Below are 144,179 nucleotides of genomic sequence, written 5' to 3'. Positions count from 1 at the left end.
TAATAATAATAAAAATAAATGACAGTAGGGTCAGTATAATAAGTTAAGGATTGTTGATGTCAGCCGCGTTCATCCTCTCAATGTGTGTCAAAAAAGGTTGCCAAATGGTGTAAAATTTTAAAGCACCGGCGTACCCTCTTGTGGAGTAGCGAATCTTCTCCAATGTCAGATGATGTAAAACATCATTAACCCAAGATTTAAAGGTTGGTGGTATTTTCTCCTTCCATTTAAATAGTATTTGCCGCCTAGCCAAAAGAGATGCAAAGGCTATCATATTCAGGGCTGCACACAACTTTTTTGGTCTAGTACTCAGAAGAGCACCTGGAGGAGTTGCTTGGTGCTCCTAAAATGCGGCGACCCGTCTCGCCAGATGGATAAAAGAGGGATGAATAACTTATAGCAAAACAATATTTATTGGATGAGTGGGGAGTCAATGGAGGGTATTGCAACTCTAGATTTAGCCCTAGAATGGCTCTTGTTGTAGATTCATCCCATTATTAAAAATATATAAATTTGCTAAAATCTAGGTCCATGTGTGGTCCAGCCCTATGGAATGCATATTATAATAAAAACAAGTTAACAACTTAATACTTCCTAAGGATAATATGATATGAGCATCAAAGCAATATTTAGATTTTTTATTATTTTGTATTTAAATAACCAATCTACTAGCTCACAACGTGTTGCGACACGTTGTGAGCTTGCAGATCAGCTATTTTTTTAACATGCGACACATCGTACGGCGAAGCATACATCAGGCTTCCCTAGTTCCCTTTTGTTTTTAGATGAGGCGACGTACGTAGTCAGACAGTCAGAAACACATGGCTCCTCGGTGCAAAAATAAACAGTGTACACTACCCGACTTTACGATAATAAGGCACAGTATGTCGAGACACGGTGTTCATGTTGGGCAGCAGCAGTGCCAGTCCGCAATGCTTTAAACTCTTCCCACTCCACTATGTCGGAACTAAAACCTTAGTACCCGTAAAAAGTCGGTGGCCGGTGCCTAGGCTGTGAGAGACGCTAATATGGTTTCTGCCTCGGATTCGGGTTTTGAGACGGCATCGCACACGAGCAACCATGCTGCTCCAACAGCCGGAAAACAAACACAAGCACAGCGGCAAATGGGAAGAGTGCAAAGCATCCAAAGCATGACCTTTTACACCGGGGACTACAGTAGTTTGCTATCTGAAACGGAGAAGAGAAGACGAAACTATTTGTGTAAGGTTTTCCTGTCAACCGCCCTCCGCCTCCTCCCAGGCTCCTAGCAGAAAGCAGCATGGATCCTCCCCCTTTTGAGTAAGGACGCGCTGTGATTGGGCCAGTAGCCACTTTGAGTGGCAGTCGGTGGGAAATGCTCTCGCCACAACATTTTCTAGTATTCTGGCCATAATAATCATTCTGGGCGGCCCCAGCTGTTGGTACGCAGAAGCGCTTCCCGGCGCTTGATTGACAGCGCATTTTTAATTTTTACCGCGCATGCGCACCTGCGCACCACTTATGTGCAGCCCTGATCATATTCTTGTTTTGCCGGCTAAGATGTAGATCTTGGGAAATAACTCCAAACACTGCAACAGTGGGTTCTATGGGCACTTCTAATACATCTGAAAATGTTTTAAATATTGATTCCCAAAATGTATATAGCTTTGGACAAAACCAAAAAGCATGCGCAAGGGTAGCCTGATCTTGATTGCAACGATCACATATAGGATCCATGGTAGGAACGAACTTAGATAGTTTTACTTTGGACCAGTGGAGGCGATGTGTAACCTTAAACTGAATAATAGTATGCCTTAGACAGATTGAAGAGGAGTGTATCCTATCCAGCACTTCCTTCCAAACATCATCAGAAATTTGTGTCCCCAAATCTCCCTCCCATTGATTCTTTAATGAGGTAAGTGGTTCCAGGTCAAATGAGTTTAATAAGGAGTAAACTAGCCCAATTACCCCTTTAGAGTGTGGATTGAGCTTTAGAATTGAGTCTAAAAGGGAGTCTGGTGGTTGAGATGGGAAATCCGTAATAGATGATGTTACAAAATTACGAAGCTGCAAAAATCGGAAAAGGTGAGAGCGGGGGATATCAAATTAATCTATATTTCTGACAGTATCTCATTTTTAACATTGTTCAATCTCACCGTATCACTTCCCCACCTCTCCTCTAACCCCCACACCCGTCAGTTTGACACCCGTTTCTGTTGCCTCTCTCTATGAGCCTTATTTTTAAGTGGCACTAGCCCCTTCTATAAACAGCTTTTGTCCCCACACGTCTCAAGATTTGCCATTGACCATGGTAAGAGAATTCCGGTCCGGAAATATCTGCTGAATTTTGTCCCGACCGCCTCAAGTTTTTCCATCGACGATGAACGGAGAAATGACGTCAGAACTCCGCTAAATATGACGTGAATTAAACATCAAAACATTAAACGCCATTGACATTGAATGGAAGACTTACGTCATATGTAAACGAGCAAATCGGCTAACCGCTTCGAGGGAGCGTTTGGCCAATAACCCATTCTGACCGGGCACCCATTTTGGTGTTGGCATCATGTTATGCTTTAGCTATTGGAAAATAGCAGATCTACAAGCTCATATCGCGCCACCGAGTGGCGCGATACGAGCTTGTAGGTCTGCTATTTTAGAAAAATTGAAGAACGACTGACATTTTTAGAATCTGATCTCAGGTCAGAATGGGTTAATCAGACCAGTGTGTGTCCAGTGGAAACCTCGTATGAATCTGATCTCAGGTCTGAATGGGATAAGGGATCACCTTACTGTATGTACCTTTATGTAGCAATGTCAAATGTCGGCTAAAACATAAATTGACGTACGACGATAAGAGCGCCACTCACTACTTCACACCGTGGTTGTTCTCGCTGACACCGTGCCGTTTTCCTACACCCAGGGGCCAACCGCATCGTGATCGAGGACTCCAACATCCTGCAGCCCGTGGGCCTCACCGTCTTCGGGAACCACCTCTACTGGATCGACCGGCAGCAGCAGATGATCGAGCGCATCGACAAGACCACGCGCGAGGGCCGCACCAAGATCCAGGCCCGCATCGCGTACCTGAGCGACATCCACGCTGTGCGCGAGCTGGACATGAGGGAATACAGTGAGTTTTTAATCGACGCCCCGAATACGTTGGGATAGCCCCCGCTATCTATGCGCTATGAGCTTGTAGATCTGCTATTTTTAAATAGCTAAAGCATAACCTAGTGCTAACACCAAAAGGGGTTCCCGCCCCAAAATGGGCTAGATTAGAATCTTTCTACGGTATCTAGAATGTCCCACCACTTGTGACTTCTTACACCCTATATATACTTTGCTGACTGGTCTACAGTGTACAGTGTCTACAGTGTAACGAGGCCCATAGATCAGGAGCCTATCTCCTGTTTCTGTAGCGTGAGGCAGCTTGATGTACAGTACACATACAGTATGCCCCCCCGCTGTGAACTTTGGGCTCTTATGACCCATCTATACTATTTTAAATCTGCGTGTCTGGCATATTTGGAGGTAATAATAACAATGGATCAACAGCTATAGGGGAGCTATATTATGCAGATGAGATTCAGGGTTTCTTTTGCTGACCCAAATGTCCTTGTCTCCAGGTAAACACCCATGCACCTGGGACAACGGAGGCTGCACCCACATCTGCATAGTGAAGGGCGACGGGACCACCCGCTGTTCCTGCCCCGTCCACCTGGTGCTGCTGCAGGACGAGCTCTCCTGTGGAGGTACGCGTGCGGCCCAGTTGGCCACCGACATGTCTTTTTTTCTTTTTTGCAGAGGGACTTGAATTGTTTTGATGACCATGTAGTAACACCCACTGCGTCGAATAAGAGAACATGCCTCACGGGCTGGGTAATATAATTAATATCTTGCCAAACAATTGAAAATATTGCTTATAGACATATCAGAAATATTTCTATTGCGTCTCCGAATGGTGTAAGAGAAAACGATTCGACAAAAACAGGATGAAGTCGCATCACCACTCAGATCTTTTTTTTATCCATTGCCAAAGCTGATCTTTGCCCGCACACCTTGCACGCCTGCCTGTCTTACAACAGTTACCCTCTAGCAAGCCTCGGCCCCAGTCTTACTAATCTGCGAAGAGAAAAGCCTGGTCACAACTTAAGGCAGAGACGCTATCGGTGGAAGTGTCGGTCCGGAACATCCATCAGATGTATTTCCCCCCCCGGATACTATATTTTCCCCACCAATCATTTCATTCACGGAGAATGTAAACTGATTTGTAAAACATCAACGTCATTTCCTAGAGCAGAGCTTCTGCCAAAATCCTGCAAAATCCCACCAAAAGACGATGGGGTCTTACAGCGTAGGTCTAGCTCGCGTTTCTTGAAGCTGTCCGAGTACGTTTGTCCTGCTAACTAATCTCTCCCTCTCTCTCTCTCCCTCTCTCTCAGAGCCCCCCACCTGCTCCCCAGAGCAGTTCTCGTGCACCAGCGGCGAGGTGGACTGCATCCCCCTGGCGTGGCGCTGCGACGGCTACCCCGAGTGCGACGACAGCAGCGACGAGGAGGACTGCCCCGTGTGCTCCGAGACGGAGTTCCAGTGTGACAGCAGGCAGTGTGTGGACCTGAGTCTGCGCTGCAACGGAGAGAACAACTGCCAGGACCGCTCCGACGAGAACAAATGTGAAGGTGAGAAAGGAACCCGAGTTATTGCTGTTTGGACACAGTGGGTTTTCAACCCTTTTCATATCAAGGTCCATTATTTATTCGGCATTTGAGCCACGGGCCACCGTTTGATGACATTTAGCCTCTCGGACACAAAGGTTTTTGTTGTAGTTTGATACGATTTTCTCCACAATTCCATGCTGTACTGAACTCGGTACCATAGGAGAGATAACAGGCAAACGTTGATTAAAATAAAATGTATTCTACATTCTCTCTAAAGTAGTAGAAATGTAGACTTTAATTAATTAAGGCAGATGTTTAGGAATAATTTCATTTCACGCGCTCAAGAGTTAATGATCTACAGTATAGGGGTCCATTTGTTTAATAATATGGAGATGTAGTTTTGTTTGATAAAATATTTTTTAGCGGGAGGCACAATGTCAAAGTAGCTTCCCACCACCACAGAGTCGAGCGTCTATATGAACACAATGAGCTCTATGCACTCTCTATAGAAAGCAGGCAGAGACGGCCACATTGTGGTCTTTCAAAAGAAAAAACCCTGATAGTTGCGTCAAGTGGTTCTGGTTCTTCTTCTTGTACGTAGGTGACTGGTCTATCTGGCAGCCTGTAACCGCCACCTAGTGACATTATCGCAACGGGACTTTAACGTTTTATCTGGAGACCGTCTGCCGTCTGAAAGAGGCCTGAGAGTGTACAATGGACCTATAAGGTTCCATTTGGGAGTGTTGGGTGGGAGGAGTAGGACGAGGGCTCTACACCGTCCCGGTGGGGGCTCCTCGCGGACGGGTGAGCCAGTAGGATACAACACAACAATGAAAATGCTTCAACCCTACCTTTAACTCTTTTCCTCCCCAGTGCGCTGCCCTCCTGACCAGTTCAGCTGCTCCAATGGCCAGTGCATCGGGAAGCACAAGAAGTGTGACCACAACATGGACTGTACCGACAACTCTGACGAGATTGGCTGCTGTAAGTGTCACAAAGGGAACAATATTTCAAAATAATATTAATTTTTAACTTGCAGCTCTTGGACTTTTGGAATTTTCCGAGTGGCCCCTGAGCCATCTTAATTCTTTCTGCAGCATCTACGAACATGTTCGGACCCCCCCCCACTAGGGTAAGGCAGGTGCCAACTACGTACATGTTCGTAACCCCCCCGTATACTCCATATTTGAAAGTGGCGACCGTCAATTTACCTTTTAGCGTTGCTCCGGTTGCTATGCAACGCCTCAGTCCCCACCAGCTATGGGATCTTTACATCCAGGGCGTGATTTCTCTCCACTGTCTTCTCCATGAAACCTTCTATACTTGACCCTCGTTTTCCTTCTACACCAAAGTATTTATTGGGATCTCTTTGCACCCCTCCTCCCAGATCCCACGGAGCCGCCTCCTCCGCCCTCCAACACCATCGGCTCCATCGTGGGCGTGGTGATGGCGCTGTTCGTGGTGGGCGCCGTCTACTTCGTGTGCCAGCGGGTGCTGTGTCCGCAGATGAAGGACGACGGCGACACGGTCACCAACGACTTCGTGGTCCACGGCCCGTCCTCCGTGCCCCTGGGCTACGTCCCTCACCCCAGCTCCCTGTCCGGGTCGCTGCCAGGTACCGTACAGTAGGATGGTATTGGTCTCATTAGGGCAGGGGTCTTTAATGTTTTTTAGGCCAACGACCCTAGCCGAGGTACAGATGAAGCGTATCTTGTATAAAATTGTGTTGCAGATTTTTTTTTTTTTCATAGTTTACATAGACTTGTTTGACATACAATACTTCTCGTCTAATAATATGTTGGATTCGTGCTAATTTATATTTTCAGATAGTTAACCTTTTAAACTCTCGATATAGTCTATATAGGCTCTATACTTGGTCTGCCCCTTTTCCCTCTACACCAACTCTCAGGGGATTCGTGAGCTTGTAGATCTGCTATTTTCGACTGATCTTCCCCATCACGCAAAGACTGGCGGGACCCCCTGTAGTTACTCTGAGGAGGGCCGCTCTGGGGCATGATTTTACGCTTGCTGAAAATATTTTTCAGCAAGCGTAAAATCATCCATTAACGACGGCATTTTGTCTGCAAAAAACTGTAGATTTTGTCGACTAAAATCCCATGACATTTGCTCGACTAAAACTAGACGTTTCAGATGACTACTATATGACTATGACTAAACAAAAAAAATCTAAATGTACTGCCAAAAATCGACATTGCAGGCATGTCCAGAGGGAAGTCTGTGATTGGCTCCCTCAGCATCATGGGCGGGAGCAGCGGCCCGCCGTACGACCGCGCCCACGTGACCGGGGCGTCGTCCAGCAGCTCGTCCAGCACCAAGGGCACCTACTTCCCCCCGGTGAGGAAAGCACTTCATCTATTGGTTATTATTGCCTTTGCTGCATGAGCACCTATCTGCCTATATTTGCGTTGTGGTATTAATTTCGGATATCTCTTTTACTTCTGCAAAGGCAATTGTTCCATAGAAAGGACTTTCATAATATAATTGCCAAATATAGCCTTGGTCCTGATCGAGCTTGAACTTAGGCCCACTTAAATCAATACATTAACTAGTTGCGTTATGAGGAGAGTAGCCTATACTTTTTGAGTGGTGCAACCACTCCTACAACCAGGAATGTCCGGGTGTGTGTATCATGTATCCGTCATGAGCACGAGTGGTGTGCGCATGCGTGAAACCAGCAATGGCCAGCAATGTCCGTGTGGGGTAATGCTGCGTGCGTGCATTTATTAATACCAGTAGGGGGTGCCAGAAACAGAGAGAGGGGTAGTGCTGAGAGAGAGAGAGAGAGAGAGAGAGAGCACCACTCAGGTTTTTAAACCTTCAGTCAGTTGACATTGCGAGAGACTCGCGGCACTCGTCAGTCAAAATAAGCTGATCTACCAGTTCATGCATGCAGTGCGGTGCATCGCGTTCACCGTTGTATGCTCGGCTGTGGTGACCTTTTTCACCCAAGGAAAGATATTTCCTGTTGCCTTATACGGCGTGGATGTTCAATTATACCAGGCGACACCAGGCGAAACGCTTGGGGAAAGAGGCGAAATGAGATACACGGGCGATCCGCACAAATTAAGTCATTACGCCACCTTTGGTAAATGACTCGTGAGATTTATCGGATGCATAAATACGATATCATTACGCATTTCATTTACACCTGGTCGTATATTTCCGTGGTGAATTTGTCCCTATGTGCGTATGTATGTCTGTCTGTTTGGCCAGCACACACATTCTCTGCACCGCTCGGTTCACATGTTTTATTTATTCACACAAAAGCATGAAGCTTGTAGATCTGCAACTTGTGATGCTTTTTCGTGTGTGTGTGTGTGTGTGTGTGTGTGCGCGTGCGTGCGTGGCCTAGTATTTGCTTTTTTGGGGCTTGTTTTCATAGACCTGGTTGCTTGTTTCTCTCGCAAATTCTGGGCAACACTGCCGGTGAGAAGCACATGTACAATGTGGGCGTTTTAGCACAGCTCTTAACCAGAGTCACTTACAATAAGCAAGGTAAACAATCATATTCATACAGTAGAATGCAGCGAGAGCACAGCGTGGTGCAGTCGTAGGCAATATGGGTTGCAGGGGCCCATGATGATATCGGGGCCTGAGGGGTGGCAGTGGCGCCAGGGGTAGAGCGGCCACAGTTTGAACCCGGGCCATTGAGCAAGACGGCGCACCCCTAACTGCTCCCGATGAGTAGGTTGGTGCCTTGCATGGTTTCCCCTGCAATCGGTGTATGAATGTGTGTGTGTGAATGTAATGCACAATCTGCGTAAAGCGCCTTGAATAAAGGCGCTATATAAATAATAATAAGTCACAAAGTGCTTAACAGAAATATATATATCAAAAAAGAAGAACCTCTGTATAGCACCTGACGAAGCTCACGGCGAAACGCGTCGTGCTAATAAATAAGTTTGATACAGTAAGAAGTTGTCCGTCTCTGTTCCCTGGAGTGTGCAGAGTCCCTTCCTTGGAATGTTTTTCTCTTTTTTGATGTCTATGCCTGCTAACTAGACTTGCACCTCCTACGGGTCTTTTTGGATGTGCAGGAGTCCCTTTTTGTCTCATATATATATATATATAGAGAAAAACATGGATCAAAAAGGCATAGAATACAATAGAAGAGAGTTGTCGATAGAACATAACAGAAGATAACAATATAAAAAAAAGTGAAAATCACATGGGTGGTGGACTAAATGCAGCCCTGTAAAAATGAGTCTTTAGGAGCGATTTAAAAGGTGACACAGACTCGGCAAGCCTGATCTCCAGGGGCAGTGGGGGGGAGTGACAGTGCCCGCATCGCCTACAGTTTTTTTGCAGCCTGATTTTATGGTCAGAAGGGCCGTTCCGGATGATCTTACATGAGTACACGAGCTTGCTCGTAAGGGTCGAGTAGGTCAGATAAGTATGATGGAGCAAGGCCGGACCTAGCTTTGAACGTGAATAAGAGTATTTTAAAATCAATTCTTTAAGAAACAGGCAGCCAATGTAGGGAGGCCAGAATAGGGGTAATGTGGTCGGATTTTCTGGAGTATGTTAGGAGGCGAGCTGCAGCATTCATTAAGTTGGAGAAAGTTGTTTGTCATCCAAGCCTTGATGTCAAAATACACTATTTACCATTTGCCCTGCATATTCCAGTGTGTTGTAAATAATATGTAGTATCTGACTGTCCCACATTCAGGCTATAATAGAGAAATCTACCCCCACCTGAAGAATGTTTTTTATCCATGTTGACTGACAGGCATGTGTTGTTTCACATTGTTTCTCTTCATATCCAAGTAAAGACCTTGAGCTCAGGTCATTCATTGAAAGAGCTTGTTTCTATCTCTGTTTGAAAGGGGAGTGTGACTGTCTGGCTCCAGATAAAATGTTCTCTTTTTAACTTTTTAATTAACTACGTCTTCATTCCTGCACAACACTCCCCACGCATTTCTATCTGCACCTGTTACATCTGATTACACACACCAGCTCAGTGGCCTTGCGGTTAGAGTGTCTGCCCTGAGACTGGGAGGTTGGGGTTCAATCCCCGGCCGGGTCATACCAAAGACTCTAACATATGGGACCCAATGCCTCCCTGCTTGACACTCAGCATCAAGGGTTGGATTGGGGGTAAGCGACATACTATCGTCATGTCCAGGGGGTGTACTTGTACATCAAGCTGCCTCACGCTACAGAAACAGGAGATAGGCTCCTATGGGCCTCATGGCTCGGCAAGGCTACTTACTTTTATATCAGGTTATTATATAGTTCATACAATATTTCGTATATACAATACGACCCGTGGTGTAGAACCTAGCACCAGTCTAAACAATATACTAGAGAGAAAGACAACATAAGAAGTGTTGTACCCTGCCCTCTTTTTCTTCAAAATTTTTGTTCGGCCCAATTGTTTTTGTTTATTGTCATAAGTTGTCACCATCCGAGTTGGCTTTGTCTGAGGCTTACAGGTCTTATACTTTCTGAAACAAATATGGGAAAAATGAATTGGAAAATCTCTTCCGGGCCGCTCGTCGGGGGCGGGACTGTAAGATACACCATGTACACCATGAACCTAGCACAACACACAGGGGTGGACAAAGTACTCAACCCTCAGTCAAATTTGCACTTGAGTTAAAGTTCTGGAGTACTTGGTTTAAAATAAGTATTCAGTCAGTAAGTACATGTCATGACACTATCTGCTCATGCTGATTCCTAGTTTGTGACAGTTTTCCCAGTGGAACGTGCACATTACTGCACGACGTCTATTTTGCGAGCAAGGACAAAGACCATTGATTGGTGTTCTAAACAGGAAGGGATAATTTGAGCACAACCCCAATATATATGTACCGGTAACTTGTGCCGTCTGACGTCCATATCGGGCATTTCCAACTTGCATCGTTCCAAGTAGGCCAGTGCCCAACAGGAACCGCGGTAGAGGCTCCAACGCATAATATCTGGGCGGGGCATGCATTTCCAACTTGCATCGTTTCAACGGGCACCACTGTAGAGGCCCCACGAGCACCTCTAGTTCTTTAAATTAAAACGTACAGCGGTTCCCAACCTTTTCTGGATCAGGTCACCCCCACACCCCCTCTCTCAAGGACCCCTTGGGGAGGGGAGGGGGGGGGGGGGTCCCACTTTGAGAACCTCTGCCTTAGCGTACACAAAGTACAGCATCCCAGCCCCGAGTCACGCCCTCCGCCATGTGGAAAATGTTACCTCTATTTGAGTCACTTCTTCCAAGCATCGTTTCAAAATGCAGCTTTTTTTTCTTTTTGGCCCAGTTTGGCCCCTTTTTTTCACGATGGTCTACCTCCGCTATTAATTGGCCCAGATTTGGGCCAATTAATAGGGGGGTGGGGGGGGGGGGGTGCCGTAACATGTAAAAACCACACACAGCCATATGTGTTTGTGTGAAATCCCAGGCCTTTCTTTCCCCAGTGAGGAAAGCAGAGGCTGTGAGAGCGTGTGAACTTGGTGGAAAGGGTCCCGTCTGTGCCAGCCTGTACTTTAACCAGTTAATTGCCTCTGTTTCAATTATGCCGTTTCAAGAAACCAGAGCTAGCACGGAATACAGTTGGTTGTACTGTCGCATGAAAGGAATAATAGATCTCACTTCTGCAGAGAGAGAAGAAAAAAAACTAATATAATATTTTATTTGACGGTCATGTTATGGTAATGGATATTTGGGCGTGATATTGAAAACATGTTTCTGTGATGATTTGACTGTACAGCTAAAGAGAAACTTGCAATAAAAATTAGAAAAAAAGATGAGAAAGTATTGATTTTTGCTTAGCTGTGGAAGATTCATGTCCTTTTTCTTTGTTTTGTTTGTGGACATCTAGAATCTAGAGAGTGACTGAAGAGAACAATTGGAGATGCATTGAGGATGTGTTGTTCCACATGAAAGCTAAAAGGTGTTTGTTCCGTTTTGGTTTCCCCTCCCAGATCCTGAACCCGCCGCCCTCACCGGCCACGGTGCGCTCCCAGTACACCATGGAGTTAGGCTACTCCTCCAACAGTCCCTCCACACACCACTCCTACAGGTATGTCCTGGTAGACACACACACACCTGCACACGCGCGCACACACAGAAGAGTGTCTGGCTCCAGATAAAATGTTCTCTTTTTAACTTTTTAATTAACTACATGTCTTCATTCCTGCACAACGCTCCCCACGCATTTCTATCTGCACCTGTTACATCTGCACCCCCCATACATTAGCTGAAAAGGATAATGTTGCTTTTATCCTGCTCATACTGTGGTGACGTGCGAGTCACCTCAATCCAAAGGACATTTAACAAAATTAGCTCTCTGTCCATTTATCAACACTAGAAAACATCTCACGCATTAAACAAAGCCACATTGAAATGTCATTATTATTATTATTATCGTGATCATTTATCCAAAGCTCAACCATGTTGATTACTTGGACCATCTCCACTTGAAAGTCTGAACTTGGCCAAGCTCTCTGACCGGTTGTCGCAGGCGTCAACCTGAAATCAATAAGGAAACCATTGAGTGTTACATACCAGTGAAATCTTTGACTTTCGTGGAAATGTAATGAAACCATGCGGGATTGCAGTGTGCTGCCCTGCTAGAGATGGCAGGAATTCCTCAGGCACATGCTAGCACTTATAACAACCCCCTTTTTTCTGCACTCAGGGGCCCGGCTTTCAAAGAGATTTCGCTTTCCTTTTGTTTACTCTTTTCCCCGTGCATTTTGAAACGGCACTGGCTTCAGTGACACACACACAGAATGTGGTGAGCATTTGTACCGCGTCGTGTCGCTTTTCATCTATGATCAAAATGTTTTATTTACATAAGAAGGACAAAAAACTTTTATTCATTATGTTCCGATGTTCGACGGCAAAAGCAAGTCACTGGTTAATCGGCAGTTATTTGTACAACAATCAAGCGCAGTGGTTTTAAACCAGACCACCAGTGGTCCTTGAGGGGGTTCCAGGTGGTCCCCAGCTAAATGACGGAGGGTTGGCAACCAAATTGACCCTTATAGGTCTTTAACTCTTGAGAGTGTAAAATTAAACCAAATGTTACATTATTGTTAAACATCTCCATTACTTAATTTACAAGACGTCTACACAATTAGAGAATGAGAAGAATTGTTATTTTTAATTTATGTTTTGGGTCCGAGAGGCTAAATCTCATCAAATGGTGGTCCGTGGCTCAAATGCCATATAAGATAGGTTGAAAACCACTGATCTAACGGACGTTGACTTCTTCCCTTCTTCTCTCTCCAACTCCCTACAGCTACACCATTGGTTCCCAAAGTGGCGTCTGGGGATCCAGGGGTCCTTGAGGAAGTCCAGGGCGTCAAATGAGTGTACAAATGGAACCAAATGGAACGGTTCCATTTGTACGCTCTCAGAGTTAAATTAACATTGATTTTACAATACAAATTAGGGTCTCGGAGATAGAAATGCAAATTACATGGGAAATGTAAATGGTTGAGAATCACTGCTAGAGCCGTAAAAATGTTCTTTTATGGAAGACCCTGGCATATCTTTTCAAATGGGGGTCCGCGGGCTAATGGTGTCAATTTGGGGGTTCTTGACGTGAAAAAGTTTGGAACCACTGCCCTATACGTAGAGACACTGACTTCTTCCCTTGTCTCTCTCTCCAACTCCTACAGCTACAGGCCCTACAGCCTACATGTAGAGACACTGACTTCTTCCCTTGTCTCTCTCTCCTACTCCTACAGCTACAGGCCCTACAGCCTACACGTAGAGACACTGACTTCTTCCCTTGTCTCTCTCTCTCCAACTCCTACAGCTACAGGCCCTACAGCCTACATGTAGAGACACTGACTTCTTCCCTTGTCTCTCTCTCTCCAACTCCTACAGCTACAGGTCCTACAGCCTACACATACAGTAGAGACACTGACTTCTTCCCTAAGTTCCCTTGTCTCTCTCTCTCCAACTCCTACAGCTACAGGCCCTACAGCCTACACGTAGAGACACTGACTTCTTCCCTTGTCTCTCTCTCCTACTCCTACAGCTACAGGCCCTACAGCCTACACGTAGAGACACTGACTTCTTCCCTTGTCTCTCTCTCTCTCCAACTCCTACAGCTACAGGCCCTACAACCTACACGTAGAGACACTGACTTCTTCCCTTGTCTCTCTCTCTCTCCAACTCCTACAGCTACAGGCCCTACAGCCTACACGTAGAGACACTGACTTCTTCCCTTGTCTCTCTCTCTCTCCAACTCCTACAGCTACAGGTCCTACAGCCTACACGTAGAGACACTGACTTCTTCCCTTGTCTCTCTCTCTCCTACTCCTACAGCTACAGGCCCTACAGCCTACACGTAGAGACACTGACTTCTTCCCTTGTCTCTCTCTCTCCTACTCCTACAGCTACAGGCCCTACACGTACCGACACTTCGCCCCGCCCACCACGCCATGCAGCACGGACGTGTGCGACAGCGACTACACGCCGGGGCGCCGCGCCGGGCCGCCCAAGTCCGGAGCCGCCGCTGCGGGAGCCGCCATGGCCGCCTCGGCCAACGGCGTGGCCAAGGCGGGCTACACCAGCGACCTTAACTACGACTCGGAGCCCTTCCCGCCGCCGCCCACGCCGCGGAGCCAGTACTTGTCGGCCGAGGAGAACTGCGAGAGCTGTCCCCCCTCGCCCTACACGGAGCGCAGCTACTCGCACCACCTCTACCCGCCACCCCCCTCGCCATGTACGGACTCCTCGTGAGCCTGGCTAAACCCCCCCCCCCAAACCCCCCTCCCCGGGATACCCCGGGAAGAGTGGGGTGTCTAAACATTGTGGGCACATCAAATTCGCTTTTCTTTCCAACAGGGGAGGAGAATAGTTGAAATATGGTCTGAAGTAATATCCATGATTTGAACATGCACGGTTTTTGCCCAAAATGATTGGATATACCCATACAGGTTTTGTAGCAATTTATAGCGACTATTATTGGGCCTTAAATGACAAGTAATATAAAGTACACGTACAATTGCTACAAAACCTGTTGCTAGCCAGTCACTATGGGCATAAGCAAGAACTTTTTAAGGGTACATTTTACTCTGATATTATTGTACCAAGCATGTTCAAATCATGTATAATTTATATAAATTCAGACCATTTTCCAAACCATACATTTATTATTTTTCTCTCTCCTACATTTTGGAAAAGAATAGCAAATGTAACTTTGAGGTGCCTACGATGTTTAGGTGCCCCCACCCGCAAAAGGCTCCGCTCCTCACCACCCTTCCCCTTCACTGTAAATACCAATTGTGCATAATGATTTTTTTTTGTAATGGGGAAAGAGAGACGTATATAAAATATGGAGGAGAGAGGTGGACATTTTGAAGCGGGTCCAGCATCCTGTACAGTTACAGAGAGAGAGAAAATAAAAACACAAATTTATGGAAAGAATAAAATGAAATCAGAGCTATCGACGTAGCTGCAGCAGAACACTTGTACATTGAAAAGAAGAGAAGAAAAAGCATATTTATATATTTTCTATACAGCGTTTACTGACGATAATGCCATAGAGGTTTGTATTATTGAAATTTGTACATTTTTCTTATCTTTCTTTTTTTTTTTAAGAAAAAGTTTTAATTAAAATCATCAAACGTGATAAGTTGCCTTAAAAAAAAGACAAAAAAAAAAGAAACTCCAGGAGATGAGAATATGACCTTCCCTCACCAGGCTGAAGGACACACTACAAGCACACGAACACAAGACATAATCTGATGCCAAATAATGAGATGTACTAGCATTAACTCAACACTACGAGAGTGCTTTTCAAAGTGGGGTCCGGGGACCCTCAGGGTTCCTTGAGGGGGTTTCCAAATGGACAGGTCTGTAACTCTGAGAGAGCCTACAAATGGAACCTTTTAATGGTTCCATTTGTACCCTCAAATTAAAAGGTTTGAAAACCACAGCACTAAGGGATTGGGATGGGAAGGAGAGGAGCTCCCCCTGGATGTCATTCAGAGGCACTGCGCCATTGAGCTCCTCCTCGGGCTTGGGGGCAGCCATTTTGTCAGCACTGGAGCACTCATCATTTCTATGGTCCCCCCCCCACCCATAAATTGGGTTAGGAGTGGCTGTTTTTAAGTGGCGAAGAATGTGGTACTGGCTCTTTTTTATCATGTTATACCTCCTTTTTCATTTACAAATGCGTTTGCTACTATCCTGTCTGTATCTTTTTTTTTGTTTTTTTACTCTTGAATTGTAGATGTGGGCCTCTTTCCGCTGGTGGTCACAGAACCAATATGGCAGTGTCTCTCAGCTGAAGCAATAACGCAACGGCACATATTTATGTGAGGCCATGTTGTCACTGCCCTTCACCTGTAGCGGTCCCCGTGGCTACGTAAAGTTAGCAGCCTGCAGTGCACATCATCAGCATCATTTGCTGTTTGGGTCACACTGAAAGACGGCAACGTGCCACTGGAGAACGCTTTTAGAGCTGAGGAGCGTGATCCAACCTATCAACCATTGAGGTGCGCATTGTTCAAACAAACATGGACTTCTCATGGTTGTAGTAACGCAACGTTGGGTTGTAAATTATCGGGTTGTCACATAAAATCAGGAGGATCAAATGGCTAGCGTGTTTCGAGCAAGTGTTGATTTTGTCTAAAACTATGATGAACTACTGTTTTTCATTGACCAAAGCTAAATTAAAAACTAAGCCATAGTGACTTAAACTATGACTAAACATACAGTAGGCCTACTGACAATTTCGTCAACAAATAAATGCTAGACTAAAATGTTTAGGGACGCGATGCGTTGTGAGCTTATAGATCGACCATTTTCAGCATGTATCAAAAATATGACTTAAATTTTATTCAAAAGACAAGACTAAAACTAAATCAAAATGTTGAGTCAAAATCAACACTAATGTAAACATGGACCTCTCATAATGGTAACGACTCGACGTTGGGTTGTCTCATACAATCAGGAGGATCAAATGACCGGCGGTGGCGCTCCTTTCCAAAAGTTCGTTTCCTGCTCAAAGTGCCCAGGGCGCCGCGCCAAAATTAACGGACGGCCGGCGATGAAGAGCGATCCTCGGATGCTGGGAAGAGGTGGTTTTTTACCATAGAAATACGTGGAAGACAACTCTAAATTCTGTATTGTGGACAGGCCGTGATGGGGATCAGTGCAATGCAATGGGGCTCACATCTTCAATTCACAATCCACATACACATTATAATCCTGAGTGGTAAACTCCAGAGAGTGCAGGTTTGGTTGTGCACATTATGTACACAGTCTGAGATACAAATGGATAAATGAACACTGGGGATTTTACTGTGTACAACAGTGGTTCTCAGATTGGGGTAATAGCATCACAATCTTTTTTTTTAATGACTATTCAAAAGCTTATACATTGCTATTTTTTATTTTTGAAAGAAATGAATTTAGTTTTTTCTTTTTAACTCTTCTGGGGCCCCTGGCTGGCACAAAATATTTCAGAAGGGGATCTGCGGCCAAATACATTTTATTTGGGGATCTTTAACATGAAAAAGGTAGACATGATGCTATCTTTTTTTCCTCTTTTTGTCATGATTTCAAGATTCATTTTTTTATTTTGTTTATGAATTAATGCCTGACTGCAACTGTTGACAACCCTGTATGGGTGAACCTCAACCCAAAGCACATGTGTTACAGAGGTCTGCTCATTGCTTTTAATCCTCACAACCATGTTTTTAGGCTTCTTTTAACTGCCCCCCCCCCCCCCCCCCCACACACACACACACACACTCTTAATCGGGGTAGTGACCCCCCCAACAAGGACAAGTTCTCGTGCCTGACCATTTATACAACTTCATATACTTTTTTTTCCCGTTGTCGTTTTTGAGAATACACAAAGGAAAATCCAGTGCCCACTACAAATGCTATAGTATTTTTATACCACATATTGTGTAGATAACATATTTATAAGCTATATAGAAGAAAGGAAAAAAAAATCATTGTAAATCTATCCATTGAATTCTTGCAGTACTTTTATTTCATTCCGTCTTTTTTTGTAATATGCCTCATATTTTTCTACAAAAAAGAAATATATCACTCCAAAACTTACACAGTGACAATCTTATCCGACAGATCAGTCAAAAACGCAGAGCATATCCAGCCAGGGTATTCCCTGTACTTTGTGTCAAGAATGATGATATGTATGCGTAACTGTTGCAACAGGTCAATCCGATCTTTTTTCGAAGGACTTTTGTGCCAAATCGCAGGTTTTTACAATCCAACGGCAAGTTGCCCTCCATGTCCTCCTGGTCAAGTCCGCATGTGAACTTTGAGGCCTTTGTTTCACGAATGGGAAGCAGGAAGAGACAGAAATGCTCAGCTACGACCATCGGTCTACATTGAGGTGGCACTCATTCTTATTGCCTTTATGCTTGTATCAACAATCTCTTTTGTAAAAAAAAAAAGAAAATCTGTTCTGTTTTTTGTGCCGTCTTGTGATGACCGGAAAAATATATTTTTCAAGGAAAACTTTGTTGCATTGTCGGAACACTTTTGTCCCGAGCAAGCCTTTGTTTTTGTTGTTGTTGGTTTGGATATCGTCAGGCAGAAACCTTGTATATCCAAATTTCATCTTAAAAAAAAATGTTTTCTTTGTTTTTGTTAATTCGCTACTTCATCATACAGGAGTGTGAAGCAAAAGTAGTGAAAACAGACCATCTACATCGCAAGGTGTTGGTTGGCTATTTTATATCGTTCTAAAATGATAATAAGAAAGAAACGGTTTTGGACATACAAGGTTTCCACTCGACAGCAATGAATTATCCTCAAATGTGTGGAGTCTGGCATGGGTTTATTATGGTCTGCTGAAGTGAATGTTTAGACAGAGGTAAAAAAAATCATACCTTTTGTGCTCCAGAAGATGACATTTCTTTATCGTTTTCTCTTCACGCTGCTCTTTCACTACATCTTAATGTCCGTGGAGTGAAGCGTTCACACACACCAGCATGGATTTGATGACAATCGTATAACAATGACTCTCGCAGACCTCCTTAACTCTTCATTAGATTCTTCAAAAGGTCCAACTGCATCTCCTGTTCAAAGTGCAACGTTCTCAATTTCAGCATTATTATAGGAGATTCTGTTGCTTGTTTTGGGCTGAAGTGTTTAAACATTCATTGATAGAAATGCCATTTAATCACAGATGTGGCACCTTTTTTTTAACGTTAGGTCACACATTGGGCCCATACAGCCTTGCTTTGAGAAACGGGTCTGTGGATCGGAATTGGAATCCAGTTCACCAAAACCCTTAATGTCTCCAGATGTAGGCCTATATTCCAGACCAGTATCTCAGCTCACCCGCTAACCTCTATCGTAGACGCTGTATGCGTCTTCTTTCATGTCGTGTAAATGAGCCAAGAAACTGCCTGTGGTACAATCATTGATCTGCATGATGTCTCGATGTGCGTGTTCTCAAGCCCTGTTTGAATGTTCCCGTCCTCTGCAACCCTTCTCCTCATTTCATACTTTGTCATACAGTACAACCGTGGTCGTATTGTGACGAATTACAAATGAGGCTTCCATCAAACATTGTTCGGAGAGGTTCTCGTTCTCTTAACTGCACTTTAACAGTACTGTTTTACTGATTTACCGGTACAAAAACTTAAACGCATCATCACCACATCGTCGACGTAGAAACTCATAAAAGTAGGATGTTTTTTTGTCTGTGCATGTTGTTCGTCTAAACCAGAATGACCCCGGTCGAGAGAGAAAGTGTCAAGAGTTGAGTCAAAGGCCCCATTTGCCGTTTTCAAGTGTCCAGATCTGATTTGCGTGTTCAGACTGGCAGCCAATCTAGCCTGTAAAATAAAAGACGTAATTATTATTTATTAATAAACATTTATTTGGCAATGCCTCATTTATACAGGTGTAAAAAAAACTTGGGGTGAAAAATTGACCTAATTTCAAAACAAACACGTCGCTTTATTATAGTTTAAATCTGTGCGAATTAATTTCACAGAACTAAATCGCACGCTTCTGGTGTGTACGCACATTTACACCACTGAAAAGTCACCACGTCAAGTTCTGTGATGTTCTCTGGAAAGTGATGTGCGTCAGTGCGTACCAGATTGTGCAGAAAGCATTGGGGGAGAAAAGAAAAGTTCCAAGAAAGTTGTTTAATTGTAAAATGATGGATCCAAGGTGGATCAGTGAGGGTAATATTTTTTATTATTTTATAATATGAAAGCACTTTGTCTCCATGCTACCGGAGGTCCGTGATTAAGATGGGGAATACAGGAGAGTTTGTTTTTGAATATTTTGTCATTCATCCGTTTTGATACCATGGTGCTTTTGCAAGGATATATTTCAAGGTGACCAACATTTGGTTAATCCTACTCATTTGATTTCCACTAACTCTACTTTCTTTTGTACATTGATTGCTTTACATGTAAAACAGTGTATACAATGGACCTGTACAGCCCATTCAGTTACTACTATAAGCTGTTGTAACAAATGAAAAGATTTTTTTTTAAATAAAAGTTGAGTGAGATTTGAACTTGACTGATTTAATTTAGTTTTTATCATGAAGTGGCACAATCGCTATCCTTTTATTTAAATGTTATTATGGTGTGGGTGATGCATGTGCCTGCATGTGATTACAGTGTACAGTTAAAATATTGCCAATGGGCCTTCCACAACACTTCCATACTCGGACAGAAATGTATTTTACATTTTTTTTTTGTATTTTTTTTTATTCGGATCCCATTTGCTTCCAGATATAATAATAGTGGTATAACTCGACTTTTGTTGCGTCATCAAGTCAAGTGATTGTCCCAAAATTGCTGTGAGGTGTTGTGAGCTTGTAGATCTGTTTTTTTAAGGGGCGCTGGCCCCTCCTATATGCTTTAATGTTTGTCTTTCAACGATGCTTGTTTGAGGACTAAAACAAACATTAGCACCCATTGCTTAAACAAACATTATGTTGTAATTGATGATAATAGCGCCCCTCACTTCACACAGGTGTGATTTTTGGCTAACGTTCTCCTCAGAATATGGTGCTACAAAAAAAAGATGTTACGAAAAATCACACTCGTGTGAAGGGAGGGGCTCATCATCATACAACATTCCGTGCTCAACCAATCAAATCATCACATTCCGTGCTACAAGCACAAACATGGCTCATACAGCTAGCTCATGCTCGTGGTGTATTGTCTACCTTTTTGTTTAATAAAAAATAATTACCAAATAAAGTCCCCATCACACAAAGATTTGGCCGTCCCCCCGTATATAGTTACTCTGAGTTTCCTGCCCCGGACCCCCTGTTGAATGGTGCATAGTGGATAGTGCAACCATGGTGTCTTTGGGACTTGGCGTTGAGGGTCTGTGCACTGTAGATTATCCTGCAGTGTTGACTAATACACTAAAGGGCCCTACTTTGCATGACTTATTACGACTTCACTTAAGACCCGGCACCCGGGAGCAGTATGGGTTGGCGCCCCAGACTGTGTCTTCCGTGAGGAGGAGGCCCTATACCTATACAGCCCATGGTAAGGCCTTTAGGAGGGCCATTCAAGCCGTAAGTGGAGCCTGTGGCACCACCGTTCCCCTGCTGGTGGAGCCTGCGGAACAGTTGCGGCTCAAGAATCCGCCGCTCCTGAATGAAGTGTCTGGTGCTGGGAGTCTGGTGCAACTCACAGGTCCTGGCTGCACTTGGTGAGAGCAGGAGTGGACCTGGTGAGATGTAGGAGGGGCCCGGACAGGAGTCAACCCACAGAGCCTAGTCCTTCCACGTGCCAGACCCAGTCCAGGCAGAGTAGTTCGGGAGCGGTGGACTGTGTGGCCCTGGTCTTTCCCTAATGGGACTGATCGTGGGTAGCTACTGTGACGTAAGTCGGGACTTGATCACCCCGGCTGGGTCACCTGAGTAAGGGATATGATGCGAGAAACCCTGATGTCCTTGGGATACATCACTGAGGATAAGTCCTAGGTGCATCCATGCAATGTTTTTTTGTTCTTAAGCATTGGCCACACCTCCATGTCTTAAGTTAAGTCATAAGACCTGGTAACTGTGTCTTCATGGACCATCCTGGGTCACATGTCTCTCTGGAGCCTGGGCAGCCTCCTCCTCCCAGTTATTGAGGCTGAATCGACACTTTCGCAGGTGGATTTTTATGTTGTTGCACCGCAAGAGATGAGACGTCATGGCCAACATAAATACATTCTATGCATTGCACGGCAATGTGTGTCGACCCCTGTCTGAGTAGGACCTATTAACCCTGGCTGCAGCTGCTTAAGTCAACAACTGTGCTTGGTTCCAAGTCACTACACACACTATAACACAGTATTATTTATAACACACAGTCACTATATAACTATGAGAGACAGTAACTATAACAATAAAAGTATATATTTCCACCGCTCAGTTCGCACAGGTGAGATTTTTATACAATAACACAGTGCATTCATGTCTCGTAAGGTATATATGGCAGTGAATCTTCAATGGATGAATGCCCCCCATGACATCATGTGGCTGCCACAGTTTACACGAGTGTGATTTCCCCCCTCATAATAATAACCCTATGATGACGGCACCGTCACAAAGTATCCGTGACGTCATACATGTGACAGAGATGCACATGAATCATTGTCCATTTATTTTGCCGACAATGTATATGCCTACTGTCTGACCTACTTAGTCAGGAGTCAAAGTCTACAGACAGACATGATAAGGCGATAGCAGAACATTCCGTGTGTAGTGAGTTGAGCTTTCCTAGACATGTGATGTGACTCCCCAATCACCCATATCCAGGACAGCTGTGACACCTGGCTGCTGACTGAATAAAGGGGAGCCACACCCGGCCATCAGAGTAGCTGGCTGGCTTGTTGTGGTTGCCTGGTGGTGTGTTGGGTCTAGGTGCAACAAGAGACTCTTTGGTGGTATGCAGTATGCACGGTTTCATGTGTTTTGATAAATGTATGTTTTGAGCAAAATATGAATGTTCCTTAACTCTTGCAGGGCAGGCACTGACAGTGGGAATCCCAGCTTCCCTGGGATAGGCTGCTTCTTCCCCCCACATGTCGTAGGCTTAAGGCCTTGTCTGCCCATCAACTGCTGATGGTTCAGTGGCATGGCGCCTCGAGTCATGGCCTCGTATGCCGACTACTACGCCAATTGTAACCTGGGCACTAAGGCCCGGAAACAGAGCCAGACTACGCCACTATGGGAATTTCACCCAGAGAATATAATGTACAATACAGGTTGCAAGCCCATGGGCAAAGATAAGGGGAGCAGAGACGTGTCATTTCAGTTGGTTTGCACTTTGTTTTGTTCTTTTGATTATGAGTTTATGTAAAAGTAACCATTGCTTGTGTTGAGGGACAAAAACAGCAGTTGGCCTTGGATCCCCCTCAAGGCACCAGTGGACATCTGCCCTGTCATGGAGTATGGGCAGGATCTGCATGACCTGGTTCTGCATCTCGAGCTGAAAAGGAAACCCTGGTGCACGATTGCTACTGTCCAAACTGAACTCTGACAGTGTTGCCTGACAGGGCTCTACTTGTCCTTCTGGTCGCTCCCTTGGAGTGTCCCCTGAATGAATGGACTTGGGTTTTGTTATCGTTGGGACATCGATAGAAAGTAGGGGGTAGATTGTAGTGAGTTGAGCTTTCCTAGACATGTGATGTGACTCCCCAATCACCCATATTCAGGACAGCTGTGACACCTGGCTGCTGACTGAATAAAGGGGAGCCACACCCGGCCATCAGAGTAGCTGGCTGGCTTGTTGTGGTTGCCTGGTGGTGTGTTGGGTCTAGGTGCAACAAGAGACTCATTGATGGTATGCAGTATGCATGTGTTTTGATAAATGTATGTTTTGAGCAAAATATGAATGTTCCTTGAAGTACCTTAAAGTCCTTAAATAACATGGATTTTAAAACTGCTTTTAATATTTAAGATCATATTGTCTATGTCCCTCAAAGTTATTTCTAATGTTTTGAGCCTCAATCACCACTCTGATATAACCAGTCCTTGTCATTTCTTTCTGGACTTTGAAAGCAGTTTTAGATGCAGTACCACAATGTCCTGAGGTGGTGGGGGTGCTGATATGCAGATTATTTAATATTTGAGTCATTATAATACTGATGCTAGATAAAACCAGGCTTGTTTCCATTACATGCCAACTTGGAAAATCAACAATGGTGGACATTGTAAACAAAGTGGAAATGCAAATTTGGAACTGAAGACTAAAGAAGAGGAGGAATTATACAAAGTAGGGTGACATTGATGACATCACGATGAGACCAAAATCAGTTGAGCTGTTCCTGAGCGCAATTTCCTGTATGATATGAAAGCCTGATTGTTCAAAATTGGTTATTTGTGGGGATAGAAAACGCATATGGGAGCCCCAAAAACACAAAATAAATGGAAAAAGTGGAATTTTATGTTATAGGTCCTTTAACTCTTGCAGGGCAGGCATTGACAGTGGGAATCCCAGCTTCCCTGGGATACGCTGCTTCTTCCCCCGCATGGCGCCTCGAGTCATGGCCTCGTATGCCGACTGCATGCGGCGCCCTTCGGCTCCGGTTCGGTGTCATGCAGCGTTTATGGACCAGAGCATGACGTCATGGCCTAGTGTGGCCCTCTTAATTTGAGGTAAAGGGCTGCCTATTGTATTTGTATGTTTTAAATTGTAATAAGTATTGGTTATTAATATTGTGCTTTTGTTTTATTAGGAGGAGCTCTTTACCTCTGCTGTTTTTGTCTCCACCAGGCCGAAGGCATGGGGGGAGGGAGAGTATGTTTTGCACTCCGTCCGTCCGTGTGTGTGTGTGTCCGTGAGCAGCTAATCTCAGCCACCGTTAACCCGGTCGATGCCAAATTTTGCACACACACTCCCTGGATGCCAACGATGAACCTCTGCCTCAAACTTTCCAGAACGGCCTGTTATAGCGCCACCAGGAGGCCGCTTTGTGCAAAACAAGTTGGTCGATGCCAAATTTTGCACACACACTCCCTGGATGCCAACGATGAACCTCTGCCCCAAAATTTCCAGAACGGCCTGTTATAGCGCCACCAGGAGGCCGCTTTGTGCAAAACAAGTTTTTGCACAGTACACCTACAGATTTTGTCCAAACATCGCGCAAATTGGTACAGTCTCTCTAGAGCCATTTAACGAAACAGGTCTTTCAGATTTCTCAGACTCCATCCTGATTGGTTAAGATTGGCTTCCAAAGTTCACAGGAGTGCTCAGTTTCAAACAAAATGCTGCAAATCATGAACACATTGCGTGATTTCCGTGAAATTGTGCACGCACATTCCCACTAGGCCGAGGAAGAAATGCCACATGAACAATTTCAACTCGGCCTCAAGGTGGCGCTATAACTGGCCGAAAAGTGTTTTTACCTCTAACTGCACGCATCTGTGGATAACTTTGTATGCCAACTCCCTAGAGGCCAAGGAAGAACCTTTGCCTGGATCTTTTGTTGCCCTTTTATCCAACCACCAGATGAAGGCAAGCTGCAATGTCCTACATTCCTATCCTGGTGGAGACCTGTGCCCAGAAGGGCACTTTTTCTAGTTTGTCCCTATTTTGGTTATTTCATTCGTTTTGTTTATTTTTTGTGCAAACCAGCTGTTTTAGTGATTTCCATTAGTAGTCCTCATAACGTGTACATTTGGCCCCAGCCGTGCCAGTATAGCAGGTGGTTCAGATAGTAGTCCGACAGGTGGGATGATCACGGGTGGTAGGCTGTGTTTGGGATTTAGTATAGTCTGCATGCTTATTCCCAGTTTTATTGTGAGTGTGTAATAGTATCTCTTGTTTTGCAGTGATTGAAGAGTGACGTGTCTTGCTGTGTGTGGGCTATTTGGTGGCGGTTAGACATTTCCCTTCTCTCCCCTCACTCCCTGCCTCTCTCCTGTGTCAGGACACCCTTTAAAACCCCTGCTACTGGTATAGTATAGCACATGGGCCCCTAACTGTCATTCATATCCCTTTTTGATATTTACCTTTTTGTAATGGTCATTTTAATTAGTATTTTGTAATTGATAACTAAATGCATTTCTAACCCATGATCTTTCAGTGAATTCAAGTCTTATGTATTTAATTCTGTTTTGAGTTATGAATAAAACAATATATTTCAACTGGAACTGCATGTCTCTGCTCCCCTTATCTTTGCCCATGGGCTTGCAACCTGTATTGTACATATATTTTCTGGGTGAAATTCCCATAGTGGCGTAGTCTGGCTCTGTTTCCAGGCCGTAGTGCCCAGGTTACACGTGCTACAAAACGGCAGCAGTAAAATGCGTCAGATACAAATTTAAGAAGCCGTGGTGGAAAGTAACTAAATACACTTCCTCATGTACTGTACTTTACACGGGAACATATTGTACATTTTACCACACGAAGAACCTTTACATTTATCCTGACCTCTCCCCAAAAAGTGCCAGGCTGCACCCTAGCATATCCATCATTTATAAATGAGGGATAAGTCGTCTCAACTCTTATTTGACAGATTTAGTTACTATAGTTATTTGTAAGATTATAATTACAAAACATAATAATTAAACGCTCTTTTACACTTTGCCTATTCAAAAATTGCCGGTCTACAAGCTCACGACACGTGGCATCATGGCCATTGTGAGCTTGTAGATCTGCGGCATCTGCCAATTCATTTTTGGAAAATATTTTGAAAGAAAATAAATACTTATTTAAGTACTTAATTACAAAAATGTACTTACTTAAGTAAGTACATTTTTGGTTGGTTCCACTTTAATAAAACCCAGATTAAAAAATATATATATATCTTGAAACGTTATTATGGGCCCACCGCCCAACACTGTTATATGGAAGTTTCTAGGCTTGCACAAAATATTCTCCAATGGGCTGGGGTCCATGGCCAAAATAAATGCATATACATTTTGGCCGGGGGTCCTTGGATTTTAATGTGGACCACTACTCTGAAGGTTACGGTACTAATAAAAGTTCTTCCATATTGTAGACATTACGGTAAGGCAGCAGCAGCTCGGCCTTCTCTGATTGAATCATTCCACACCACGTGACCTGAGACAGCCGGAAGAGAGGACTTGGTGAACGGGTGAGGAAATAATAACAAAATATCAACCTATTCTCAGATTAATTACTTTTACGTTTTAATTAATAAACGTTGTTTCGTTTAAATGATTGTTCCAGCATCTAGCTGCAGTGAAGGCTGATTGTATTCGATGTTTAGTGTGTGACAGTGTGTGTGTGTTTTTTAGTTCCGTTGTTGTCACAGTCAGTCAGTCCACCATGTCAGTGTGGAAAGGAAAGTGAAATTGTTTTGAAAATGGGGAAATTATTAGAAACTTAAAAAGCCAAATATTAACGGTTTTGTAGTCGAGTTTAACTTTACCCTTCTATTCTGAACTAGCATGTTTTCTGTATGTAAAAACAACATGAATATTTGTGTCTACGTTTAATAGAAAATATTCATTACCTTTCAAATATAATAAAACAGACATGGATAGGAAGAATGTGTTACATACATATAACTTATAACATCATATAGTAAGCAATGTGTTGATATCTGATGAAGTGTATTATAAACGCACTGCTTGAGGCCTAGGGGGAATTTCCCGTCTTATGCAATGACGTCAGTTTGTAACCTGACTAAAACAAATTCTAACCCTGTGCCAGGCATAGTGCATTGGTTCCCAAACGTTGTCATGCCCAGGACCCCCAAAATGATTCGTCCATTTGGTTACAAACTATCATTTCGCTGGGGACCCCCTGGAACTCCCTCAGGGACCCCTGGGGGTCCACGGACCACACGTTGGGAACCACTAACACAAGATTTGTGTTAATCTTTTAAAACAATTCCACATTTTCCACATTCCCAAGATATATATATATTTTTTTAGCCGATGTAGGATTAAAGATGGTTAAAGAGGTTAAACTGATTTAGCTGGGGAGTGGGGAGTCTGGACCCTCAGCAGAAACCTCAAGGACTCCCCTGGACTCATGGGGTCCTGGGGGGGACCCCCATTTTGAGAACCACTGTTGTTTGATATACTGTACATTTAAGACAAGAGACTAACCGGTCTATACTCTATACTCTATAGAATATGAAAACCACAGTCAATATTCACTGTTGAGTTGACTGGTGATACTGCCAGGAATGTGGTTGCTGGGTGGCTCCCACAATACAAAAGTAGTCCAGAGTCTATGTTCCAAGTCTCTGTAGACACACAGACAGACCTTTTGTGAGAAGCAGTTGGCCTCACACCTACAGTAATACATTAATGTAATAGTGTTGTTATTTGCTTTGAATGAGGAAGACTGCAAAGGTCCTGTTTTCTATTGTCGACTCACCACAACCAAAGTTCCTACAGGGAAATTCTGTTTTATGTTCTATTGTGTGTAAATAGATGGGTGGGTTGGGAGGGTTACAACTTACAATGTTTGGTTGCTAGCTTGGTTGTTTACTTTACAGCAGCTCAAATGCCGATAAATAATGGGGCTTGCCCTTGATATGAAAAGGGTTGAAAACCACTGGTTTATAGCAAGAAGTAGCCAAAGTCAAAGCATGTTGTCAAATTATTATTTTAGACTCTCTCTAGTGATGTAAATAGTTTTTCAATGTAATGTTCCCGGGACCCAGGGGTGGTCTTTTAGATTAGGACATTTTATGAGTCCTACTTCAACAACGTTGGAGTACAGTATTGCATCCCAGGAACCCTGGAGGGTGACTTGATTGCGTCCTTTCTCAGTTTAGTGAGTTTAAGGAATCTAAGGGATTGTACTATCTAGTCCTTTTTTTATTTTTATTTTTTAAATATAATATTTGTTTTATTTGGAAAAAGCATTAACAGTATAGACACTAGACAGCATTTCTATGTATACATAGGACACAAGTGCAATTCCCAGGATTATTATTTTTTCACCCCTCTTCCCTCCCTCCCCTCTCATCCCCCCTCCAAGTGGCTCCATCTCCAATGTCTCTGTATAATCCTCTCTTTCTTCAGATGGGCTACATATGACATCAAGTCCACACTTAACAGGGGCAACAGGGCAATATCGCATCAGATTGTACAATTCAGAAGGAGAAAAAGAGGAAAGAGTGGGCAGAAAAAGACAAAAAAACAACAACCAAATAAATGAAAGTATTTACATTATTGCTGAGGGGAACAAAAACAAAACAGCTTTGGACTTCAGTCTTCGACCATGAGAGGAGGAAGGGTGTCTTAATCATTTTCTACAAAGGTCATAAAGCAGGCAATTAGGACCAGTGAGATCACACAAAGTCTGCTCTCAGAGGGGCAATGTGCACGATCCAGTTGTTCCAAATTTGGAAGAAATGGTCTAGTCTAGTTCTAGATGTATGTTAATTTTTCCATTTTGAAAATATCCAGGACTATTCCATGCCAATCGTCCATTGTGGGTGTGATTGGGGTTAGCCATCTTCTTGTTATTTACTTTTTGCTGGCTGCCAAGAGCACCTGCAGTAGCACCTTTGTGTATCTCGACATTCAATGTGGCCCAGGTACAAGGTAGTGAAGTTAAAAGGTATTGGAGTATTAAATACTGAACACTGTTCCAAAACACCCTCAACTTGGGGCACCCCCAGATGTACTATCTAGTCCTATAAGCTCAACTGCATCACTGCTAATATAGGCTTTGTACTCCAAGGTTTAAGTGTTTCCTATTCATTTCCCCCATAGCTTGGTCTGCTTGGCTCAGCAGCATATTTGGAACTGGGGAAGCAGCACAAAACACCTTCAGCTGTGTTTCAAATCTGCTACTGGGTCAATCAAATGAAGCTACTGTGGGAAATGAACTGGAACAGGAGAGGAGATGGGATCCCCAGCTAAATTTGTTAATATAGCATCACATTACAAATGTATTATTATAACCATATTATTATTAACCATATTTTATAGTACTTTGGTAGGCTATTATATTTAAAAAATAACAGATATACAAGCTTGCAGCGTGACGCTTGTATATCTGCTATTTAGAAAATGTTTGTGCCAACGACCCCCATGCAGAAGAAAAGATTTATATAAAAATAAATTCAAATGTATTTCTGAGTTCTGACTAATAAGTATTCGATCAATAAAACACACACGAGCAAAGGGATTAAAGGGACACTTCACCCTTTTTGCAAAAGAATATATGTTAATGACGTTTAGAAGCTTTAGAACACTTTCCTGGGGTCTTTATTTATGTAATATGAGGTTTTAGATATTTTAGATTGTAGCAGTGAGCCCAGTGTCTCTGATGTCATGGACACTGGGCTCACTACCTTCCTGGACTACATGTTGTCTCAGTAACACAGCTCTCCCCCTATCCACAAGGAGGAGCAGTGCACCAAAGAATTATGGGAATTGTAGTCCAGGAAGGTAGTGAGACCAGTGTCTATGACATCAGAGACACTGTGCTCACTGCTACAATCTAAAATATCTAATACCACATATTACACACACAAAGACCCCCAGGAAAGTGTTCTAAAGCTTCTAAACGTCATTAACCGTCTTCCTGCCATTGCCGAAGCCCTTCGGCAATTGAAGCATTAATTTGATATTAACGCTTGCTGCCATTGCCGAAGCCCTTCGGCAATTGCCCTTTATTAGTGCATATGATTGATCAAGCCATAATGCTACTCACGTTAGCCGGTTAGCTAGCACTGTTGTTAGCACTGCACTGGATCGTTCATATTAATTCACCGTCGCCATAAGAATCCATTCTATCCGTTTCTTTCAATCGCCTGTATCTCCTATTCCTTGTCCCAGATGGCATTTTTGGTCAAAACAGCGTTTCTTTGACGGCACGAGCCGACGTTGTGGAGTGCAAAAATGTACCGGCATTTTTCGATCATGTAAACAAAGGTTGTCTTGGCAACGTAAAGCTGGCAGGGATAAGCTCACTTCCGGTTGAGGCAAAATGTGGCTTTTCAAAATAAGAGCTCAAATTAAAAAAATGCTGGCATGAATTAGGTCCTAATTTCTCAATAAATGGCAGCAGTAAAAGGGCATATATTTTTTGCAAAAAGGGTGAAGTGTCCCTTTAAGGCTGCACATATGCCACCTACTGAAGCCCGGGACTGCAGTTACACACACAGCCTGTGCCTTTACACAGGCGTCGTGGTTCCTGATCTCTGAATCTGTTATGACAATTTGGGCTCAACCTACTAGTTAGTAGTGACTAGTGACCTATTTGTCTCTCGGGGCGCTGTTTTATTTCTCCTGGGAATCCCAGGTCTGCCTCGCCTGGCGTTTCTTCTATTTTAAGGGGGAGTTTTTTTTCATTGCCACTTTCCACTGTCACACAAATTGCTTCCACAGGGTGGGACAATGTCGCTTCTCCAATCCCCACTATATATCTAATTATATTATCTCAGGTACTATGTGTAAATGTATTTGTGGAAAAGTACAGCCTGTAAATTAGACAAGAGAAACCCAACAGCTGTGAAACAAGATTCTACATGATCTGAAACCCTTTACTTGTACTTTCTGTGGTAAAAGTGCTCAAACTTTCGTCCTTCCTGCTTTGATCTCCTTACTCCCCCCCTTCTCTTTTTACCTTGTATTTCTTGGAAAAATGACATGATGGGAACTATGCACAGAAAATATGATGTGACTAAAGTTTATTCAGATTCTGTCTTGAGACAACGTTCACATTCAATTTCATTCACAATCACTTAATTGAATATTGAATTGTTAGATAGCTGTCTCTGTCTCTCAGGAACTAGTTGGTGATCTCCGTCTCTCTCAGGACCAACCCACCAGTTGGTGATATATTGACCAGCTGTTTCTGTCCCTGTCAGGAGGATCAACCTACTAGTAGTTGGTGATCTAGTGACCAAGCCGGTCAACCAAAGCCTCCACCATGCAGAGCACAACCAACTACCTGTGGCTCATATCAGACCTGCTGGGTCAGGGAGCCACGGCTAACGTTTACCGCGGGAGACACAAGGTAAGTGCTAAGTAGTAGTCAGTAGTTACCGGTATTTAGACAGATGCCAGACTAAAATATGACGAAAACTAACTATTCAAGAGACTATGACTAAAACTAAAATCTAAATGTGCTGTCAAAAAATCAACACTGTTTGCTGTTTGTTTGCCAGCCAGGGTCTTGGTTTTATACCTGGCATCCTATTAGTTTCTTGAGGCACTACACGGTTTCTCTCTCTTCATTCTACGTATGTGATTATTAACCTTGTAAGTTGTTCCGGGTAAGAGCGTCTGCTAAATGCCTACATTGTAAATCCTTCATGGTCAAAGTGTTGCACACAGTAGTGTCAGAGCAGTGTTCCCAGGCTCATAGGCTGACACCGCAGGCACTAGCAGACAGGAGAAAACCCCAACACTGTTTTTGCCGCTTTGTTTATTACCTTCTGCTGCGGCTTTGAGAAAACCGCTTTCTCAAATATCCCCTTCACTCACTCACTCACTCTCACCTCCAGCACTGATGCAGTTATTGCATTGATAGGTTTTTCCTCAGCACGCACCACAGACAGCCAATCGGAAGCCACAGTGTCATTTCAACCTTTCCTTTGTCCCGCCTACCTTGGCGAGTAGGAATGTCCAGACTGAGTAGCGCAGTAACATTTTCAGGCTGGAACCCAGGCTAACGGCATTCCTCAATAAGGCCAGGGGTCTTATCAATCAATTAAAGCGATTAGTTTGATAAATGATTACACCCAGTTTCAGGCTACATTAAGACATCCTGATAATATTTTAAATGAGGTCCTTGGCCTAGAATAGAATATATCCTAGGCATGCATAGAGTCTCTCTCACTCTCTCTCTCAAGGCGTCTGCACATGGATACACATATTACTTACACAGTGTGTTTTGCTGCCTTAAGTGCCTTTTCCCCCTCCCTCTTTAGCCTTTGAAAATGTGTGTGTGTGTGTGTGTGTGTGTGTGTTCATTGCACAAGTTTTAACCCACCCATAGATTAAACTATTAACCTCTATCTTTCATTTCTTGCTCTCCTTTGAAATCCATCATTTCTGCAGCATATCGCCGGCGCCGCCGGTGCCTGGCAAACCTTGTATCTCCATATTTCAACTTTTTGTGGTTTCCCTAAAATAACATCCTAAGTTTGTCATACTACACAAACGTAGAAAAAATAACAGCTACAAGCGTGTAGATCTGCCTATTGTTTGCCATTTTTCAATAATGTTTTGTGTGTGTCTATAAATATTGAACCAATAAGACGTATTAACAAGAGCTGGTGACTAAATAATAACTACATTGGATTTGGATCCATTAGAGCAGTGCTTCCCAAACATGTCAAGGACCCCCAAATTGACATTTATCAGCCTGCGGACCCCCATTTGTATACATCTCTGTAAGGCTGCACGATTATGAAATTATGACCCATCTCCCATTATTTGCAGGGTCATATCTGCAGATACGGATTACGCTGACTTAGTTCAAACATTAGAAATACACAAAACAAAGTGTCAGTCATTGACGGTGACATTATTTTTGCGCCATCAATGTTTTAGTAGTATTTTGAGACCGATCCTGCAACTGCAAGCACGGAGCAGCGCATGTTCGCCAACCTTAACGCGGGTTCGCCAACCGTAATCCGGTCGTTTTCCACATGTCGGACCAAAAGCATACGGACCCCACAGTTTTAACTTGGACGTACAAGGTTTCTACCTGACAGTGACGATATAACTCACCCCTAGCCCCTCTATGTTTTTTTTCGTGGGGAGTTTCCCAGCACCTCTCTGTAGTGTCTGTGCGTACGCCAGTATGCCGTAGCTACAGGTATGAGGATAGGCCTGGACCTGACGCCCTGTTTGTTTTGTCTGTATGGATTTTCATTAGCAGACAGATCATATGTCTCATGTTTTAAATGATTACCTGCTTAGATTTGTTTGGCCCGTTTGGCAGTCGACAGCACTGTCTGATCCAGCAGTGGAGACTAAAGACTATTGCTTGATTTAACAAAAATAATTATAATTGTCTCCACCAGGCCGAAGGCATGTGGGGAGAGTATGTTTTGCACTCCGTCCGTCCGTTTGTGTGTTTGTGTGTCCGTCCGTCCGTGTGTCCGTGACAGGCTAATCTCGGCCACCGTTAACCCGGTCGATGCCAAATTTTGCACACACACTCCCTGGATGCCAACGATGAACCTCTGCCCCAAACTTTCCAGAACGGCCTGTTATAGCGCCACCAAGAGGCCGCTTTGTGCAAAAACTTCACCGTTAACCCGGTCGATGCCAAATTTTGCACACACACTCCCTGGATGCCAACGATGAACCTCTGCCCCAAACTTTCCAGAACGGCCTGTTATAGCGCCACCAAGAGGCCGCTTTGTGCAAAACAAGTTTTTGCACAGTACACCTACAGATTTTGTCCAAACATCACGCAAATTGGTACACAGTCTCTCTAGAGCCATTCAACGAAACGGGTCTTTCAGATTTATCACACTCCATCCTGATTGGTTAAGATTGGCTTCCAAAGTTCACAGGAGTGCTCAGTTTCAAACAAAATGCTGCAAATCATGAACACATCGCGTGATTTCCGTGAAATTGTGCACCCACATTCCCACTAGGCCGAGGACGAAATGCCACATGAACAATTTCAACTCAGCCTCAAGGTGGCGCTATAACTGGCCGAAAAGTGTTTTTACCTCTAACTGCACGGATCTGTGGATAACCTGGTGGAGACCTGTGCCCGGAAGGGCACTTTTTCTAGTTATGCTTTGTTCTACCACAGTGTCTCTCTCACATTAGGAAAAGAACCAACCAATTAAACTTAGCGATTATTCTATCGATGACTTTTTCCATTAATCAAATAATCGATAATAATACAAAAAAATATATATACACACACAGTATACATAATAATCGTTGCTGTCCGGCAGAAACCACCTAACTCAATTTTTGAGGTTTTTGATTTTGTACATACATCAATGCTATAGAACACCCTTTACGTCTGCGTGTTGGTTAAAACAATATTGAACCAATGAAAAGTATTAAAAAGCGCTGTTGGCAAAACCTCTTAACTCCATTGGACTCTCAATCTGTCTGCTAAAGCAGCTAACACCACCTGTCCCCCTCTCATGCAAAAAATATAAAGTCACTATGAGAGAGATGCAGAAAGATCAGCCACCAGCGGGTTGGTACACATCATGTACAAGACAAGTTGAGTAATTGAGTGTTATTAATTAGAGCTCTTTGCCTTATCGTTGTAGAAAACGGGTGACCTGTATGCGGTGAAAGTGTTCAACAACCTGAGCTTCCTGCGGCCGCTGGACGTGCAGATGAGGGAGTTCGAGGTGCTGAAGAAACTCAACCACAAGAACATTGTCAAGCTCTTCGCTGTGGAGGAAGAGGTCAGTTGGAGCCCGGCAGCAGCAATGCACTCTTTAAAACAATACCGTTTTTTTTGCCTGGGCCATGGCTCAATGGTCCAGGCACCTTGGCTGGTAATCCAGTCTGGCAGTGTGCCGCGGGTTCGACTCCCGATCCCGACGGCCTTTACTGCATGTCACTCCCCCATCTCTCTCCCCATTTCCTGTCAGCCTACTGTCTGTCCCTCCATAAAATATATAAAATAAAGGCGAAAGCCACAAAAAAACATTAAAAAAACAAAACAATACCGTTTCCCAAACACTGGGTCGGGGACCATTTGTGGGTCGCGGACACATTTTTACGGGTCGCTTTTTTTCCCTCTCCTGCATATTGTTTTTGATTATTATCATTTCAAAACATTTTCAAAATACTCCAGATACTCTCCAGAGAGGGGAGGAATCTTCAGTGAATCCACGCTATGAGGCTGGTTCCCCAGAGTTCTGACATAAAGTGTAAACACATTTAGACCTGAGGATGCATCTGTGTCACCTTTATAGCTTTTAACCACTTTAACCATTGTTTTCGACTTTAATTGTTGGCAAATGGCAGATCTACAAGCTCAATAGTGCAGCACCGCACGAGCTTGTAGATCTGCTATTTTTGAAAAATATTCTTTCACAGTGAACGTTTTTAACTCAAATATTTGCTTCTGGGGGGGGGTCCTGGAACAACATATTTTCAGACGGGGGTCGGCGGCCAATTTCATATAATTTTGGTGGTCTTTGACATGAAATAGTTTGATTCAGAAGACATTTTCTAGAATCTGGTCTCTGGTCTTAACCCATTTTAGGCGGGAACCCCTTTTGGTGTTAGCATTACGTTATGCTTTAGCTATTTATAGCAGATCTACAAGCTCGTAGCGCGCCACCGAGTGGCACGCTACAAGCTTGTAGGTCTGCTATTTTTTTTAAATCGAAGGAACGACTGACATGGAAACATAGCCTTTTCAGAAAACTGTCGGGATGGAGAAGACATTTTTTAGAATCTGATCTCGGATCGGAATGAAAACTGTCAGGATGGAGAAGACATTTTTTAGAATCTGATCTCAGGTCAGAATGGGTTAACCCATTCTGAACGGGCACCCATTTTGGTGTTGGCATCATATTATGCTTTAGCTATTGAAAAATAGCAGATCTACAAGCTCATATCGCGCCACCGAGTGGCGCGATACGAGCTTGTAGGTCTGCTATTTTTGACAAATCGAAGAACGACTGACATTTTTTAGAATCTGATCTCAGGTCAGAATGGGTTAATCAGACACAGTGTGTGTCCAGTGGAAACCTCGTATGAATCTGATCTCAGGTCAGAATGTGTTAACAGATGGGTTTTTGTCCTCCCCCCACCAGTCCAACACGCGTCACAAGGTCCTGGTGATGGAGTACTGTCCGTGCGGGAGCCTCTACACCGTGCTGGAGGAGTCGTCCAACGCCTACGGTCTGCCCGAGGACGAGTTCCTCATCGTGCTGCAGGACGTGGGTGAGCAAGCAAAGCACGCCGCCGTGTTCATTTTGACAGCTAATTTAGCCCATTCTGACCTGAGATCAGATTCATACGAGGTTTCCGCCGGACACACACTGGTCCTGATGAACCCGTTCTGACCTGAGATCAGATTCTAAAAAATGTCAGTCGTTCTTCGATTTTTCCAAAAATAGCAGACCTACAAGCTCGTATCGCGCCACTCGGTGGCGCGATATGAGCTTGTAGATCTGCTATTTTTCAATAGCTAAAGCATAACATGATGCCGACACCAAAATGGGTGCCCGGTCAGAATGGGTTAGAAAATAGCCAATCTACATGCTTGCGACACGTCACGTTGTGACCTTGTAGATCGGCTGTTTTCATCATGCGACCGAGCATAAAATGACTTGTCTTTTAGTTCTGCTAGATCTCTTCTCCACTAGTCCCTCCGTGACATTATAGTATTGTAGTCTAGTTTTATTTGTTGACGAAATTGTCAATATTAGCCATAGTTTTAGGCATCATGGCTTAGTTTTTATTTAGTTTTTCTTCGCTTTTCCTCCGTGTAAAACGGTAGTCGACAAACATTTTTCGTCTTCGTTTAGGGCTACGAAATCAACACTAGCTCGCTGGCGGCTAAACATGTACTGATGCCATTCTTTTTCCTTTCCTTTCCGATACCGATTTCTATACCCATAATAATTTGATTAATGTAAATGACATATCTACTGCTGTAACCGTGAAGCTGTCTGAACCTTGCCTAAAACACCCTGGAAAACGCTCCATGCGTCTTGGACTCTTCTCCCTCCTGGCTCCCCCCAAAAAAATGTGGAACAAAACTCCCCATAGAAATCAGAACTCCAGACTCGCTCCCAATTTCCCACGGTAATCTGAAATCTCACCTCTTCAGACTCCACCTCTCACTGTTCCCCACCCTGCCACCTTCTGCCTTTATTGAGGCTTGAGACTGACCTAGATATGACTACCAATTAGACATACCTTGGTCATTCCTTTTCATGTTTTTTTTCTTGTAACTTAGGCTTGTTTTTCGTGACCACAATGTTAAGAATGTAATGTATATAAGCATGATATAAACAGATGCTAGGTCCATTGTTTACCTGACATCCTCTCTCTCTCTGTGTGTGAATCCAGTTGCGGGGATGAACCACCTGAGGGAGTACGGCATCGTTCACCGCGACATCAAACCCGGAAACATCATGCGCGTCATCGGCGAGGACGGACGCTCCGTTTATAAGCTGACAGACTTCGGTGCCGCCAGAGAGCTGGAGGACGACGAGCAGTTTGTCTCTCTCTACGGCACAGAGGAGTACCTGGTAAGACAGAGGAGTACCTGGTAAGACAGAGGAGTACCTGGTAAGACAGAGGAGTACCTGGTAAGACAGAGGAGTACCTGGTAAGACAGAGGAGTACCTGGTAAGACAGAGGAGTACCTGGTAAGACAGAGGAGTACCTGGTAAGACAGAGGAGTACTTGGTAAGACAGGGGTTCACAGAGGAGTACCTGGTAAGACAGGGGTTCCCAAACTGACTCATGTCAAGGACCCCCAAATTGACACTAATTAGCCCACGGACCCCCATTTGAAAAGATATGCCAGGGACCCCCCATAAGAGAAGATTTGTACGGTTCTAGCAGTGATTCTCAACCCGTTTTAATTTCAAGGACTCCCAGTTTGACATGCATTAGTCTACGGACCCTCTTTTAATGGCATTTCTATCTCTGGGACCCCCAATTTATATTATAAAATCAATGTTAATTTAACTCTGAGGGTGTACAATTGGACCCGTTAGGGTCCATTTGGTTCCATTTGTACTCTTGTGATAACATGATGTGTTTGAATCCTTGACATTTACTCACTTACCCGAATACCTGCATAACTGTAGTTCCCTTTAACAGAAGGTGGCATGAACATTTACTGTTCTCAGTCAGTTCATCATAGCTTCATTTGATTGGCTCAGCAGCTGATTTGAACTGGAAACACCTTGATGTTGGTTTCCGGTGCAAATCTGCTGATGAGAAACTGACCCAGAACAGGAAATGTTTATACCACCTTCTGGGAAAGGGAACTATGGTTATGCAATATGAAATGTCGTTTTTCATACCATGAGTGTGTTATTTTTCTGCAGAATTTCGTTAGTCCCTGACGAATTCTGCCTTTGTAATATGGTTGGCCATATTTAAGTTTAAGACAAGTGGATTTATAGAGTTAGGATTACAATTAGGAAAAGATTCAGGTCTTTAGAGATTAGGTTAGATTAGGTTGTCGGACGGACACTGTAACTAAACATTGTTCCGTGCGCGTGTTGTAGCATCCCGACATGTATGAGCGTGCAGTGCTGAGGAAGGACCACCAGAAGAAGTACGGGGCCACGGTGGACCTGTGGAGCATCGGTGTGACCTTCTTCCACGCTGCCACCGGCAGCCTCCCCTTCAGACCCTTCGAAGGGCCGCGCAGGAACAAGGAAGTCATGTGAGTAGCAGCCAGAGCACTCTGCATAACAAAACAAATGTCTTCCGTAATCCAGCTGAACTTTCGTCTCCAACTTCAGTGGAATTCTCTAGCGTTTTTCATGACGAACTGTAGTTTATTACTTGATTGGTTGAATAGTTTATTGTCAGTTTAAAGGTATAGACTGTACATAGAAAAGAAGCCAAAGGCTTATTTCTATTTTGTTCCACAAACAAGATATGATATGAACCGATTATGTAATAATTGTGACAGGCCTACTGATACTAGGCCATGGTTGTTAGTTTATGTATAATCACAGAGAAGCCAACTAATAACTACCATCTCTGGTAGTTATTAGTTAGGTAGAAGTTATTTCTTTATAAACTGAGTTGGTTTGTCATGTTGTTCAGGTATAAAATCATCACAGAGAAGCCGTCTGGGACCATCTCTGGTCAGCAGAAGTTTGAGAATGGAAAGATCGAGTGGAGCACCGAGATGCCGGTGTCCTGCAGCCTTTCCAAGTACGTTCCTCCTACATCCTAACCGTTTTCTGCTAAACCTATGTTTCTATGTCGGTGGCTCTCAAACCTTTTCACGTCAAGGACCCCAAAAATGATATGTATTTGGCCACTGGCCCCCATCTCAAAATAATTTCCAGGGACCCCCCAGAAGCAAAGATTTGAATAAAAAATGTTCGCTGTGAAAGAATATATATTCAAAGATTTGCGCCACATTTTCACGACTTTTCAAAAATGCCAGATTTACACACTCGACTACTCGAAACTACGAGCATCTGACTATTTTTCAACAGTTAAAGTTTAACCCATTCTGAACGGGCACCCATTTTGGTGTCAGCATCACGTTATGCTTTAGCTATTGAAAAATAGCAGATCTACAAGCTCATATCGCGCCACCGAGTGGCGCGATACGAGCTTGTAGGTCTGCTATTTTTGAATAATCAAAGAACGACTGACATTTATTTAGAATCTGATCTCAGGTCAGAATGGGTTCATCAGACCAGTGTGTGTCCGGCGGAAACCTCGTATGAATCTGATCTCAGGTCAGAATGGGTTAAAATAATGGTTAACGGTAAGGTGACAAAGATGAGTTCCAGGTCTCAATGGATTAAATCCGGGAAAGCATTTGTGGGAGAGGGAGAGCGAGGAGAAAAACACAATAAAGAAAACAAAAACCAATACACACGAAGGGACCAACATATGGAAAAGAGAAACAGGTGGTGTTCAGGCCTTGTTCAGCAGTCTGATGGTAGCCAGGTGAAATCTGGTGCTGGTCTATAAAGCTTGCTGAGCTTGCCAACATATATTGATCGTGTGTGAACTCAGGTCATCTGGGACAGGTCTGCTCTCTGTCCCTAGATTTAGAACTAAAACGTGGAGAAGCAGCATTTAGTTTTTATGCTCCATGTAACGGACAACTCCAGACTAAACTAGAAAAAGTGCCCTTCTGGGCACAGGTCTCCACCAGGATAGGAATGTAGGACATTGCAGCTTGCCTTCATCTGGTGGTTGGATACAAGGGCAACAAAAGTAAAAAATTCCAGGCAAAGGTTTTTCCTTGGCCTCTAGGGAGTTGGCATACAAAGTTATCCACAGATCCGTGCAGTTAGAGGTAAAAACACTTTTCGGCCAGTTATAGCGCCACCTTGAGGCTGAGTTGAAATTGTTCATGTGGCATTTCGTCCTCGGCCTAGTGGGAATGTGGGTGCACAATTTCACGGAAATCACGCGATGTGTTCATGATTTGCAGCATTTTGTTTGAAACTGAGCACACTTTGGAAGCCAATCTTAACCAATCAGGATGCTGTCTGAGAAATCTGAAAGACCCGTTTCGTTGAATGGCTCTAGAGAGACTGTGTACCAATTTGCGTGATGTTTGGACAAAATCTGTAGGTGTACTGTGCAAAAACTTGTTTTGCACAAAGTGGCCTCCTGGTGGCGCTATAACAGGCCGTTCTGGAAAGTTTGGGGCAGAGGTTCATCGTTGGCATCCAGGGAGTGTGTGTGCAAAATTTGGCATCGACCGGGTTAACGGTGGCCGAGATTAGCTTCTCACGGACACACACGGACGGACACACACACACACGGACGGACGGACGGACGGAGTGCAAAACATACTCTCCCCCCATGCCTTCGGCCTGGTGGAGACAATAACATATAGGGGTCGATTTAGGACTTCTATTTTACTTACTTCTATATTACTAATCTAATTACAGTATTATGATCTGGGGGCGTGTAGTATGTCATATTGCAATTTTGGGCATGTTAAGAAGCGCTTTTGACACCCCGCGGAGTGCGCAAAACGGCCTTGAATTAGTCATGGGTGTGTTTAAGGCGTGTTTGAGACGTACCCAATCAACATGTCCGTACTATTCTCTTTACCAGTCAGCTGATGTCACATACGGAATGCGCACTTTGGGGATCGTGGTATGACATTTCTTCAGGCTGGCACCATAGAAGACATGACATGCCTTTGTCACATTTGGGTTAATTATTCCTATTGCACTGCATGCTGTCACCTTTATGCCTCAAAAGAACAGACCCACCTTTCAGATCGGAATGGAATTGCGAGTAGATAGCAGCATATTGGCAAATTGGCAATCCATGCGTAATTAATTAATTCGATAACGATAGAACCATGTACCATACAGCGAATGAAAGCAAGATTCCTAAGGAATATGGAGATTTTTACATTTAATAAAACGGTTGAGAAATGAGAGAACCATGAGTGTTTATAGGCTAATATCAACGTTTTTTTATGAAAGACCAAACGGGCTGTGAACTTGAAGAGCTCAATCACCATCCCGACACGGAAGAAATATAGCCTAGTGCATGCATGTATATGCACTGTTGCACTTGCACACAGTAGCCTACACACGCTCTTTATTTGTTTCTATTGAAAAACACCAGTAAAATAACGTTTATTATATTTTATTTCATTCAAGTCACGACGAAGGAATGAGTTGAATGCGTGCTGCGTAATGCTGTGGCCCCGATGGTATGGTCTTCGCTGAGTTCGCTCGTAGCATTTTATTGAAGAAGACTTGAATCGGGTGTGATACAGCATATGAAAGCACATTTCCCACGGATTATGGAGATGTTTTTATTTATTTTTAAGGTTGAGAAATGAAAGAATTATGGCCGTTTCTAATCTCAACATTTTTTTTTAAAAGACGCAAAACTGCCATGTCTCATAGAAACAAGTAAATAGGTCTATAAAAATAAGCGCATATAACAGGGGTCTGTAACCTATTTTAAATGAAGTGCCATGTTTTTATTTTCTAAATAGTGAGTCTGCCATATCCAGATTAATTTGAATGACACCACATTAAAATAAAAAAACATATTTTGATTGTCCACAAATATAAAGTTCTTCCTTCTTTTTAAATATGTTCTTGCACATTGTTATAATGATCATTATATATCCCCCTGCAGTCAGAGTTCATAGTTTTAATGAATGAATGTGATGCATTGTGAGCTGGTATAGATCTGCTATTTTCTAAAGTAATCTTTTTATTTAATTTTTGGATTAGCTGTCCTTAGTTGGGCAAATGCATTCATCTGGGGATCCTTGACATGGGAATGTGCTGTGTGAGGATCACTGGTTTAAACAACATTAGGAGAAAAGCCCAAATAACCACTTTAGAAACAAGAAAAACAACCACACAGAAAGCAACTTTACAGAAAAATAAGCCGCTTATAATAAACAGACATGGCAACACTCTACCAGCCTCCCAGAGCCGTGTCAAATCAAACAGTGCTTTTTGCGTTTATGAGGTGGTCAGACCCACGTCTAATCGTTATGCGCTGAGTGTCTTTAGGTCAAGGGGCTTAATAGCAAATTGCGCAAAGCGAAAATAATTAACATATGGACACTCCCACAATGCTAAAATATTCAGGACCGCGGTAAGCCATAATGTGTGTGCGTTCAACACGGGTCAGTGCGTTCAACACGGGCCGATATGCCTTTCATAATACGAATGTGCGCAGAGCGAGGCCAATTTATGTATTTCCATTGGTAAAACGCACCTTCAAAATCTACCCAATAGGCTCATTTTCCTAGTTCTATTGGGTAACAGGATAGTTGGGCACTACGGCATGGATTAAAGTTCTCAGTCGCCACAACTGATTTCAGTCATTTGGATTCCATTGAGTTCCAGCATGTCTTCTGTGAAAGCATGCTGTGCGACGTGTTGTGAGCTTGTAGATAGGCTATTTTCGGTCATTAGTTATTATTAAGATGAAAGAGTTCTAGAAATAGAATACAAGTTTAGAAGCATCTTCCATGAACATGAATGGTCTCAGAAATGTCATAAAAGCCGTCATTGCCTCAAATCTGTGATTTCTTCAGCTGGTTGGCTGTTCTGTGGAAAAGCAGCAACAATAGGTATTTAGAATGATCATACCTAAACATCATCATTACATTTTCAGTCTTGAGATTTTATTTTGTTTTATTCCATGCACTAGGGACATCTGGGCACCTTGACGTAAAACGGACTTTTACAGAACATGTTAAAAAGAAATTGCAAAAATGGCCTTAAAGGAGAATTCCATACTAAAAGGCTTTCTTACCTTTCTTTGTAGTAGTTACGTCCCCACCAAAGAGGTCCAGGTGTTATTTTGTGCAAAAGCTCCTTATTGGCTGTTTCCCCTACCATAAGCCCTAAATGAATTGCATTGAATTGAATGGGAATTGAATGGGGCTATGGGGTGTTGTGCTAATTTGCTTATTTCCATCGCTCAAAATTATAATTTCTTTGTATATATCCTCTCTTCATAATGCAAATAATATCCCAAGCGGCACACTTTACTACTTCTTTGATGGAAATAAGCGAACTAGCATTACACCCCATAGCCCCTTTCAATTCCCATTCAATGCAATGCAATTCATTGAGGGCTTATGGTAGGGAAAATAGCCAATAAGGAGTTTTTGCACAAAAAAACACCTGGACCTCTTTGGTGGGGACGTAACAACTACAAAGAAAGGTAAGAAAGATAAGAGAGAATTCTAGCATGGAATTCTCCTTTAAAGGGATATTTCACTTTCAGGTCATTTTATCATCTACTCAGGCTTTTGTGAACACCCCAGAGTAGATGATAGTCTTTTTTTAAAGTGAAATGTCCAACTCTCTATGCTATTTTAGTCTGGAGTTGTCCTTGAATATTTCACGCAAAGCACATTGCCGTGTCGTGGGAGAAATGTGCTGGGAAATAATCTTGCCTTGACCTTGCCGTCCTTCCAGGGGTCTCCAGAGCCTGCTGACCCCCGTGCTGGCCAACATCCTGGAGGCGGACCAGGAGAAGTGCTGGGGCTTCGACCAGTTCTTCGCCGAGACCAGCGACATCCTCCACCGCACGGTGGTGTACGCCTTCAGCCTGCAGCAGGCCACGCTGCACCACGTGTACATCCACGAGTACAACACGTAAGATAATCCTACTGTACCGTGTGTACTAACCGGCTCAGTGGCCTTGTGGTTAGAGTGTCCGCCCTGAGACTGGGAGGTCGGGGTTCAATCCCCGGCCGGGTCATACCAAAGACTCTAAAAAATGGGACCCAGTGCCTCCCTGCTTGACACTCAGCATCAAGGGTTGGATTGGGGGGTAAGTCCCTGCGACATACTAGCGTCATGTCCAGGGGGTGTACTTGTACATCAAGCTGCCTCACGCTACAGAAACAGGAGATAGGCTCATAGCTGCCCTATGGGCCTCATGGCTCTGCAAGGCTACTACTACCATGTGTACTATTCACAAGTACAACACGTAAGATAATACTACTGTACCATGTGTACTCTGTACATTCACGATTACAACACGTAAGATCTACTTTACCGTGTGTCATCAAAATAAGAACATTATAACGGTGTTTAAAAACAAAATGTAGAATTTGCCACGGACACATTTAATAATAATAATTACAACCTACAAGCTCGTAGCGCGCCACCGAGTGGCGCGCTACGAGCTTGTAGGTCTGCTATTTTTGAAAAAATCAAAGAACGACTGACATTTTTAGAATCTGATCTCAGGTCAGAATGGGTTAATCAGACCAGTGTGTGTCCAGTGGAAACCTCGTATGAATCTTATCTCAGGTCAGAATGGGTTAAAGCTTGTAGTTATAATCCCAGGGTCTAGGGGACCCCGAGGAGTTCCAGGGGGTCCACTCTCCAGCTAAATGATAGTCTCCCAGAGATAGAAATGCCATTAAATGGGGGTACGTAGCCTGTTGCATATCAAACTGGGGCTCCTTGAAATGAAAATGGTTGAAATTCATTGCTAGAGCCGTAAAAATCTTCTCTTATGGTGGTACCTTGGCATATATTTTCAAATGGGGGGGGGGGGGGGTCCGTGGGGCTAATGAATGTCATTTTGGGGGTCCTTGACATAAAAACGTTTTTGGAACCTCTGCACTACAGGGCGACACTGTTCCAGGAGCTGATGTCTCGCCGGACTAGCATCGCCCCTCACAACCAGGAGCTGCTGTACGAGGGGCGCCGCCTGGTGCTGGACCCCAACCGGCAGGCCAAGAACTTCCCCAGGACCACCCGGGACAACCCCATCATGTTTGTGAGCCGAGAGTCCGTCGCCACCGTTGGACTGATCTTCGAGGACCGTGAGTAGTAGTAGTGGTGGTGGTAGTAGACCTAACCTGACTCCGCCACACGGTGGCAGCATTGAGTTTCACAACAGTGTTGCTTTTGACAGCAGATTTAGATTTTGGTTTTAGTCATGGTCTCTCGAATAGTTTTCAATTCCTCACATTTTAGTCACCTGGAATGTTTTAGTGTTAGTCTACCGGTAGTTTTAGTCAACTAAATTTCATAGGATTTTAGTCGACTAAATCTACAGTTGATTTGGTCGACTAAAATGTATTTTGGCGGGCCTTGATGCTGTCGTAATGGCTGATTTTACACTTGCTATTTCCAGAATGCAACCAAGTGTAAAATTACTTGTGTCCTTTACTTATACTGGATCTCTTGTCCGCTAGTCCCTTCCTAACATTTTAGTCTAGTTTTTATTTGTTGACGAAATTGTCAATTTATTTAGTCTTAGTTTTAGTCATCATAGCTTAGTTTTCATTTCGTTTTCGTCAGTGAAAAAAGGTATCATTGTCATTAGTCGACGAAATCAACACTGGTCCTCAAGTTCACTTTGTTCACATTGTGAACTTGTGGACTGCGTTGGATGGTGGCAGTGATATAGTGATGTCACTATATCACAGTTTTTTTCATTGGCACGTTTGACTGTCAAGGTTTCAGCTTCCAGGAAGAAACCCTAAATACAAATACAAATTGCACATATGAACCATTCCAAGGGGTACTGTCACCTCATAAACACATTGAAAAACTGGAAGAAAAAAATCATGGCACACCTTGGAGTACAGTACTTGAGTACTTAGTTAGACACTGATACCTGCTGCTGCTAGAAGAACTTCAAACAAAGCCACTGAACGCTGACCCCTGTCGTTACAGCCAGCCCACCTAAAGTCCAGCCTCGCTATGACTTAGACCTGGACGCCAGCTATGCAAAGGTACACACACACACACACACACACACACACACACACACACACACACACACACACACACACACACACACACACACACCTTAAATTATATTTATGCAACTTGCATACAGACTGAAAGGTGTATGAACTGTATATAAAATAAATTAAACAAATACTCAGATATAGTGCAACTTTCTGACTAAGGTCACATTCTCACCTAATACTTCGGTAGACTCAGATCCGTATGGGCGGGGAATTGGGATTATTGCATTTTTAATTGGCTGGGGTTTGCCTTCACACTGTCATTCGCAGCAATTGGAAACGCAGCAGAGGGGACCTTTATCAATGTGTTCCATTCATAAACTATAGCCTACACAGTGAAATCTATGGTGATAAAATTACACTCATAACGTGCATGTGTCGTGCCGTCTGGGACCCCCCCCCCCCCCTCTCTCTCTCTCTCTCTCTACGCACGCAGCCGCCACACACTGTTCTTTTGGGCATGGAGGCACAGCGCTGCATGAGCGCACTGATATAACTCCCCAGTCCCACACAGTGACAGCACTCCATGTTTACGGCACGCACAGACAGACAGACAGAATATTATGTAGGCTATAATACACTGCAGTGTTTTTATGTGTTTTTATGTGTTTTCTTAAGCAATTGATTAATGTACACGTCCTCATTTCGATCAGGGCTTCAGTCTCCTTATTCGACCACGTCTATCCACAGTAACGGGACATCTTTGCGCTGCGTAAAATATGCCTTCTCCGTCTCCAACTGTGTTCAGCTCCTCACCCGCCACATTATGTTTGCTTCATTTCCTTTATTTACTGCGGATTGCATTCACACCTGCACCGAATCGTAGTCAAGTGCGATTCGAAGCGAAGCGAAACCCACGTTTTTGGGCGGAGTAAAATGCGGTTATTTGCTGCGCATTAGGATTCGAATGAGCCTTCACACCTGCCAAACGAAGCGCACTTTCTGACAATGCGCAGCAGGATTCGTTTTAATCGCAGCAAAGCTCTCTGGTATGAATGCGACCTAAATGAAGAATTTGCATTTAGTTTCCACCATAGAGCTCTTCTCCACTTTCACATTTCCCATTGTTCCAGTGTGTAACACACACACACACACACACACACACACACACACACACACACACACACACACACACACACACACACACACACACACACACACAATCTAAAATAATTGTGATTATCTCAAGTAATTGCGATTGGGCCTATAGTAGCAGTAAGAGCCATTTGAGAGAGCTGATGAGCCAATGATGTCACTGCATGGCATTGTCAATTTGTCAATCAAGGCCTAGGTTGCCATGGTTACGGGGTATTTAACCATAGACTGTAAAAAATATGGACAAAGCGTTCGCCGGGTCTAACATGGACGTAAAATGAAGCCTGTTATTCCTGCACTGTAAATCGCCATCTTTCTAGATCCGTTTGGTACCAGCTGGCCATTGGCTGGCTCCGTTTTGGACCAGCTGGCCATTGGCTGCCCAGACAACGAGGCGGGACTTCCCCCCTTCTTCTCCGTTGGTTTTTATTTTGACTCGAGTGGGAGGGGAATCCCGATCATAGACTGTAACGGTAGCCACGCCCCTCAGAACATACGCGATGTTTTTTTTTCTTTATGGTAATTTTTTTAATTAATGGGACCATAATTTTCCAAAAAAAATATTATGACATTAGAAATGAGACTTTAAACTAGTGACTGGAAGAAGAAAGTATTCATGACCATGTTTATTAAGGTAATACAGTCTAGGTGAAGTTGGGCCAAAATACATGGGCCTCTATGGAGCTATGGGGCTTTTTGGGTCCGGTCCAGCGCCACAACAGGCCATTATATGAACTACCGATTTCAAATGAGGCTTCACGAAATATCTGGCTGACTGCCCCCCTGGCCCAGAAGGGCACTTTTTCTAGTTTAAAAATGTTCCAACTTTGTTGACTCTTTTGAAAGCTTCCCCAGAAAACGCTGATAGAATTTGCAGCCTGCATCATCACAAAAGGCTGTTTTCAGGATCTTTTATTTATTTAACATAATTATTATAAAATATCTGCTAAAACCGATATATTAATATTAGACATAGTGTTCACATTCACAGGTGCTTTTGTGGTGTTTTTCCCCCCCGTCCAGACCTTTGCAGGTGACATCGGGCACCTCTGGAAGACCTCTGAGTCACTGTTGGTGTATCAGGAGCTGGTGAGAAAAGGGGTGCGTGGATTGATGTGAGTACTGCCAAATGGTTATTTCATTTTACACTTAGTCCACGTGAGCCTGTAGGTATGCCGTTTTAACACATTCTGACCTGAGATCAGATTCACACGAGGTTTCCACTGGACACACACTGGTCTGATCAACCCATTCTGACCTGAGATCAGATTCTAAAAATGTCAGTCGCTCTTCGATTTTTCAAAAATAGCAGACCTACAAGCTCGTAGCGCGCCACTCGGTGGCGCGCTATGAGCTTGTAGATCTGCTATTTTTCAAAAGCTAAAGCATAGCATGATGCTAACACCAAAATGGGTTCCCGTTCAGAATGGGTTAAGAACTGTGTTCCAAAAATAAACAAATGCGCACGGCGGTTTGACTCGTATGGATATGAAGCATCAACCGACATCGAGAAAACGCTAATGTTGCCGCCGCCAAATTTGTTACATTTTCCCCAGAAACGGACTGCATCAAATATGAGGGTAACTTGACTGCCGTAAACGATATAGAGGCGGCTTGTTTATCTTTGGACCACAATGCTTATATGTGATTATTTTAAGATGGCCCGATGATATTCTCCAATTGAGAAATTACTTCCACCAAACCAAGCGATGAGCGAGTGACATCAGGACTTCTCTATTTAACAATTTGGCTTTGAACGTAAGCTCTAGATGAGTAGGATGTAACTAATGCATTCCTTCTGTCACTCTATACATTTAACCTCTTTGTCCATCGATCCGTCCGTCTGTCCGTCCGTCAGTGAGTTGATGAAGGAGGACTACACTGAGATTGTGCACAAGACAGCAGAGGTTATCCATCTATGTAACTATTGCACCCAGATCCTGGAGAGGACGGAACAGCTGTGAGTTGCACGCACATGCGCACACACACACACACACACAAACACAGTATTTTTGTGCACTACAGAGCAGTGTTCATCTTGACAGAAAATTCTGATTTAGTCTTATTTCATTAGCAGACCAGATAGTTTTTGTCCTAATTTTGTCATCTGAAATGGTTTAGTGGCTGAACTAATGATAATCTATCCAAGTCTTTAGTCAAATAAATGTTTGACTAAATGTTTGACAGCTGTAAAACAACATAAAACATGTCTTGTTGTTATTTTAGTATCGAATGACAAGAAATAAGTACATGCCCTTGATCCAGTGTTAATTTTGACAGCAAATTCTCATGTAGTCTTAGTCTTTTGAATAACACACCACACGCGGGTGCCGAGGGCCCTGAGCCATACCAAATCAAAAGGCCCCATGCATGTGCAATTCGCATGCGTGCATGTGATTCGCTGCATGCATGTAACACAATCAAGAACGACACTTTGTGTCCAGTGAATGAACGCACGTGCGTCCAGTGTCCAGTGAATGAACGCACATGCGTTCAGCGCACCGCCAGCACTATCACCGCTGCTCCCAGAGAGTTATAAGGCTTCTCCCTTACATTTTTCAATGGAAGCAACAGCTGTACCTATTTGAAATGGTCTTACACAGCAGGGCACTGCAAGCTGTGAGTTCCATTGATAATCCGGGCCTGACCACACGTCTTATTTTGATCATCTGAAATAGTTTAGTCTTAGTCGACCAAATGTCAAAATATGTAGTCTTTTAGTCTTAGTCAACCAAATGAACACTGCTTACACAGGGACTCCCACAGTGTCTTTGTATAGGTTTGTGTGACTCGTGGTGTCCGTGTGTCATCATTGTTTGTCTCATGGTGTCGTTCTCTAGGTTCGAGGTGCTGATGCAGGCCAACATGCTGTCGTCAGAATACGACCAGATCTCCGACATGCGCAAAAAGGTTTTGAGAGTGAGTTCACCGCCAACCCCCGGAGCCTCATTTATGCTCCGTCGTGCGACCGCGTCACTCGTCGATCATAGCATCTGCGGGTTGTTGTGACTATGTTTTAACTGACATTGACGTGTCTGTAATGCTATGCATCACTGTATGACAACAACGGTCTCACCTTTGTAACGTGTGTGTGTGTGTGTGTGTGCGCACTGCAGATCTCCAGCTCCCTGGAGCCCATGGAAAGGACAACACAGGACATCAAGAACAAGATCATGCCAGGGGGTCAGTTGTCAGAAACATGGATACAGCAAGTGGGGACACACCCAGAAGATCGCAAGTATGTATTCGCGTGTGTGCGTGTGTGTGTGTGTGTGTGTGTGTGTGTGTGTGTGTGTGTGTGTGTGTGTGTGTGCGTGCGTGCATGCATTGTGCACCCATGCGTCCAGTCCAGGGGGGCAGTCAGCCAGATATTTCGTGAAGCCTCATTTGAAATCGGTAGTTCATATAATGGCCTGTTGTGGCGCTGGGCTGGACCCAAAAAGCCCCATAGCTCCATAGAGGCCCATGTATTTTGGCCCAACTTCACCTAGACTGTATTACCTTAATAAACATGGTCATGAATACTTTCTTCTTCCAGTCACTAGTTTAAAGTCTCATTTCTAATGTCATAATATTCTTTTTGGAAAATTATGGTCCCATTAATTAAAAAAATGACCATAAAGTCGCGTATGTTCTGAGGGGCGTGGCTACCGTTACATTCTATGATCGGGATTCCCCTCCCACTCAAGAGTCTTCTCCTCCCACTCGAGTCAAAATAAAAACCAACGGAGAAGAAGGGGGGAAGTCCCGCCTCGTTGTCTGGGCAGCCAATGACCAGCTGGTACAAAACGGAGCCAGCCAATGGCCAGCTGGTACCAAAAGATGGCGACTTACATCAGGAATTAGCATATCATTACAGGCTTCATTTTACATTCATGTTAGACCCGGGGAACGCTTTGTCCATATTTTTTACAGTCTATGGTCCAGTCACATGCTGTGCAGCAGTGCGCACACATCAAAGCAGGGTCTCGGTGTGTGAGTGTTGTCATGTCTCTACAGTGTGGAGAAGATCAAAGTGCTGCTGGATGCCATCTCTTCCATCTACCAGCAGTTCAAGAAGGATAAGGCGGAGAGGCGTGAGTACATGAGCCGAGCGAACACAGGGAAATGCTTCTTAATTAACATTTTGACTGCCACCATTGAACTCCGGCGCTGTCCCTTTACCAGAGTTGGGGTCCGTTACTCATAAAAGTAAGGCACTACATATTACATATTACTTTTGAAAAAAGTTATGCCTTACATTACTTTATTACTCCCTGGAGAAAGTAACTAGTTACATTACTCGTTACATTACTTTTGCGTTACTCCATAAAATCGCATGTCGCATTGTCACATAATTTACCACTTAACAAATCTTTATAATCCTAATAAGGAGGACATACACAACATCTTTCTTTATGCTCTTTACCAGGTTGTGGAGGAATAAAACAAAATGGGCCTTTCCAAAACGGTCTAGTGCAGTGGTTCCCTTGACCTTGTAAAACTTTTTCTATGCAAACTTCTAATCAATTCTTCAATCAATCAAATCAAATATATTCAAATAAAAATAATGAGACTGAGAGAAATCAGTAGCCTATATGTTCACAGTGCTTTAGGATCCCTTTCTTTATGATGTGGAGTTCCCTGCTCCATGCTCATTAAATGTAGTTTTTCATGTCGGCATATTTGGTTTATTCATCTCTGCATTAACTAACTAGTGATTGTGACTCTGAGAGCACATACATTCTACAACAAACAAGACCCTCCCAGCTGGCAGTGTTGCCAGGTTTTGGAAGAGAAACAAGCAGCCATGTCTATGAAAACAAGCCCAAAAGAAGCCTGACTATGCTATTATAAAACAAGCCCAAAGTCGCTTATAATAAGCGGACATGGCAACACCCCAACTGCTCCGTGACAGTGGGAGACTGGCTCGCTGTGAGCAGTGCTTCTGCGGAGATTTTAATACCGAAACGACGTAAATTTGACATGTTCTAGTCCGCGACTCCAGCGCACCATTACTGTTAACTCATCTCCGTTGTGTGCATTAGTCCAAAGCAACACTGCTGAAAGCAGCCACATGACGCAATTAAGTAACGAGTAACTGCAGCACTAAAGCGACCAGTAACTGTAGTGTGATTATCAATTTTGGAGGAGTAGTGTCGTTATATTACTCGCTACCGACCAAAGTAGTGTCGTTACAGTAACGAGATTTTCCGTTACTCGTTACACCCAACTCTGCCCTTTACTGCCAACATGATGTACGGGGCCTTTTATTTTCAAAACCCCCAAATTCACCCCAATGAACCGTAAGTAAAGATGGCCGTCTATGACTGCTCAGAACTCATCCAAACTCGTCCCTAGGCAATGAGTTAATAGTCCGGCAGCTGACGGACTTCTTTTGTTTAAAGTGGGAAATTTGGTATATAGTCTTATTTTTTGGCCTAAAATATATACTACGGTATATACATACATTCATGACAACCCCCTAGTTTAACATGTCACATGCTACTTAAAGCAAAAGGAAAGTTTGCCATTTTTGCCAGCCATAGGATGTTAGTGGTAGGGTCACAAGAAACCCCTATAAAAAAGAATGCCCAATACTTTCAGCCGGTCAGCATGAATGTACCGGTATGTATACAGACAATATTTTAGGCCAATAAAAAAGACTATATACCAAATTTCCCACCCGTCCACCTCGGCTGCCGGACTATAAGACCTGAGGCCGATTCTTCCAATGCCTTCTAATGCCTTTCAAAAATGTTCAAAAATAGCAGATGTACAAGCTCGCTGACGTGACGTGTGAGCTTGAACATTTGGTATGTTTTATTTTATTTTTTAACCATTCTTTGTTCTTTTTGAGGCACCTTTAACCACTTAAACCCTAGCATCACAATATTGAGTGTAGAAATATTATTATTTATGGGTACATTTGCCTTACATACACAAAGTGTACACTCTCAGAGTTACAAATTGATAAATGAAGAATGATTTAGCTGTGTTCCTACTGTATGCAATACTACCGGTAGTATGCATAGAAGGCAATATGTGATTCCAGGTCTGCTCTTCCTGTCCTTTCCATTTAGGTCTACCCTACAATGAGGAACAGATCCATAAATTTGACAAGTAAGCTGTGTGTGTGCGTGCGTGCGTGCGCGCGTGTGTGCGTGTGAGCGTGCGCGCACTGTAGCATGTGTGGGCATGCTTTATTTGAGCTAGATATGAATATTATGTCTACAATACAATGAATACATGCAGAGGAGAACTTAATTTCCCCTACTGTGTCGTAGAGTGACTCCTCTGTTTGAGGTTAAATCAATCAAAACTTGCTAGTACAGGGTTCGATCCCCCTTTTTCCTTTTGAACTGCCTAACTATGGCATAGAGCAGGGGTCCTCAACTAGAAATACTGAAGGTCCACAAATATTCTTTGAATAAGACCATGGTCCAGTCTCATGCGCACGCAACTACAATTGCGGGTCGCGGGCCACGTGGGCCCCACGGCGTGGGGCTGCCCCCCTCGCCCCCCCACCCCTAGAAACAACTATGCCTGTTTAGTACAGTCAAACCAAGCTATACAAACCGGGTCCCATCCCAACCAACACTGGGGTGGCAGAGTATGAAAATATTTTTTTTTCACTTTGACAAATATTCATTATTCACACCTCCAAAAATCTAATTTTGCTCATTCAACTGAATGTGTCACTGCTAGTGAGCCAGGTTGCGGTTGACTTTTTTCCTTCTCTTTATTCTTTTTTTTTAAATGTTTTTCGCCTTTATTTTATATTTTTTATGGAGGGACAGACAGTAATAGCATACGTTATGAGATTGTAGATCTGCTATTTTCACTACTTAATAATGAGAGAGAGAGAGAGTTGAATGGAAGACAAAAAAGAGGATAATTTCTCGCGACCCATACAAAATTATCCGCGACCCAATCATGGGACCCAACCCACTGTTTGAGAAATGCTCTTCTGCATACCTCGGTGGTAACCAATGGTGTGTGTGTGTGTGTTTCTTTTTCTCCTCCGCAGGCAGAAGTTGGTCCTCCATGCTAGCAAGGCCAGGTCTCTGTTCACAGAGGAGTGTGCCATGAAATACCGCCTCTTCATCTCCAAGAGCGAGGAGTGGATGAGGTGAGTAGTTCCGCCAACTGGGCCTCAAACTACTGCTAAACATAGGCAAGCACATGAGATGATACTACACTGGGGCTGACGTTAATACAACCGCTGTCACTTCCAACACGGCAACGACCCACGTTGGGGACAGCCATCGATGCTATGTGGAAAGAAAGTTACCTTTTTGGGTGATTTGAACCCGACAATGCACTGACACCCTTTTGTCCTTAATGTCTAATATCATGTACTGTACAGTATATAGTATCGTTGCAGTCGGAATGAAACTACCTAACTCCATGTGTATTTATTTTTTCTTTCATGAATCAATTCTATTGAACACCCTTTACATCTGTGTCCAATGGAAAGTAGTAAAAAAGCGCTTCGGACAAAACCTCTTAACTACATTGGACAATCAAACTTGCTAAAGCAATTAACCCATTTTGGGCAGGAACCCATTTTGGTGTTGGCATCATGTCGTGCTTTAGCTATTGAAAAATCGAAGAGCGACTGACATAGAAGACATTTTTAGAATCTGATCTCAGGTCAGAATGGAAAACTGTCAGGATGGAGAAGACATTTTTAGAATCTGATCTCAGGTCAGAATGGGTTAACTCCTTACTCCACCACCTTTCTCTGTTCACAGGAAGGTGCAACATGTGAGGAAACAGCTGGTCAGTATGTCCAGTCAGCTGATCAGCATGGAGAAGGAGGTCTCCATGGTGATGGAGAGAGTCATCAAGGTGATGCACGTCACCTGGTCACCACACTAAACACCAGCCTTCATCATTATAAAAGGCTTTTTTCAGCTCCACATTCAAAGTTTCAAACATCAATATTGTGCGTGTGTGTGTATAGTAGAATAGGATCGAATAGACGTGAGGACCATTTTCCTGGTCCCCCCCCCCAAAAAAAGGGTTGTTTTATCGTTAAAACGTTTTTTAGTTTTTAGATTTAGGCTTACAATTAAATTGTAATCTGCTATTGTTCGGCTATATTCAATGCCTAAAATGTTTAGTAATGCAAACGTGTGTGTGTGTGTGTGTGTGTGTGTGTGTGTGTGTGTGTGTGTGTGTGTGTGTGTGTGCGCAGCTCCAGGAGCAGCTCCCTCAGAAGGTCATGCCGCTGGCTTCCAGCGGGATCAAACCACAGGCGTACCTGAGTCAGAACACACTGGTGGAGATGACCCTGGGGTGAGCACACCGCCTGAAGGCCAATGACATCCAGCTAGGCCACATGTTCTACTTAGTTTTCCTGTAAAGAAGATGTTGTGCCAGGGAGGGACCCTCACCCCTGTAAGAGAGGATTTATCAACATCAGTGTTTGAGTCCTCCCTATTTATCAGTACAGTCAGTGACGCATAGTGGTGAAAGAAGTACTCCGCTTTAACCCATTCTGACCTGAGATCAGATTAAAGAAATGTCTATTACATCCTGACAGTTTCATTATTAACCCATTCTGACCTGAGATCAGATTTAAAAAAATGTCAGTCGTTCTTCGATTTTTCAAAAATAGCAGACCTACAAGCTCGTAGCGCGCCACTCGGTGGCGCGCTATGAGCTTGTAGATCTGCTATTTTTCAATAGCTAAAGCATGACATGATGCTAACACCAAAATGGGTGCCCGGTCAGAATGGGTTAAGATGTAAAAGTAACAATTCCACAATGTAGCAATATTTTCCTGCATTAAAAAATGTACTTCAGTTAAAGTACAAAAAGTATTGGTATCAAAATACACTGCAATTAAAGTTCATGGTTTTTTTAAATCTTTAAGAGGAGCTGACATGTTTCGCTGTTTTAGGATGAAGAAACTGAAGGAGGAAATGGAGGGTGTGGTCAAAGAGCTGGCAGAGAACAACCACTTCTTAGAAAGGTGAGACACCAGAACACTTCAACCCTTATATACCAGTAAGACTGGTGCTTTTCCATGGGGGTCAGATCAACATATGGAATGAATTCTGTACTGGCTTGTCTTGAGTGTACAGGGTTTGATGAGGTCAGATCAACATATGGAATGCCAGAACAGGAAGGACAGTTGGGGAGGGATCAACATTTGGAATGTCAGTACAGGTCAGCTCCATATATGGAGAACTATGGGTTTGAAGTTTGAGGTCAGATGTAGAGTTGCTGGCCAGCTCCATATATGCAGATCTAGGTGATGATCCAGTCTTTTCCATGTATGGTTATCCAGGGTAAGATGAGGTCAGTGTCATGATCTTCATATATGGAGATGACCATATATGGTGGCGTGACGTGTCACGATATATATGGAGGCGAGATGTCACAAGGCATGACCATTTATGGAGGTGTGATGTCACGAGGCGTGACCATATATGGAGGTGTGATGTGACACACGGAAATTTAGGTTTTCATAGTAAATGTGACCAACCAGCCATTCGCAACCTGTGACACACCAGTACACCTCTGACTGGGTGCGCACGGCCACTCCACTCCTGTACGCATTTTATTTAGAAAATAACTCTCTCATTATCATTGAAATGTATTGACCAGACATCCTGCTGTGGTTCGCGCACACAGAACGCAAGAGACACTTTTTGGGTGGGTTGACATCGTTGGACCTAAAGCGTATATACCAGCAATCGACAATTCTCTAAAATGCATTGGTTAAAATACTATTGAACATTTTCACCAAGAATGCCATGCCCAAAGTATAGTGACAGTAGAAAGTAGTTCAAATCGGAAACACATCGGCCGATACCGATATCAGGGGGGGGGAGTCAAATAACCCATTCTGACCTGAGATCAGATTCATACGAGTTTTCCACTGGAAACACAAAGGTCTGATGAACCCATTCTGACCTGAGATCAGATTATAAAAATGTCAGTCGTTCTTCGATTTTTCAAAAATAGCAGACCTACAAGCTCGTATCGCGCCACTCGGTGGCACGATATGAGCTTGTAGATCTGCTATTTTTCAATAGCTAAAGCATAACGTGATGCTAATACCAAAATGGGTTCCCGTTCAGAATGGGATAATGGCAGATATATCGGTCAGGCTATAGACATAGTCGTAATTTTAACTGTTGCCTTTGGTTCATCTTCAGATTTGGCACACTGACGCTGGAAGGAGGGCTGAGAAACGTGGACAGAATCTGAGACAAAAGTGTCTCCGTCTGTCTCCTTTCTGCACTGCACAGAGACTGCCAGTGATGTGTAATGTACATAACTGTATGCTGTGTCTTCATCTTTGTAAATACTGTGTTCAAAATGTAAGATGTTTTTTCCTTTCTTTTTTTATCTGCTGGAATTTTCCTGATTATGTCATGTATAATTTGGTCAGTAATCAAAACACAAAAGATGAAGTTCATCATTTTCACCTAATTGTTGACGAAGGAATATTTTTCGCGCATAGATGCCGAGACTAAATCAAAAAACACATGCCAGAACCTGGGTGAACATTCCAATGAAAGCCCCATCCAGATGTTAAAAATGTATTTGATTCAAATGGAAACGAATGGATCTTGTACACTCTCAGAGATATGGGGGACCTTGAAATTAAAAGGTTTTGAGAACCACTGTTCTAACCCATCAGTGGTTGGACGTATAGTGGACGTCGGAAATCTGCTGGACCATCATTCACTATACAGCTAGCCTATAATGGAATGTGGGCTCCATGAGACCACGCACCTACCTTATTTATGAACGTCATGTCATGGTGGGCGCTGGCCTTCCCCTAAACTGGTGTTCTGGTGAGTTGCAATGACTAAATGCAATGACTGGGCTAACACTGGTCGTAAATAACTTCTGAATTTTAAAGAATAACTGCATCGCAGAGACCAAGGGGGGGGGGGGGGTTTATGCAAAGACTTCAGTAGGTCTGCCAATTATTTTTTTGGAGTAAATCTATCGATTATACTTTTAATTATTGAGAAGCGTGATTTATTTTAATATATATATATATATATATAGATATGTATATATGTATGTATATTTATATATATATACATATATTATATTGGCTGAAATTGGCAACCCACCTGAAAATGTATTTTATGTTTGTTATAGAGACAGTGAGACCTCTGTTACTGAACAAACACTATAGCAATTGTTTTAACTCATTCTTGGCGGGAACCCATTTTGGTGTTTTAACATTATGTTACACTTTAGCTATTGGAAAATAGCAGATCTACAAGCTCATAGCGCGACACAGAGTGCAGCGCTACGAGCTTGTGGGTCTGCTATTTAAGAGTTAAATAAGTTTTTAACTCAAATCTTTGCTTCTGGGGGTGTCCCTGGAACAACATATTTTCAAATGGGCCAATTACATATAATTGTTTGTATGGGTTTAGCATTGAATTGTCCTTTTTGAGCCAGAGCACCCCAGCTGCTCCTCTGGTGCTGTTCAGTAGTTGGCCACTGCTCCTAATCATTAGGATGAGTTCAATAATGCACAGTACTTGGCCAACACCCATAACAACAACTAAAGGAAACTGAAAAGATAAATGACATGTTGTTACCGATAGCAGTGGTTCTCAAATTAGTCTGCGGACCCCCAGTTGAAAAGAAAATGTCAGAGACCCCCATAAGAGAAGATATTACAGCTATAGCAGTGATTCTCAAACATTTTAACTTCAAGGACCCTCCAATTTGATATGCATTTGATCAGATCACTGAACCCCATTTGATGGCGGGGCCCCCAATCTGTAAAATCACCAGTGTTCATTTAACTCTGAGAGTGTAATTGGAAATCGGTCCATTTGGTTGCATTTGTACACTGAGTTACAGACCCATAAGGTCCCATTCGGTGCCTAACTATCAATCATTTGGCTGGGAAAAACATTCGCAGTTGACATTATTTGTAATTGAAATTCTGTCTACAGTCACTGTTAAAACTTTTTGCCTATTTTTTATTTCGAATAAGTGCTAAAGTGTCGTATGTCATTGTATATAGACAGTACACCAGGCCTTTGCTGTATTCATTAGTAGCACACATCTTCCAGGTGGATCTGCTCTGGTGCAACAGCTTACGTGTGAATTCTGAACAAGCTAGTTGAAATCTGCCGATTGCACAAGTCCATCATTGTGTTTCCTTCCTGTATAGACATTTCTCCGATTCTGTTTATAACGTGCGTTTCCATGACATGTAAATAAATATTAAATCTTATCCGAGGTCCGGGAGGACATGAGCGTTGGATGAGTGCAGTGCTTGCAAACGCGATCTCAACGCTGCAGTTCTCGTCAACGACCCAGCAGGTGGTGCCACTGCTAATTTGTCCATGACCTGTGGACCATCCCCTTCCTCTCACCCACTTTTATGTTCTGTCAGCGTATCTCTCTCTCTCTCCCTCCATTTGCCGCCTTCTCCCGGCCTGCAGTGATTTCAGGAGCGCTTAGCAACAGACCTGTTGGACAATCACGCCCTCTCCTCGCTGTGGTTGCCATGGAGATGTGCTGCGACAGCATCCCATCAGCATAGGAGCAGTAATTATAATATTATGATGCAACCTTGCGACCCCCTTTTATAGTGTATGACGTTGGCAATACAAAAGCAATTTGTATTGCCAACGCTAGCCCCTCCTATATACAGCTATTTTGTGTAGATTCTCGTTTTACACAAACATTAAATTCCCATTGACAATGACAAGCAAATCGACTATTCTTGTCCTATACAAAGATTATTGCCAAAATAAATTCCCATTGACGATGACAATTATTGTTCATAGGAAATCTTTCGAAGCTTGATTTATTTTAGGTCTAGACACACATACAACTTTTTGTTATGTATTGATTTATTTCACATTGCATTCATGTTTAATATGTCACATGAGTCATGACTCTCACGTCATTAAAATTATATGCGGACCCACTTGCAATATCCTCACGGTCCGCCAGTGGACCCCGACCCACAGGTTGAGAGAACTTTGAGAAATGCTGCTGTGCTGTAGCATTTCCTCTGGTCCAGCCGTGCCCGTGGTCCAGGCAGGGCTGAGCCAGCGGTAGTATTCCGAGTCTAAACTGCATGTGTAGTCATTTATTTATTTCGCTATCCAGTGAAACAAGTGCAGTTGAGTTGTATGATGTTGAAAGACTATTATCCGCGGTGGGAAACGTCTCAGACGTCAGAAAACCCACCTTTTGTATACAATACACTTTTTATCCAGAAGATAAAATAATGTCTGCCAGAAGGATACTATTTTATTTACTCAAGTGCGCCACCTACAGAGCTGATCAATGCTATTTTCAATAGACCAGGCGGTGCACTTATTTGGCGGACATATTTTTATAGTGGCCAAATAATGCATTTGACACCAAAGGTGGGGATCTGGGACGTTTCCCACAGCAGAGAATAGTTTTTCCACGTCATAAAACTGCCTTTGTTTCCGTGAATAACTAAATGATTTTTCATCGTTTTTACTAAAGTGGTTGGACAATGGCACGTTTAGACGTTTCTGTCGATGGGAACAAGAACAACACTGCTCCTGGCAGAGCGGTGACTCCAGTTTAAGGTGATAGCTTATCACCGCGGTCACCCGGTGTAGTTTTTAAGTGACTACAACATGACGTCATTCGCCGCGGTTAGACATTTTTTATGTTTTTCACTAAAAATGAAAGCCTGGTACCGAGGCTACTGTCAGACAGTCCTTTCACTCTGGAGCTATCACCCCGTTCACTGATTGGTCTAGATTTGCAGGCACGGGTTTTTTGCATCTGAACCGGCTGATGGCACCTTATGAAGGTGACGGTGATAGGTGAAGGAGGTGATAACTTATCACCTAAAACCGGTGTATGTATGAGCCTTTTTCCGGACCAGAGCCTGATGACCGTTAGGAGCACGGAGCAGTGTGACATCTTGTGTGCTGCAGCTGTGTAACATCATCTCGTGTAGAAGAAGCCTAGAAGGATGAGGAGGAGGAGGTTGTTGACTTGGCCGCTCATGTGAAGGAAAATCATCATGCCTAGAATGACGGACCTTCAGTGACTGAGGAGGAAAACGTCAATAACGCAGACAGAAGATAATGAACGAAATGCAATCTATATTTTGAGAACAGGTGCGTGAGTTTGTATTTGTCCCTCGTTAAAAAGCATCGCTTATAGTAGTGTGTGACTTATTAGGCCTGATTCAGTTATAGTAGCCTATATATATTTAATTATATTTTGTTATTGTAATTGAGCACATTAAACCAATGCTTTAGGATGTTTATTTCTCAAAACAAATTATGGAATAAATCCTAGAGCAAGCCTACATTTACGGCGTGAATTCCTAGTTGATATTTGAGCTACAAATTACAATAACTGATTAGTAGAAGTCACAGAGTAGGCCTTAACGCCAAAATAGAATGAAAGATGATTGATTGCCTAGCTATACTAGCCCTATCGTTAGCCTATCAGAATTCAGACCAATCCACAGTAGGCCACTAATTGGCATCTGACGATTACAAAACTACGAATTAATTTCGAGGAAAATGTGCCATCTTTTCAGTCTACTACAGGGCTAACTGGGAAGTCCGCAAAACGTATTCCCATTGCACGCTTTCTCATGAAAGTAGAAGATTGCATGCACAATCCTTATTTATTTATTGATTTATTTATTTTAGCCAGTAGCCTATTTGAAAAAATACAGTAACACTAACATGACAGCAAAGGTCAGGTTTAGCCCTGCACAGTGTTGCTCACAAGCAAACAGATTGTTGACATAAGGCTGTCACAGCTTTGTTGGGTTGCCATAGTGTTTACCACACCGAGACATTATAGGATAAACCACTGCTTCTCAAAGTGGGGTCCGGCCCGGGACCCCCCATGAGGTCCCCAGCAATATAGTTTAATAAAGCCCACAATCAGTTTAACCACTTAAAACCCTACTTTACACTTTGGCTATTAAAAAAAAAAAAAAAATCTACAAGGCCATGGGACATGTTGCATGCTTGTAGATCGGCTACTTTTTTTTAAAGATTTCCAAAAAATCTGTAATCTAGAAATGTTCTAACAAAACTCTTGGGGGTCTCTCTCGTATTCTCAGATGGGGGGTCCGTGGCATAAAAAGGTTTGAGAACCATTGATGTATAAACTAATATAAAGCATTGGTTGGTTTTTATTTGTTGTCATTGGTGACATAAAAAAAGAGCTCAGATCACTTTCCATTCCAACACAGTCAATCAATACAATGCATCAGAACCACTCTAAGCTACTGCACCCGGAAAGCATGGGAACGGACGAGGATTGCTGTGAAAAAGAGGCTTGACCCCATAGCCTGAAGGGACCTTCTTGCTCTAATTGGATAAGATGATTGTCATAGCAGCAGCAGGTGCTTGCTACGGGGGAATACAGAAGCACCACCAGTAGAGTAAACGTGACAACCTCCCATGTGAATGGCTCCACATCATTACTAGCCTCCTCAGAGAGAGAGAGAGAGAAGCAGCAACCAGGGTCTCTCATTCATTGCCTCTCTGTGGAGTCGGCGCTAATGAAATCATCTGTTGTCAGCATTCCTGCTGGGTTGGATGGACATGAGCGCGCGTGTGGACCAGTGGCTTGTCCATCACTACAGAGGCTGTGAGTTCGATTCCACCGCGGTGCATCCGGCTTTGTAGAGCATCACTACCCAAACACAATTGGCCCGTGTCCGGGGGGGTGGGAAGCCGTGCAGGGAGGGTGATATCGCTGCGTGTATTCCTAGTACTACGTGCTGGGGCGGCACCTGACACCGGGGAGTGTTGGGCGGGAGGAGTAGCACGGAGGCTCTATGTCCTCCCTGTCAGGGCAGTCAGTTGGATATAACAGCAGTGACAACACACAGGAATGTGTGTGGGGAGGAATTAATTGGCAAAAAAGGACTAAAATCGGAGAGAAAAGGGGGTAAAAAGCTTGCACAAAATTCAAGGGACATTTTTCATCTTGGACCACTTCATGAAAAGCTACAGCTCTCTATATATATAACCACAATTGGTATGAGTTAGGCCTATAACATTATGTACCATAGAGATTGGACAAAATAACATTATTAATTTACACTGCACATCTGCGTTCATTTGAAGGATCTCTGCTAGTATGGAATTCTGACTGTAAATCTGATATGCCCATGTAAAAAAGGACTTATGTAGCCGAGTGGTTCTCAAAAGCTTCCATGTCAAGTACCCCAGAAATTAGCATGAATTTGGCCGTTAGATCTTTTCAAGATTTGTTATAGCTGATGATGTAGCCTAGTCTATATAAGAGGCCTGTAGGAGTTAATCTCTCAAGACAGATCCTCCAATATACAAAACGATTTTTTTAAATTGCGACCTCAGGTCGCATTTACTAACAAACCCTTAGATCTCCATATATGGATATGGAATTATGGATATATGTCAGAACCTGTTCTGACATTCCATACGTTGATCCTTCCCCATCCATCCTTCCTCTTCGATGTCTCCCTTTTGACTGATACCTGTCCATTTAAACTCTAGACGGGCCTGCCCCAAAGTTATTAGTGCAGCCGCGCCCGGCAGCCGCCGGAGAACTAGAGTTCTCAACAGGCCCCGAAAATTAAGGCCACTTCACTGATGCTGAAAATGAAATAACAAACCTTTCACTTCATTGAGTTTCTAACCGGCATGATCCATGTGTTTGAACGTGTCTCCGCAGCCGGTTCCAGCCATGGTGTACGCACATTCAACGGATCCCCGCGGCGTCAATCCCTCCCTGCACTCCCTCCCGGCCTTCACATATCTGACGTCCTTTAACTTCTCCGAGAGGGACAACTCAACGGTCCAGGCCGGCTCACACTCGCCGACGCTTCTCTGCGACCACGATGCCGAGCCGTCCAGGAGCCAGCGGAACGGGACCCTGGCCTCTTTTGAGCTCACATCAGGCGAGTAGCGCTGTCACGATTCAATCACACAAATAGTTATGATTAATGATCTAACCCATTCTGACCTGAGATCAGATTCATACGAGGTTTTCCACTGGACACACACTGGTCTGATTAACCCATTCTGACCTGAGATCAGATTCTAAAAATGTCAGTCGTTCTTCGATTTTTCAAAAAATAGCAGACCTACAAGCTCGTATCGCGCCACTCGGTGGCGCGATATGAGCTTGTAGATCTGCTATTTTTCAATAGCTAAAGCACAACATGATGCCAACACCAAAATGGGTGTGTTTTTGACATTGGAAATTGGAACATTACGAATATGAATAGCAATTCTGTTTAGACTTTTAGGCCCTAGCCGCACCAATGATTCGACATGCAACTCCTTACACCAAACGGTTGCGTGAAACCATTATCCCCAATGGCAGTTGCAAGGTGTTACATTGGTGAGACATGTCCTTATAACTGTTTTGTCGCAAGGAGTTGCATTGGTGCGGTTAGGGCAGAGGCTTCATAATAAAAACAGCAAGAAGGTCCTGGTTTTCGATTCCCGCTGGGGACGCTGTGGGCGCTTTCTCTCCTCCGCGTCATCAGTGCCCATACTCGAGGCGGGGTTGGCGAAAGGGCCTTTCTGTGTGGAGTTCTCCCCGTGTCCCCTAGGTACTAGGTACCCTCACAAAAAACATGCAGTAATCCTGGTCTCTAAACTACCACCCCCTGGCCAGCCGGGGCGCCTGATGGAGGGGAATGGAACTGGTCGGAATAACGTGTTCCTTCCACGCGCTACGTCCGGCCGGGGAAACTCCCTCCTGTCAGATGAAAAGAAGCAGCTTGGACTCCTCATGCATAGAAGGAAGCATGAGGTCGGTCCGCTGCCCCCCCCCCCCCCCCCCCCAGGTTGGGGGGGGGGGGGGGGGGCAGCACCCAGGATTACATTAGATAATTGACACTGGGTGAAAAAATGGGTTGCAAAATCGTGGGATAAAAAATATAAAAAATAAATAAAAACGTGCACAGTACAGATACTGTATGACAAATGACAACTTAAATAATACCAAGAAATAATAAATAGCTGACCTACAAGCTTACATCGCGTCACTTCATGACGCGTTGTAAGCTTGTAGATCTGCTATTTGTGCATTTTCTTTTAGGCATGACCCTTTATTCAACATGGACGCGATTATGACGTTCATGACAAAATAATTGCGATTAGACGATTATGTAATTATAATAGGCCTGGGCCGTGGCTCAGTGGTCCAGGCACCGTGGCTGGTAAGCTAGCTTTACAGCGTGTCACGGGTTCGAATCCCGATCACGATGAACTTTGCGTCTCCCCCCCCACCCCCCCCCCCCCCCCATCTCTCTCTTTCCTGTCTTATCTACTGTAATCTGTCAAATATACTGTAATCTGTCAAATAACCCATTCTGACCGGGCACCCATTTTGGTGTTAGCATCATGTCATGCTTTAGCTATTGAAAAATAGCAGATCTACAAGCTCATATCGCGCCACCGAGTGGCGCGATACGAGCTTGTAGGTCTGCTATTTTTGAATAATCGAAGAACGACTGACATTTTTTAGAATCTGATCTCAGGTCAGAATGGGTTAATCAGACCCAGTGTGTGTCCGGCGGAAACCTCGTATGAATCTGATCTCAGGTCAGAATGGGATAAAGAAGATAAAAAAAGACTTGTGACAACAACCCCCCCACAGGCGAGGTGGCCGTCCTGGGCCTGGTGTTCGGGGTGCTGTGGCTGGTGTCCATCCTGGGGAACGCCCTGGTGTGCCTGGTGATCCACCGGAGCCGGAGGACCCAGTCCACCACCAACTACTTCGTGGTGTCCATGGCGTGCGCCGACCTGCTGCTGAGCCTGGGCTGCGCGCCCTTCGTGCTGCTGCAGGTCACGGCGGGCCGCTGGCCTCTGAGCACCGCCGCCTGCAAGGCCGTGCGCTACCTCCAGCACCTGTGTCCCGGCGTGCAGGTATGTACAGGGGGCTGTGGGCAGACTGCACGTTTTAGAGTTGACCGTCGACTCCCTTCAGGACGGGGAAAACCCCCTCTTTGGTGTTCTAAGCATTATGTTATACTTAAAGGTGTAGTGAAACGGAAATGGTGAACAACATGAAAATGGTGTTTCAACATGAAACACCGGTCTGAAGTTTCTGAACCATCAGGCGATGGGACGGTGGCTGATGCTATGTGCAACAGCGTGGTGTGTGTTTGTTTATAAATCATAATGGTCGGCCAGCTGTACCAGTTCACTGTTATGCGGCTTATTTCTACGCTATAATGTTTTCAGATACATATTTCAGCGTGATGATTAAGTTGAAAGCGAGTAATACACTGTCTGGATGTTATCTGGAATGGAAATAAAAACGGAGTATTCTGTAATCAATAGCAGCTGTGCTGGATGGATGCGCAAATATGGGGAATTAAACGGGTGAGCATCATTGTTATTGGCTTTTATCGATGTCTATCTCTACACGTCATCACGCAGCACGTTTTCGTTTTAATAAATAAATAATGCAATCGTTTTTATGGACCTTTGATATAAAAACACACAGAAATGAGAATTTAAAAAAAAAAATTGCATCCATTGTTAGGTATGGCCATAGGATGACCACGGATATGGTCTAAAAGTGTGAAAAACGTCTTTTTCATTTCACTACACCTTTAAGCTATTGGAAAAATAGCAGATCTACAAGCTTCTGTGGGGGGGTCCCTGGAACAACATATTTTGAGATTGGTCTGTGGTCAAATACATATCATTCTGGGGGTCCTTGACATGAAATAGTTTGAGAACCGCCGATATAGAAACATGAGGTTTTTCAAAAAACTGTCATGATTTAGAAGACATTTTGTAGAATCTGGTCTCAGTCCTAAATGGGTTAACTGTCGCACAAATGATTTGCGATTAGCAATTTAATTGTGTTTTTTTTGCTTTCTTTTTGCGTTGAACATTGGAACATTACAATTTGTATTTCTGTTTGCCTTACAGGCTTCGTAATCACAAATTGCACGGGGCAGATATGACAAATACCTTAAATATATAAAGAAATAACTGACACATTTAATACTGAATTTCAAAGTAATTTTCAACATGGAAACAATTGATGGTTATGCAAAACATAATTATCCCATTCTGACCGGGCACCCATTTTGGTGTCAGCATCATGTTATGCTTTATCTATTGAAAAATAGCAGATCTACAAGCTCATATCGCGCCACCGAGTGGCGCGATACGAGCTTGTAGGTCTGCTATTTTTGAAAAATCGAAGAACGACTGACATTTTTTAGAATCTGATCTCAGGTCAGAATGGGTTAATCAGACCAGTGTGTGTCCAGTAGAAAACCTCGTATGAATCTGATCTCAGGTCAGAATGGGTTATTCATGGCTTATCTCAAATAATTGCGATTGGGGCGATGATGTAATAACTGTGCCAGGCCTACTGTACGCGCAGGTGTACGTTCTGCTCTCCATCTGCGTGGACCGCTTCTACACCATCGTCTACCCGCTGAGCTTCAAGGTGTCCCGGGAGAAAGCCAAGAGGATGATCACGGCCTCCTGGCTGCTGGACGCGGCCTTCGTCTCCCCCTGCCTCTTCTTCTACGGCTCCTCGTCCATGGACGCCGCCGGCCACTGCCACTTCTTCCTCCCCAACAGCTGGGGCGGCATGTCGTACGCCGCCGCCCACTTCCTCCTGGGCTTCCTGGCGCCGGCGGTGCTGGTGGCGTCCTTCTACCAGCGCGTGGTCCGCTACATCTGGAGGATCAGCGGCGACGGCCGCACGGTGCGGCGCACCATGAACATCGTGCCCCGGACTAAGGTGAAGACCATCAAGATGTTCCTCATGCTCAACTCGGTGTTCCTGCTCACCTGGACGCCGTTCTACGTGGCCCAGCTGTGGCATCCCAGCGAGGCCGACGGCCCCAGCAGGCGGGTGGCGCTGTTCTTCACCGCCGTCTCGTGGATCTCCTTCAGCTCCACGGCGTCGAAGCCCACGCTGTACTCCGTGTACAACGCGAACTTCAGACGGGGCATGAGGGAGACGTTCTGCATGTCGTCCATGAAGTGCTACCGGAGCAACGCCTACACCATCACGGCCAGCTCGCGGATGGCCAAGAAGAACTACGTCGGGGTGGTCGATGTTCCCGTGTCGTCGGCAAAGACCGTGACAAAGGACTCGGTTTATGACACTTTCGACCGAGAAGCAAAGGAAAAGAAACTAGCCTGGCCAATCAACGCCAATCCTCCTAATACTTTTGTGTAGACCCGAGGGCGAGTTTGTGAAACTGTGAAAGGAAAAAAAGAGACATTCTGGTGACACTTTTTTAAACCTTGGGGTATTTGTGCCCTACATTCAGTCGCAACTTAGAGCAAAGAGCTAAAATAAGAAAAACTTAATTAAGGTCCCTGCACAGAGCGCGTTTTTTCGGTTTTCCGAAAAATGCGTCCAGTGTGCAACCAACTTTTTAGTGTCTTGTTTTGTCTAAACTCTTATGTTTGACCACCAGCCGAATCTTGAATGTGTGTGTGTTTAATGTGCGTCGCAGTTCAATGGATTTCTCAGGTAGTGCAGTATACCGTACCGTCTGTTGTTATTCCCGGACCGTCAAGATAAGGAGAGCATTCGAGGAAGATTGTAGAGGGAGTTCATTCTGTAATGTTTGTCACACTCGCTCGTGTAATTCCTGTGATTCCCATTTTTAAGCGAGGGCTAAACCCCATTCAGGTTAGAGAGCTGACACCTGCACATCGAGGTCAGCTCCCTGAAAAGGACTGTCTGGCAGCCATGGTCTCACCCTTTAGAAATGCTAACAGTACGTTGTGCAAAAAGGACATTGTTAATGTCATTGTGTGATGATACACTTGTGAGACGTCTTGTGTGTGTTCTGTCAACTGTGATTTCAAGACCCATGCTTTCTATAGAAGAAGCAACAATAAAATCTATTCAAATAGCTACAATTCCTAAGTATTACATTACAATAGATGTATTAATGTTGATTTAACCCATTTTGGGCGGGAACCCCTTTTGGTGTTAGCATTATGTTACGCTTTAGCTATTGAAAAATAGCAGATCTACAAGCTCATAGCGCGCCACCGAGTGGTGCGCTACGAGCTTGTAGGTCTGCTATTTAAAAAAAATCGAAGAACGACTGACATAGAAACATAGCTTTTTCAGAAAACTGTCAGGATGTAGAAGACATTTTCGGAATCTGATCTCAGGTCAGAATGGGTCCCAGAACCTGGTGGTCTGCTTAAAGGTTCATCTGTGAATATACTGTATCCAGGTGGGTGGTTAAGGGGGAATACCCCTCATTTTCAACATTGAACTAAGTCATATATATACCTTAGAATATACCTTAGGCCCCTTCTGTGATCACATGACCCCAAGTTCTCCAGTTTTAGGGTACACGGAAGGGGGGGGGGGGGGGGGGGGGGGTACTCATTTTTATTATTTCCACACAACTAAGGTATATTAATGACATAGTTCAATGTTGAAAATGAATGGAATTCTCCTTTAAAGCGCGTGTAGGGCTAATAATTGCAATTAACGATTCAATTGCGTTTTTGGCATTGAACATTGACATATTTAATTATTGTATTATTGTACATATTGAAAATATTCAAACTAAAAAGCGGAAATAGGCGATCTACAAGCTGGCTCGCAATGCATTGTAAATGGTGCATTTAAATATGGTGCATGGTGGCACGCTGGGAGTTTGTAGATCAGCTATTCTGCTCATTTTGGAAAATGTTCATTTCTCAATTATGCACAAATAGTTTCTCAATTATCTGAAATAATTGTGATTAGGTGTGGGAATGTCCACTTTATTTTTCATAGTGGTTTGTTTACAGGTGCAAATGTTATGTTGAAAATGGATGTACAATCTTACCAACTCCTCCCCTTAATATATTGCATGAAATACAGAGACTTACAACAGTAATATTGCAGAGATCAAATAACATCTACTTAACAACTTAATTTAAGTTCAGTTTCCCCATTTATTCTAATAAGGACAGGAGTCTAATTGCCATATTTCCATATCATCACTCTTCAGAAGGAATTACAGAAACCTAAATTATTATCCACAAAGAAAGCACGAGGGTATCCAACCCATTTTTAGGTACTTTTAGTATTCAATAACAATATCTGGAATTTATATAGTGCTTTTCTAAGTACTCAAAAGGTGCTTTACGGGGGGGCAAGACTTCACACTTCTCGCCACAATTATTTGAAAACTTTGTAGATGTAGATTGGTACAAAACATACATTAAAGCCCTATGCTTTTCGAAAATGGCAGATCTACATCAACAACACAAACAACTTTTACTATGGTACTTTCAAGTACATCTTCATGCCAATGCTTTTGTACTGTTACTCATGTCAAATTGTGAACACAGGAATTTAGTTCTTACAGAGTATTTATATATTGCAGTATTGCTACTTTAATTCAGTAGAAATCAGAGTACTTCTTTCACCTTCTGGCCAACACAGGACTGATATCTGGGTTTGACTGTCATTGTGGACAGACTGGTGCACGCACACACACGGTTTGTATTCGTATACTTGTGAGTACATCAACGTTTGAAGAAAGTGATTTTATGAAGGCCATTAAAAATAATAAATACAAAAAAATAAGCCTAAAGCAAAACAATTGCTGATCTACAAGCTCACAACGCATCGCACAAGTATAAGTGTAAATCAGGCACAACTCTACTAATCCCTAAACCTAAATGTCTAATCCTAACCCCAACCTGAATCGTGTCCTAGTTGTAAATGCAGCTCTAAAAATATTCTTTTCAACTTTTTTTTTTCTCCTTAGGACCAGAAAAACATTCAGATACTTGTGGGGACATTTGGTCCTCACAAGTATAGTAATACAAACACACACACACACACACACACTGCAGAAACACTGAGGAACTGACCCAATTTAGTTCTTCCCGATTTAACAAGGTGCAAAGTGCTTACCTGAGGCTAATTATGTTTAAATACAGTGGTTCTCCAACTTTTATCTCAACCCCCATCTTAAAATAATTGCAGTGGGGACCCCACTTTGAAAACCACTGGGTTAAGGGACATAAAAAAAAAAGCAGATTATCCTCTGTTCCATGGATTAAGGAATTTACATTTTAGAACTACTTGAACAGAGAAAAGAGCTCATTTGTAATCAAGCTGCAACTTCCACCGAACCACTTTAATTTGCAAAGAACAGATGAATTTAAGATTAAATAGTGTAGGGAAAGCTCGTAGGCTGCCAAGCCAGCCGTGGGTTCAACTCCCGAGCCCGACGGCCTTCGCCGCGTGTCACTCCTCACCTCTCTCCCCCTTTCCTGTCTAATTACTGTACCCTACCAATATAATAAAAGGCAAAAAACGGCAAAAGACAAATCTAAAACAAATAGTGCGGGGGGGAAAAGGAGTCACAGCGCTGTATATTAACTGTTCTACTTTTCCATAGAATTGGTTTCTTAACCCCATTGTTGTTAAGATACTTCATTTCCCAGCGTCAAAAGTTCAAACAGTAGCCATTTATAATTGTAATATTTTTTCCCCCCACATAAAATCAGAAGCTAGTGCTACATCTTTAAAAAGAAAAAAAAAGTGGAATTGCAACTTTCTCTGTTCGGTCAATCCAACAGACCCTGTCCAGACAACACGTGGGGCGGATTTGTGATGACAGACACTACAAAATATCCACAAAGTGCTTTCTTTTGATCCAATATATAAAATACAAATACAAAAATAGATCCACATACATACTGTACATCCAATCAACGCATCAGTACTAACATACATTTTGACTCCTGGCGTGTGTGCTAAATTTCTATCTATATATGCAGCATTGAAGCCGTCTTGGTTTTACATGCGCCGACCTGCCCCTGGGAATCATTTCAATGCCTATACCAGTGAGGCCGACATCTTTTGGCAAACATCCTTAACAAACACCATTAGCATAACAAGCCAGACCTTATTTCTAAGCCCAAGTATCCCTTTGGCCATTTCTAGATCCATAACATTCAAAACTATGACAGGTGGGAAACGGAACAAAAGGAATTAGCCTGTTGCTTATACCAGATGTACACAGCCATTTTACGTGCATTATACTATGTGTACGGAAAGAATACCAAGCGATATACTGGTTAATTAGGTGTTGTTTTGCTGACACAGATACAGCATCTATATTTGTAAATGTAACTTCTGACTTAAGGTTGTGTATGCATCTGAACACCTCTCCTAAACGTTAGTGAATTAGAAATGAGCAAAACTATGCTCACCTTTTGCACAAACATAAGGAGGTCTGGTGGTTTACTGCAAGCTACATGCCCCTTCCTGTGAGGCACGTACACAGGACTCAAAACTCACTTCTAAACCACACAACAGATTGTACAGAACGAAAGGGGACCAACAACACCCCTGACATCTTTTAGTTTTAGTTTTTTTTTTGCTCCAAGCCCTTCGTACTGACTCTCTGCGTAGGACGAGTTTCTCTTTCCAGGGGCTAGAGGGTTGAGTGGTCTTCCAGAGAAGGTTAGCCCTGGCCGTTGCTGGGCATGTTAGATTTGCTGTTCTTGGACGTCTTGGTGCTGCTGCCTTGAGGCATTTTCTGCTCGTCGCCTGTGAGGAGAGCCTTGATTTCCGCAGGGATCTTCCCTTGGTCCATGGCTGAGCACCACTGTTTGTACTTATAGGGACAAAGCAAAAACAAACATATGGTACATGTTGACAAAAGCTCTACTGATGTCAGATACCACTACACAACGAATTGCTGTTCGTTGAGCCACCCCATTGAAATGTGAAGTACATACATACTGTATGTGGGTAGGGCCCCATTTATTACTACATCATACGACAGTGTTGCGTGAAAATTACAGATCTACAAGCTCACAGGTCATCTCATTGCGACAGGTTGGGAGCTTGTAGATCTGGTATTGCCCAAAATAGAGATGCCATTTTCAAGTCAAACCATAATTGGCAAGTAAGCAAATTATCCCCTTTAGTCTGGCTCCAAACAAGTGGTTCTCAACCTCTTCTGGATCAAACCACACCAAAGGGTCAAGTCGGTTTTAGCATTGTCCTTGCGGTGTGATGTGTCTTCTTGCACGTTGACCCTAGCGATTCAACGCACGGAATTCAACGGCCCAAACCACACCAAAGGGTCGAGACGGCTTTAGCGTTAACTCCTTGCAACCGTTTGGACCCAAGGAGTTGCATGGTGACCCTTTGGTGTGGTTAGGGCTTGTGTTTTTACTTTTACATATTTTTTATTACCAATACAATCTTAGTGTTTTACCAATTTGGTGGCCCACCAGTAAGCCCCGGCCCACCACAGGTTGAGAATGGCTGCTCTAAGGACTTAAGACCTAAAAATAAATAAATAAATAATCAAAGAAAGAAATGAAATGCAGGCCCAGGCCGTAGCGTAACGGTCTGGGCACCGGACTGGTAATCCAGTCGCAGTGTGCCGCGGGTTCGACTCCCGGACCCGACACGGCCTTTACTGCATGTCATCCCCCCATCTCTCTCCCGTTTCCTGTCAGCCTACTGTCTGTCCCTTCAAAAATCAATAAAAGGCGTAAGCCGCAAAAAAATATCTTTAAAAAAAAAGAAAAAAAAAAAAAGAAATGAAATGCAATCATCAGACTATACCATTAAAAGCTTCTCAAATACTGGTCAAATTGTCATTATAAGAGGCAAGAATTGTGAACATTGCCAATCTACAGTTTTTCAATTTTTCACAATAATTATCTGTGGAACTGAGTCAAACTAAATGTACTGTTTTACAATTACAAGTGCTTGTCAGGCCAGGGTGGGGGGTCCCCAGTTCAAATAGGATTATTTGGGGGGGGGTCCCCACTCCCCAGCCAGTTCGAATATGATTATTGTGGGGGTCCCACTCCCCAGCCAATTCAAATGTGATTATTTGGGGGGGGATGTCCCCACTACCCATCCAGTTAAAATATGATTGGGGGGTCCCACTCCCCAGCCAGTTCAAATATGATTCTTTAGAGGTTCCACAGTTAACTTAAAATATGATTATTTTGGGGGGGTCACGGCCTGACAAGGATTAGCACTACTGCTCCTAGATAGACATTATACTGTCAAAGCTAGTAGGTTAGTACCATCTCGAGCTCCTCTCGCAGTGCACAGATGGCCCTCTCCTTGCTGGACACCAGCTCTTCCAGGTACTGGTAGCGCAGCTTCTTCCTGGCCCGACACTCCCGTGCACTCTGCCGGCTCCGCTCCAGCTTGGCCTTCAGGTCAATCTTTGCAGGCTTGCGTCCCCGCTTCCCAGGCTTCTTCACTTTTCCTCCCACGATCTACACACACACACACACACACACACACACACACACACACACACACACACACACACACACACTTTTGTTTTCCAAAATCCTACAATCACCAGTATATTATACAGCTGGATTGAGTGATGGATAGATGTTAATACTATAATATAATTAATGTGCAGTGGTTGGAGGTGGTCTCCCTACCCTTCCATTTACCCATTCTGGACGGGAACCCCTTTTGGTGTTTTTTAAGCATTATGTCATACTTTAACTATCGGAAAACCGCGCTATGAGCTTGTAGATCTGCTATTTTTTAACTCAACTCTTTGCTTCTGGGGGGCGGGCCTGGAACTACATATTTTCAGATGGGGGCACACAGCCCTACTGACAGAGGAAACTGTCAGGTTAAATCGGCCTCAGGTCTAAATGGGTTCAAGCCTGGTGTCTGGTACTGGTTGACAAGCAGCACTGCCTGCCTGGGGAAAGTACTCATTGTGAATTTGTGCAGAATGTCCCATTTCAAAAGTTTTGAAAATAGCAGATCTACAAGTTCACAATGGGTCACGAATCGGTCGCATCACGACGCATTGTGAGCTTGTAAATCAGCTATTTTCCAATGGCTGAAATGTATAATACTTAATACTAGGGTTGAAGACATATTGTAATAATCAAAATCTACAAAGTAACTAGTAAATAAAGTTTTCAAATGTTAAAATGTAGTGGTGTAAAAGCATAATATTTGGATCCGAGATGTAGTGGCGTAGAAGTAAAAGTGGAAATTAGGAAAGACTCAAGTAAAGTATACCTCGAAATTGTACTTAAGTAAATGTACTTAGTTACTTTCCACCACTGATTGACAGGTGCGTTGCGATTGGTAATGTAATTAATCACACCCGCGTGTGCCCCATACGCAATGCTCCCCAGTCAGAGGAGGTTTGCAATTTGTCCAGTTCCTACTATGGTTCTGACACCTGACTGTCCTGCAACCATGTTAGTAGTAGGAGTCTAGGAGAATGTTGTCCGTGTGGAAAAGTGGAGATCTTTTACTATTAAACTTCCAAATCATGGATGTGGAATTTAGAGGACAATATTTGACCCCAAATTGAAGCAATACATTTTTGGGTGAGTTTTTTTAGCCATAGATCACTCATATATGACCGATGGCTGTGTGCATAATGGAATACAGTACATACAATGTATGTAATATGATACCACAGACATTCTGTTGTGTATGGTGGGATACTAGCCCTCCAAGCAGAACCCAATGGTACATCAAAATTTCAGAAAAGCTTTATGGAGGGTTCCGAGAGGGGCTAGTGGGATACATGACAAGACATTAAATATCTTGGACTAGTTAGCTCTGGTCCATGGCTATAATGCCGGCATTAAAGCTATGGACTTAAACAGTGTTGTCAAAGTCAAACAGAACTGCATTTTGATCTTTCCCCTAGACAATAACCACACCAAATCGTCACTGATTTGATTTGGAAGTTGGTGATGTTTTTGTTATGGGCAGCTAGGCTAGCATGCCATCATCATGGCCAGAAGATTGTAAATCCTGAAAGGCTCCTTTAATCCCTGGTATCAATTAAACCCTTCAACCCGGGTTGGATTAGCAAACAAACTCAGAGGTTGGATTAACACGCAGTATATAGTCCCCAATCTGAGACCTTCTTGTAACACTGGGTTACGAAAATGTGGTTGTAGCATTACCTTGTTGTCGTCCATTTTGCTCGCCGTTGTAGTTAGCTAGATGACACTATAGCTAAACACGGCGTTTGTTGTATAAAGCCTTAGTGGTGAGTTAAAAACAACTACTAGTCAATCAGGATTTGTAACAGTCTTCACATGACGCCTGCTGCTAATGGCTACTTTCTGACTGTTTTGTTTTTATCCAATGTTTTTGTTTACATCACTCTTCCTGTTTTACACCACGCCCCTTCCGCACATAGACCACGCCCCCCCGGGGGGGGGGGGGGTGAACCGCAATTAATTTGAATTGTTGTTTTAGCGAAGTTTCATATATATGAATCCAAATGTAGGACACAATTCTAAGCCGCGATTTGTTGTATTTGAAAATGAAGCCAGGCAGTAGGCTACATCAAAGCGAATTACGCGATGTATACCTTAAAATAAGAACTGTCCAATTTGTGTTCACTTTTCAACAGACCTGTGTCACTGTGTATGGGGGGTCCATTTGAAACCCCCTCAAGAAACCCTGATGGTACCTGGACACCACTTGAGAACCGCTGCGTAGTGAGTAGTGACTGACTGTACTAATAATCTTTGATTTTTAAATGTTTTCTGGACCACAGGTGACCATAGTAGGTGAGGGTAGCGTCTGCAAGACACACACGTTGACCAACACCGCCACCCAGCGACCATGTGCGGCATCGACCAAATAGACATGGTAGGTCATTCTTGCCTTTCACTGTCTGCAACTTAATACCTAAAGGTAATTATAAGATGGCACTAATTTTACCGTAACTATATGGTCTGTGTCTCAGAGCAGAAAGAAATATGGAAACAGAAGACATTGCTCTTGCATTTATAGAAAAATAATAGGCTAATATGTTTGAAATCTTGTTGAAATTGTCAAACCTGCCTACCAGTGATGTCACTGTTATAGGCAAGTTTCTGAACTGTCTATATCCTACTATAGACAGTGGCTATGCGAGGCTATAGACTATAGCCTCGCATAGCCAACCTTCATAGTATCGCTACGTGATGCTAGAACTGTCCACAGTAGGTGACTAAAATGTCCACAGTAGACAGATATGGTAACATCTTATAATGAACATTAGTGAGGACTCACTGAGGAGTACCAGTTATATCAAGATGGGTCAAAATGTGGGAGGTTGTCCTAAACATTAGCACATTGCTGTGAAATTATTTGCCATAACTTATGAATGTTGTACTGTGAGCTTTGTGAGAAATGTGATTATTATGACCTCTGGTTCCGCTGCAGAAGAGGGTCTTATGTGGCAGACAAACAAAGTAAAGTTAAGTACAGTCAAGTAATGTACTTAAGTCAATCTTGAGGCATTTTCTTGAGTATTTCTAATTTCCACTAGATTTACTTTGACTACAGTACATCTCAGAGGCAAATATTGTACTTTTCACTCCACTACAATTATTTGACTGCTTTAGTTTACTAGTTGCTATAATGTACACTATATGTATTTTGGCCACTTGAAAATATCCGATCTACAAGCCTACAATTGCATTGTGAGCTTGTAGATCTGCAATTTTATTTTTCAAATGATTTCTATACATTTTATACAGTACATTTTGAACTTGGGACATTCTGCACAATGAGTACTTTTACTTTCGATACTTTAAATATATTTTGATGCCTTTGATACTTTAACTCAAGTACATTTTGAATACTGCAATTTTACTGGTAACGGGAGTGTTTCTACATTGCAGTATTGATACTTTTATTTATGGGAAATACTTCCTCTATCACTGCAGACAAAATGAGGCCAGTCAGTGTTGTTTTCCTATCAGGGGTCTCAGTCAGTGATGGTGGGCAGTGACATTCATGGAATACCTTCTAGCTCCCCCTGATGACAATACTGCAACACTGGCCTACCAAGGCCTAGCCTGGGTCCACACCATACACTGGCCTAGCCTGGGTCCACACCATGCACTGGCCTAGCCTGGGTCCACACCATACACTGGCCTAGCCTGGGTCCACACCATGCACTGGCCTAGCCTGGGTCCACACCATACACTGGCCTAGCCTGGGTCCACACCATGCACTGGCCTAGCCTGGGTCCACACCATACACTGGCCTAGCCTGGGTCCACACCATGCACTGGCCTAGCCTGGGTCCACACCATACACTGGCCTAGCCTGGGTCCACACCATGTACTGGCCTAGCCTGGGTCCACACCATGTACTGGCCTAGCCTGGGTCCACACCATGCACTGGCCTAGCCTGGGTCCACACCATGCACTGGCCTAGCCTGGGTCCACACCATGTACTGGCCTAGCCTGGGTCCACACCATGCACTGGCCTAGCCTGGGTCCACACCATGTACTGGCCTAGCCTGGGTCCACACCATGTACTGGCCTAGCCTGGGTCCACACCATGCACTGGCCTAGCCTGGGTCCACACCATACACTGGCCTAGCCTGGGTCCACACCATGTACTGGCCTAGCCTGGGTCCACACCATGTACTGGCCTAGCCTGGGTCCACACCATGCACTGGCCTAGCCTGGGTGACTGGGTCCACACCATAGATGCTGCACCAGGGTTGATTTTGACAGTAAATGTTGATTTGTCATAGTCTCTTGAATGGTTTTCATTTAGTTTTAAGACACATTTTAGTCACCTGGAATGTTTTAGTGTTAGTCTAGTTTTAGTCGACTAAATATCATAAGAATTTAGTCGACTAAATCTACAGTTAATTTAGTTCACTAAAATATATTGCCGGGCCTTGATGTCATCGTAATGGCTGATTTTACACTTGCTGAAAATAGCAAATTTGGTTCCATTTGTACACTCTCAGTCAGAGTTACAGGACTGTAAAAGCCGGGTCCATTTGATCCCTGACTATCAATACTTTATCCAGGCCGCACTTTGAGAAGCACCACGTCCCTCAGAGACCTTGCGTCCATCTATTCACCATCATTCACATTCAGCAGTCTGGCCTAACCATGCATGTTAATTGCTCCAGTATGAGAAACCTCTCTCTGGCTTTTCTTCTGTTCTCTCTTCACGTCCATTCATTGTTTGGTCAAACTGCTTACCCATGCATCGCATGTTCACTGCAGAGATTAAATGTTTTCACCGTCAGCAATGCAACCCAGAAAGCTGAATGAATGAAAGAGCTTCAGCTGATTAGAAAACTCATCAAGTGTGAACCTAATGAGAGATGCTTTTTAGACGAGCAAGGAAGGCAAATGCAGTCAAAGAGGTTCTCAAACGTTTTCATACCAAGGACCCTAATTTAATTGGATTTCTGGCTGCGGACCACCACCTGAAAAATATTTTGTGCCAGGGACCCCCCTACCTACAAGATTTATATTGTTCAAATATTTCAAAAATTCTAAATGTTTTTTGTTGTGAGCTATTTTCAAACATGGCTGATGTACAGTAGGGTTAAAAAACTAGACAGCCCGATTTTGATGGTATGTTAGCTAATTCTCTGAGGACCCTCGGATCCCACTTTTAGAACTACTGAATTACACAAAGTACAGTAATCATTGTCTCTTAGTGTATTCAGTGTGAGAATTGGGTTTAGGGTGAGAATATAGGGTGAATGTATGTAGGATATAATTACTGCATTTCACAAGAATTACATTTTGTAGGTCTACCACTTTGAAAAATAAGTAAACATTTGAATTACACACAATAAGAGTAAGGGGGTCTGATTTGAGTAGACACATTTTGTAGTTGTAGCTTTACTTTCCCCCTCAATGACCCCTGGGGGTCCCCACTCCCCAGAGTAGACCCCATGTTTGATATCCACTCAGGCTCAGCCTAGGCATAGGTCATGAGGTCAATGTGAGTTAGCAGGTCTATAAATAAATCGAGCTGACATAATGAGTAATAATGAATTGATTGGTTTATCATGTTTATATTTGCATAAGGGTTGTGTCAGACATGTTTGGTTGAGGAGAGTTTCGGGTGCACCGCGATTGGCCGGCTGGTTGTCAAGCAATATGCCAATTCTTGCCAATCTTAGTTAACTTAATTATAATCTTTACACTTTTCTATACTATGTCTTTTTAGTTTAGTTTTATTTATAGTTATAAACATTTCTACCAAATCTTTGAACTTAAAAAAAAAGAAAAAGATTATATGAAAAATGTCAAATTTGAATTAATACATCAATTACAGCAATGTAATTCGGTCAGCGTTGTCACCATTGACAACCAACCGACCAATCACAGCGCGATCCGTCCCTCCAAGCTATGGGACCTGTTACCTTATGTTTCTGAAAGAGAGCCGCGGGTTTCATACTTCGTCGCGCGGACGGTGCCGCGCAGCTGAAAACAGACTCGATCTGCAAGCTCACAGCGCGCGGCGTCGGCGACGCCCCGTGAGCTTGTAGATCTGGTCCATTTTCAGGCTGGCTCTGATGACGCCATCCTTTTATTTTTATCGCAATGACCTCACCTCTTATGGCAGAAGTTTACTAAAGCAGAGAGACTCTTTTCTCTCCTGGAACCTTTTTAATCTTTTGTCCCCCTTTTTTTTTTTTACCCCTTTTCTTTTCTGTTTTTTATTTCTGTGGAATCCAGACAGTTGTATCTTTCTCTAAAAAAATAACAAGAATACAGGCCTGACCGGGGTGATGAAGCTGTCCCCTTTTTAACGGCAAAAATCCCTCTGTAAACGGTGAGTTTCCGAAATGTCTTTAATGACCAACTCAGCATCTCGTAATGTAAAGTATTGGAGGCACGTCTGTCTAAAAGCTGTCGGAGTTTTACCCAGCCGTGCGATAAAAAAGTAACACAATGTACAAATCATTGTTTTACAAATTGCATTCAAAAAGTGAGATTGTTTGTTGTGACATAAATGTGATTTTGTTTTGTTTTTATGTTTTTTTTTTCCTTTCCCGCGATGTTTGTTAGGCAAACAACAAACATGTATGATGTCAGGGAATATTAGAGGAAACATTCAATCTGTCTACAACTCATAATTCACGTGTAATAAGTCAGTAATAAGTAAAAATATCGGTTTATTGACTTTTCTTAATCTATCCAAGTTGAACATTATACAGCCGCATCCCTGATGACATATTTGATCAGACTGCACTCCCAAAGCTTTTGCACTGACAGAATGTTTCTGTATTTAACTTTCTAAAATAGTAGATGGATATGAACAATTGAAAATCAAAATGTTGTGTATGGTTTTTACTTTTTAGTTCTGTAGTAGTATCCTTTATGGTCGATAACACAGTGACTCAACTGTCATGTTACTCTTATGTAACATTATATGAGTGATGGCAATTATTCAAGGCTTTATTAGCAGAATGACATTTCAATGCAAATGGAAGTCAGTAGTATGGAGACTGATTAGTTATGGCATAGTTTAGAAACAACCAACTGTTTATGAATAAGAGTTATGATAAAATAGATAGATAGATAGACACACACACACACACACACACACACACACACACACACACACACACACACACACACACACACACACACACACACACACACACACACACACACAAGTGATGTTTGTTAAACCAATGGGTGTCTATATATTCTGATTGTAATCATTGGCATTGCTGTAGAGTGTTTGCAGTAAGCAGCTCTTTTGTAAACAGAAAATAATTTTTCAGGTGGGAAAACTGATTTGAGCCAAACAGAACACTGAAACTCGAATACCATCAAATTGAAGATATTAAATGGGGTTCTCTTTCCTGTCACTGTCAACTCATCTGAAATGATAGTTTCTGATTAAAGATTAAAGATCTGTAGGAGAGACAGTGAGACCCCTGAACAAACACACTATGATAACATAATAGAGCTTTAACCTTTTATAACAAAAAGTACCCATACCTTTTAAGTGAGGAACCCTAAGGATGTCCATCACATTTATGAATAGTCCACCCAAAGTGGGGTCCAGGGACCCCCAGGGGTCCTTGAGGGAGTTCCATGGGGTCGCCAGCTAAATGATAGTTTCTAAATTAAATGAACCCTTATGGGTCTGTAACTGAGAGTGTACAAATATTACCAATATATTATATTGGAGTCCCAGAGATAGAAATGCCATTAAATGGGGCTCTGTAGATTAATATGCATGTCAAACTGGAGGTCCTTGAAATTAAACGGGTTGAGAATCACTGCAACATTAGTGACTTCCTCCTGGGGGATTCCGAGACGTTCCAAGGCCAGTGAGTCGATGTGTTTCTTCCAACTGCGCCTTGGTCTGCCCCGGGGTCTCCTCCCAGTGGGACGTGCGTCAAGGACCTCCCTAGGGAGACGCCCGAGAGGCATCCTAACCAGATGCCCGAACCACCTAAGCTGTCTCCTTTCCAGGCGAAGGAGCAGCGGTTCTACTCCGAGTCTCTCTCGTGTGACTGAACTTCTCCCCCGTATCTCTAAGGGAGATGCCAGCCACCCGTCGAAGAAGTCTCATTTCGGCCGCTTGTATTCGCGACCTTATTCTTTCGGTCCATGACCCACACTTCATGAACATAGGTGAGAGTAGGAACGAAGATTGCTCGGTAGCCTTCTGTCTTCTGGTCCCTGGCATATCTTTTGAAATAGGGGTCCGCGGGCTAGGGGAAAAACTAGGGCTGATTATAGAAGCATTTATATTATTGGTTCTATAAGAACCCTTAACCACTTAACCCTGTATACTTCATCTAAGGGGGTCTGCCGCTGTTTTCCCTCCATACACCAAAGCTCTTTGTCGAAAATAGCTGATCTTTCAAGCTCACAGCGCATCGCGACACGTTGTTGTGACCTTGTAGATCTGCTATTTTGTTCGCCGAATGTTCATGCCCACAATTGGGATTCTAGGGTTTAAGTTGTTGAACCTGCCTCTTATTTGCATACTGCACCTGGGGGTCTACTCAGTCATTGTTCCGGGTTTGATGATGATGTCATACGCATTAGAGGGTATGCGTGTGACATCATCATACCCGGAAATTATGCAGGAACGCCTACTGAGTGTCAAAAAACTACTTTCTGGCCTTGACAGCCCATACATCCAAACAGAACAGTCCTATTTGATTGCATTAAATGACTTTAGACGGCATTACATTCACTTTGTCACTCACTTTGCCACTCGATCTGCCATTCACTTTATGCATGCGCAATTGCGCACTATTAGAGTAATGTTAACCCTGCATATAGACACATCCAAAACAGAAAATATACAAAAATCACAGCACACTGCACACAGTACCACTGTATATGTATAAGGCATCTCGATAATATCGATTCTGGCATATTAATTTGTAAATGATAGATCTGCCGGACGGTCTCACATTTAGGCTGTCATGTCCAATTCGGTAGTCAATCTGTACCGGTAGAACGCTTATTATAACGCTTTCATCCATGTGAAAACTATATCTAAACAAAAATGTGTTTCGCATGCCTTTAACAATTACTGTTTCTCTCCGAAGAGACCTTGAACAATCTACTGTAAGAGCCACTGTTCTATGAAAGGGAACTCCTGTTTTATTATCTCTGTTCCAAAAGGAGTATGACTGACTCCAGATAAAACGTTATTTTCTTTTTTCTTCTTTTGAATGAACATGTGTGTCCTCCTCCTTACATTAAAGCAGTAGTTTTCAACATTATTTGTTTGGCATTTGAGCCATGGACCACCATGTGATGACATTTAGTCTCTCAGACCCAAAACGTACAATATTTAGTTGTCTTTTGATAAGATTCCATGCTGTATTGATGTTGGTACCATTAGGAGAGATAACAGGCAATATGTTGAACAATAATTCTTCTACATTCTCTAATTGTGTAGACTTATTGTGAATTAGTAGGCCTAATGCAGATATTTAACAAATATAACTTCAGAGCATAAAATGAAGCCCGTACAGGTCCATTTGGTTTCATTTTACATTTGTACTTTCTTTTGTTGTGTTTTGGGTCAATGTATTAATTTATGTTAGGTAGCCATGTAATAAGCAGGATAATATCTGGCTTGTCGGGAGATAATTCACAGACAGGGAGTTTAACCGCCGAGATGGTTAAACTCCCTGAAGGTAAATTATATACCGACAATGACCACCTAGCCAGATATTATCCCTTACACATATCTAAGAAATGTGCAAAGTGACGTGTTTGCTTGTAGATCTGCTATTTTCATTAAGTTTGGGAAACATTGCTCTAGCTAATGATAATGAAAAATATTAACAACTAAGAGCTTGTTGACTAAATTACTACACTGGATCCATTGGAACACAGCACAGACATGTGGACAGTTTTGGACATACAAGGTTTAAATTTTCAATTTAGGCATTTAGCAGAAACGAAACATTTCCACCTGACAGCGACGATATAGTACCAGGCTCATGTGTTTTTCGTATCGCTTATGTTAGAAATGGTTTAGAACAGTGGTTCCCAAAGTGGGGTCCTTGAGGCAGTTCCAGGGGGTCCCCAGCTAAATGATAATCAGGAACCAAATGGACCCTTATGGGTCTGGAACTGAGTTAAATTAACTTTGATTTTACAATATACATTGGGGTCCCAGAGATAGAAATGCCATTAAATAGGGGACCATAGCCTAATTCACGTCAAACTGGGGGCCCTTGAAATGAAAATGGTTGAGAATCACCACTAGAGCCATAAAAATCTTGTCTTAAGGGGCTCCTTATATATATTTTTTCAAATGGCGGATTTTAAGCAACGACGGCTACGGCTGTCCGCTCCGGCTACCGGAAATGGATCAGTGGTCTATGCATTAACCTGCTGGCCGTCGCAGCCCTTTCTACACTTGCACGTAGTGTCTACAACGCCATGTCCCAACCATGTTTATTGAAATTATAGCTGTCGAACATTTACACCGATTGCTCCATCACTCCAACACTTATGCTGTGTAATGTGTTGGCATGCTCTGAATTAAGAAATAACACTAATACCGGCATGTCAATACATATGTCATATTAACCATGTTTATTAAACGGTTTTAGAATAACGGATTGCTCCAGCACCTTCCTATTTTCACTGCTGATCATGTCCAGCACATGTATAAAGAATTAAGCAATATCAGCAAGTTAGCTGACGCGCGACGGGGTGTTTAAAAAAAATGTGTTTATGTTTGACACATGCTGCATAGATGCGTCACCATGGGAACCAATGTCGCCGTCGCTGTTGGCTGTTTGTTTAACGATTTTGACAGCTACAGCGATTGCGTCATGGCCACCGTACTTCCGCGTAGCGGAGCCGTCCTGAAAACAGTCGTTGCTTAAAGTCCCTATTTTGGGGGTTGTTGACATGAAAAAGTTTGGGAACCCCTGGTTTAGAAAACAGGGAGACGGTAGAGGGATAAACAAGAGAAGGATTTTAGAGGCATATTGCATAACTAAACATACACACGTGTCCATAGGTAGGTGGTCTTACAACCCCCCTTAACCACGCAAAGGCCTGTGTTTGTGTTTCTGGAGATGTAAGAGACCTTGTGGAGACCTTTTTTGGTCTGTGGCCGAATACATTACATACAATTTAGGGGGTTCTAGTTAGGGGGTTCTAGACTTGAAAAGGTTTCGAAAACAATTATTTTTCTAGGATATGTAGGGTTAGAATTTAGATGCCATTGACAAAATTGGTCACAAATGATACTGTATTTGTGTGTTCAATCACAAACTACACGCGATTTTGACCACAGCAGTGTTTTGAGATTCTCTGCAAAACGCATCCGCGAAACGCTGGACATTAATCAAATGAAACGGCGAAAAGCGAAGCAATCATAGGCCTAATGAAACATCTAATGAAACATCATTAGTAGACATTATGTAAACCCTTACCCAAAAGCTAATCTACAGTATCTCCCATTAACACATTGTTGTTGGCAGTGGCTTGAATCACATAGCACGACAACGGGGTGAGAGACAGAGAGAGAGATCCTACCGCACTGGATTTGTTATAAAGAATAAAACATGTATACATATGTATGTTAAATGTATATATCCGCCTTCTGTCATTTATCTTTCAGTTCCCTCAACAATATACAGAAAAATCACACCCGTGTGAACTGAGTGGTGCAACTCCCCTCTCCCCCCCCCCCCCTCCTCTCCTCTCTCTCTCATTAGCAGGCAACAGTGCAGCACTAATACTATATCTCTCTCTCTGTTTCTGGCACAACAGCTCCCCTACTGGTAGTCATAGTCATACTGGTGCTCATCAACCAACACATACATAGGCATACAGTACACGGACATTGCTGTTCCTTGGAGTAGTTGCACCACTCAAAAAAACATGGCATATTTTGGACATAGATTCATACATTTTTAAGCTGTGATTAATCAGATTTTGTTTTTTATCGTTTGACAGCCCTAGTTTATTTATCTTTGTAAATTAACGTCCTACTTAGACATACTACTACTAGTTTCACTTCAAGTAGTCAAGTAGCAAAAGAATAGCAGCTTGTCAGCTCGGCAATTCATTTGTGCTAATTGTTTTAAACATGTCAAAGTGAAAGTGGTTCAGTGTATCCAAGATCTAATAACTACATGGTTGGCATTGGCATTGCATATTGGCATATTTTTGCCATTTCCTGAAAAGTAACAGTTTGGGACGAGAGAGGTTTTCACCCGACAGCGTCGATATGCTAACATAGAGACACACTTATTGTGTGTGTGTGTGTGTGTGTGTGTGTGTGTGTGGGGGGGGGGGGTGTAACACTGTGGGACTTTTAATAGTGTCAGGCAGTGTGCCAGGAATAGGCTGTGTGACACATGGCATTGAAAGAGCGCTTCCTAATTTTATCCCCCCCCCCCCCACAAGTGCTATTCTTCATTCACAGATATGTGTAGCTTATATAAGGTCCTTGTCAGGGTCATTTCCCAAAGTAGCCCTAGATGAGTCCCTCCTCTGTCGTTGCGTTGACTTGAGAGATACTTAGCAGCAGTAAGTAAGCCTTTAGTTCACCAGGAGTGTCTGGGCTGGGGGGGGGGAGGCTGTACTAAAGGTAAGGACCCCTATTATTAACCAGCAGTCTGGCTTCAGGTTTGGTTATTGTAGATGGGTTTGCACTTGCAGATTTCAAGGTAGGCTCAGCTATATGTTTAGGTTAAAACAAATGAACATGGCACATGACAGACAGACGGATAGAAAAGGTTTGTTAATTATTTACTTCATTGAAAAGGACAGAGTTGCACATGACACATGCAGGCATTCAAACATGTCATATTGGGACTGGGAATTGAATCTTTAAACCTAAGCCTAGACCTTAGCCTTAAGTCGTGGTGGGTTGTGTTGTTGTCGGCTTGAAAAATCGGATATTTTGACGAGCAACACTTGTTCAACAAAGTCTAAATAAAAGTTTGTGCCCACATACAGAAGTTTGACTGTCTGAGAATGTTCACTTTTGTTGAGGCTAGTAAAACCAACAGACTGCAGGAGAGAGTCATTGGCGGAGTATTTCCTGCTGGGGACTTTAAATATATCGCTATCCAATAATCTTGGCAAAACTCATATTTTTTTAATGATGAAATTGTGACTGTACTACCGTAGCAGTCAGCAGTTAGCTGTTTCTGATTTGCTCCGTGCATAGATTTAATACAATCGGCATGCTACTTTTCTTAGCTAAAAGGGAAACTGGCCCAGAGAGATGACAAGTGTAACAAAATAAACAAACAAAAAAAGATTGTTTATTTTTGTCTATTGGATCACAGATAAGTTACAGTTATGTAATTGTCCATTGAAGCCGTTATGTTTTTTGGCAGTGGTCTGTATTTAGCCTGGTAAGTGTTGTTTATAGAAAGGTCATTTTGAGAGGGAAAACCAAACCGACCCAAGCATAGCATAGCATGCTGATAGGCCAGTGATTCTCAAAGTGGGGCCCTTGAGAGAGTTTCTGGGGGGTTCCCAGGAATGTATAAGTTAATATTGCATCAAAATAGCTGCTCTACAAGCTCACAACGGGACATGAGAAGCACTGGAATACAATACACATTCCAGTTAATAAATAAAAATCACACCCGTGTGAAGTGAGTGGCGCTCTTATCATCGTACATCATCATGATGCAAAAATAGACACACTGCCTATTTGCTCAGACACTATGACGTCAAATTCTCTCATTCATTGTCAATGGGAATTTAATGTTTGTGGCTGTGTATTGCAGTCGCTGTACAGCACTGTTGTGACGAAAAGAGAGTTGAGCCAGAAGGCAAAGCTCTCTGTCTACCGAGCAATCTTCGTTCCTACTCTCACCTATGGTCATGAAGTGTGGGTCCTGACCATAGACTGTAAAAAATATGGACAAAGCGTTCGCCGGGTCTAACATGGACGTAAAATGAAGCCTGTTATTCCTGCACTGTAAGTCGCCATCTTTCTAGATCCGTTTGGTACCAGCTGGCCATTGGCTGGCTCCGTTTTGGACCAGCTGGCCATTGGCTGCCCAGACAACGAGGCGGGACTTCCCCCATTCTTCTCTGTTGGTTTTTATTTTGACTCGAGTGGGAGGGGAATCCCGATCATAGACTGTAACGGTAGCCACGCCCCTCAGAACATACGCAATGTTTTTTTTTCTTTATGGTCATTTTTTTAATTAATGGGACCATAATCTTCCAAAAAGAATATTATTACATTAGAAATGAGACTTTAAACTAGTGACTGGAAGAAGAAAGTATTCATGACCATGTTTATTAAGGTAATACAGTCTAGGTGAAGTTGGGCCAAAATACATGGGCCTCTATGGAGCTATGGGGCTTTTTGGGTCCAGTCCAGCGCCACAACAGGCCATTATTATGAACTACCGATTTCAAATGAGGCTTCACGAAATATCTGGCTGACTGCCCCCCTGGTCCTGACCGAAAGAATAAGGTCGCGAATACAAGCCGCCAAAATGAGTTTTCTTCGACGGGTGGCTGGCTCTTTTAGAGATAGGGAGAGAAGTTCAGTCACACGAGAGAGACTCGAGGGAGTAGAGTCGCTGCTTCTTTGCCTGGAAAGGAGCCAGCTTAGGTGGTTCGGGCATCTGGTTAGGATGCCTCTCGGGCGTCTCCCTAGGGAGGTCCTTGAGGCGCGTTCCACCGGGAGGAGACCCCGGGGCAGACCAAGGCGCAGTTGGAGGCAACACATCGACTCACTGGCCTTGGAACGTCTTGGGATCCCCCAGGAGGAAGTCACTAATGTTGCTCTGGAGAGGGAAGTCTGGAACACTCTGGTGGAGCTGTTGCCCCTGCGACCCGACTATACGGATAAGCGGTTGAAGATGGATGGATGGATGGATGGATGGGGACAAAAGCTATAGGAGGGGCTGGCGCCCCTCAAAAATGGTGTGTTACTGGGAAGTGGTATGATTGAATGTCTGGGCTGATTCCATATGTACAGGTATGTGGTCCTGAAGAGCCATAGTACGATTTTATGGAAACAAACCGACTATAGGCCACGTGAGCACTGAGCACTTTAAACCTATATGCACTGGCTATTTGAAAATAGCAGATCTACAAGTTCACAACGTGTCGCGCTGACTGAGACTCGGTTCATTGACCTCCCATGTTTGTATATTGACAATCCAATGCAAACCCTGGTTTCTGTGTTTGGAAAGAAACGTTTTAATGTTCCCATATATCATAGTAGAGCAGTAGAAGTGGAAGTGCGTGTTGTTTTATGTAGGATGAGTTAGATTCTGGTTCTAATTGATTTGATTGACTGATTTAATACTTTATTAGCAGGTGTGTTCAGAGCACAGAGGGTGCAGTCGAAAGGTTATGCTAAAAAAGGATATTAAGAAGCCTGGGACAAGGCGAGCAGAGAGCATATCGAATCCTCATATCTCCAATTCTCCATATTTCAATTCAACCGTAAATGAATGGCCATCATGCAAGAGTGTCACACAAAAGTAGTGAGAATAGCCAAACTACAGTTTGTGTAGATCATCTGTTTTCACTATTTTAAACTATATTTAAAAGTAATAATTACAGAAATGGGTCAGTTTTGGACATGTAAGGTTTCCTCCCGACGGCGTCGAGCTTCTGTTCATTGTGGTCTCGTGGTGAAGTTAGATGGCAGGTCCACCTCGCAGCTAGGCCACTGCAAGGTGGTGAAGTTAGATGGCAGGTCCACCTCGCAGCTAGGCCACTGCAAGGTGGTGAAGTTAGATGGCAGGTCCACCTCGCAGCTAGGCCACTGCAAGGTGGTGAAGTTAGATGGCAGGTCCACCTCGCAGCTAGGCCACGGCAAGGTGGTGAAGTTAGATGGCAGGTCCACCTCGCAGCTAGGCCACTGCGAGGTGGTGAAGTTAGATGGCAGGTCCACCTCGCAGCTAGGCCACTGCAAGGTGGTGAAGTTAGATGGCAGGTCCACCTCGCAGCTAGGCCACTGCAAGGTGGTGAAGTTAGATGGCAGGTCCACCTCGCAGCTAGGCCACTGCAAGGTGGTGAAGTTAGATGGCAGGTCCACCTCGCAGCTAGGCCACTGCAAGGTGGTGAATTTAGATGGCAGGTCCACCTCGCAGCTAGGCCACTGAGAGGTGGTGAAGTTAGATGGCAGGTCCACCTCACAGCTAGGCCACTGCAAGGTTGGTGCGTTTTGCCAAGCAGACATATTGTTCCCATCTCGCCCCGGCTGAGTGTGATGTCATCATCACCCAGCCTGGAGGAGTCTGTCTCATGTGTGCAGCCACACCTACGCCTGGAGTCTCTGTCTCTCTGCGCTTTAAATCACTGCTCTCCGCTCGTCTTTGGACTGGGACGGGACCAGTTTTTGTTTTACCTTTTTCCATGATATATATATATATCTTTTTTTTTCTTTTTTAGGAAACCTTGATTTTTAGATCAGTGGTTTTCAAACTTTTGTCATGTCAAAGGACCCCCCCATCTGAAAATATTTTGTGCCAGGGAGAGGATTCAAATGTTTAAAAAAATATTCAAAATAAAAATAGCCGCTGTATCTAGGGTTAAAGTGGCTGAACTGATTTAGCTTGGGGGACCCCCTGGAACCCCCTTGAGGGCCCCTGAGAACCGCACACAGGTCTGAGGCAGGAACCCTGCTTTAGATGAGCTCTCACATAACGGCAGTTGGGATGATGTTAAGTCAGTGTAACCCGCCTCACAAGTTCACAACATTTGAAAAGCCAAGGCTGGAAGATTCTTGCTATATTTACAAAGCGAGGGGTATATCACCATGGGCGGATGGATAGTCTCGCGTAGCCAGACAACTATTCCACAGTCTCCGAATGCTATATAGAGTCTGGAACTACACCGAAATCTGAGTACGGAAGCTGCTATTTCCGTTTACGAAAATATATTTTGAAATATCTTTACATTATTATTATTTTTTTTCATTTTCTGCTAAGCAACAAGCTATATATGCTTAGATGATTTCTATTCATATTAGGATACATTTGCACGACTGTAAAGACGAAACGGAAGTGGGGAGGAGGCTCCACTTCCGCTTTATATTCTACTCATGATAGAGCTTCCGTCGCTCCAGACTGTATGACAGAAGCATTTTTAAATTGCGAGAGGCAACAGTCTGGCAACGCGAGAGACTAGCATGGATGGAAAGAGACAGACAGACAGACAGCAAGGGAGGGGGGAGGGGGATCTCCGTGATTCAACCCGGTCTGGTCTTTGGCTGAAGGACTCGGCTTTCAGCATCTCACCTTCGCGGTGGAGACCGTAAAGTCTAAGTTGGTCTCCGTGATGCGCGTATAGAGATCATGTGGCGCTGAGCTGGAGCATGCAGATTCTTTCTGTTTTAGTCACATGTTTTTTTCCCCGCCGTCGCTTCTTTTTTCGTGTTTGTCATCATCTCATCTGTGTGGACTGGAATCAGGTGGGGAAGGAGTTGATGTGCATTCACTGGCTAGTTGCCAGTGGTGGGGAAAAAAGTACTCAAAAGTAAAAGTATCAATGCTTCAACCTTCAACATAGAAATACCGGTACTCTGTTACAAGTAAAAAAAGTAAAAAAATGTTATTTTAAAATGTACCTGACTAAAAACGTATCAAAAAAATTAAAAGTGCAATGATGATGGCCCTGTTTGCATGCTGAAAATAGCAGATCTACAAGCTCACAATGCGTTGAGCTGCGAGTCTAGGGTTGATCCGATCCGGAAAGCGGGGCCGATCACGTTATTTTCACATGATCGGAATCGGATCGGGAGCAAATAAAACATGATCAGGACATCCCTAGTATCACTATTATATCCATATCATGATATTAGACTGGGTATTCTCTTGTGATTTTGGATATTGAACTATTGTGATATGGCATACTGGTATTTGTGTTTACGAGTTGTGAGCTTGTAGCTCTGCTATTTTCAAATTCAGAGTGCAACAGCAACACCCGAGCGCAAACAAACATAAAAAGATCTCATCTCGAGTTCTCCACTAGTCACTCCCTAACATTTTAGTCTAGTTCTTATTTGTTGGCGAAATTGGCAGTATATCATAGTTCTAGTCATCATGGCTTAGTTTTTATTTAGTTTTGGTCAGTGAAAGAATGTAGTCGACGAACATTTTTCGCCATCGTTTTAGTCGGCGAAATCAACACTGGGTGTCTGTCAGGTTGTTTTGCTTTAGCATACATGTTTATCTTCCGCGGAGACAGATTACATTCTGAATGAAACTGGTCTGAGTAGCATGCAACACAACAGTTCAGTCATAGGGCCAGATTCCAACCTGTGATGATGCCTGTTGAGTCACCAGAAGCAAATTGATTTAGCCAGCAATGAGTTCAGTCTGGTTATGAATGATGTCACTGAGAAGAAGCCTTCATATCATTTTATTCATCTCTCTTCTGACTCATAATGTTAAAAAGAAATGTTGCACAGGTGCTGGAATTTCCTTCTAACCCGTTTGAATTATAGTAAACATGGTGCTTAACATCAGGAATGTGTTGAATTATAGCATTTTATTTGGATTGACTGGTGTTGGTATGATAATTGTAACATTGCTCCCATAAAACAGAGCCTATTCTGCTATAGCACGATACTTGTTAAACAGATGGGTGTGGTTGTTTAACTAAATGGTTGGATGTTGAGTTATCGCAGGGGAAAGTGGCTGAATTCTTGATAAATATTAGACAGACGGAGAGGTCCAGAACTCCAGATATCCTCTTGAGACTATTGTGATGTGACCGAAAGTGACCTTCCTCAAGCCAGCCTCTGTCATTTTTAACCCATTTAGACCTGAGGCCGATTCAAAAGAAAAACAGGTTTCTAAATCCTAACAGTGTTATGAAAAACAATCGTTTTCACCCTTTTTGGTTTTTGTATTTAGCCGCGGCCGCCCATCTGGAAATGTTACGTGCCAGGGACACCCCAGATAAGAAGAGAAGATTTAGGTTAAAAAGTTCTATCTAAACCGTAAGAGTTATCTGAAAAACACATGTTGCCAAATACTGTCAGGTGGAAGGTAACTAACTAGGTAGATAGGTAGGTAGCTAACTTTGTACTTGATACTTCCAATACTTTTAATTCTACTCCACTACATCTTGGATCCAAATATTGTACTTTTATTCCACTACTATTTATTTGACAACATTAGTTACTAGTTACTTTGTAGATTTGATTATTATTTCAAAACGTACATTAACCACTTCAGCCCTGTCTACATTTCACATTTTGGCCATTTGAAAATTGCAGATCTACAAGCTCAGTAGATCTGCTATTTTCAAAAGGTTTTTAGACATTTGAAAACTTGAAACGGGACATCCTGCATAATGAGTACTTTTACTTGTGGTACTTTAAGTACAGTACATGTTGATGCCAATACTTTTGTACTGTATTAGTTAACAGTAACGGAAATGTCTCAGTATATTGATACTTTTTACACCTGCATTTTCTTTAGAGAACGGTATATGATCAATCAATCGATTGGGTTCAATGGAACCAACAGTTTACTACAGTTTATACTTTAAATAACCACTACCCATGTTCAACTTATCTTCATATAATTGGTGCTGACTTTGCTCATGATACAATGGGACAATTTGTTTTCTACTTCGTTTGAAACCCGCCTACCAGTGATGTCATTGTCAGGCCTGATTTGTCTTTTCAGACATGATTTCATTTTTTTAAAGTTCAATTATTTTTTTACTAGAGTGAAAACAACAATGGCTAAAGGTTTTGCCAGTTATTTGGGAGCCCACTTCCAATATCCTCACTCACGGCCTCCCCACCGGGTTGAGAATCACTGATTTAATTTGTAGTACTGGATACAGCTGTCCTGTCCTTTCCTGCAACAAGCCGGCTTTGAACCCATTCTGAACGGGCACCCATTTTGGTGTCAGCATCATGTTATGCTTTAGCTATTAAAAAATAGCAGATCTACAAGCTCATATCGCGCCACCGAGTGGCGCGATACGAGCTTGTAGGTCTGCTATTTTTGAAAAATCGAAGAACGACTGACATTTCTAGAATCTGATCTCGGGTCAGAATGGGTTCATCAGACCAGTGTGTGTCCGGCGGAAACCTCGTATGAATCTGATCTCAGGTCAGAATGGGTTAATGTTCACTTGCTTTTTTAATCTGGTTGATGTTTGATCGCGTGGGTCACAGAGCAAAGTCTGCCTGGTTGCTCTACAATCTCTATAGAACCAGCAGCAAGTCATTAACCTTTGCTCACACCCTGTTAGCTCACACACCTACTACAGATTAGCACAAACGTATCTACACATCTTTGTGTATATATTTAAATAATAATAATTATGTCATGCTACAATGTCAGAATAAGATAATATAACGCACATCCTCCTCCGGTCTTGGTGCTGAGCCAAACTGTTAATATTACTATGACCTATACTTGTCAAAACTTTGTAACGCCTGCTGTGTTTGTGAAATAAAAGTTATCCGTGGAGCATTACAAAGTGAGTTGTGAGCCCCTGCTTTTGTATATTCTACAAAAAAATGCTTGTAGATCTGCTATGTGTTGCACCTTTTGAATTTGAATCCTGGAAATCCTTTTGTTTTTTCCGGCGACGACATTTGAAAGGGGAACTAAGGCAAGGCTGTTATCCGACACCAGCGTTTCTTCGCTGTTCCGGTTCGAGCGTTGTGTGCGGAAAAAAATTCGCACACACATACGAGCTCCAACGCGCTTCACATTCTGAGCTTAGAAAGAAAGAAAACACTAAGGGCTGTATTTTTCGTGTCTTAAGTACCAGGTGTTATTACTTAACTTAAGACCTGGAGGCGTGATCAATGCCATTTGGCTATTCTGAGTGGCCAAAGAGCATTGACCACGCCTCCAGGGGGCAGCAACAGAAAAAAGCTCCCCCCCACCCCCTGTTCGGTGCTTGCGCTCCTGACTCCTGGGGATCGCTAGCAGTATTACTTGTCATTGAGATTTTGGGATGACAGTGCATTCCAGCCAGGATGCTGCTTGTCAGTCGCCCCCCCCCCCCCCCCCCCCCCGCCGAGGCCTTAAAAGCCATTATACGTTCAGGGTCAGGGACGCATGATGATGTTCCCCTGCAGAGGGTACTGACATGACCCTTTTTGGGGACTGCAGTAGGAGGCGCGCTGTGATCTTTCTCGAACAAAACGATGTAATGGGTCATGCCTACAATTAGATTACAACAAGTTAACAACGTCCCCCGTCCCGTCCCCCAACACACACACTGTCTGTTTCCAGAGAGCTCAGAACTGGACATTTGCACAGCTTAGTTTTTGCCGTAGATCTAGGCCAATTGAAGCCTATTATTTAATACTACGCTTACAATTGCGCTTTTATAGCGCTTTCGATCGATCAAGCCATAATGCTACTTGCGTTAGCATCGAGTGACCTGTTGTTGTCACGACAATGGATCGCCCATCTTAGATCGTCCTCGCAATAATAATCCTGTTTCTTTCAATCGCCTGTATCTCCTATTCCTTGTTCTACTGTATCTAGATGGCATTTTTGGTCAAAACAACGTTTCTTTGACGGCACAGAGCCGACGATGTGGACCTCTCCAGTGCCCCGGTATAGACCCATCTTGTAAACAAGGCCTGTCCAGGACCTGCTCCGCTTACTAGGATATATTCACTTCCGGTAGTCTGGAAATGTGGCTTTTCAAAATAAGAGCTCTACTGGGAAAAATGCTGGCGTGAATTAGATCCTAAATTTTTGGCCAGCTTTGACTGAGTGTTTGTGCAAAACACAAACATTGTGTAAACACAAACATTGAAGATAAAGGTTGAGGACGTTAATTGTGATTGGCCTGGAATGAGAGGATGTGTGATGTTGTATGATGATAAGGGCGCCCCTTTTACGGGTTTTACGGGTTTTATCTCCACGAAATCACTTTGCAAATGCCCCCCACCCACCACCCCCCCCCCCCCCTAGCTGCCCAGAATAGGGATACTATAGTGTTCAAAGCGCGTTTATAAAAAAAACCCCACCTTGCGTTCATTGGGAATGCCCCGGCTGTGCTAGACATAACAGCTCTGCCACTTATTCCACTTTTATGGTGTGAAGTGGAACATGATGAGCCGTTGGGACGCTGCCCGCCTGCCTCGGGGCGCTGCGCACACTCACACTCACACTCACACTCACGGCACTCCAGCTGCTGCTGTTGCTGGGCCTCCTGACGGTGCCTGGGTTTTAGATAGACCGCTCGGGCCTGACTTTGGCAACCTCCAAGGTCAAGGAGGGCTGGCTTGCCTTGGCTCCAGCACGCACGGGCGCTCGCGCAGTCACGCGCACACGCACGCACGCAGTCACACAGTCACGCACGCATGCATACAGATACACACACACACACCCGACAAACTCACACCTGTTTTCTGCGCCCCAGTCTACCCTTCCACTCATATGATAGTCACAATGGCAAGTTAAGTCATATACCGGTATGTCATGATGACTGTGTGCTGTTGTTACACACAGAGCTTTGTTAAATGGTGCATTATATATATATATATATATATATATATATTAGTTCACTGACATTGTTATAAGCGGAGGTTATGCACTCCCCATTCTTATACTTTCTAATGACATAATTCCCTGTACTGTATAATAATAATAATATGCATATGGTTTCTGGGGCAGATCGGCCCCATGGTGGTCTCAGATCACCCCCCCCCCCTTTCAGAGTTACATCGGAATTCGTAACATAATTGCATATTACCCCAGTGTATGTTACCCAAGACTAGCTGTCATGATTACTTTTAAAAGACGTTTGCAGTGTGAAACAAGAGTGTTCGGTGTTAAAAGATGTTTGCAGTGTGAAACAAGAGTGTTCCCCTGATTTGTTGAACTTGGAAAGGGGAGGTGAACCCCTTTAAACCCTTTAAACGTGTCAAGGTGGCACGACAGCAGTGGGTGTATTTTGGAATGCACTCTTCATGTTGAAAAAAAAACGATGACTCCGGTTCACTCTCTGGTGTCTTTTTGTGCGTTTTACCGCTTTCTTGTGCTCCCAATTTAGTCGTTGTTCCAATTGATACCTCCCCGCACACATCCCTGTGTGTTGTCACTGCTGTTGTATAATCCTACTGACTCAGGAGCCACCACCGGGAGGACGTAGAGGACCCCTGGGGGTCCCCGGACCCCACTTTAAGAACCACTGGTATAGAGTATATAGACGATTGACAAAGCCGGATGCACCGCGGTGGATTTGAAGTTTTGAACCCCCCAGACTCTGCCTTGGCGGTGGGCAGATACTTGCGCCACCCGAGCGCCCTCATTTTACTCATGTAGTGGTTGGTCCAAAAAGAGGCGTACAGCACCACGATAGGTCTGTAGGTCGCCCTTGATCACCGGATCTCAAAGTGGGGTCCGGGGGACTCTCGGGGGTCCAAATGGACCCTTACAGGTCTGTAACTCTGAGAGTGTGAAAATGGAACCTAGTCGACCTTTAGCCTTAATTAAGACATTTTGGAAAGCACACGTTTAGACGGAGCGTTCACTGAAGAAGCGAATGACCCTGGATGAGGGTATAGTTGTCAGTGAGAGTGTGGAAACGTGACATGCATCCGTTGATGAGACCAGGTCATGTCTGGCAGGGCTCCTGTATTTTAAACGGTGAGATCAGATCGGCAAGCCTCAGGTTGTGATGTACTGTAGCAGAAACATAACGTTTTTTATGTTTCTGGAACTCCAAGGTGATTTCTCTCGCCAGTGGATGCTTTTTTGGTGCTCTGTGGGTGGTCTTGTTTGAGTCGGGAATACGTCAAGTGGAAGAAGAAAGGGAAAAAAAATTGGTCCAGGACCATACTGCTGAGTTAAGTGTTGGGTTTTATGGCACAAGGGAATTTCCTGGGCTCACGGCTTTGACTCAGTCTGTTGCAGGATGACCAAAACTTTTAATGGGAAGCTGGCGACTCTCAGTCACTCGTCTCTGTCTCACACACACACACACACACGTCATGCTTGCCTTGCGGCCGAGGCACGCATGCACACAGAAATAAATATTTTACAAGGCCAGTCTGAGCGTCATAGATTGCACTTCATCGGGCGGAAACCTCATATGTCCAGGACCAAAAACCGTAAAACTTCAGGAAATGTAACAAAAACTTTTCCGAAATGGTGAGAAATATATATATTTATTACTTACTTTGTAGATTGGTTTATTAATTGGTTTATTATTACCCACTTCAGCCCTACTGTATATACATTTCGGCCATTTGAAAATAACCGATCTACAAGCTCACAATGCATTGTGAGCTTGTAGATCTGCTATTTTCAAAAGATTTCTATACATTTGAAAACCTGAAATGGTACGTTCTGTATAATGACTACTTTTACTTTTGGTACTTTAAGTGCATTTTGATGCCAATATACCTTTGTACTTTTAATCAAGTACATTTTGAATTCCGGACTTTGTCCACAAGTTTGCACTTGGGCAATTCTCAAACAGCCGACGTACACAGTAGTATATAAATACTAGGTTTAAAGGTGTGGTGTAATGAAAAATATACGGCATTTTATTTTGAAGTTTCACCCTTAAAAGGCAAGCTCACTGATTTTGAACCAATCATAATGTCGCATCCCTCCAGGCTATGGGACGGAGCTCTGCTACGTGTGTGACGCGTGTACTGTACACACATGCATACGTTTGTAAACAAAGTCACAGAACGACAGGCAGCAAAGCTCATGGATTATTCCACCCTATAATGTTTTCAGATACATATTTTAGCGTGCTGCTGAAGTTTAAACCGATTAAAAACAGGATTTCTGTAATCAGTAGCAGCTGTGTTTGGACGGACGTGCAGATATGGGAATCAAACAGGTGAATTTAATCAAGCTTCATGTGTGTCTCTACACGTCATCGTCACGTATCACGTTTTCCGTTCACAGGAAGTAATTTTGACATAAAAACACACCAAATTGAACATTTTCCCACTGTTTTGGAATATTTTGTATATGGATGCCAATGTATATAGTATGACCATATGATGACCACGGATATGGTCTAAAAGTGTGAAAAACGTCTTTAAAGTGGTCACGTCACGTGTCCTATAATAGTCGCTAATCTTGCGCTTGTTTTCCTAGACCCCACCGGTTGCTTATTTCTCTCATGAAATCTGGCAACCCCGGTCCAGGGCGCTCCCTTCCCGAGCCAAAACCTGGTGAACCTAACGCTCCTCCTAACGTGTCCTTTTTTCCCTTTTGTCTCCTCTCTCTCTCTCTCTCTCTCTCTCTCTCTCTCTCTCTCTCTCTCTCTCTCTCTCTCTCCCTCCTCCAGGCCGATAAGCACTTAAGCATGAAGGCGAGGAGCGAGGTGCAGCGCGGCCGGTGATGTCATCCTCGCACAGTCCTGGAGAAAAGACCTCTTTTGTCCCGCTCGTGCAATGGTGTGAATAAAAGCTCTACCCCTGCTCCTCCTCCTCCTCCTCCTCCCTCCCCCCTCTCCTCCTCCCTTATTCCTCCTGTTCCTTCTCCTCCCCCTCTCCTCCCTACATACCCTCCCACCCCCTCCTCCCAAAAGGACTCTTTTTTTTTTTTTTTTACTCACAGTATATTGGACCGGTTTGGACATACCGGTTGGCATACATAACCCCCCCCCCCCCACACACACACACACACACACACACGCCCACGGACACACACACACACACACGCACACACACACACACACACACACACACACACACACACACACACACACATGGACGCACAGAGTCTAACAAATACAAGAAAGATAGTGGTGGGGGTTTAGTTTTTTTGTTGTAGTCTTTCAGGGCCAGAGAGAGGCCTCCTTTTCTTTCTCTCTCCCCCCCTCCCCTCTTTCTCTCCCCCTCTCTCTCTCTCTCTTCCCCCCCCCCCCCTCTCTCGCTCTCTCTTTTGGCCTTGGGTTCCTCTGGCTGCCAAGCTGCCATCAGGGTGACATCATACCCCGGCCCGACACAATGGAGCTCTTCATCTCCTGAGGACCCTCGCCAGGGCTGCGTCACTCCTCCTCTCCTCGCTGGACTGCCGGGGCCGGTGGGGGGTGGTGGTGGTGGGGGGGTGGGGGGGGTGGGGGTGGGGGGTGCGCCGCCGCTGCTACAACAACGACAAGGAGGAAGAGGAGGAAGGGGAGGGAAGGAGGGAGGGAGGGTGTGTGTGTGTGTGTGTGTGTGTGTGTGTGTGTGAGGAAGACCAGAGAGAGAGGGAGAGAGAGAAGTTGGTCATAATGTCTGAGCGTCCCACGGGCCCAGGAGCGGTGGTGGTGGTCTCCGCGGGGACCACCGGGTCTGACTCTGCAGGACGTCGGGGACCTTCTGGTGGGTCTTCTTCACCTTCGGCGTCCGGGACGGGGACGTGCTGCGCCGCGTCCAGGTAAGGGGCCATTGTCACGGTCATTAATCGTCGCTCGGATGATTGCGATTAACGAGTTTTAATTGTGTTTTTTTTTGTCTCTTGAACACTGGAATGTATTTATGAACAAAAATGACAGTTCTGTTTGGCCTGTATAGGCTTTGAAGTTGCATAGGGCAGAAATGACAAATGGCCTAACGATACCGTCAACAACAAATAAAAACTAGACTAATCTGTTAGGACGGATTAGTGGAGAGGACTTCCAGTAGAACTAAAGAGACAAGTCATTTTATGTTTGGTTCCATGCTGAAAATAGAAGATCTACAAGCTCACACAACGCTTGTAGATAGGCTATTTTTTTCCTGGGTTCGATTCCCACTGGGGACGCTGTGGGTGCAGGGGGTGTGTGCTCTCCTCCAAGACCTTTCTATGTGGAGTTTGCATGTTCTCCCCGTGTCCCCTAGGGTAGGTATGTACAAAAAACATGCAGTAATGCTGGTCTGATGGAGTAGCATGTTCCTTCCACACGCTACGTTCAGCCGGGGAAACTCCCCCTGTCGGGTGACAGGACTCCTCATGCACTGAAAGAAGCATGAGGTCAGTCCGTTGCTCTCCCCAAGTTGGCAGAGGGAGTGTAGCGCCCAGGGTTACATTAGACAATTAACGGGTCATTTTGATATAAGTCAGCGTGTATTCTATTGAAGTGTGTCCTGCACCAAAATAGGACGTAAATCTACAAGCTTACAACACCTACGTTTGTAGATGGCATATTTTCGGTTATGCGTTATTTCAGTCTTCCAGAAAACCCCTAATGATCTCAGATATATATTTCATAACCGCAATAGTGAACGCCTCAATCTGCAATGTATTCAACTGGTTAGCTGTATGGCTACCAAAACATCATAACTTTTTCATATTGTGTTAAGTGTGTAGGGCAGTGTTTCCCAAAGTGGGGACCAGGGACCCCCAGGGGTCCTTGACCTTGAGGGGGTTCCAGGAGGTCCCCAGCTAAATGATAGTTAGGAGAACCAAATGGACCCTTATGTGTCTCAGAGATTGTACAAAATGGACCCTAACTTGAAGATCACTGCTAGAGCGGTACAAATCTTCTCTAACCCATTCTGACCGGGCACCCATTTTGGTGTTGGCGTCATGTTATGCTTTAGCTATTGAAAAATAGCAGATCTACAAGCTCATAGCGCGCCACCGAGTGGCGCGCTACGAGCTTGTAGGTCTGCTATTTTTGTGGTCTGGTATTTTTGTGGCTATTTAGTGGTGTATAGGACACACAGCGCTAGTGTGTGGTGACGTCTCTCACGCCGATTCACAAATGACATATTAGGACTCGGCCTAGCGACACTTTTCAGTGGTGAGATTTGACTTTGCTTTAATCCATGTGCATTGTGCGCACAGGCCCACCGGCAGCAGCAGCAGGGGTGCTGTGGGTGCTGCGGGTGGCGGCGGCGGCGCCGCCGGCGTGCTGCCCATCGGCTCGGAGGGCCTGGTGTCTCTGCTGGAGGGCGGCCTGGACGGCGTGCTGCTCATCGACAGCCGGCCCTTTGTGGAGTACAACGCGGCGCACGTCCTGGGGGCGCTCAACGTCAACTGCTCCAAGCTGATGAAGAGGAGGCTGCAGCAGGACAAGGTGCACATCGCCGAGCTCCTGCAGCACTCCGCCAAGAAGAAGGTGAGTGGGTGAGCAGCGGGGCGGCAGGTGGGTTCTTATGGCCTGTTCATATAGTCCCGTTTTCAGTGAAGAGGTCACCACCGAAAGCTACAAAATGACGTCCCGCCGCGGTGGTCACCTCTCGCACAACACATCTCTCTGTTTTGACTAACCAACGTTTCGGCGGTCACCTCTCGCACAACACATCTCTCTGTTTTGACGAAACGGCGGTCACCTCTCGCACAACACATCTCTCTGTTTTGACTATGGTGGTCACCTCTCGCACAACACATCTCTCTGTTTTGACTAACCAACGTTTCGGCGGTCACCTCTCGCACAACACATCTCTCTGTTTTGACGAAACGGTGGTCACCTCTCGCACAACACATCTCTCTGTTTTGACTATGGTGGTCACCTCTCGCACAACACATCTCTCTGTTTTGACGAAACGGTGGTCACCTCTCGCACAACACATCTCTCTGTTTTGACTATGGTGGTCACCTCTCGCACAACACATCTCTCTGTTTTGACTATGGTGGTCACCTCTCGCACAACACATCTCTCTGTTTTGACTATGGTGGTCACCTCTCGCACAACACATCTCTCTGTTTTGACTATGGTGGTCACCTCTCGCACAACACATCTCTCTGTTTTGACTATGGTGGTCACCTCTCGCACAACACATCTCTCTGTTTTGACTATGGTGGTCACCTCTCGCACAACACATCTCTCTGTTTTGACTACACCACCGTTTCGGTGGTCACCTCTCGCACAACACATCTCTCTGTTTTGACTATGGTGGTCACCTCTCGCACAACACATCTCTCTGTTTTGACTACGGTGGTCACCTCTCGCACAACACATCTCTCTGTTTTGACTATGGTGGTCACCTCTCGCACAACACATCTCTCTGTTTTGACTACGGTGGTCACCTCTCGCACAACACATCTCTCTGTTTTGACTATGGTGGTCACCTCTCGCACAACACATCTCTCTGTTTTGACTATGGTGGTCACCTCTCGCACAACACATCTCTCTGTTTTGACTACGGTGGTCACCTCTCGCACAACACATCTCTCTGTTTTGACTATGGTGGTCACCTCTCGCACAACACATCTCTCTGTTTTGACTATGGTGGTCACCTCTCGCACAACACATCTCTCTGTTTTGACTATGGTGGTCACCTCTCGCACAACACATCTCTCTGTTTTGACTATGGTGGTCACCTCTCGCACAACACATCTCTCTGTTTTGACTAACCACCGAAAACTGGACTATGAATGAATACGCCTTTATTATGGCCTATTCATACTCATTTTAGGTTTTCGTCTTGATCCTTGGATCAAGACTATCATAGATGTATTTTTATATAAGGTGCTTATCCGCTTATCAGAGTCTTTGTGCAATGTATTAGTCCATATTTTTTCAATGGATGTGTTTTAATCCCATCTGTGTCGGATTCTGTCTGAAATGTCCTATATTCCTTAATGGGCAGTAATGAGGTGGCGCCACAGAAGTACTACAAGCTCACAACGCGGCCCGAAGAGCTTGTAGATCGGCTATTTTCACTAGTTTGGGACCCGGGCATTAACCCATTTTGGTGTTTTAAACATTATGTTATAATTTAGCTATTGAAAAATAGCAGATCTACAAGCTCATAGCGCGTGGCGCACTATGAACTTGTAGGTTTGCTAAATTTTTAACGGTTTTTGAAAAATCGTTAAAATGTGCCTAAAATCTTTCAGAATTAATTTTTTTGCCGTCTACAGTACACCAAATCCCGTTGCCAAAAGTAGACGATCTACAAGCTCACACATGTGTTGTAAGCATGTACTGCAGATCTGCTTTTTTTGGTTAATATTCCCCCCCAGAAAATGGATTCTGGGGTTCAAGTGGTATTAGTATACTACTATGTTAGTATATGGTATTAATTCTTGCCACCAGAGAGTGTAGAAGTGGGTTTTCTTTCTTGTTGTACTATAGCGTGCTACAGTATATACTGGTCGAGAAACTCCACTGGGATGCTGTTGTTGTGTCTTAATGTAGGAACCAGATGTGAGGACGACAATAATACCACAGGATATTGGAAAGTCCCGTATTTGCCATGCACCAGGTGCTGTACACACAGGAGCTGGCACCGTGCCCGTTACAACTGAGGGGCGTATTCTGTAGAAGCGTAGATTATTCGACAACCGAGACATTCTATATTCCTCTGGACATTGTTTTTGGCTCCTTAGGCCCCAAATCTGCTCTCCCATTGTGTAAATAAATACCTCCTTTAACTCCGGCGTTGGGTCTGCCAGACTGATCGTTTTGGCTGACGTATATCGACCGTTATTTGCCTTTTTTTTGACTACGTCGATGTCGTCAGTTATACATGGCGTACGTGTTTCCGATTGTCTTCACCACTTTCAACCTAGCAACCTTATTTGGGGCACGCATTAATCGGAGAAAAGCCCTTTTCAGACATTTTCAAGCATTTAAAACATAATAGCCCATCTACAAGCAGGTTTGGTTGTATCATGGAGTCTAGCTGTGCAGGTTTGGTTGTATCATGGAGTCTAGCTGTGCAGGTTTGGTTGTATCATGGAGTCTAGCTGTAAGCAGGTTTGGTTGTATCATGGAGTCTAGCTGTAAGAAGGTTGTATCATGGAGTCTAGCTGTAAGAAGGTTGTATCATGGAGTCTAGCTGTGCAGGTTTGGTTGTATCATGGAGTCTAGCTGTAAGAAGGTTGTATCATGGAGTCTAGCTGTAAGAATGTTGTATCATGGAGTCTAGCTGTAAGAAGGTTGTATCATGGAGTCTAGCTGTAAGAAGGTTGTATCATGGAGTCTAGCTGTAAGAAGGTTGTATCATGGAGTCTAGCCGGAGGGGCAGTGAAGTGGTCTGTGTGAAAAGCCTCTGAAACCCAATCCCTCCTCCGTACACCATGAGGCAAGCTGCTGGCCACTGTGTTTGTCTGCCGCGGTGGTGCGTGCCCTGGGTGTGTGATGTCAGCACACACACACACACACACACACACACACACACACACACACACACACACACACACACACACACACACACACACAGCCAGCCAAGCTGCAGTTAGTCCAGACAAAGTGCTGATGGGGCTGTTCACTTATGTAGGTCTCTGGACTGGGATTGCTCTGACTGTCGCAATGGCAACAATCACACTTAGTAAGTAGGTCAGCTGAGACATTCAATCTATGAATTTAGATTTTTGCCTCAGTCCCAAGGTGTGTGTGTGTGTGTGTGTGTGTGTGTGTGTGTGTGTGTGGGGGGGGTAGTAGTCAAGCAACTTTGTTGGCGTTAGTTTGGTTCTACTCAGGGTCCTTGAGTCAAGGACCCCCGGGGGTCCTTGAGTCAGTTCCAGGGGGTCCCCAGCTAAATTATAGTTTGGAACCAAGTGGACCCTTATGGGTCTGTAACTCTGAGAGTGTACAAATGGAAACAAATGAACACTAACGGGACCCTAGGGTCCATTTGGTTCCATTTGTACACTCTGAGTTAAATTAACATTGATTTTACAATGTAAATTGGGGGGTCCTAGAGATAGAAATGCCATTAACTGAGGGTCTGTAGTACTAATATGCATGTCAAATTGAGGCTCCTTGAAATGTTGGGTTGAGAATCACTGCTAGAGCCGTAAAAATCTTCTTTTATGGGGGTCCCTGGCATATCTCTTCAAATGGGGGTCTGCGGGCTAATTGGTGTCAATTTGGGGGTCCTTGACATGAAAAAGTTTGGGGACCACTGTTGTAAACCTGTAGGGCTGGGGGCCCACCGGTAGGCTGTGGGGATATTAGATTTTTTTTTTTTTGCGGCTTACGCCTTTATTGATTTTTTAAGGGATAGAAAGTAGGCTGACAGGAAACGGGAGAGAGATGGGGGGATGACATGCGGTAAAGGCCGTGTCGGGTCCGGGAGTCGAACCCGCGGCACACCGCGACTGGATCACCAGTCCGGTGCCCAGACCGTTACGCTACGGCCTGGGCCCGGCTGTGGGGATATTAATTGGGCCACCAAGTCATTGATAAAACAATATGACTTTAATGATAATATAACATTAATATGTAAACACAATATATCATAAAAAGATACTACCCTTTTGATCGTTTGATATTCAGAAGAAAGTGTAGTTGAGAAATCATTGCGCACGCACGCACACAAAACGAGCAATTTAATGTAGCCAAGTAATCGAATTCTGCAAGATGCTGTTAGGCTATATTTAATTTTGATATTACTCCTTTGTGTGCAAATAGTTTTAACCCATTCTGGGCGGAACCCATTTTGGTGTTAGCATTACGTTGTGCTTTAGCTATTGAAAAATAGCAAATCTACAAGCTCATAGCGCGCCACCGAGTGGCGCGCTACGAGCTTGTAGGTCTGCTATTTTTGAAAGATCGAAGAACCACTGACATAGAAACATGGCTTTTTCAGAAAACTGTCATTTTCAAACAGACATTTTTAGAATCTGATCTCAGGTCAGAATGGGTTAAGTGTGCCTGTGTGCGTGTGCGTGTGTGTGCGTGCGCGCTTTGTTCTACCCCAGTGTGCTTGGAATGAAATGCAATCAAAGAGGTCTTAACAGGTATTGTGCGTGCGTGTGTTGTAGTTGGAGCTGCAGGCCGGCGGTCAGGAGGTGGTGGTGTATGACCAGAGCTCCACGGACCCTGCCGCCCTGTCGTCTGAGGCCTTCCTTGGTGTCCTGCTGGCCAAGCTGGAGGGCAGCTTCCCTTCCGTCCACCTGCTGTCTGGTAAACGACCCCCGACCCTGCGTTCCTCGCTCAAAAAAACATTCTTTGGTGCAGTGGTTCACAAACCTTTTCATGTCAAGGACCCCCGAATTGACACTAATCAGCCCGCCGACCCCCATTTGAAAACATATGGCAGGGACCCCCCTAAGAGAAGATGTTTACGGTTCTAGCAAGAGATTCTCAACCCGTTTAATTTCAAGGACCCCCCAGTTTGACATGCATTTGTCTACGGACCCCCATTTAACCCATTCTGACCTGAGATCAGATTCTAAAAATGTCTATTACATCCTGACAGTTTCATTATTAACCCATTCTGACCTGAGATCAGATTCTAAAAGTGTCTTCGATTTTTCAAAAATAGCAGACCTACAAGCTCGTATCGCGCCACTCGGTGGCGCGATATGAGCTTGTAGATCTGCTATTTTCCAATAGCTAAAGCATAACATGATGCCAACACCAAAATGGGTGCCCGGTCAGAATGGGTTAATGGCATTTTTATCTCTGGGAATCCCCAATTTATATTGTAAAATCAATGTTAATTTAACTGAGTGTACAAATGGAACAACATTTACCCGTTATTTCGTTCCATTTGTACACTCTCTCGAGTTACAGACACACAAGGGTCCATTTGGTTCCAAACTATCATTTAGCTGGGGACCCCCTGGAACTCCCTCAAGGATCCCTGGGGGTCCCCGGACCCCACTTTGGGAACCACTGCTTTAGTGTACCTGTTTGGCTGTAACTTGCGTGTTTGTTTACGTGGCTGCCTTTTTAAGCCATTCTGAACGGGCACCCATTTTGGTGTCAGCATCATGTTATGCTTTAGCTATTTAAAAATAGCAGATCTACAAGCTCATATCGCGCCACCGAGTGGCGCGATACGAGCTTGTAGGTCTGCTATTTTTGAAAAACTCGAAGAACGACTGACATTTGTCGTATGAATCTGATCTCAGGTCAGAATGGGTTAAATACGACAAAACCCAAGCACTGCACTATAGTCACCAAGTAATATGAGTACAGAAATGTGTACAATACATACTGGGTTGACCTTATCGTGTTATAAACCAAATCACATCAATCTTATATCTCTGAAGCCATGGTATGCCAAATGGCATTGCTTTTGTTTGGTTTTGTTTGTAATATTTTTGGTTCACACAGCCCTGTTTGCTTCTACCTGCCGGCCCCCTGACCTCTCTGTCTTATCGGCTGTCCTAAACTAGGCTGGTGACATACATTGCATTCAGCTGCCTAATCCAGTTCTCACAATGGCGCGCACATTGCCCCATTCATGGCTCGCCTACCAGAGCATTCTCCGCATACTGACATCTTCAGTCAGTCAGTATGTGGTGACGACAGAGCATTTTGAATGCCGGGGCCGTTGAGCTCTTAACGGTGTTTTACTTTCGTTTTTTTGTGTTTTTTGTTTTTTGTTTTTTTTTCTTCAGCTGGATTTCTGTCGAGCAAGAATGTATAAAATGACTAGTAGACACAACCTGTTTTTGACATTTTTCATCAGCGGGGGAGAGAGAGAGAGAAAGAAAAGAGAAGAAAACATCAAATTGATCTGATCCAGAGATCGATCGATCGATGACACACACACAGTGGTTTATCGATTTATATATAGTTTATATACTGTACGAAAACATACTTCAGTTATGTCCGATGAGTCACTCTTCCCTAACACACACAAACAGCACGATAACATCCTCGTCAAGGACAGTGTTCCTTTTTTTTCGTCAATGGTCAAGCCGCGCACAACTTCCCTCTGGCCTTTCCCCGGATAATAAATGGCATCTGTTTAATGGTTACGTATCTGGAGAGGGAAATAATGCCTTCCTCAATTTGTATGTGCGAGACAAAATGTCTATTGTGTAACTAGTTAAAACCGCCATGACACAGTGAGTGAGTGTAAAACAGCATGGTTTTTAGAAACCCCCAAAAGGCCTTGATTGTTTTTTTGCTGAGAGAGAGAGAGAGAGAAAAGAGAGAGATAGAGAAAAGAGAGAGAGAGAGAGAGAGAGAGAGAGATTACATCATTGGTTACATAAGTGAACCCTCAGTGGAAAGTAGGGAGGACTGGTGCACTCTGTCTGCAAGCTCTCTGCTTCATAAACAATACAGTGAAACGTCACTGTGCTGGGCCCCAAAACACTGTGTTCATCTATTGAAGCACTTTGATGATTGAAGCAGCTTTGACATGCATGGTACATGGTGCACAGTAAAATTCTTACCGTTTCATTTCACTAACCAAATGGACATTTGTAGACACACACACACACACACACACACACACACACACTCTACTACTAATAATTATTATAATTAATAATATTAGCTTTATTTATATAGTGCTTCTTGAGTTCAATGGTTCATGGATTGTCTTGCGAGATTTGGTAGCAAGTCTAGTTCTTCTGTCCTGTCATGTCTGCAAGGTTGTCACATAGCCTCTAGGCCTAGGGTGTGTGACACTCTTGTACGGTAGTGCATTCATTTACAGAAACATGGTACTCTAATCAAACATTAAACGTTTTGCCACTATATACATTACGAGACAGGAATGCAGTGTTAAAACAAAACCATTCACAGCCAAGTCCATAGACTTGGCTGCCACTCTGTTTGTTAACCCAATCTAAGCCACGGACGTGGGAATCCGTTTCTTTCTCCACAACCCGCCTGTGACAGAATCACCGGCGTAGGGTCCATTGGACCACCCGGGCCGTGGCCCAGTCAGTTTAGAGCTTGCCCAGTCTATAATAGCCTACAGCCTACATTACTCCTTTTTCTGCTCAAAATGAGACAAAATCCGATGTTTGGAAGGTTATTGTTCCCTCTTCTTACACGGTGAGCACGCTCAGCTGAAGGGCTTGTTGCCTGGCAACATGTGGAGAGTGTGTACAAGGCAGCAAGCAGCAGGTGGTTGGGAGGTATCTATTAACCCATTCTGACCTGAGATCAGATTCATACGAGGTTTCCGCCGAACACAAAATGTCAGTCGCTCTTCGATTTTTCAAAAATAGCAGACCTACAAGCTCGTATCGCGCCACTCGGTGGCGCGATATGAGCTTGTAGATCTGCTATTTTTAAATAGCTAAAGCATAACATGATGCTGACACCAAAATGGGTGCCCGGTCAGAATGAGTTAATAATCCCAATTTGGGCATGTAATTAATGGTGAAAAGTAAAAGAAATAAAGGAAATACTAAAGTAAAAGGACATTAAAATTGTCCTTAGGTGAATAAACAATAAATACAGTACTTCAGTAAATGTACTTAATTACTTTACACCACTGAATTAGTACTGCTTTTAATTGACATGACAACGATTGTACAAGTACATTTTGACAATTTTATATCCCTCCTACTTCTATTTCAGTGTTACTTTTTTTAAACTGCAAATGTTAGTCTCCATGAATAAGAGTTTCACCTCACTTTTAATAAAGTTATAATAATAACTTTATTTATACAGCACCTTTTCAAAAACAAGTTTACAAAGTGCTTCACAGTAACAGTAACAGTAAGTGTGTGTGTGTGTGTGTGTGTGTGCTCGCCATTGCAGGTGGCTTTGCGGAGTTCTCGCGGCTCTTCCCTGGCCTGTGTGAGGGCAAGTCTACGGCGGTGCCCTCTTGCGTCTCCCAGCCCTGTCTGCCCGTCGTCACCAACATAGGACCCACCCGCATCCTGCCCCACCTCTACCTGGGCTGCCAGAGAGACGTGCTCAACAAGGTCAGCCTCCCCCTACCAACAGGGTGGTCATCGCCATGCTGGCTTGTGGTGGACACTTGGAACATATTCCAATCGTTTATCCCATTCTGACCCGAGATCAGATTCTAAAAATGTCTGTTTGAAAATGACAGTTCTCTGAAAAAGCAATGTTTCTATGTCAGTCGTTCTTCGATTTTTCTAAAATAGCAGACCTACAAGCTCGTAGCTATGAGCTTGTAGATCTGCTATTTTTCAATAGTTAAAGCATAACACAATGCTAACACCAAAAGGGGTTCATGCCCAAAATGGGTTAAGGGTCATCGCCATGCTGGCTTGTGGTGGACACTTGGAATATATTCCAATCGTTTGTTAATAGTGTCCAAAAATATTCAACAGTCCCGACGACAAGAAGAACAGCGGGGAACACGGCCATTGTCTCTCATAGACTTTGCATTGCGCCTCAATTTCCCAGAAGCCCTGAGAACCCTGTGTGACTGATTTTTTTTCCCCCTCGGTCACGTAATCCAAACTCGTGACGTATCCTACTGCGTCCGCTAGAAACCATGCATCTTAACCCTTTTACTGCTGCCATTTATTGAGAAATTAGGACCTAATTCATGCCAGCATTTTTTTAATTTGAGCTCTTATTTTGAAAAGCCACATTTTGCCTCAACCGGAAGTGAGCTTATCCCTGCCAGCTTTACGTTGCCAAGACAACCTTTGTTTACATAATCGAATCAATGCCGGTACATATAGCACTGCACAACGTCGGCTCTGTGCCGTCAAAGAAACGCTGGTTTGACCAAAAATGCCATCTGGGACAAGGAATAGGAGATACAGGCGATTGAAAGAAACGGATAGAATGGATTCTTATGGCGACCGCGATCTAATCTGAACGATCCAGTGCAGTGCTAACAACATTGCTAGCTAACCGGCTAACGTGAGTAGCATTATGGCTCGATCGATCATATGCACTATAAAAGTATAATTGCCGAAGGGCTACGGCAATGGCAGCAAGGTGTATTATCAAATTGAGGCTTTGATTGCCGAAGGGCTTCGGCAATGGCAGGAAGACGGTTAAAAGTGATCAAATACAGCGAATTAAACAATAGTCGGGAATGTCGTGATCCGCAGTCAAGCTGTTTTTCAATTGGTTCGATATTTAAAAAAAAACCACAGACACGTAACAACTTTCGCTTAAACTTTATTTATAATTTTATTTTCTCCAAAAAAATTGCTAACATGCAGGTCTAGGTGTGAGCTTGTAGATCTCTTTTTTTTTTTGCTACTTTTGTGTGGCACCGTAGTGTGATGAAGTAGTAGGGCAATCGTTTACGGAAGAAAAATACGGAGATACAACTTACGGTTTCTGTTATATTGTAGTGTCTCTGTTAGTCTCGAGTAACCATCCCTCCTCTCCCCGTGCAGGAACTGATGCAGCAGAATGACATCGCCTATGTCCTGAACGCCAGTAACACCTGCCCCAAGCCGGACTTCATTCCCGACTCCCACTTCCTGCGCGTTCCCGTCAACGACAGCTTCTGCGAGAAGATCCTGCCGTGGTTGGACAAATCGGTGGAGTTCATAGGTCAGTAAAGCAAATCATTGCCATGAGTCCTTGACCGAGAGTCCCTGCGACATACCATTATCATGTCCAGGGGGTGTACTTGTACATAGAGCTGCCTCACGCTAAGGAAACAGGAGACGGGTTCCTGACCTATGGGCCTCAGGGCTCGGCAAGGCTTACTTGACTGAGAGAACAAAAGTAACTAAACAAAAAAACGTAAAGAAAGTGACCATAATGACGTTGAATGGTTAGTATAGAGCAGCACCGGAGGCTGGGCGGGTTCGAATGCATCGCCCTGCATTTTTTTTGTCGAGCGTCTATACCAGCGGTTCTTAAACTATGGGTCGTGGCCCAAAGTAGGGTCACAGGAAGGTGTCGCTCATTCATTTATTAACTAAATTGTTAATAATAATAAAGACGTCCACTTGACCGAGAATCAGCAGCAGTAACACAGGACTGCTGGAGCGGTCACTCAGAATAAGCCCCTGATCCTGAATCAGTATTTGAGTCAACAAACCGCTCAATTCACGGATCACGATGTAACATTACCGAGTGGGGATGGGTCATGGTCACAGACATGGAGAAAATCACACGGTCGGTGGCCTAAGATTACACTTGCGTACAACTGATTGTGTTAGATATGTTTCACACCTTTTATTTGTACCGTTTCTCACAGTTAACCACTTACGCCGATCGACAAAGATCACAATAGCTTGTTTAGAGCTGCTCTTTGATAATTTCTTCTTTGAAAGTTCATTTATTGTTTCATGTTCACCTATATAATGACATGCCCGGAAAACCAGGGACGCTGCCCGGTTTGAAAGTGGGTTTTGAAAGTGTTTTCTTGGTGTGTTTTGTCAGAGAAAGCCAAAGCGTGCAACGCTCGAGTCCTGGTCCACTGCCTGGCTGGCATCTCCCGGTCAGCCACCATCGCCATCGCCTACATCATGAAGAGAATGGACATGTCCTTGGACGAGGCGTACAGGTGAGACTCGATACTAGCCGAGACCTGCTACCGCGGTGCCCGCTGCTCAGCCAGATCCACCCATGGATTCAAGTTCTCAGTTGCCACGGCTGATTTCAGTCGTTTAGAAGCATGTCGCGCCCGCTATTTTTTATTTATTTTAACCCATTCTGACCTGAGATCAGATTCATACGAGGTTTCCACTGGACACACACTGGTCTGATCAACCCATTCTGACCTGAGATCAAATTCTAAAAATGGCTGTCGCTCGTCGATTTTTCAAAAATAGCAGACCTACAAGCTCGTAGCGCGCCACTCGGTGGCGCGCTATGAGCTTGTAGATTTGCTATTTTTCAAAAGCTAAAGCATAACATGATGCTGACACCAAAATGGGTTCCCGTTCAGAATGGGTTAAGATGAAAGAGTAAATTAAGTGGTCAAATAGAATAGAATTCTAATATATTTTAGAATTGCCTACATCAATGACTAACCACTTAATCGTTTATTATACTTTGCTCTACAATGGTGGTATAGTCTCGCATGGCCAGACTAATATCACTGCGTTGTCTGGAACTTCGGTGTGGAAGATTTATTTCCAAGGGGCTGTTACAAGCAGATTCCAACGTCGCAGCAAAAAAGTCTCACTTTCAATAGTGGGCTCTGATTGGTCACCCACAACTCTGGGGTGAGCAAAATGTAATTCAAACTGAGCGCCAGACATTTTTTCCCTGTGTCAGATTCGTCTGGTTTCCAAGCTACAATGGTGGTGTACAAAAATTGCTAAAGTAGCCGATTTTGTGTGAGCATGTAGATCTGCTATTTTGGCAGTTTTCCCCCCAATAATTTTTCATTCATTATCAAGGCAAAAGTTTGAAATATGGGTGATATTGATTTGAAGTCATAATGGCCCAGCCCTAATACAGGGCCAGTTGTACTGTATGTGCGTGGCATAGGTCACATTCCTGTGGGCGGACATCCCCTTTTATCAGGAACCATCTCTCTCTCTCTCTATAAGTCTAACAATGCAGACCGTCTCCCCTAATGAACCCGGATCCTTTGCACGACCTCTAATTAAACTTTCCAGAGTGTCATTCCTAATTACAGATGGCATTGTGAGGGCCACTAATGATGGCCATAGTAGAATGTGGACCGAATTTGGTTCATATTCTATAGCCGCTCTTCTCTCCCGTCTGACCTCCACTGTGTGTGTCCTCTCTCTGTAGGTTTGTGAAGGAGAAAAGGCCCACCATCTCCCCTAACTTCAACTTCCTGGGGCAGCTTCTGGACTTTGAGAAGAAGATCAAGAGTCCCCATCATGGTGCTGAGGCTAAACTCAAGTCCCTCCATATGGTAGGCCTGACTGTCACAATTATTTTGTAATTGTCTAATCGCAATTATTTGACATAATCCCAATTATTTAAACAATAAAAACACTTAACCCTCTAACACCCAGCGTTGCTTTTTAGCAACAATTTTATTTAATTTAATTACTACATTATTATTACTTTTTTCACCTAAACGTCATCAGTGATGTTCATTGCAATGCCATTTCAATGCCATTGGTCATGATATTTGCATATAAATACCCCCCACAGGCTGAAATTCACACAAATTAAAAATGTCTGAACATTTTTTTACCTAAGACTTTTGACCTTTACCCTAATAAAAGTAGGTAAAATAATTGTAATATGTTTTTTTTTGTGATCATTAGAATGTCTAGAACATGTTTTATTCATTATTGTGAAAGATATCCCCAAAATGTAAATTATTAATTTATTATATTATTATATAATTATTATACATTTTTCATCAAACTTTATTTTTTTATTTATTTTAACATATTTTTTTGTCTTAGTCCTAGTAGTACAAAGTAGTAGTAAGGTTGAAATCTATTTTTTGCAAGTAGAAATTAATGCGGGTGTTAGAGGGTTAAATCGCTAATCGCAATTAAAAGTGTAACAATTAATCGTCAACTTAAATTTGTAACCGTGACAGCCCTACCATACGGAACACGGCGGCGGCGAAGCGGCCTCCGCTCCTCCGCACTCCCCCGGGCTGGACGACGTGCCAGAAGCCCCGGCGAGTCAGAACTCGGTGGGAGCGCCCGACCCGGCCCTGCTGGAGCCCCTCACCCTGCCCTGTATGCTGGCCGACGTCCCCGAGGAGAGGCTCCTGGCCCAGGCTCTCAGCGGGCTGCAGCTGGCGGAGGGAGTGGAGGACAACGCCCGGCTCAAACGCTCCTTCTCCCTGGACATCAAGTCATACGGAGAGCCGGGCGTCAGCAGCGCCCCGTACAGAGCCTTCGTGCCTCATGGCGGCGCGGGAGACGCCTCCGAGTACTTCAAGCCGTCCACCTTCAAGGAGCCGGCCAGCAAGCCCTGCCAGTTCTCCCCGGTGGAGGAGGTCTCCGAGCAGTCGACCCCGGAGCAGAGTCCCGACAAGGAGCAGGCGGACCCGCCGGCGGCCCCCGGTGGTACCCTCTCCACACCAGGCGGCACCAAGCCTCAACCGCCGCCTCTGTCCAACTGCTCCCACCAGCTCCACCGGAGCGGCAGCGTGGAGGAGAACACCCACACCGCAAGCTTCCTCTTCGGCCTGTCGCGCAGTCAGCAGCAGCTCGCCGCCAAGTCGGGCGCCGGGTGCGGCGGCACACTGAAGGGCTGGCACTCGGACATCCTGCTGGGCCCCGTGACGGTGTCCGGCGCCTCGCTGGCCGGCGGCTGGTACCTCTCCTCCTCGGAGTCGGCGCGCTTCTACTCCACCTCGGCCATCCTGAGCGGCGGCGGCGGCTTCGCGGCATACAGCTGCAGCCAGGGCGTCGAGGCGGTGCGCAGGCGCGGTCGCCAGCGGAGCGGCGACCACGGCGACTCGCGCCGCAGCTGGCACGAGGAGAGCACCTTCGAGAAGCAGCTGAAGCGTCGCAGTTGCCAGATGGAGTTCGGCGACGGCATGTCGGAGAGCCGCTCCCGTGAGGAGATGGGGAAGGTGGGGAGCCAGTCGAGCTTCTCCGGCAGCATGGAGATCATCGAGGTGGCCTGAGGGAGCGCGGTATTGGATGGACCGTCCGCTGGATTTAGCTCATTTTTGTTGTCCGAGATTCTCTCCCACGTTGGCTCTCAGGATGGTACTGTAAAACTTTGCTCTGGGTTCAGCAGGAATGCTGGCCCGGACCAGAACACAATGTTTGAGACACTCGTTTAAAGTGCTTTTATTGGAACTGTTGGCATTTAAATGCAGTGAAGCGGAAAACTCGCACCTTGCAGCTGTATTCCTGAATGTGACGATGGAGGAGGCGACACCCGAAAACTTGTGTTTCATTGAAGACTGAGCCTGTCGACGCCTCATCTCATTTATGGTCTTGTCATTTTCCCCCGACTTGATTCCCGTCGGCTCCGCATGTCGGACATCGCTTCTTCTTACCAATATGACATGCCTAAAAATGGGGGGAGGGGGTTGCCCGATGTTGTGAACTGGAATGAGAAAGTCCAAAACGAAGGTTTGTTTTTCTTTTGTTTTTGTTTTTCCTGTTATTCTTTCTCTCTAACGAGTAGCTCACCGACAGATAAAATCTCAGGTCTCATCTGAGCATCGGTAAAGAACAATTGAACGATTTCCCCCTGTTTGAAGATTGCTTAGTAAAGGATTGAGAGGAGAGGACTCGAGATTGTCCGCTTTGTCAGGATTGGAGTCGAAACATTGAATAACATGAACCACTTAGACTGTCCTAGGATCAGTGCTTCCACATTGTGGGCGCAGTAGGGCTGCTGATGGGGGGGGGGGGGGATCTGTTGATGGCATTAGGTAAGCGGTAGTCTCGTGCAGCCAGACAACTATTCCACAATCTCCGAATGCTACATAGCGTCTAGAATTACACATCCCGAAAGCCGAGAACGGAAGCTGTTCGTCATTTCATTTCACAAAAAATATATTTTAAGTTACATTTTATTTTTGAATTCCCCTTTCTGACAAGCATCAACTTATATAGGATCTGATTATTTAGATCGATTTTCTTTTGAACAAATCTGCGCGACTTGTAAAGACGAGACGGAAGCGTCACATCCACTTCATCCCGTGATACTTTTCAGAGCCTCCGTGCTACTGTATGACGAAAGCATTCGAAGGTTGTAGGAGGCATTTTGTCTGGCTTGTGAGACTATAGGTAAGAGGTGACCGGAGGAGGACAGGGTTTTCATGGATTGTGTTTTTTATTTGTTTTTTGTAGCCATGGCTGATTTCACTCATTTGGATTCCACACAGTAAACATGCTTTCAACAGGCTTTCTTTAAAGCAGTGGTTCCCCAAACCTTTTAGCTCAAAAGAGAAATTAGACGTTTAACCCAAACGAGTGAAAATAGCAGATCTACAAGTTCACAACGCGTCGCTTCACGTCATGTGAGCTTGTAGATCGGCTATTTTCCCTACTTCTTAAACATTTGTCTTCTAATTCATGGAATTTCTTAAGATTTTTCGTTGATTTCTTCATGAAATTCCTGAATTGTTTCTAATTATTTTCTTCTAAAAACAAAATGAACCATAAAAATGTGTCCGTGACCCACAAATGGTTCCCGACCCAGTGTTTGGGAACCAGTGCAATAAAGGATGATCAATATACTTGGTGGTGTGTCATGGTGTCACACACTGAGAGCTTGTAGATCAGCTATTTCCAGTGCAATACAATTGGGCACACAAACGTGTATAAATCAGGCATAGATCCTGAGCCATGTGGCTGGAAAGTTATGTTAAGATTAAAGAGTACCCCATTTGAATTGGGTCAAACTAGCAATAGAAGCATCGTCCCCTTAATGCCTAATGGTCTCATATATTTCATAAAAGCACAAGGCTAAAAGCCTTGATCATCATTTTTTTTTACATAATTGTGGTAATTGTTTAGGAAATGGAGCACTTGGTGTGGGGCGTGTCCAGATCATACATTGGGACTTTACAAAATGTTTCAGTGGTGATAATACTTTTTTTTTTTTTTTTTGCTTGAATCCATGGTGTCCTAAAAGGGGGAAAGGTTTGATGTAGCAAGTGCATTTGATAAGAAAGAGGCTGGGACTCTTGCTCAAAGACTACAGAGCTGCAACGGGGGAGGGGTAAAAGGTTCCATTACAAACACAGAAGATGGGCTCTAGAAAGTCAGTGCCTCCGATGGATCACTCACAAAGGATTGTTTGTAAATCGCAAAAAAACACACATTTTAATATTGCACTATTGTGGTTCTGAGAATGGTTTTTATTTACAAACGTGCAAAATGGTATTAGGAGATAATGTGTATGAGCTGTGTGTCTGTGTGTGTGCACGCGTGCGTGTGTGTGTGTGTGTGTGTGTGTGCGCGTGCGTGCGTGTGCGCGTGCATGTTTATATTTGGTGCTCTCACAGGCTGGCAGGGAACTCGGAAAGCTCTGATGGTTGGTGTACAACAGGGACATGGCCCTTCATCACTGCCTGCCTTAAGATGACAACATTAGCACGCTTCAAAAGCCCCCATATCAAAGTTTGTTAATATTTCTCTTCGAAGTCAAGGACAGAAATTAGTTCACTAATAGATGCTTATATGGGAGGAACGTTGAGAGGAATTCACCAGTTGCATTACAAAGGAAGTTGAAATACAGTTGGTTTTTATCTGGTCTATGGACATTTACAAACTCTTGTCTGTTCGTTTTTAAAGCAGATGTCGAATATGATAAACATGAATCAGGGCTGTATAGTCGCTGTGTGCAGTGCTCAACGGTGTATCTGGAACTGATTCTCATGGCTCTTCATAAAATATCCAACCTGTCTTGGAAGCTGTCAGCCAAGGCCTCGGTCATGGAGACGGGCAGGCTTGTCTTGTAAAAGTGGGAGAGGCCGACTGCTCTGTCTGCTCTGTTTTGTCTCCTCGTCTGTCCACAGCCCAGCGTCTATCTGACCACAGCCATCCGGCTGCCGTGTTCGATTGCCGTTAAGTGGTCCGATGGGTGAGCCGAGAATGCTTTCCAGCTTCTTTTCAAGCGGGCCCCGGTCCAGAAAAAGGTTGAGAACGGCTGCATTAGAGGAACAGGGCCTCCCTAAAGTGGGCAGACAGGCTTTAGCAGCACTTTACATCCACATGCTCACCTCATTCACAGAGGATAGATGTGGGACATTGCAAAACATTGTCCGGCGGAATAGCTTAACTTCACTGTGTATTCCTGATCGAAGGTCAACACGCACTGCTCTCCCTGAAAGCGAATAAAGATCCAATCCAAGCACGGAGAACCCTCCACAGGTGGCCTTGACTAACTGCCCTTACAGACTGACTAACTTCCCTTAGCTTACAGACTGACTAACTTCCCTTTGCCTACAGACTGACTAACTGCCGTTACAGACTGCCTTTACAGACCTTGTAAAGGCTTCGCCAAAGCTACTCCTGCAAGACTGCACAGCTTTATCGTTTTTCTTTTTTCCCCCCGTTTTGTTTCTGGGGGTTATATTTTCATCCATTTTCTGTTTTTATGCAGAAAGCGTAGAGAGAACAAACGTAAAGGTAGGAACAGGGTGATTAATGCAACATAGATTATGGGCCCTATTTGAACTAAGGATGGTGTAGGTAGGTCTGTTTAGTGTACAGTAGTGTACACATTACGCCACACAAGGACATCCCATACTGCCCACTTCTGCTTCTCCATGTAGCATGCAGGTGGAACTGTGATGATGGCATCGGATCAAGTTTGAGAAGATTGTTCCACGTGGTTGACCGATGTAAGAATCAGACAGTATAGGGTTTGATATGCGGCTCACGTATGCAGGACAAGAGTGAAAAAGTGAAATCACACGGATCTAACTGATGCTTTTATTTGCCTTCCACACAGCCAGCCACTGTTACTGCACTCCTGTTTGTCCCCAGTTCATAATGTGTACAGTATGAAGCACTTGACTCTGGCCTGTGTGGTGCAGGGCAGTATTATGTCCAGCTCTCCTCTAATAGCTGATGCTGATCGATCCGATTGGACATGTGGTTGACTCCCTCGCCATACTCTCAGAAAACATTTTTTATTGACCTTTCATTCAAATCAGTGATTGATCCACACATTGGACAGAATGCCAGAGGCAGTCAGTTATATAGGGTAGGGTGAGCTCAAATCTGTGCCCCCAAACAGCAAATCAATGTTGTGCCTTTAAAAATCAAATGTGTGACAATAATATGTCTCAGACCTTGTTTTGATGGTGATTTATTTTATTTTCTCCTACAGAAGAATGGTGTGAGTTGATAAGTAGCGTGGCTGTATGTTTGAAGGTTTCTCCAAAGCTGTGAAATTGTGCCTGCATATGGGATATCAGATATAAAACAAATACATGTATTTGGGATATATCGGATATATACATTTACATGTACATGTATATGGGATATCGGAGGTAATCACACAACTGTATAGGGATCTACCGTGAGTGTGCTACGAATGACGGTCACATCAAATAATGCAAAAAAGATGAATGATTTGATGCGCTCTGTGGAGTCAATTCTGCGCATTGGTCAATTTATGATTTTAATGCCTTGATTCCAAACTTCAGAATATTCTATCCAATAGACATAAACAAAGCCATTGATTAGCTAGCTGATCACGTTACTGGATTTTGTAGATGAATGATTTGTAAAAGGATTTACAGTAGATAAAAGACGGTACCGGTGTGAATCTGTGTGAGAGTTTTAGGCCTGTGGCATTGTGTGAGAACATAGCTAGCTTTACTTTGGACAATGTGCACAGTTATGAAGTTAAAAGCAGTAGACGTATGATGACTGTTGAAATAAAATCTTAAATGGTATGGTACACGTGATTCTTCATTTTCTATAACCTGCATTGCACACGGCTGAAGATAATTATGATTGCCATTTAACCCATTCTGACCGGGCACCCATTTTGGTATTGGCATCATGTTATGCTTTAGCTATTGAAAAATAGCAGATCTACAAGCTCATATCGCGCCACCGAGTGGCGCGATACGAGCTTGTAGGTCTGCTATTTTTGAAAAATCGAAGACACTTTTAGAATCTGATCTCAGGTCAGAATGGGTTAAAGTACCACATGGGGAAAGTACACTCTGCTGTTCAACTTGGGGGAGAATATTATGGTACTTTATAGACTTCCTGATCTCATGGTCATGTCTAGTAGTAACGTGACGTGCATCACTCAGTTCTTTAATGTCTGTATTATAGTTCATCTTATTTTGAACCAAGACAGTTTTACACTTTAGCCCTTTGCTTGGAGTATGTGTGATCTGATCCTAGGTCTGTGGCCATGGGGAGTTTAATTAACCTTGAGCACCTTATTCTCTGGCAACAAGACATTCTGGCAAGACTGTCCCCAGTTTATATCTTGCTGGATATTTTAGTCTCAAATATATTGCAGATGACAGGGTGCCAAACACTGAGTGTCTTGACAGGGGAATTCTGGGTCCTCATGACAGCATATCGAATGCCCAGAATTGATAAGCAATGGGATCTGTTAGCTAGTCTAGGGCTGACATCTTAGTTCTTTACCATAATTAGTGCCAGTGGGGTGAAGTATGCTGACAAATTATTTCCAGACAATCGTAATAAATCAGAAACGGGGTTGGCCATAGACCAATAATTCGCTCTCCGGTATAAATGCAGGCACTATTCCATAGTCAAGTGCTGGCCGACAAATTCAATTCACTTCTGTTCAATACAAACAGTGCCACAATTGGCAGGTGACCAAGTAATCAGGATTGGAATAATGGAATCTATACATTGCACAATATATCTGTGTTCCATTGTCAGCACAGGGTCTAAAAGTACAAAAAATACAATTGATTTGTTGTGAATTCAATGAAATAGTCAATACAAGTAGTAGGATTAGAAATGTTGGTAGGCAAGTAGTAGTAGCCAGAAGGCACCACACGGTATCCACTAGTGAATTAATAAGAGAGAAGACAAGGGAATAGTTCATAATGCATGAAGATGATGATGGCTTGCCTTGTGACCTTCAGGACTTTCAGAGGCCTGACAATAACTTTCTTGTTGGAGTATGGATGCCCCCTAGTGGACTAAGGAAGCTGGGAAAACATTAATTTGAACCTGTTCCATTTGTAAACTAATGTACGGCATCTAGTTTGGGAGTATGTGATCCTCATAAGCAAAATTAGCAAATATACTCTACAACGGGGCCTGGAGAAAACATTCAGTTTTTACTGTTTTTACTAAATATTACTTCAATCATGGCATGTCCATGTTTTCATAATAGCCTACTCTATACTGACTAAAATCACCAGACAGGTGACCGTGCAACTTTATCAAAACCACTAGGGGGCAGAATAGTCAAGCAGGTCTCGTGATCTCGCAATGTCCACACGTGTTATAATTGTGTGGAGACTGAAGGAGCAGAGACTGGTGGTGAAGCGAGGTAGATTGATTATTGGTAAATGCATTCTTTCTGTCGAGAGGAAACAGGTAAATAATGATTGTACAACTGTTAGTTGAAAGAAAGGGGGATATCCACACGATAAACTAACTGCTCTACCGTGTGACCGTGCTTCTTAACAACAACAACAACAACAACAAATAAACGAACGTTCTTTCTTGAAGCCGCCGACGAATGAATGAATAAATGAATGGGCAAAAAACATTGTTCATGAAATAAAACATGGCGCATATAGTTTGTCGTGTATGGAAATTCCCCATGTTGTTTTTATACTTGAAAATCTTTGGTCGAGCATACGCTTTCCAAGAACTATGTGGGGGTAGCCCAACATTAAGAGACTTTTTCGATTCTGACGATCGAAAAAAAAGTCTAAATGTCTAAATGAGTCTAAATGTTGGGCTAGTGGGGATGTATGACGACTGTCCTATCCCCTTCTATGTATAAGTTTACACAAATTGTGTGTTTGGGGGGGGGGGGACCCCCAAATTGACACTTATTAGCTCGCGGACCCCCATGTGAAAAGGGTAGCCTATGCCAGGGACCCCCATAACTCTAGCAGAGATTCAAACGACAAGTAAACAAGTGTAGCCGGGCCTAATGCTTAAATGGTGTCGTCCACTCACAGTTTTTGTATTGAGTTGTGCTTGAAATGTACTGTAATTCTGCGAACTGTTAATAAATACACCAATCATCAATTCTAAACCCGTTTAATTTCAAGTACCCCCAGCTTGACATGCACATGCAGACCCCCCATGGCCTACTTTATAAGCTACACGTCCCCTCCTCTGTGTGTGATGTTTCCAAGTCAAACACAAAATGATGAGAGCCAGCAGGAGAGCACAATATTGGACAATTTGGAAATACCTGCCTATCACTTAACCACCCTCCATACTTGGTGAAACGGACCTGAGTTGCTATACTGTACTGTACTGCTGCTCTACCTACCTACTGCACTGCAGTCTTCATAAAATAATAACAGAAATACCGGTACTCAGTTTGGGAAAATAAAGAACCGCCTTCTCACTCCCTGCATTTGCTGATGTGGTCAATGCCTGTGGGGCCGTGTGCCATTTGAGATCTATTGGGTCATGTCAAGTTGTAAATCCACCCAGGTGAAAAATGAACGAGGACATTTCCACCCACAGCAGTCTTGATTAAAGGCTACTGCCACCAGCTGAATTCTCTGACTGATGAAGGAACATGGTACAGATTAATGTTGGGTATACTATACATTGACCCCCAAATCAGAGCTCACATGTGAAGTGTTATGTTTTACAATTTAATTACATGATTTTATCATAATTAAATGTAAATGATGATTCTTAATAGACCCTGGCTGGGACTGACTGGTTGGTTTTTAGGCAGGGTGTATGTAAGCTCATCTAGTTCCAAATTCAGCTCCCCAGTGTCCCCACTGAGCAGGCCCTGTACTGTGGTCTACACCAGTGGTTTTCAACCAGTGGTCCGGGCAGGGACCTTGAGTGGTCCTAAATGATGTTTGCTTTAGTAACCAAATGGACCCTTATAGATGTTTAACTCTTGAGAGTGTAACATGAATGTAGAATATATATTTATTTTGATCAACGTTCGCCTGTTATCTCTCATATGGTACCACATCAATACAGCATGGAATTTTGGACAACAAAATATTCTACGTTTTGTCTGAGAGGCTAAATCTCATCAAATGGTGGTCCGTGGTTCAAATGCTGAATAAATAATTGGACTTGATATGAAAAGGGTCGAAAAAAACCACTGGTCTGCAGTACGCCATTCTATTCTTAGCAACATGGAGGTTTTTTAAGCTCCCACTTTGTAATGATGGATGTCTGTGTCTGTGAGTTTACTCTATTGGTTCAAGATTGGGATGCTCAGCACATTCCTTAAGTATGTTGTACTGCAATGCAGAATCCTTGCAAACAAATACATAAAATAAGCTCAACCAGAGCCCTTTACTCTCTGTTCCTGTGAAGTCTCCAGAAGAGCAGTTTAGTGCGTGATGGATTGGAGAGAAACATTACCCATTTGGGAAAAGATGCTAAACTTGAATCAAAGCAGAATACAATATATTTAATGCTCTAAACCTTTTAATTGTATCTTACTACATACAAAAATTATAATGATAAATTAAAAGTACACTTTAATTCTGGCTAAATGTAAATGAGCATTTGAGCAGTCGTCTGATGCCAACCAGAGATCAGGAAGAACTTATTTTACTGTAACTACAGAGCTACAGTGCAGTGAGTGGTAGTGGTGTCTGTTAAATTGTGATATGACAATATATATATAATAAAACGGATTCTTGACGATAGTGTAATGCTGTGGTTCCCAAACTTTTCCATGTCAAGGACCCCCAAATTGACACTTATTAGCCTGCGGACCCCCATTTGAAATGATACGCCAGGGACCCCTATTATTACGGCTCTAGCAGTGATTTTCAACCCGTTTAATGTCAAGGACCCCCAGTTTGATATCTATTAGTCTACAGACCTCCATTTAATGGTATTTCTATTTCTATCTCTTGGACCCCCAATTTATATTGTAAAATCAACGTAACAGGTCCATTTGGTTCCATTTGTACACTCAGAGTTCATTTGGCTCCAAACTATCATTTAGTTGGGGACCCCCTGGAACTCCCTCAAGGACCCGTGGGGGTCCCTGGACCCCACTTTGGGAACCACTGTACAGTCACAATGTACAGTCCATAACATGTTGGTTGTACGTACATTTTACACCTGTAAACTGTGAAAAACAAAGTAGTTGAATGAATATAAAGTGTTCTTCACCAGATGATTGTAACGTATTATTCACCAAATGAATGCAACACGTTCTCTCAGATCATAAACGAGATGTATTTCTCTATTCTGTCTTTCAGAGTGAAAGGACATGGAGGACCGAATCCTGGTCACACTTCGAAGAGTAGGTGTCTCTCTTCCAACACGTTTTAATGTCTGATATTTCTCTGTTCTTGTCGTTACTACGACAGTAGTTCAGTCGGATAACTCATGAGTAGATTGAACAAATATATATTATAGAATGAGAATACGTGTGCATATACAATTTTTTCTTGGTGTTCGGCTCTGCCACATTTTCTCCCTGCTCGGCACATCATTAAACATTAAGAGCAGGGATATAGATATACAATAACAACCCCCTCATGGGGAACAGAATTAGCAGAGCCCACCGGTGGTGCTGGGTTGGGAACAAACATCGCATAACAACAACCAGGAACCATATGCAGAAGGAAGGCAGGAAGAATGCAGTCTTAGGTGAGCTTAAATATATTGGTCCAATTGGTCAGCTGATTGCCACATCAGCGTGTGACATGTGGGCCTTGCAAACACTGTATACACCCACATAGTAAAGAGCGTATTAACCCCTCGACTCCTCGAGTATATCTGACTGAACTAACTACGTATCATTAATGCGTTGCATTGTGACTCATTGTGATTTTTTATTTTTGTCTCGAGGTGCATTTGTTTAATTTAATCTGTTTTCCTAATGTTTCACACATAATGCTGAATTGTGTGTGTGTGTGTGTGTGTGTGTGTGTGTGTGCGTGTGCGTGTGTGTGTGTGTTTGTATTACTGTACTGCGCAGGCACCGGGCTTCGGCTTCGGCATTGCCATAAAAGAAATAAAAGCTGATGACAACACGTCCATTTTCATCTCAGATGTGGTAGAAGGAGGCCCAGCAGAAGGCCTGGTGGAGTAAGAGATGATTTGTATATTTTCAAACCACAGAATGAATGCATTTGAAAGCAAGATGAGTACTTTTAGTTTTCTCATTAGATTCTTCAAAAACTGAGAATCGTAAACTGAAAATGGAATGAGCTGCACGAGGTAAAGATGATTTTCAATCAATTAAATAATGGTTGTATACTGTATGTGCTCTTGTTTGTCTCCAGACTAAATGACATAGTTGTCACCATTAATGGCATCGCTATAGACAATGTCGGCGTTCCGTTTACAATCCAGCTGCTGAGAAGATGTATCAGCAAAGCTGACATCGTAAGTATCAGCAGTCATGACAAGATGTAACCCTATTTATTACATGGAAATGTAATAATGTTGAATGCTTGATTCTGATTGGTCAATCACTGAATTTAGCTGTGAGTTATGTCTTGATAATGACCGCTCCGCTCTATAACAGACCTCTGCCTAATCAAACCCTCTGAGCACCAGCTGTGCGGCTGCGCCCCGCTTGATTTACTGCCGTTTCCAAAATGACAGTCATGTAAACACACACACACACACTAGTGACACAGTGTCATTTACAGCTAAACATTGCTCTCAAAAATGTTTTTGAAAACATTTGAGCGAGAAAACAAATAAATTTTTTGTTGTGTTTTGGGTCAATGTATTAATTGTTAGGTAGCCATGTAATAAGCGGTATAATATCTGGCTAGGTGGTCATTGTTGGGATATAATTCACCGACTGCGAGTTTAACCACCGAGGCCACCTAGCCAGATATTATCCCTTACATATATATCTAGAAACCTCCTATTTGTGCCTGCCTAAAGTGTTGATGTACAGCTGAAGTTTCTTTGCGCTCACTCAGATCTTCAGGCGGAAGAGAAGGGTTCCTCCCCGCCCCTTGGAACATCCGGGGGAGAGGGAGCTTGATGAATCTGTCTATGTGGAGATGAGACCCACCAGGACCCACGGTGGTGCGGAGGAGGCCGTGAGGCCCCAACCCACCAGGGCCCACGATGGTGCAGAGGAGGCCATGAGGCCCCAACCCACCAGGGCCCACGATGGTGCAGAGGAGGCCATGAGGCCCCAACCCACCAGGGCCCACGATGGTGCAGAGGAGGCCATGAGGCCCCAACCCACCAGGGCCCACGATGGTGCAGAGGAGGCCATGAGGCCCCAACCCACCAGGGCCCACGATGGTGCAGAGGAGGCCATGAGGCCCCAACCCACCAGGGCCCACGATGGTGCAGAGGAGGCCATGAGGCCCCAACCCACCAGGGCCCACGATGGTGCAGAGGAGGCCATGAGGCCCCAACCCACCAGGGCCCACGGTGGTGCAGAGGAGGCCATGAGGCCCCAACCCACCAGGGCCCACGGTGGTGCAGAGGAGGCCATGAGGCCCCAACCCACCAGGGCCCACGATGGTGCAGAGGAGGCCATGAGGCCCCAACCCAGCAGGGCCCACGGTGGCGAGGAGGAGGCCATGAGGCCCCAACCCAGCAGGGCCCACGGTGGCGAGGAGGAGGCCATGGGTAGTGATTGTGTGTGTGTGTGTGTGTGTGTGTGTGTGTGTGTGTGTGTGTGTGTGTGTGTGTGTGTGTGTGTGTGTGTGTGTGTGTGTGTGTGTGTGTGTGTGTGTGTGTGTGTGTGTGTGTGTGTGGCCTCAGCTTACCAATGTGTCTGAGAACACTGCACATTTGCTTGTACAGTAAGCCTATAGTGTAGTAGTTGTGAAGAATTACAGTCATTTGACCTGTAGATGATGAGTGCTAAGGATCTTTATTGTATGTGTTGTTTCAGAGCCCGTGTGCGACTATCCCAGAAAGCATGCTGTAGATCTGCTGGTCAGTCCATCTGATGCCTCCATGCCCAGTGCTGCCCATGACGGCTGTGTCTATCGGTTAGTCCCTCTCTTTAATTCTTGTTTTCTCAAATCATCGGTGACACCATGACACCAGAAAACCACATCCTCAGCCCTGGTTGACAGTTTTGACATGCTTCGTTGCACAACCAACCATCAGTCCTGAAGCAGGATGTGAATCTTTAGGGGGGAAAAAACCCACAATGAACCTTTTAATTTGGTATTTTCCAAATAAAAGAACATTGGTAAAGGTTGATGAATTAGGTAAAGATATATTCGTGACCTTGTTTTCTGTTCTCAGGTCAAATATGAAGGTGGTGAAGTTTAAGAAAACAGACACCCTGGGTCTGACGCTGGCCGGAGGGAACGACGTTGGCCTCTTCATACCTCGAGTGGTGACGGACAGCCCGGCCGCTAAAGGAGGCCTAGAGGAAGGGGACCATATTCTCAGGGTCAGTTATGTCTCCAAATGTCAGCTTACTGAGTGCATCCTCTGACGGCAGTTTTCAAAAATCCCACGTCGGCTTCTAATTGAAATGAGATCCCAGTGGGGGAAAATCGCTAGGTACCATGGCGATTCGATTCCGATTCAGAGGGCTACGGTTTGATTAATTTCCGATTAATTGGGCTACAATTCGATTACGATTCAATTTGCCGATGCAAATGCAAGAGATGATGGAAGAGATGATGTGTCACTGTCAATTGGAAGGTTATATTTGACATCAACAGTTGCAGAAAACTCTTTTAAATAATCAAATTATAATATTTATGTTTTAAATAAAATAATATTTTTTTGACATTAAGTGAATGAATTAATAATCGCTCATGTCAGCATCGCGATTAATCTAAGAATCGATTTTATTTGCCACCCCTAATGTTTTACCACAGGACCATCGATTTGGCTTTTTGTTTTCATAAACGCAGTGTGGTTGTTGATCTATGGTCTCCAACTCATACTAGCACTGTGAAACCAGAACACACTCTGGCTTCCTCTCCTTGGAGCAGAGTGAAAGAAACTCTTAATTAAGCATGGGCAGCTATAGAAATGTTTAACGCTGAGAGCATACATTCAGACCTACTGTATATACTGCTGCAAATTGGACACACACGTTGGACACCACCACAGGGAGTGCAGTTCCTGGTGTCGGAATTATTATAAACCAAACGACTGATACAACAGCAGCAATGACATCTGTGTTTTTTTCATTGCAGGTGAATGAGTTTAATTTTGAGAACCTCATCAGAGAAGAGGCTGTGCTGTTCCTCATGGCTCTCCCTGTGGGGGAAGAGGTGACGGTTATCACCCAGAAAACGGACGATGGTAAATAAAGGTGGATTAGATTAAGTTAGATTACAACCAGTGAGTTGAGGAACATTTGTCTTATTAAATATTGGTGGTTGACTTGGTGGTTGATCTGTAGTAGTTTCCAGTGGTGGAAAGTCATTTAGGACATTTACATAAATACTGTACTTAAGCACAATTTCTAGGTACCAGTATGTTGTACATTTATTCCACTACAAATATTTGACAACTTTAGATTTTCATTATTATTACAAAACATGCCTTAACCACTTCAGCCCTATACACATTTTGGCCATTTGGAAATAGCTGATCTACAAGCTCACAATCGCATCGCATCACGGCTACTTTCAAAAGAATTTGTATACAATTGAAAACTTGAAATGAGTCATTCTGCATAAATAGTACTTTCTACTTTTACTCAAGTACATTTTTAATTCCGGACTTTTACTTGTAACAAAGTAGTTCTATATCGCAGTCTTGATACTTTTGAGTACGGTACTTTTTTTCCACCACTTGAGTGTTTCTGGCCCGCTTCCTGTCTAAACCTCTCCAGTCTACCGGGAAATCTTGAGGACCAATGCAGCGGACCGTTTCCACATCCGGACACACTTCCAGTACCAGAAGGAGTCCAAATGCTGCCTGGACTTCGACAAGGGCGAGGTGCTCCGTGTTGTGGACTCCCTCTTCGGTGGAACACTGGGGTCCTGGCTGGCCGTGCGCCTCGACAGGAACAACAACGAAGTAGAGAGAGGCGTTATCCCCAACCAGAACAGGTGCTGCCAACACGCTATTGGTCCTCATGGTGAGCGGCTGTGGCTCAGGAGGTAGAGCAGGTCGTCCAATGATCTGTGTGTTGGCGGTTTGAATCCCGTTGTGGCTCCTCCTGTCCACATGTCAAAGTGTCCTTGGGCAAGACACTGAACCCTACATTGCCTCCAATGTGTCGGTCAGTCGGTGAGCTCGCCACCATTGGTGTTTGAATGTGTCAATTAAGATCGCTGGCGTCGACTGTTCACCTCCCAATGAATGAATTAACCGTTGTAAAGTGCATTGAGCACTGAAAAAAAGCACTATGAAAATGCCATTCATTATTATTTTTATGGTGCTCTCTGTGTTGGCCTAAATGCCTTAAATTGCCCCACACTAGACCTGTCACAATCATTACATGATTGTCTAATCGCAATTATAACGAAAGACTACCGTATATAATCGATATAATCGTTTCCAAACATTTGACAATTTCTTATACTTTTAACAAAAGCGGAAATAGCTCATTTACAAGCTTGTAGTATTTATCAATTTTTTTTGTATACGAATAATGAATATGTCAGTAATGTCTTTGTATTTTCAGTTATTGGTCAGTTATTGGTCATATCTGCTCAGTGCTTTTTTGATTATGAGGCAAACTTTTATTTCCAATTTTCAGTGCCAAAAACACAATTAATTCATTAATCACCACCGTTTCGGTTTTCACCTTATGCGAAAACGAGTATGAATAATAGGCCTTGGCCCAGGCCGTAGCGTAACGGTCTGGGCACCGGACTGGTGATCCAGTCGCGGTGTGCCGCGGGTTCGACTCCCGGACCCGACACGGCCTTTACCGCATGTCATCCCCCCATCTCTCTCCCGTTTCCTGTCAGCCTACTTTCTATCCCTTAAAAAAATCAATAAAGGCGTAAGCCGCAAAAAAAAATATCTTAAAAAAAAAAAAAAATAATAGGCCTTAATGTGACAATTGATAGTCAACTTAAATGTGTAATAGTACACTTATTAATGTGTTGTGGGACTGCCCTAGGCCTAGGGTACAGACTATGGTGTGCTATTCATGAGAATATAATGCAAATCACAAACCAGGATATTCCTTGTTTATTCTGGGTGATCCATCCCCATTAAAACATCACCTCTAGCTGACTGGATTCATACAGCATTAATGGTGGGCAGAAAGATCATTGTTAAAGAATGGAAGTCTGAGGATTTGCCTCAAGCACATTCACTCAGCTTGGTATTGTGGCTGCTTTGGAGAAGTTATCGTTTAAGATGAATAATCAGTTAGATAAATATGATTTGAAGTGGAACGTGTTTCTCAGTCATGTTGCGGGTTGTTCGTTGTCTTAGTATACATACGATACAGTTGATGATGCTGCGTGTTTGGTTGTGTAATTGTTTTTCTATCCTTGTTTTATATTCTTGTTTGTTTGTGCTCATACATAATGCCCATACATATTTGTATTCTGTTGGTGGTGGTGTTGTTGCTTGTGTTTATTCTTTTCGTTTATTTGTAATTTTAAGCTTTGTTGTGCTCTGGTATCTGGTTAACTGCATGTGCTTACATATCTCTTCTTCCCCTCTCTCTCTCTCTCTCTCTCTCCGCCTCATTCTCATTGTCACTCTCTCACTCTCAGAGCTGAGCAGCTGTGCCTTGTGGCGCAGCAGCAGTCCCCAGCAGTCCCCAGGCCAGCAGGGGGCAGCAGGTTTCCACCGTCCTGGAAGTTACCCAGCCTGAAGGGCAACTCCAGCAGGAACCTGGAGAAGATTCAGCCCTTTAAGGCAAAGTTTCCTCCTTATGAGAGGGTGGTGTTCCAGGAAGGTGAGACATGGTTTAATGCTTTTGAGAGGGTGGTGTTCCAGGAAGGTGAGACAAGGTTTCCTGCTTTTGAGAGGGTGGTGTTCCAGGAAGGTGAGACAAGGTTTCCTGCTTTTGAGAGGGTGGTGTTCCAGGAAGGTGAGACATGGTTCCCCTGGCTGGGTGGCTGGGTCTGTCCGAGCACGAAAATAGCGTAATAGCGTTTGTTCACCACCAAGTGTCACTGTTGCCTAGCCTAACACACACACACACACACACACACACAGGCCGGGATGAGGGCTTGTACAGTACGTACAGCACAAGTACAGTACAGCACCACTCACTTCAGACGGGTCAGATTTGTTTTTATCAATACTGCAACGTAGAAGAGATCGTGTCGAAGTGTCCTTGAGTAAGACTGAACCCCTTCTGATGTGCAAGTTGGTTTCCTGGTGTATGAATGGGTGTGTAAATGGGTAAATGCAATGCACAATCTATGTAAAAGTGCTATATAAATGCTCCATTTACCATTTAGAAGTACTCGGTTACAAGTAAAAGTCCGGAACTATGCAGAAGCTCACAATGCTTCGCATCACGCATGTGAGCTTGTACTGTACTGTAGATCAGCTATTTTCAAATGGCCGAAATCTGTAGGCCTATAGGGTTGAAGTGGTTAATGCATGTTTTGTAACAATCAATCTACAAAGTAACTAGTAACTAAGGTTTTCAAATCAATGTAGTGGAGTAAAAGTACAACATTTGGATCTGAGTAGAAGTAAAAGTATTGGAAATTGGAATTACTCACGTAAAGTGAAAATATCTCCTTAAGTACAGTGCTTAATAAGTAAATGTACTCCACTGCTGTAAACCCAGACAAAGCTGAGGCTGTTCACTTTCCAGTGCAATGATGATAATGGAACAACAACACAAACCGCTGACAAGCCCATTCAATTGCCTTGATGAAAGAAAATACTGCCTTGCCTCGCTAGAGGGCTCCAGTTCCAGTAGTGAGATGAGATGAGAGATGAATCAATAGTGATGCCGTTTGTCTGATAGGAATGTGGTTGTGTCTTTGTCATGTTTTTGGCAGCCGGGTTCCTGAGGCCTGTGGTCATCTTTGGGCCAATTGCTGATGTGGCTCGGGAAAAACTCACCAGAGAAGATCCCGACCACTTTCAACGGGCCAGTACGTCACGGAAATTCCAACTCAGATTTCATCACAGATTACTCTGTCAGCATACAATATATTATTAAGCATCTTTCTCTCCCCATTATTTTCCAGAAACGGAACCAAGAGATGCGGGAACCGACCATCGCAATTCAGGCATTATCAGTCTTCACACCGTCAAGCAGATCATTGAGAGAGTATGGCTTTCATCTCTCTTTATTTGTATCTAATGCTGGGCTCTACACTCCCTCTGCCAAACCAGGGAGAGCAACAGACTGACCTCATGTTTCCTTCAATGCATGAGGAGTCCAAGCCGCTTCTTTTCACCTAACGGGAGAGTTTCCCGGGTTGGTCGTAGCACATGGAAGGAACACGTTATTCCAACCAGTTCCTTTCCCCTCCATCAGGCTGGCCAGGGGGAGGCTTTCCTCTATTTATAACCCTATTTCCTTGAGGGGGTTCCAGGCTGTCCCCAACTAAATGATGGAGAATTGGTAACCAAATAGACCCTATTAGATCTTTAACTCTTGAGAGCGCAAAATTAAACCAATAGTTAAATTCAGTCAGACAACTCTTAGAATGTATATATACTGTATATATTTATTGCGCATAATTGAGCATAGCATCAGGGCTCTGTCCCTATTCATTCCCTGTAACATTAACATTTTAGTTAAGTTATAAGCCAAATAGAATTACAGGGAATGAATAAGACCCCCATGCAGGGGGATCTGGAAACAGAGCCTACAGGTGGATGCTGGGGAGGCGGTGGGATTTGCAAAAACCTCATGAGCAGCAGGTTAGCAGCAAGCGAGGCAGGGAGACAGCAGTAGCGCTCGTCTGCACAGCAGGAGAGAAGCGAGGAATGAGCAGGTAGGCAGAGCAGTTTAAATAGCTCTGATCAGGTAAAGAGTGCATGAGACTAATCACCTGATCAGGTAGGCATGCTCACGAGTTGTCTGCCTGAACTAGCTATGCAGGGTTCACATCATTTATGGTTTAACATCTGCATTACTTAATTTACAAGAAGTCTACACAATTAGAGAATGTAAAATAATTGTCCTCCTATGGTACCATATCAATACAGCATGGAATTGTGCACTTGTTTTGGGTCTGTGAGGCCAAATCTCATCAAAATGGTGGTCCGTGGTCGAACAAATAATGGACCTTGATATGAAAAGGGTTGAAATCCACTGATTTAGATCATTTTCTCAAATTAAATCAATAGTTCTAGTTGGCTAGTCAACAGACTGGTCATGGCTAACAGAAATGTTTTAACCTCCATCTTCAGGGCAAACATGCCGTGCTGGACGACGTCAGCCTCAGCGCTGTGGAGAGGCTCAACTACGCCCAGTGGCATCCCACCGTGGTGTTCCTCAGCCCCGACAGCAAGAAGGGTGTGGAGAGGATGAGGAGCCGGCTCTGTCCCGAGTCCAGGAAGAGTTCCACCAAGCTGTACAAGAGAGCCCTGGAGCTGAGGAAGAACCAGCACCACCCGTTCACCAGTGAGTGGTGTTACTTGTCTCAGGCAGAGCTGTAGAGACTACTATGACCAGACGTGTTATGTTGTCAATAGAGGCTATGCGCGTGATGCCTACTGAGTGGCAAAATAAATACTTTCTGGCCTTGACAGCCCATACATCCAAACAGAAAAGCCCTATCTGACGTTAAAGTCACTTTGCCACTCGATTTATGCATGCGCATACCCTCTATAATCTCTCAAGAACAAATTCTGAGCTGTGCTACTGAATCTGTCTGCAGCGGTATTCAGAACGTGTGTAACGTTGTTGTTAATGGGAATGAAAATGTAGGCGCTCCACAGGAAGAGGAAGGCGTCGGGCGGACCAAACGGGCCAACATCCTGTTATCCACATTCTATTGAGGCCCACCCCAATAATAACACACAGAGAGTGGTAACTGTTCCACTGTCATCATTCTCACATGGTGTGGCATATACGTGTTCATTCATTTAATAAACGCCACTGGTGTAGCTCTGTGAATGTGGTGGGTATCATGAGAGGCCTTCCTGTGCACATCACAACAATGCATACATGCATGTATTGCCACAGTGATATACTGTATAGACAAATGACGTTTCCTCCAGTAAAGTACGCTGAAAACTGTGTTCTACTGTATTTGGAAAAAATTGGTGATTCAGAGATTAAAGTGATGTAATCCTCCTTCGTAGAAACCATCCAGTTGAACAGCTTGCATGATGGCTGGCATGGCGCGTTGAAGGATGCCATTCAGCAGCATCAAAAACGGCAGGTCTGGGTGTCGGAAGGAAAGGTGAGACACTACTTGGCTAGTATCTGTACAGTGACACCACAGATCTCCATCTAGCTACAATCATCCCCTTGCCTTGCTAGTTGATGGTTCAACCTGAACTTAATAAACCTACCTTTTGTTTTATTATGTACTTATGATGATCATATTGTATGTAAAGCACTTTGTGAGTCCTCTCTGTGAAAGGTGCTATATAAATAATATTTACTTACTTACTAGTTATCTGTAACACCCATGGATTACATTTCCCAGTCACCTGACCACAACTGATTTCACTCATTTGGATTGGATTGGATTTGGATAATGGAAGCATGTCTGTCACACACAGAAACGCATCGCAGTGCGGGTGGCTCCACCGCCAGGCACCCTGGCAATCCATCAGTAGTTGTCAACCAGTGGTCCTTGAAGGGGTTCCAGGTGGTCCCCAGCTAAATGTAGAGTTGTTAACTAGGTGGACCCTTATAGACTGTTGAGAGCGTAAAATGAAATCAAATGGACCCTTACGGGTCCAATGACACGAATATTCAAAGTCTTGGGTCTGAGAGGCTAAATCCCAACAAATGGTGGTCCGTGGCTCAAATGCCGAATAGATACTGGACCTTGATGTGAAAAGGGTTGAAAGCCACTGCAATAGACGATGAGTGGCTAAATGTGTGTTTCCTCCTCAGGCTGACGGCGGTCCACAGGACGTACGTGACGACAGCCTGTCCCACCTGTCTGCTCCGTTCAGCGAGTACTCCATGTACAGCACCTTCTCCTCCCGGGACACAGAGCGCTCCTCCAGATACAGCACCTCCTCCTCCAGATACAGCGCCTCCTCCTACCGGGACACAGACTGCTCCTCCAGATACAGCGCCTCCTCCTACCGGGACACAGACTGCTCCTCCAGATACAGCGCCTCCTCCTACCGGGACACAGACTGCTCCTCCAGTTACAGCGCCTCCTCCTACCGGGACACAGACTGCTCCTCCAGATACAGCGCCTCCTCCTACCGGGACACAGACTGCTCCTCCAGATACAGCGCCTCCTCCTACCGGGACACGGACACAGAGTACGAGACCTGCACTGACCAGGAGCTGGCCGACGGGGTCAGCCTGGCCTCGGTGTCCACCCTGACCAGCTCCTGCACAGCCTCAGGGTCTGTGCGGGAGGACCCGACCACTCGTGCTCTCCCCCGATACCTTCACCCAGCACCGCCTGGCCCCACCGGGTTCAAGACGGGCGCTTTGCGGCAGGTAATTTCCACGTTCAGGAGAGCTGGCCGGTTCTGCTGACTGCAATGTTCACTGTCTTGTCACGTCTCACTAATGAAGCCGCTTGTGGAAGCTGCGTTAACCGTGGCGGTGTGTTTTCAGCATATGGGGGGGAGAGAGAGAGCTATTTTCTAGGTAGGAATGTCTCTTAGCGATGCTTCACAGCAAGACCAGGCTGCTAGTTCCCCCACACATTGCCTTTCAGCTGTAACTCTCTTTAAGAGCTGAACAGTAGAGCACTTTCAATGTCAGAACTGTCCTGCCAGTAGCGGTCATTGATGTAATGCTGGTAGTCGGAGTATCTGAATGTTCGCATGATGAGAGCTAACCTGAACACTGTACCGTTGGGTTTCGATTAGCAGACCATTATTATATGAATCATCGTACTTGAAAGGTAAGCTAAGTAAAACAGGGAATCAGAGCTGCTTTTGAAAACTGTTTGCTTGTGGCACTTGTTTAATTAATTAATTGGTTGTGGACGGTTTAATGTTATTAATATATAACAATTCCCCTGATGTTTGTGTGATCAGATGAACAGGTAATCTCTCTCAACTGATCTCTATCTTTTGGGTAAAAAAAAACATTCCTGCACTGTTCAATGCTCTAGTCTAAATGCTGCGTTGACAAGATTAAAGTGACAATGGATTATTTGTTTTCCATTCTTACTGTTCACACAGACGTACAAGAAAGATCCGTACAGCATGGAGAACCCCGTTCAAGTGACCCCTGGCATGAAGCTGCCTGTGAGCTACCGCCCTCCATCGCTCCGGGACAAACAGCCGTGTACGGCGTACAGAGACAACCAGCGCTACTCTGCACAGAAGCCTTGCTACGATGAGCGGCAGCCCTCCTATGACCAGCAGACCTCCAGGTAGGCCTATATCACAATTATTACATAATTGTCCAGTCGCATTTATTTGAAATTGTCTTAATTGTTTCCATTGTTGGAAAATGCTCAAACAAATAATAGCGTGGCAGTTCGTGACACGTTGTAAGCTTGTGGATCATGTATTTCCTTTATTTTTCACAAGTATAACATTATTTTTATTTTTTATTTTTTTAAGATATTTTTTTTGCGGCTTACGCCTTTATTGATTTTTTAAGGGATAGAAAGTAGGCTGACAGGAAACGGGAGAGAGATGGGGGGATGACATGCGGTAAAGGCCATGTCGGGTCCGGGAGTCGAACCCGCGGCACACCGCGACTGGATCACCAGTCCGGTGCCCAGACCGTTACGCTACGGCCTGGGCCAAGTATAACATTATTAAACATGTCACTAATTTCTTTGTATAGTCAAGTTATTTGCCGTATCTGCCATAATGGAGCCTAAAAGGCAAACGGCAATTAAACACAATTAAATCGCAATTATTTGCTTGACAATTAATCAATCAATTAGTCAATGTAATCTTTTGTAATTGTGACAGCCCTACCTCTAGGCAAGCTGTGGGCTCCCAATCAGTTCACCAGCAGCAACCTGTGGACTGCACTGAGGATGACGGGCCCAGCAGGTACAGTAGACCCTCTCAGCCACGCAAAGACAAGCTCCCACCACCCAAGCTGTGCTATGACGCGCGTCTCCAACCACCCAACCCACGCTATGATGTGCGCCATCCACCACCCAAGCTGTGCTATGACGCGCGTCTCCAACCACCCAACCCACGCTATGATGTGCGCCATCCACCACCCAAGCTGGGCTATGACGTGTGCCATCCACCACCCAACCTGGGCTATGACGCGCGTCTCCAACCACCCAACCCACGCTATGATGTGCGCCATCCACCACCCAACCTGGGCTATGACGTGTGCCATCCACCACCCAACCTGGGCTATGACGTGTGCCATCCACCACCCAACCTGGGCTATGACGTGCACCCCAAACCATCCAAACTGGGCTATGACGTGCGCCGCCCTCCACCCAACCTGGGCTATGACGTGCGCCGCCCTCCACCCAACCTGGGCTATGACGTGCGCCGCCCTCCACCCAACCTGGGCTATGACGTGCGCCGCCCTCCACCCAACCTGGGCTATGACGTGCGCCGCCCTCCACCCAACCTGGGCTATGACGTGCGCCGCCCTCCACCCAACCTGGGCTATGACGTGCGCCCCAAACCATCCAACCTGGGCTATGACGTGCGCCCCCCTCCACCCAACCTGGGCTATGACGTGCGCCCCCCTCCACCCAACCTGGGCTATGACGCTCGTCTCCAACCACCCAACCTGGGCTATGATGTGCGCCCCACACCACCCAACCTGGGCTATGACGTGCGCCCCACACCACCCAACCTGGGCTATGACGTGCGCCCCACACCACCCAACCTGGGCTATGACGTGCGCCAACCACCACCCAACCCACGCTATGACGTGCGCCGCCCACAACCCCTAGGCTCCGATGACAAGCCACGCCACAGTCAACCGGGGCCTGTGCGTTATGGCAGACGTATGTCCCTGTTGACCGCGTCCTGCAACTCTCGCTCCCCTACTGGAGCAGAGCCACGGGGCTTCCCTCTCAACTCGCCTGACTCCCTGTACCACCCTGGGTCTCCCACCTACCCCGTGGAGTCACCACAACGCAGAAGAGGGGAGGTCATGAGAGTCATGCCTGTGCTGAACGAAGAGGTCAACGAAGAATGCGAGCCTGCGATCACAGTCTCTCCTGCAGCCTCGGGCTGCGTAGCTCCTCCCCCTTCTCCCCGCGACGAGAACGAAGAGGATGCACCAAAGAAGGCCCAGTCCGTACGGAGCAAAGTGAGGCTCTTTGAGGACAAGGGATCTGTCGTCGGGGACAGGGTGAGCTGCTATTTACAAAAGATTTATTATACATTTGATAACTCAAAATGGGACTTTCTGCATATTGACTACTTTATTTATACTCAAAACCCACCTCTTCAGGATAGCTTTCCCCAGCTGAGGTCTGGTTAGGATGTCCCCCCCCCCCCCTTCCCTCGTTTATCCTTTTATCTTTTTAACCCTGTACTGTTGTTGTGTCTGTTATGTTTTGCTTTGTTTTTTTCTTAATAAAGTCTGTTCCTAGTGTTCCTATGTAAAGCGCTTTGGGTATTTAGAAAAGCGCTATATAAATTTGCGCTATTATTATTATTATACTTTTTGTACTTTATAAGTACATTTTGATACCAATTACCTTTGTACTTTTACTCAAGTAAATATATTTTGTATTTATTCGTTGCAGTATTGATACTTTTACTTAAATGGAAAATGTGAGTACTTTTTCCACCACTGACGGTGACGCTCACGCTCCGTTCAGAAGGTGAAATAATGGTGTCTGTTGTTCAGCCTGCAGACGAGGCTGCTTCGGCTCCTGCTTCGGCTGTTCTGACCCCCCAGGACCAGACTTCCACAGACGGGTACGTAAGGCCTGGCTTGTCACCATTATAGAGAGCATGCACATGCATATCACTTGGATAATCGCTGGATAATCAGCGAGACCATTCAGAATGAATAAAAGCCCCAAAAAGACGTCATCGGCAGGGAAAACCATTGGGGGAAAACAGACGTAAATGTTTGAGTAAATGTACCTGGTTACTTTCCACCACTAAGACCTGTCTTTGCATCCTCACTGCAGGTGTACAGAACTGCCAGATATCCCGGAGGGCTCCGATGAGGACACACAAGAGGACTCGGACTCGGACGTGCAGTATTATAGAGAGCAGCTGTCGTGTTACGCTCGGCGGATCTACAGCCCCACCAAACCCCCGGAGTGAACGCTTGTTCCTGCTCAACCCCGTTAACCCCATTGTTGAGAAATGTTGGTTGAGAAATTTTGTTTTTGTATTTTTATATTAAAAGAAAAAGCTTTTCTCATTTACTGTTTGTGTTTTGCTCCTATACAGCTATACCTGACAAAATATGCTTGGCTTATGGATTTTACACATCAGGAGCGTGACAGATAAACATAATGCCAAAAAATAGGTTTTCCGAGCGAATTAATCACTCTGGCAAAATGTGACAGAATTTGTCACAGGCAGAGTTCATGTTCAGTAAAGCTGAAAAAGTAAAAAATATATATAACTAGAAAAAGTGCCCTTCTGGGCACAGGTCTCCACCAGGATAGGAATGTAGGACATTGCAGCTTGCCTAGGAGTTGGCATACAAAGTTATCCACAGATCCGTGCAGTTAGAGGTAAAAACACTTTTCGGCCAGTTATAGCGCCACATTGAGGCTGAGTTGAAATTGTTCATGTGGCATTTCGTCCTCGGCCTAGTGGGAATGTGTGTGCACAATTTCACGGAAATCACGCGATGTGTTCCTGATTTGCAGCATTTTGTTTGAAACTGAGCACTCCTGTGAACTTTGGAAGCCAATCTTAACCAATCAGGATGGAGTCTGAGAAATCTGAAAGACCGGTTTCGTTGAATGGCTCTAGAGAGACTGTGTACCAATTTACGTGATGTTTGGACAAAATCTGTAGGTGTACTGTGCAAAAACTTGTTTTGCACAAAGCGGCCTCCTGGTGGCGCTATAACAGGCCGTTCTGGAAAGTTTGGGGCAGAGGTTCATCGTTGGCATCCAGGGAGTGTGTGTGCAAAATTTGGCATCGACCGGGTTAACGGTGGCCGAGATTAGCTGCTCACGGACACACACACGGACGGACGGACGGACGGACGGACGGACACACACACGGACGGACGGAGTGCAAAACATACTCTCCCCCCATGCCTTCGGCCTGGTGGAGACAACTATAAATGTAACGTGACATGTATCACTCAGTTCTTTAATGTCTGTATTATAGTTCATCTTATTTTGAACCAAGACAGTTTTACACTTTAGCCCTTTGCTTGGAGTATGTGTGATCTGATCCTAGGTCTGTGGCCATGGGGAGTTTAACCTTGAGCACCTTATTCTCTGGCAACAAGACATTCTGGAAATGTAGGATTCTAAAAACGACTTATAAATCCCTAAGCCTTGTTTATACTTCACTGTGCAACGGTCCTATGCTGGAAAATAGCAGATATGCAAACTCACAGCACATCTCATTCAAGACACTGAACTTGCAGATCTGCCATTTTTGCCATCCAAATGCATTATATGGTTAAATGGGCCCTAAGAGATGCAGAAATTAACTAGAAAAAGTGCCCTTCTGGGCACAGGTCTCCACCAGGAGGATAGGAGATTGTATGATGTTTGGCAAAATGTTTAGGAGTAATTTAAACATGTTTGTGTGTGTGTGTGTGTGTGTGTGTGTGTGCGTGCGCGCGTGTATGTGTGTGTGTGAGACGCAACTTGGCCTGTTGTAGCGCCACCATGAGGCTGATTTGAATATTCGTGGATATGCACGGCTTGGGGTATCCATGGATTTGCACGGCTTGGGATACACTGCCATGTCTTCCTTAGAATGCATTTCTTTCATGTGGATTCCAAGGGATTCGATTTCCCAAAAGTTGCGTAACTGATCTGACAGTGCCTGTTCCTCTCCGACGCTGATGTGCAGCACTTCAATGTCCACAACTTCAGTTATGATATTTAGCGTGGTGACTTCTCCTTTCCTTGCACCAGCCATCCAAATACACTTTCCAGTGCAACTAGTCCTTCATTCACTACTGTCTCTCCATTTTTCCTGTGACCATTTTCCAATATTGGTCTCCGCCAATTTGGACTCCTAATTCCACTGCATCCATCCCTATGATGGGTACATCTGCTATTCTATACAATTACGCGCGACATGCGTGCCTACCAGACATACAAAACACCTGCCTTGTTTCCTCAGTGTTTCTCTTCTTAGTTCAACAGTCAGTTCAGTACAGTTCTTGGATTTGTGATTACCATTACAGAATATGCATTTTGAATCATCTCTGAAACTGTCGAGGCAGCGCCGCCGCTGTAGGTTTTCCTTTTTTCCGTTCTTTTCTCCCAGTTGCGCTCTGAGCGCTCTCTTTTTTTTATGATCAGTACTTTATTTTAGATTTTTTACAAACACATAAAACAGAAAACCTACAATGCAACAACAGCAGAGTACGTATTCATGGACAGACAAGATAGATAAGATAAACAAATTAAGGGGGGAAAAAGGAAAAATCTAATTAAAATGTGAAAATAGTTTACATTATTTACACGACCAAACGCAGCATCATCAACCGTATCATAATGTGTAGTAATACAATAAACAATCAAGAGGGCATTGCCTGACCATGGATCACACCAAGGGACCTGTAACATGACTGAGGAACACCAGTCACCATAGCGTCTGTATCTGAGCGCTCTCTTGATTCTCTCTCGGGGCGTCATGCGTTCCTTGCGTAAGATTGGCCGTTCAGTCACGGCTCTCCACTTCTTTTTGTACAAATAAATTACATTAGGTTTTTTCCATCACCATCCTCATCACCGCCAGTTTGGATGCCCAAAAATCATAGTCAAGTCTACTGCCACAATTTGCAGGTGACCAAGTAATCGGGGTTGGAATAATGGAATCTATACATTGCACAATATCTGTGTTCCATTATCAGCACATAGCCATAGGTCTAAAAGTAGGCTTAGAAGTGCTGGTAGGCAGGTAGTATATAGTAGCAGCCCGAAGGCACCACACGGTATGTTACCACTAGTGAATTAATAAAGAGAGAAAACAAGGGAATAGTAATAATTCATGATGATGATGGCTTGCAAACTTTACTTGGGAACTTTCAGAGTTCTGACAATAACTTTCTTGTTGGAGTAAGGCTGCCCCCTAGTGGACTAAGGCTATAACTGCCTCGTACCAGAAGGAATCTGAGGAAACATAGCTTAATTTCAGAAACCAGTACCTGGGTTGGGCTCATGGGTCAACTCAAACGAGGAAGACCTGAAAGTGAGGAAGGCACTTGCATGGAGGGCCCTGAATGGCATGGCCAGTGAATGGAACTCCAACCTCCCCTGTCAAATCAAACTCGGCTTCTTCTACACAACGGTGGACCCTGAAGCCAACCCTGCAGAAGTCTCTTGACGGGTGCTACACAAGAAT

At 44.0% G+C, this 144,179-nt stretch overlaps 5 protein-coding genes across 5 annotated transcripts in view; 4 read left to right on the top strand and 1 right to left on the bottom strand.

The window, feature by feature from the left end:
* Positions 1-18,052, top strand: part of lrp6 (low density lipoprotein receptor-related protein 6) — a 96,611-nt gene extending 78,559 nt beyond the window's left edge. The window contains exons 17-24 of the mRNA XM_083757703.1: positions 2,903-3,112; positions 3,609-3,734; positions 4,425-4,661; positions 5,514-5,624; positions 6,028-6,255; positions 6,859-6,995; positions 11,577-11,674; positions 14,007-18,052. Of these exons, the coding sequence (XP_083613829.1) occupies positions 2,903-3,112; positions 3,609-3,734; positions 4,425-4,661; positions 5,514-5,624; positions 6,028-6,255; positions 6,859-6,995; positions 11,577-11,674; positions 14,007-14,352 (1,493 nt within the window). The 3' untranslated portion in view covers positions 14,353-18,052. The remainder of the gene's footprint in view (positions 1-2,902; positions 3,113-3,608; positions 3,735-4,424; positions 4,662-5,513; positions 5,625-6,027; positions 6,256-6,858; positions 6,996-11,576; positions 11,675-14,006) is intronic.
* Positions 18,053-26,634: 8,582 nt separating this feature from the next.
* Positions 26,635-58,404, top strand: tbk1 (TANK-binding kinase 1). Its single transcript, XM_083757885.1, has 21 exons — positions 26,635-26,676; positions 31,387-31,535; positions 34,777-34,917; positions 36,283-36,412; positions 37,547-37,728; positions 38,722-38,882; positions 39,272-39,382; positions 44,122-44,301; positions 45,289-45,485; positions 46,345-46,403; positions 48,540-48,631; positions 49,375-49,476; positions 50,357-50,435; positions 50,633-50,754; positions 51,516-51,592; positions 53,579-53,618; positions 54,526-54,627; positions 55,253-55,349; positions 55,699-55,799; positions 56,407-56,478; positions 57,671-58,404. The coding sequence occupies exons 2-21, from the start codon at positions 31,449-31,451 to the stop codon at positions 57,720-57,722; spliced, it is 2,184 nt and encodes a 727-aa protein (XP_083614011.1). The 5' UTR covers positions 26,635-26,676; positions 31,387-31,448; the 3' UTR covers positions 57,723-58,404.
* Positions 58,405-64,163: 5,759 nt separating this feature from the next.
* gpr19 (G protein-coupled receptor 19) lies at positions 64,164-69,324 on the top strand (the record flags this gene model as incomplete). The annotated part of the gene is made up of 3 exons (XM_083758037.1): positions 64,164-64,413; positions 66,126-66,394; positions 67,875-69,324. The coding sequence occupies 3 exons, from the start codon at positions 64,164-64,166 to the stop codon at positions 68,682-68,684; spliced, it is 1,329 nt and encodes a 442-aa protein (XP_083614163.1). The 3' UTR covers positions 68,685-69,324.
* A 1,076-nt stretch (positions 69,325-70,400) lies between these two features.
* On the bottom strand, positions 70,401-76,637 carry crebl2 (cAMP responsive element binding protein-like 2). Its single transcript, XM_083757660.1, has 3 exons — positions 76,427-76,637; positions 74,543-74,740; positions 70,401-73,104 (listed from the first exon to the last, which is right to left on the bottom strand). The coding sequence occupies exons 1-3, from the start codon at positions 76,439-76,441 to the stop codon at positions 72,952-72,954; spliced, it is 366 nt and encodes a 121-aa protein (XP_083613786.1). The 5' UTR covers positions 76,442-76,637; the 3' UTR covers positions 70,401-72,951.
* A 24,228-nt stretch (positions 76,638-100,865) lies between these two features.
* On the top strand, positions 100,866-121,484 carry dusp16 (dual specificity phosphatase 16). The gene is made up of 8 exons (XM_083757460.1): positions 100,866-101,066; positions 102,459-102,732; positions 107,331-107,472; positions 111,028-111,194; positions 112,602-112,761; positions 113,602-113,725; positions 114,928-115,054; positions 115,700-121,484. The coding sequence occupies exons 1-8, from the start codon at positions 100,921-100,923 to the stop codon at positions 116,741-116,743; spliced, it is 2,184 nt and encodes a 727-aa protein (XP_083613586.1). The 5' UTR covers positions 100,866-100,920; the 3' UTR covers positions 116,744-121,484.
* Positions 121,485-144,179: the final 22,695 nt, after the last annotated feature.

The sequence above is a fragment of the Protomyctophum parallelum genome, assembly GCF_964188405.1.
Source record: "Protomyctophum parallelum genome assembly, chromosome: 22".
NCBI lineage: Eukaryota > Metazoa > Chordata > Actinopteri > Myctophiformes > Myctophidae > Protomyctophum > Protomyctophum parallelum.
The sequence above is the reverse complement of the archived record's forward strand: the minus strand, read 5'-3'. Positions and strand labels throughout refer to the sequence as shown.

Coding starts and splice junctions, on each gene's coding strand:
- tbk1 (XM_083757885.1), top strand. CDS start 31,449: ATGCAGAGCACAACCAACTACCTGTGGCTCATATCAGACCTGCTGGGT. Junction 45,486..46,344: donor TGGACTGATCTTCGAGGACC/GTGAGTAGTAGT, acceptor CTGTCGTTACAG/CCAGCCCACCTAAAGTCCAG. Junction 55,350..55,698: donor TGATGGAGAGAGTCATCAAG/GTGATGCACGTC, acceptor GTGTGTGCGCAG/CTCCAGGAGCAGCTCCCTCA.
- dusp16 (XM_083757460.1), top strand. CDS start 100,921: ATGTCTGAGCGTCCCACGGGCCCAGGAGCGGTGGTGGTGGTCTCCGCG. Junction 102,733..107,330: donor AGCACTCCGCCAAGAAGAAG/GTGAGTGGGTGA, acceptor CGTGTGTTGTAG/TTGGAGCTGCAGGCCGGCGG. Junction 113,726..114,927: donor TCCTTGGACGAGGCGTACAG/GTGAGACTCGAT, acceptor CTCTCTCTGTAG/GTTTGTGAAGGAGAAAAGGC.
- crebl2 (XM_083757660.1), bottom strand. Junction 73,105..74,542: donor TGCGAGAGGAGCTCGAGATG/GTACTAACCTAC, acceptor TGTCCCTATAAG/TACAAACAGTGGTGCTCAGC.